The following is a 107,206-nucleotide window of genomic DNA, read 5'->3' as shown; positions in this document are numbered from 1 at the left end:
CACCACTGGATGGCATTCAAGGGCCATAAATACTCACGCTGGAAACTGCAGCAAAAGAAAATTAAAACGCAAAGCGTCCAAAGCCTTCGGATTCCTGGTAATGCTTCTGTAATATATTCATGCTTTCAAGATTCCTAGGAAATAAATATGGAAAAGATTAAAAAACAGTTGCAGAGGAGAAAGGAGCTTTCCTCTGAGACGAAACTGAATATGCATGTAGGATGTGGGACAGGAGATCTGAAAGCCGCATTCCAATTAGGAGAATCCAACAGTCATATCTCAGCATCTCAGTCTACATCAACATTAATACGGGTTGGCAGGAAACGATTCGACGTGTCTTGTGTTTTTCCAACCCAATATGGACCCACCAGGGAGAGAAAAAGTGAAACGTATTAATTTGACCTTGGGTCTACACAGACACAACGCCCTGATCGTGCAACACCTGCACACACAAAAGGCTCTTTAAAGCATCTCTGCCTTTGTGTCCCCTCTTTAAAGCTCAGCCCCGTCCTGCCGCCAGGCAGTGTCATTAAATCCACCCATCTCACAGCTGAGCGGCTGAGGGGGCTGGGCTGGAGCCCCCCTGGGGCCCCTTCCCACCTGAGCCGCCCGGCGCTTCCAGGCCCTCATTAGGAGTAAAGACAGATTGACATTTCTCACAGATAAGAAGAGCCCCCCGCAGCGGTAGCAGTGTTTGTGGGGGTGTCGCCGTAAGGGTGCGGGAGTGCGAGTAGGGTCGGGTTTGAGGCGAGACAGCGGCTTTTCCACACCAGCTGCTGTGCCCGGGAGAGAAGGGGGAGCGCTGGAGCACACGAGTCCCCGCGGGTCTGGAAGAACGCGGCACGCTCCGGGCAGGCAGCGTTGGCTGAGTTTCACCGCCTAACAGCCTTAAAGGAGTGGACGGTATGCACCTCTGTGGTACAAAGGAAAGTTTGGAAGAGGAGAGATGACAGAGCCACGGCTTCTGCTGTGGAAAGACTGAGTGCGCGCAACAAAAAAAACATCAGGAAAAGCTGTGATATTCTGGGCAGCCAGTGTCGCTGCCAAGTCTGTAGGTTTTGCTATGAAGTCTAGCTATGAATTTTAGTTCCCTCTTTCATTTTTTAAGTCTGTCTTGGGAAACCAGTGTGGCTGCCACTTGCAGAGAGCGTGCTGGTGGTGGTGCTCTGGCCTCGCTTGCCCAAAGGTGTTTGGGTTTCTCGAGCTGTGCTGCCTGGAGTTCTGGTCACGGTGTTTGTGGTGATGTGCTCAGGACTCTTTGCTGCACTTTAGTTCCATTTGGGGTATGGTGGCAACAGGATATGTTTCATTCTGGTGAGGATTTAACTCAGGGGACAGGTGCCTGCAGGTAAAAAGGGGGGAGGTCTGAGAATACCTAAGTTAAAATGTGAACTACTCCAGCTATTATACAGGGCACTTCACAGCAAAAAAAACCAGTCGATGTGGCTCAATCTTCCTATTGCAGTGAATGTGTCTCTAGTATTCAAGTATCTCACACATATATAAATGTATATGGTATTTAATCAACATATACAGTATTATGTATTTGTATATCATGTTATATATATAAATCTTAATGTCCCTAGAGGTGTGTCCTTTGTTCAGAGAAGATCCCCAGCAGCATGTGGGGTACAGTCCTCACAACAGCCTGGTGGACTCTTAGCACCCAGCTACAGACAGCTTTTAGGGGTGCTGAGTTGCCAGTTGTCTGGAGAGGCTCACGTGGGTCCCTGGATCTAATATGATAACATGTAATTATCTATCTAATGTAGTTTATGAGGCCTAAAAAGAAAACAGGGAAGTTACAACAGCCTTGCCTGTACAACTTTCTTCTCCCAGCCTGTGCACTGTTGCTCAAACGAGGGCTTGAGGGCAAGGAGAGGCTCCCAGGGAGCAATCTTCTGGTCTTCTTTCATAGCAGTCTGCTCAGAAGACTCTCATCAGATACAGACCTTGTCCAAACCCTCTTCCTGTAATGCCTATTTTATCTTACCTGAAGAGGTGGAAGCTAGTGGAGGCGTTATCAGTCTTAAACTACTGTTGACCATGCACAAGATTTTCCCCCCAACCCATTGAAATGAGGTTTTAAAATAACAGGAGGAGAACAACTTTTTTTCTCCCTGCGGAAGAAAACAGTAACAGTGTTTTTGACGCTTAGTAGTACAGGGTAATGTAAAACAGAAGAAATAGGAAACATCAAGGGCAGTTTTAACTAAGTATCAAAACACTGACTGTGGATTGGGTTTTAGAAACTACAAAGCACAGTGCAAATACATAATAATTTCTCAACAGAGATTATGTATACAACAAAGGCCCTGTGTTCTATCTAACACATTCCTCATGCAAGAATCACAGCATTATCTTTGCCCCATGCAAAGCAGCTAAAAAGGAACAAATCTTCCTCATTGCCTACACTACAGCTCACAGCCATATGGGCACCCAGAATCACATCAGCCACTGGGGTCCAGTGTTCTGTGGTCATCACCTTATGCCTGCAGAGCCCTTAGACCCAGAGCAACAGCCAGGAACTCAATTCCTTCTTGAGATGATCTCCAACACAACCGCTGGATGGATCCAGAGTATAACCACTGGATTCAATTGTATTGTCACCAGCTTTCTCTTCCCATGCACTTCACAGAAATCTATTGCATCCACGGCACCAGCAAAAAGCCCCTGATCTGATGCTGCCCAAGGATGGAAAAAATGAAGAGCACAGAAAGGCAAGGTTGTAGTAAATAGCGTCATGCTGTCTCCGTGTTTATTATTCTGAACACTCTGCTGGTTTGCAGTCTCCCCACTGCTAGACCACACATCTAGAGCAAAATTATGTTCTCTCTTCTGCTTGGGACAGAAAATATTCAGTAATGCTAAGAAACTAGAAGAGATCCTCATTAGGAATACAGTTGCATTATGAAACCCTGCATCATTGCCCCAGCAATGGTTAATGCCTCATGCCCAAGGAATGGAAAAAAAAATTAATAAAACTTATCACAAACAAGTATTTGATCTCACCAGAAAACAAAACCAAAAACAAACAAACAAACAAAAAACCCCAAAACCAAAAAAAAAAAACCAGAAAAACAAACAAACAAAAAAACCCCACACAAAACCCAAAAAAACAAGCAAACAAAAAAATTTCTTCTAATGCCTACAGGGCCAATATCTTGAGTAATGGATTTGTTTATGCTTCCCATTATCTTTGCATTTATGACTGTAAATGTCACTAATGGCTATGCAATTATCCATTTCTTTTAAACATTAACTTAGAGCTCTTTCAGACTTCCACCTCCAGCTCTGTGCTTGGAGGCCCCATCAGCTGGAGCTGTTTCCCCTGGGCTCTCAGGCAACAGTGCACCCTTACATCTTCCAACAACATGTGGATTGGTGTTTTGCCATTTTATTTGTTTTGTGACTTTTCAGAACTGCTTTGCTGTTGTATCCTCCTCTGGGAGTATATTTACATGAAAGGAACATTACGAACCACTTAGTATAAAGACTTAAAAGAAGTGAAATGATGAACACTTGTGAAAACATAGTTATTCCAAATCAAGCCAACTCAAAAACCTGCAGGGGAAAGAAAAGTCACTCTCCCTTCATGCCTTCATCTGGCCATACCTTACTTAAATTAATAAGCTTATACTCATCTTAAGGAGTTAGAACAAGGAATAACATTCTCTCCCTGTCTGCTGAGGATGACACCTGATGGGCCTTTGCACTCACTAGAGTATCGCTATGAAGAAGGTGGGCAGAAAATAATGATGTGGAATAAAATGGAAATAAATTTAAAAAAAAAAAAAAATCATGTTGCCTTTTCCTCTTTGAACACTGATGCCCTTAGCTGTGACTGTGTGGTAGAAGTCACCATGTTTGTACAGGATAGCAGTGACTTAGTATAGTAATTTCTGGAAGTAGGAGAAACAGGGATAGGAACTGTGGTTTGGATGGTGATTTTGTTTCTGGAGTGACTCTTCTCCTGGCTGTCTCCATGCGGAGGTGTAGGAAGTCCAAACCTTGCTGTCTCTGAGCCAAACTATAGCTAGGCTTGCTCCGTAAGAAAATACCCCAAAACAAAATTTTCAAGGAATGAAAAGTGACTCTGCTGTAAGGAGGCCTGACTCCAAACCTTGCAGCAGGGTAAAGGCAGTCCTAGCAATCACCAGGGGATTGTTCAATCTCTATCAAGCAGCAGCTTGAGAGAGCTTGAACTGGATACTAAGACTTGGAGTGTTTTACTATTATAATACTGCAGAAAATAGAGACATGACAAAATAATGTCTAAAGAGTGTCATTAGAGAAACTTAAGTTGCCACAAGGTTGGAGAAAGTTTCTTTTACAAAGTAAAAGCTAAAGGATAGGAAATAAAAGGTAAGGCTAACTTGGACCTTTTACTTTCAAGAATCAGTTTTACTCAACATATTAATCAGAAAACTAAAGAACGAAATCCTCTGTGATATTTCCAAATTCACAGATTGTACTAAACCCGTGTTCAGGCAGCCAACACTTATGTTGACGGTGAAGAAGCCCAGAAAGACCAGACAAACAAAAATGGTCAAACAGATGTCAGATAAACTTTGGAGCATATAAATATAAGTTAATGTATTTAGGGAAAAATAAGCCAAACCACAGATGATGCTGAATGCAGAACTGGAAGTGGCATGTCAGAAAAAAAGATCTTAATACTCATTATGTATAAGTCTCTGGTCTTACAAGTGTCTGGGCAGCAATGCAAGCTAAAACAGTATCATGAAAAAGGGTACCAGAACAAGACAGAGGGCATCATTTTGCTGCTACGTGTAACTTTGGTATTACGACACTGGAGTACAAGTCAAGGTCTGCTCTCTGCATCTCAGGAAGGGTGAAGCAGATTTAAAGCAGGTATGGAGAAAACCAACCAAAAACTTATCAAGCAGCTGCCTCGCAAGGAAAACCCAAAAAAATGTTCAAGTCTTTGTGATAGAGAGGACAAAGGACAATGCAAAGAACAGGAACAGCTAAGTATTATGAAATAATTAAGGGAGTATCTAGGAAATTAGTTTAAAATAGAATAAGTAGTTTTTATACTTCTCTAACTTATTATGACAGGAAGTTATGAAAGACCATAATATCAGCAGGTTCAAACCAGAGAGGATAAATTAATACAAAAGAAGTGCATGGGTAGATACAAAAAGAACAAGGCAGAGATGTAATCCCTAGCAGCCCCCAGTAAATCAGTGTTGATATTGGCACATGTGGGAATGATTCTGTGGTACTGTGGGAGTGGCACGAGGGAAACCAACTGCAAGAAGTAGCCAGCATCCAATACTGCCAGTCAGAAACCAAGTGCTTGGGCCAGAAGGATGATTGATTTGACCTAAAAGATGTTTCTTATGCTTTTAAACCATCAAAATTATGGAAAAAGACACATTATTTTAAAAACAAATTATAAAATCAATAAACCCCAAATTCTCAAGAAATTAACACTGAGCAGAAGTCCTCCCCCAAAGCAAATTCCCTGGCCTTTTATTTGCCTCAACTAAAAGAATAGTGGTTTCTCTCATACCCCCAGACCCAGAATGGTTTGGCAGAGCAGTAACTATTAGATTTACTGCTTACACGTGTGCAGATAATGAGATGGCATCTTCCTCCAACCTGACAGTGGGCCAGGTGCTGGGTTAGCATATGTCAGAGACATGGGAAACTGCAGAGCAACAGGGAAAGCCCTTAAATGGTGAAATCCCCCAGACACCTGTTATAAGAGACACCTGATTAACTGTTAGTTTTATTTAATCACCAATTGAGTTTACAAGTTTCCTGGCATCATCTTCAAATCAATTGTTTTTCATGGCAATCTCCATTGATGCTCTTCCCTTCCCTGCAAGAGACTCCTGTAATATATGATTATCTTTAAGTGAATTCCAAGTTAGTAAGGAGATTTTACCCAGCTGTAAAAGGGAGCTGCATAGCCTGTGCTTTTCCTGGGATAACCTCTTCCCCCTCATCACTATTAAAAAACACTGCTTAGGCAGGGTGAAAGGGAGGGGAAAAGGACTCCTTACCTGGAGTTTCTCAGTCTTGCTGGGAGTAAGAGGTCTGGTCTGAAATGTCAATTCATTAAAATCCTTACAGCTCAAGAACTTTATCTTTCTGCCAAGAAGACCCCCTTCCTGCTCTCACCAGCTGTGGACTGGAAATCACAATACCTAAGAATCATTGAAAGGTTTTTCAGCCTGGCACCTGGGAGCAGTGAGGTGCTCACACTGTCTGTCTGTATGTATGTCTGTCTGTCCACACAGGTGTCTGACAGCTACTCCTCAGCAACTGTTTAAGCCTCTGGTTAGTTTTGAGTATTTTTGGATAAAGGGTAATGACCTCAGCCTTTGGAAGGTCTTAGCAGCCCTGTGAAAATCAACGCCTACTAATGGCAAAATATAAAAATTGGGAGCTGACTAAAAAGAAGTTGGTGGAACCCCTAAGAAAACATGCTGGATGGACAAACAGCAGCCCTGGATCTGGCTAATGGCTCTGCAGCTGCTCGCAAGGGAACCTGACAGGACCACCAGGCAGGAGGGACAGGGGTTTGCTGAGGACATGGCAAAATGGATTTTCAATGAGACGTGGCACAGATAGTCAGGAAATCAAGCTTCACTAGTCCCTCTGCTCACAGAATGAATTTGTTATTAGGACTGTGGTGATGTAAGTTTATATAGGTCACTGTGACAGCAAAAATATATCATTTTTATCTTCGGTCTGCTTGATCTTCAGCATTTTTAATCCACAGCATCAGTCTGACCGATTCATTTTTATTTATAAACCACACTGACAAAGACTTCATTTTATCTCCATGCACAAATACCCTGTTCCTAAAACACAGAAGATGTACTTTGGCTATCTGTGTAAACAAGGGATTAGTTTTTCTTCTGATTTTATGACACTGTCTGTCCATGCCCTCTTGATTATATATGACCAATTGAACCTCTATTTCAACCATTTTGTAATGCAAGAAAACTGTATAGTGCTTTTTTTCCTGCTTTTCTTTTTACTGTAAATATGATGTTTAATCCCTACAAATATAAATCTCGATAGTCTTCCAATATCCCTATTCATATCCCATTTATTCTCTATTATGTTCAACTGTATTCACTTCCTAATAACATGTAGCATTGTTTCTCCTAGTCCCGACTGTAAGTGGAACCACTGATTTACCATCGCCACTCTTCCAGCCATGGCCTGGATTTTCGCTCTCACTTTCAAATGTAAAGAAACACATTCTGACCTCATTCCAACAGCTACAATGACCAACAACTGTATTTGGATAATATATGTTAAAGATGTAAAGGGATCTCTCTGGGCTGGCTGGTGCAGCCCAGCTGTGGGCACACAGGGACTCTCTATCCCAATCCGTTGGACACAGCTCCTGTCTTTGTGTGCAGGTTTGTCCAGCAGCAAACCTGAGCATCTGTCCCAGAGATGCAAACAGAGAGCACCAAGGCAACTGCACACAGAGATTACTCAACAGACCGCTGCCTTCAGCCACACTCACATAAACACCAACAACCCCCACCCTCCTCCTCTCCAACTAAGGGCTGAAATCCTCTATAAGTGTCCTCACTTTGGAGATTCACAAGCACAGTTAAATACACAGATCCTTGAATATCAGCCCAGCTTTAAAGCCCTCTAAAACACATGCCTAGGCTCCCTTATCCAGTAAGTGGGTCTCCTTCTACTCCCCAGACAGTCCATTTCAAAGTTTCCTAGCAAGAAAGTGGACCACACACTTGTCTCACAAGCCTCTCCACAGTCATGGATTCCTTGAATATTAGCGCAGTTTCTCCATCCACTCATGCCCAGACCTTGTGTCCACTTATTCAGCATGACCTCACACCTTGAGTCCTTCGAGATTCAGGCTTCCTCCTGCTCATCAATTAGTCCATCTTAAAATTTATCATACAATTACACATATACAGGATTAAATTAACTGGGAGAAAGATGAGCATATTGTTATTTGCATGTTTGTTATTTACATGTTTTTTATTTACACGTGCTAGCATTTAAACCTCTCCCACATAAATATACACCCTGGTCCCCCCAGTTGCTAACAACTTGACCTACCCACTGTCCCTCCAACCGGGACAACCCTGGTGTTTAGAAGACAATAAGCTGATCACAGATGATGAGCATTTGGTTCTAGAATTATAAAATTAGGGATGTAAAAGACCTTTAAGGTCATCTAGTCTAACCATTCACCCAGCCCTGCCAAGTCCTACTTAAACACATCCCTAAGCGCCACATTTACACGTCTTTTAAACGCCTCCAGGGCTGGTGTCTCCACCATTCCCTGGGCAGCTTGTTCCAGAGCTTAACAACCCTCTCTGTGAGGAAAAGTTTCGCTGTGAGGCGATGTTTCCTAGTGTTCAATCTAAACCTCCCCCGCTGCAGCTGGAGGCCTCTACCTCATGTCCTATCACCTGTCACTTGTGGAAAGAGACAGACCCTCACCTGGCTACAACCTCCGTTTAGGCAGTCGCAGAGCTTGATAAGGTCTGTCCCGTCCTTATCATGCTGCTCCCTGGCGTATTGGTCTTGTAGCTGCTGTCACCAAGATCTGTGGATTCCTTCTCCACTGGCTGGCACTTAGACCCTTACAGCACCCACACTCGGGATTCAAAGTTTTGCCCAGTCCCCAAGCCCCCGCTGCGCCGAGAGCAGGCTCATTCCTCCTTCCCACTGCTTAGGGAGCCCAGGACGGCCCTTCCTACCCCTTCGGGAGCCCGTGATGCCCATCCTCCCCTCGCCCCCCTCGGGCCATCCCTAATCGCCCATCAATCAGCGGCACAAGGGGGTTGATCTGTCTTCTTGTTTCCTTTACCACCTGCTGATCGGTTCGTCTATCTGCGCGCTCGTTCCATCCCTTTCCTTGCAATGTGTTGCTACTTCTAAACGGAAAAGTTAGAGACAGGTAACTTAAAGGGGCCGATGCTTCCCCACTCCACACAGCCTCACAATACACACTTTTCAAGCTCTTGGTGCCTGAGGTCGCCTGAGGGGGGAGAGGGATCCATGAGTTGAGGAGTTCAACTAAAAGACTTGGTACAAGCAAGAGGGGAAAAGCCGGGCGGCTGTGGTGGTTTTGTGGGTTTTTTTGTTTGTTTGTTTGTTTGGTTTTTTTGTATGTGTGTGTTTTGGTTTGTTGTTGTTGTTGGGTTTTTTTGGTGTTTTTTTGTTTGTTTGTTTTGGGTTTTTTTTTGGTTTTTTTTTTTTTTTTTTTTTTGGTTGGTTGGGGTTTTTTGTTGTTGTCTTTTGGTGGGGTTTGGGGTTTTTGTTGTTGTTGTTTTTGTTTTGTTTTGTAATTGGTATTTCTACGGTTTTACAAAGAGAAACACGGAAGCTGATTCCCAAACTCCAAACAAAAGTTTATTGTGCTGCTATTTGTGGGCAGCGCACGCATAAGTAGACAAGCAAGTGCTCGATACTGCCAGAGGAGGTGATTTGAGTAAGACGTCATCCAAGAAGGTTGGCAACACAAAAGGACACATCACACCTGCAAGTGAGCTTTAGGGAATGTGTTTCCCTGCTCTCCTTTTCAGTCCTGTCGAACTTATGAAAAAATGCGATACCATTCCCGAAGGTAATCATGCTCCAGCTTCAAATCACTCCCCTCTCGCTGCCCAGGACCCCCAGGTAGGACCTGGCTTTCCTGCAGAAGTAGCCACATCAATCACGTTTAATAAAATTGTACAGCAGCTTGGAATTGGGAGTCAGCTACAGCAGCTGCTTAACATGTATTCCCATAATGTTTGAGTGATGATCCGGAATGAGAAATTAGACTTCTCATCCTGAAAACCTGTGCTGCTGGTGTTACTAAAATAATCCTAAAGACCATCCTACTGAACTTTGTCTCCTCTGACCAAAATTAACATGGAAGCAAATGAGACTTAAATAAAACGCTAAGGGAAAATCTTTCCAGAATATTGAAATTTTCCAGAATAGTAAGAATAGAGATGCAACGAGATCAGTCTCCTCCACAAAATCGACTTTTTCAAGACCAAGTCAGGCAAAATATCTCCGAGGAATGGCACGGTGATGCTAGGACATAAGAGCGGATTAAGGGGTTAAGGTGTGGAGATCAGGTTAGTAAGGTTTATTGAACAGACATTGAAAAACGCTTCTCTAAGAACCTCATCTCCTCTACATATGAAAAGTCTTTTCTTCTCTACAAAGCCCCATGATTGTATTCTTAGCAAATAGCACTGAATTTGCACTCCAATAGACAGAAGAGTGGGTGATTGGTGGATGTAAACGATCATTAGAAGCCGATCTTGAGCTCCTCAAGTTCCCCATCACATCTTAGCCCTGGGGGTCCGTCTAAACTACTTCAGTCATTTGGCACCGGCACAGCTAGCTATCAGCCACGGCCATGGCCAGGGACAGACCAGCCAGCCTCTCAGCCTCCCTCCAGGAAATCTTCCCTATCTCCATTGGAATCTCTTGCTGCTATCCTCACAGCTTCAACTGCAGGGAAATCCCCCACAAATGTATCTGAGGCTTTTTGAGTCAGCACATTTAAATTCTTGCAGCCAGCGACCGAAGCAAGGACGATGTTCTCACCCCAGAAATTAGGATGAAGAGCAAGGAAATTCATTCACTTCGGTTTCCATGGGCAGGCTTCAGACCTGTGAGCAACTCCTCCAGAGCCTCCGATGCAACCTACTACTACCAAACAAGTTTTTGATACTAATGTCAGGTGTTATGAGTACATTTTTTTTGGTCCTCTTCTCACCTAACACATTCCCTACCTTTTGGTATACCTGGGTCTAGCATAAGACATTTGGGAATTACTAAAGCCCCGAGCCTTGATGAAGACAGGGAAAAGGTAAGCAGCTTAAACAGCTAACACTGTTTTATGACTACTCTATTCCACCATTGCTACATGAAAATGTACAAAAATTCTTTATAATGTTTGGTTTTGCATCATTTTCCTATCTATATGGGAGGAGATTAAATTCAGAGAAATATAAAAGATGGAACAGAAAGACAGAGTACTCTGCACAGATGATATACTGTTATACTTTCTGCCCATTAGGTAAAATAAAAATGGAAGAGAAGCAGGAGAAACAATACATTGCATCTTCAAAAAATCTAATCACTAAGTGAATAAGAGGAAAATAATTCATCTTCTGTTCAGTTTCCCATCCCTCTCTTCCTTTTTACGTCTCCCTCCCACTAAAAAAAAAAAAAAAAAAAAAAAAAAAAAAAAAAAAAAATTAATTGCATCAGAATTTGGTTTTGTCTGTTAAGCTAATAAATCACCATTTTTCCTCAATAAACACTGATGATTTAACCGTCAGTTTATTTTAGAAACAGATCAAGGGTTTGGTCATGCAAGTGCTGTATTTTATCCCTAATGGAAATAATTACACTTACTTAAATGCATGAAGAAGCAGGGAGGAAATAAAATAGCCATCTATTTTATCCAGAGGTCTACCCAGAGTCTTTAGCAGAAAACATAAGGTTTTACACTGTGGTGCTATAAAAGCTGAAAAACAAATGTTCCATTCACCGTTGTCCTTGACCATTAACAAAGGGACAGGCTTTAGGATTTATGATAGTAGCAGGTACTGCAGTGACAATCTGTATGGTTCTCTATCTTCACATTGTCCTTAAGGGTAATCTTAAAAAAAGAAAACACGCACATATAACAAATAATTAGGATTAGCTGCGCAGTAAAAACAGCATTGTCAAATAAAATATGTCTGAAAACTTTTTCTTAACTACAAAGTACACAGGCCATTTGGGGTACATGTACTAGAATGACCTCAGCACCAACCTATGAAGCTGCATCATCACTGTATTTGGAGCTGTAATGTGAAAGTTTTCAATAGCAATATGCATAGTGAGATAATTTGCTGCTCTTGAACTTGGACACTCCTTAAAGTGTCTAATTTTCCAAAAGTGTCAAGTAACCAATCTATGGGAAATCATAAAGTGTCCTTCAAATACATCAAATGGGAATTACAAAAACAAAAGCAACAAACACAAGAGTTGTCTTTATCTTTAATCTCAACCAAATTCTAGCTACTGCCTCGGGGCACCTATAGCATTGTCAATGTAGAATAAGATCTGTGCTCTCCTCAGGTGAAGAGCCAGGACTGGTTCAACATAGTTTAAAGTCAGGTATCTGGCTCTCATCACAGCCAGTGGAGACCCAGTGCTCTCTTCAGCTGCACCCACTGATCTGCCAATTGCCATTTGAGGAGTCAGAGGGGATCTCACAAAGCCTCCAGCTGCCACTCTAGAAACACTTTAATGGGTTCTGTGTCTGCCAGCCATACCCATATGACTTCAGTACCCTAAGTTACTTCAAATTCATCATATCCGTGAGTGGGTAACTCAGCTAAACCTCTAGCTGACACATTTAATGAGCCTGATTCAGGTCACCATAGGATAGACAACTTAGCTTGTTTCAACAAGATCACCATTTATTACATAAAATGTAAGGTTTCTTCACTTGGAGCAGAATGACCCCCAAAATAATCAGATTTAGAAGAATCTTTAAAAGAACCCTCCAGAAGAATATTAAATGCTCACAGTACTTGCATCCATTTACAGTTCCCTCTTGGTTTACACTACTAAAAAGTAAAACACCATCTCAATTAATCTAATGAACACAGATGGTTTTGGTCCCTCATTCCCATATCTGTAATTGATAGTATTGACCAGACACCTTCCCAAAGAACTCCTGTCTATGCTGGAAAGACACAAGGCAATCAACTTATTAAAATCAAATACACACTGCACAGCATTTAAGGGGAGGGTGCACATCCAGAAGAGTTGAAAATACTGCGACAAGTCCATCACCAGAGCTGCAGGTGTCATGAGACAAAGCAGTTTCATAGAATTCAGTGGCACTGCACCAGTGTCCTCATCCCACCTGATTATCAGACTTGCTACTGGTTGATTCTTTAATTTCTTCTTTAGAGAAAAGAAAGAACCAAGGCACAAAGGACATAAATGCCAAGGATTCTTCCCTCCACTGTCCTCCAGCAAAATCATATTCTTTACTATTCACTGCTTCAGCTCAATATTGCATTCTAAAAGAACATTAAGCAGACCTCATTGTCACCCTCACCTTGGTAAAAGCCTTTGCCACGCAGCACGTTGCTTCTGACGTAATGTTCTTTGGAACAAGCATGGTCTTCTTGGACCTCATTGGAGTGGGATAGGCGCGGGAGAAACAGCACCCAGTGCACTGGTAAATGGGTGCTCCTGGCTTGGAAAAGAATCTGTTCTCCCCTAGTTTGCACTCTGGGCAACCTGCCATAAAAATACAACGAAGAGAATTTTACTTGGTTTCCAGCTGTATTTTCATTCTCAAAAAGAAAGGGAAAGTGCAGGCCATAAGAGGAAACGCAAGCCACATTCTGCTGCTTGACGTCTGCAGAACAGAAAAGCACAGCCACCAGAGCTCTCCTCTTTAGGTTCTTTCAACTCTGCAACACGCACCAGCTGTAAAACTAGGCTGTGGCTTTCTAGGTAAACCACAACACTACTGCATTTTTTCTGGTTTTCTTTTCAATGTTGTTGATACTTGTGAAGGTATGTCTCTGTCTGCAGCACTTGCTATCCCTAGAAAACTTCCTACTAGCTGTAGATTGTTGAAAGCACCAGCAGGATTTGTAGTGCTTCTTAAATATTGCCTGTTTTCAGGTACGATTCTGTTATAGAGAGCTTTTTAAATATTCGTGGTACCAAGGGTTTTGTCCATCACATTTTTTATATTTTATTTGAGGCTAAACAAAAAACCCTGCAACCTCCAAAATACCCTTAAAATCTAATATGTCTTTCACCAGCATCCCATATTCTGGGATCTACATAGGAAAAATATTCTGCATATTATGAGATTGTGTGGTTCTACATTGTCATTTAGATTGCAGGAGTATAAGAAAGCAAACATTTCTATTCAATAGTGTTTCAAGGATAAGGTTACCCTCATCAACTTGAGGACTTGGTCATCTGGGACCTGTAGAAATAAAATTTAGGGAAGAAATAGGAAATTACCTTGATTTATTATAACCTCATTGTCAATAAACGTAACTGAATGATAGAATTTCTGACTGCATTTATAAAAAGTGAAAATTTAATTAATGCTCTTTATAATTGTTTTATTTCTGAATGCTGAAAGCAGCTTACCCTGCATGAGAAACTCTCCATCTGGGAAAGTGTGAAGAAGATGTAGAAATACAGACAAAATGGTCAATGTGACAGCTGCATACTTCCCATAGCAATCCATGATCTGTCTAGAAATACAAATACACACATTTTTGAAGGCTGAGACCAATGGCAGGATGGAAAAGAATATGGCCCCTGCCTGAAGGGGGTCACTAAAGTGGAAAGAAACAAAGTTTATCAGCAAAACTGACAACGCAGTGCTTTCCCGTGCAATGAATGAAGGCAGTGGAAACAAACATCTTCCTAATTAAGACAGAAAAAGAAATAGAGGAAAGAGAATGATCTGAAGCCCAGCTAAACAGAGAGGCTGATAACCTGGTAGTTACCAGGAGGCAAGGCTGGGTGCTGGGTAGAAGTAACTTCACCTCCTCCCTCCCACCTGCCCAGTGAGCCAGTTCATGCTGGCAGAAAACAGAGGATAAAGGAATTAAAAGCAGCCAACAACAATCGGGAAGAAAAATCATTGGCAACAATTTTGGAAGCACTAGAAATAAGCATTTGGAAGAGGTATACAAAAGCCAGTTCAGTGTATGCATGGATGCAGGTATGCACACGGGCTCTATGCAACCTGTGGTTTTCCATCTCTGCTTGAACTTTTCCTGAAAGCTTTGGAAGCACTGAGCATGGCTGTCAGGCTCCTGAGAAGCAACTGCCAGCCCTCTGTGACCTGTTCCTTCAACAAAAGTAAGCTGTGTCTGCAGGAGAAAGGTGGCCCTTCACACTGTTTTGATCCACAACCCTTTATGGTCCTGCCAAACATTTTGGGAACAGAACCGAGCTCAACAGCATCTGCGGAGCCACACAGAGTGGATTGGCTGGATCCCTCCCTCCAGAAAACAGAGCACTTTTTAAAAGGTTGTTTTCTGTATATCCTCTTTCCAATCCCTTAGAGGAGGTGTGACTGCTGGCAGACTTGCCTGCACGGGAACACAATTCCACAGTTTATCGTCAAGCCCTGCTCCATCCAAAGGAACATTCCCCAGAGTGCAAGAAGTCAGCTGGAGGGTCTCATGCACCAGCAGAAGACAGACAGACTTTTCCAAATGATCTCTTTCTACATCATCCTGAGGCTTTTGACAGCCTGAATGCTTCAGTGGCTCCAAAAAAAGAAGCCAGCCACAGGAATAACACCACAACCCTAGACAGATCATCCTGTGTTTCATGTTTCTTGCTGAAGGCACTGTGGCATCCTTCACCCTAATTTTTCCAAGAAGACACAATGCTGTAATTTGGTGCACTGTAATGGCTAGAGGGAATCCCAGAGGGAAGTTTTTTTACGTTATATTAACCAAAAGGGGAATTGAAATTGCAGCTTTGCACTTCCTCTATTGAGTCAGATTGTCAGGCTCATACCCAAACCACCAAAGAGACCTGTCAATAAACCGCAGGTGTGATCTTCTCCACTTTTTCAGAGCAGCAGCTGGCTTGTCTCATGGTTTTACTTGAATTTTCTGACTGTGCCCATGCTGTGAACCTAGTTAATGTTCTCACAACTTGTTTCATCTCATGATCAAATCCAAGGAAGCTTCTATTTTGATCTGTTAAATATTATCTTTCTTAAGCTACTGGAACAATATGTAATGTCTGAATTTCAGGAGTTTTTTTGAAAGATGGTAATTTTAAATCTTTCTCAGCAGGTAAATTCTCACCTCATTATTTACAATATCTTGTCTTTTTCTGTTAAAGACTCTAAAATATGTGCTAATGCCACAGGTTGTATAATGTTTGATATTTGACAGCAATTGCCACCCTTGAGCAGGAGAAAAACACAAAGTTTCTAATGAAGAAGTTTGGGACGCAACCTGAAATCAAAAATTATCAATGTTTAGCTGCAATCTAATTCTAGAGCCTCATTTTCTCTTACTTACAAAGTAAACTTAACTCTAAGCATTGATGTTTTAGTCCCAAAGCAACTTTTAAGTTAATGTTCAAAGCAAAAACTTTGACAGAATGGAATGAGAAGGAAACTATTGGAAAAGAAGGGAAAGAGAATGTCAAAACATATGCAACTGTTCCTCTGTAAGAGTAAGAGAAAAAAATATATATTACCTCCCTTCTTCGACAACAATAATCAGAGAAACTGCAGGACGGTGTTTGAAGAGGAGTTGTCCTTAACGCTTGGAGGTAAGTTCCCAAAAAGGATGTATGAGAAGGTTGCATCCTTCTTTTATATCAGTCAAAGCTAGATCATATTCCTCGCCCACATCTAAGCCATTGGATCAACTGTACATTTTCTCTAATGACTGAATATCACTTTATGTAATTACCAGCCCACCGTGCTGATCTTATCTTCAACCTGACTTTCATAAGGATTACTTTTTTTTTTTTCTTATATAACAAAAAAAGGTCAGATTGAGAGCACAAAGTCAGTGTTACATGAGCTTCCTGGGGAATTCAAACACTGAACATCCTTTTATTTTTGCCGCAGTTTTCAGTGAACAGAAGCTCATTTTCACAAAAGACTGAATTACTAATATTTTCTAATACTTCTTTTTAAACTGGGGTATATTATTAAAAAAAAATTAAAACATTTCCATAGAAATTGTATCACTTTAGCAGAGAATAAAAAATAGATCAACAGTGATTGACAAACATTTAGAAGAAACGTTAGTTTGTAAATTCTCCATTTGAATTTAATGCCCAGAAAGTGAATGCATGGATAAATATAGAAATATAGAAGAATCACCTTTATAAAGGTAAGATTTCTGGCAGGATCTTATCTTGTTTTTAGAATAAAGCTAGTGCAATGGACACACTTCTGAAAACTACATCAGAGCGCAGTTTAGAGACTTGTAAGTCCTCAGTTTCAAACGACAGAGTCTGTATTGATGCTGGCTAAAAGTCCTACCCGAGGCCAAGCAGTACAGCAGGGCTTGCATCCATTGGATGCTTCCCTTCCTCTCCTCAAAGGGGAGGCCAACATTCAAACACCTTTTGGAAACAGCCCCTGGCAATGCAGACAGCCTTGGGTCGCTGCTCAAGACCCTGCTGTGTTTCCAAGTCCTGGAGGGTTGAGGGAGGTCCACTTCAGATTCACGGCAGAAGCTAAGTGCCTAAACTCTAGTTAGTCTCTCTGGATTGTCCTTACAATGGAGAGAAATAGTCCTAAACATCTATTTCAGTACAAGATTATGCCACTTTTACCGTGTGCCTATTTTTCGTCATTGAGAGCCCAAGGTAGATACCTTGGTCTGCTTACTGTCCTACCCAGAGAGATTTACAAGTGTTTTATAGCTTCAAAAAGTTCTTAAACATCCAAGGGCTAAAAGTTACCTTTTAAAACACCTGCTTTGTGTCACACAGTGATGGAGGTGGGACATTGAAAGAGACCCCCTGCAGCTTCTTGTGTTCCTATGAAAATGAGGCTTTTATTCGCAAAACAATCAGTCTCTTACAAAATGTTTATTGTATAGTTGGATTTGGTGAATTGCACCTCTGTAGATTTCTCCTCTTCGGTTTTGTTGCCCTGACTCTCTTTTTAATAACAGCAACATCCCCTGACTCCATTTGCTATTTCAGACACATTTATCGAAGCCTCTATCACCTCTGCCTTCACTAACAACCTCATCTGCTTCAAGGTGTCAGACACCTTTTTCTCTTCCATTTGTTCAACTCATCACTCTAACGAAGTTAAACTCAAAACAATTGTCCCCAGCCTACACTTGGCTTGAAATTGGCTCCTGTTTCGCAACTGAAGACAGATTTCTGCACCTGTAGGCTTGTATGTTTTTTTTTTTTTCAAAAATATGTGCTGGTTTAATAAAAGATAAATTTTAGAAGAAGTCTCTCTCCCCACAATTTTTGCTTAATTTAATAACAAAAGCATACAGTTGAAATTTGAGAGCTATTGGTAAACATAGTTTATTGAGAGGTGCTTCCCTGGAAGACAGAAGCTTAGTATTACTTGTCATTCAAAGCAAATTGATGAAAATTACTGAAGTTTATAGAGTGCCTCTGTCCTGCCCATTTCATATTCACCTCAGCTTGCAGGCCTTTGGGAAAGCCGGGATGGCTTGTAATGCTTCACAAAATCTAGAAAACTGTCTTCATAAGAATGAAAATAAGTAAACTTTGTATTATATATTTGATACTTACCTATCTAGTGTAGCAAACCATCTACTAGTAAAAAGCAAAAGAGATGGAAAACATTTATTTCATTAGAAGCACATCACACACAGTGACAATGTAATCCCCACAGCAAAAAGAAAAATAAAAGTGCCCACAACCTGCTACTCTTCCCCTATCAGAATGTATTAGGAAAAAATCTTGTGAAGTCAGTGGAATTACACTGGTATAAAAGATAGTTTAAAAAAAGCTCCCATATTTATTAAGAGGATTTCTTGCTTTAGCCGCTCCAAATCTCCAACTAAAAATACTTGGTCAAATCTGTTTTAATGTGTGACTGAGTGAGAAATGAGAGGATGTGGCTCACTGTTCTGGAGGGGGAGAGGGCACCCTCTAGTTTATTAAATCACTTAGCGATACTCTCACATCACATTTTTGCCCCATGATTTTATGGTCCGTACAAGCATATGGATGAAAATATAGGCAAATAGTAAATACGTACCCCAACCCAGAGCATCGAATATGCTTTGCCAAGATCAGTATTTTGCCATTCTACATTGGAAAAATGCAACAAATTGCTAAAATTCTCAAGTTTCTTTGAGGCCGGTTCCTAAACTGAACTGGGAGTCTATTAAGGAACATAGTGACATTGTTAAAGCTGAAATCTGTGTGAGCTCAGAACCTAAACATTACGGAGTTCCAGAACTTTTGGCTGTTTTCTAGGAGCTGGGTCCTTACAGCTCCTTCTCTGGCATTCTCTGGAAAGGAGAGTTCATGTCTCTTCCCTTGCTCTGCCGGATGCTGTCTCAGGGTATCTGTCCTACTTCCCTACTTAGCCACATCTGCTTATCTGCAGGCTGCTTCCTGATGCTGCCTCTTCCTCACTACAGGAAAGTTTTCCACTTTGCCACTCAACACTGACACCCAGCACTAAGTGCAAAAGACTGAGGAAGGGCTCTCTTGCTTCAGAAAACAAATGCTTCTATTCAAAAACAAGCCCACTCTATCAATAAACAGAAACACATCCACCAAGTGTGGTTATGTATTAGCACTATTAAACAGAATCTGCCTATTTTAATAAGGGCTATACAAGGTTTACTATACCATAACCCAGCAGAAAAGACTGTAGAGACCACACCTAGCTTTTGGTTTTTAATTACTGCTGTGTTCATCCCTGCCTTCTTTATTGGTCTTCCAATCCCTGCAGACAAGCAAATGAGAAGGAAAAACGTTTAAAATTAAGTTTTGATAGCATTTTCGGTTTGGATGGACGAGCAGGTTGAGCTTTGGCGGATTTTTTGTAATAATTAAATTACATTTCAGAATTTCCTCCAAATGCAGCCAAAATCCACCCTTCATCATTTGTGCAAAATCAGAAAAGACCAGTCCTCCATCTGAGAGAATGGAATGCTCACCAAATGCCAGAAACTCCTCTTTCCTTCTCCCTTGCAGTCTTTAAATACTTCCTTGATATCTTTGTCCAGCCCTGCCCTACAGGCTGACACAGCAGCCACAAGTGGGAGTCTGAACCAGACCCTGCACCAGAAGGCATCCTGAAGCACTGGTACTATCTTTTACATTTTGGGTGTCACTTCTTTCATTTCTTATGTGATCTTCCAGATGTTCCCAGGAGGAGAGAGGATCCCACATATCCCAAGTCATTCTGCTCTGACCTAAGCAAATTATCAGGGTGGCTGAAGAGAAAGAACAACCAGAATGAGTGAAAGCATGTCCTGGAGAGAAAAAAATAAATTGCTGGGGATTCAAGGAACAAAAGGAGTTACTTGAGTGTTAGACAAAAAGATACGCAGGTATTTCAGTATTTCACTGAGTCTCCCCACTCCTTCTCAGTTTTATCCTAATTTTTTCAGCTGCCATCTGTTTATTCCCAGCGACAGTAACACCAGCTCAGTGCATATATATGTATGTGGACATATATATATACACACACATATATATATACACACATTTATATATGTTAAAAAGCCCCCCCAAGGCAACAGAAAATTGATACACACCATTAGGAGCTCTCTTCTGCTGAAATACTGTATTATGCAGAGAGTGAAAGTCAAATTTTCCGTTCTTTTACAGGTGCTTTCCACTGATTATCTAAAATTATCTCTCAAAGCAATACTTCTTGGCCTCAGCCTGCTTTGTTTAAAATTGACACGAGTTCTGCCATTATTTCAAATAATACTGGATCAAGACTTTCAAGATTAGCTATCAGTGTTCTCAAGCTTCAGCCAAACATTGATTATTCTGAGATAATAAGTCTTTCAGTACTTACTGCACATAAATAATTGACTGAAAGGCCTCTCCTATTCTAAAACCATAGTGTAAAGGGGGTTTGCTAATACTTTTTTTTTTTTTTTTTAATGGTATTAATATTACAGACTATGGCACTTCAGAAATATGTGCAATAAACATTACTTCATGCAAGCTAAGTAAAAACTGCTGCTGAAGAAATTCAGAAAAATTATAAGGAATAGATATATTTTGCCCCTTTCTTATTGTGATTTTCAAGGCCAAAATGTTTAATCATTGCTTGTTATTAGGCAACTTACAGTACTAATAAGATGCTGACTCCTGCTTTGCTCTGTTGTCATGCTTCTTTTATGAATAGGTTCATTTGAAATCCAATTCCTTGAGCAAATTTAGAACAGATAATATTACAATTCTCACATCATTGTGGGACCGCAAACAAAATGTCATTAACATGTAGGTTTAACTACAAGGGCTTTAGAGATTGCATTTCAATATTCTTATTCTCTACTTTTAATTAATAAAAGTAACTACACCTCATATGATGACTAAACGAGATTACAAGGTCAAGAAGGTCCATTCCTGTGATGTATAATGCTGCTGAGTTGAAGTAACCAGGTTTGTTAGACTCCTGAAACAGTAATTATAATTAATTTATTTATTATCAGAGATAAACCACTGAATTACATAGACTACTGATCAAACCAATTATGTCAATGAATATGTTCCTGCACCAGAAGGGTAGCACCACAAGTGTAGCCCATGAGAGAAGGATAATGCTGCCTTACTTTAAACATATTTCAACACTTATCCCTTTTCTTGAACCGCCCCCCCCACCAAACCCCAAAACATACACACACCCCAAACCATATGAGTGCATCATTGCATGTGAGGTTTAGACTTGATAAATAGTCATGTAAAAGTGAAATGTATACCTCTAGTGCAGCTAAAACAAAGAAGCCTGATCAATAATGCAGGATGTCTCATTTATACAACTAGCTATTTCAGCAACTCTCATTATCTCATGCAGTAATAATTGCTCCGACAATTAGCTATTATCCTTTTCTAGCCCCAAACCTGAATGTTTTCATATATTCACTGTATCACCTCTTCTATTAGGAGATGCTTATATTATTAATTGCTTTCACATTTCATAGAACGGTATTTCTTGATTTTTACAAATGAAAGCAAAAAAAAAAAAAAAGCCCAAATTCCACAAATTCCAATCAAATTGCAGCAAGCAAGAAGTAGAATATATTGCTGATAATTTAAAAAAAAAAAAAAAAAAAAAAAAAAAAAGCACTGACATAGAACCTTAGCTGGAAAAAGGATTCTGAAGGAAAAAGGTTATTTCTATCACATTACCAAGAGAATCATTACCAGGTTGCTGTTACCCTCTCTTACTGCCACTGCACAGAGAAAATTGGCTGCCAGGTAATCTGGCTGAATAAAAAAAATTCCCCATTCTTAAGTTCCATACTGCAGCAGCACCTAAGAAACCCACACAGAGAACTAGCAGACAATGGTCCCCTGCCCTGGAGAGCTCATCATCTCACACTGGCCTTGGGGGACTAAAGTCATCACCCTAAACTCCTTCTGTTCAACCCCCTTGGGCATTTTTCTTAAGACATCAGATGTCAAACGGATGTTTTGGGCTCCACCAAATTTTTCAGACGAGGCCTTAGGTCTACATAGTGCAGCAGGTCATTTCCTTCACTCACAGAGGTCTCTTCTGATCATGTCTAAGCAATCCCTTCCTACAGCCACCCCTTTGGAGGAACTGTGCACAGCGCTTTTTCCACATTTACCAGAGACTATCAGAGCAACTAATAAAGGAGATTAGACTTGGTATTTGGCTACTGGTGTGAGTCAGCACATGGAAAATGGGCTAGAGTGTTATAATTAATGCCATGCTGGAAGGCAAAGTGGGCCAGTGTTGCCCACCTCCGTACAGTTGTCTATCAGAAATAAAAAGGGCTTACATTTACATAATAACACTTCAAAATAGAACTTACACTGCTTTGAAAGCTGGATATTTAGAGTTTATTTCCCACGTTGTTGAAATTTAGCCATTCTCACACAGCAGAACAGTAACCATTTGCTGCCAACAATATTACATGGCTGTCCTCAGGGGCCAGCAACCCATTACATTTACATCTCAAATTTAGACTAAATGTCTATCTAAAAGTAGGCTATAAAGGTCTAAACTGTAAGTTTTGGAGGAGGGAGAAAGCAGGGGGGGGAAAAGTTTTTCTGGTTTCTGAAAACCAGAAAAAAATTTAAATCTGCTATTTTATATTATTATGTCATCCACGCTATTTCTTAAGTTCAGTTTAGAACATGAAATGAAAGAGCTGAGAAATGACTGAATAAAGTCTCCTGTTCAGGTGGTCTAGATGGTATGTGTGTCCTCTTTTCAGACATGAGAAATACAGTAGGAAATGCTTCAGGGGATCACTCCCTGCTTCAACACTAAGGAATTACTTTGTTCATGCAACACTCTTCGTGCACTTCAACAGTAAGTTGTCAAGAAGTATGCACAAGTGCACAGAAGGAAAAAAGCTACCACAGTGGGATTCAAACCCCCTCAGCTTGAGACATCTGCAGTACATATGGCCAATGTCCATGCTGGTTGCTCTGGCAGTCACCTGAAAGACACAGACATTTTCAGGGTGCCATTCAACTACTCTGCCTTAGCTCTCACCTTAGAATAAAATGGGTGGTGCCCTACAAATTGCTTTTTTCTCTCCACAGGTTATAGACAGGTCAAGAAAGCTGGCTTAGAGAGTCATATCCATTTTTTAAAGATATTCACAATGGACTAGATGAATCCAGCGTAAAGCATCTTTAATGTTTTGTCTGATATGCTGGAATGAATATAATAGTTTTTTTCTTTTGCAGTTAGACAATCTAAGAGACATGTTGTAAGCAGAAGTTCTCTGTAACTACCCACAACATATCCAGGAGGTTAGAAAGGGGAGGAAAGTGAGGATTGATCTTATTTGCTAATTGCCTCCTAGATTCTTTCTCTTTGCCTCTGCTCTTTGTAATCCTTTGTTTTAGTAGGTATTTAGCTTGAAAATTCTCTGAAGCAAAGGCTTTTTTTCAAATTATTTTGATCCATCGTGTATGGTCCTAGACAATATTACGACTATAGACCAACACTCTGCTTGAGTCATACTGAAAAGGGAATGCTCTGTATCCTTTGAAAGGATGGTGGTGCAAGGGCAGCAGACTTTCAGGAACACAATCACCTTCCAAGAGAGTTATTCACAGGTAAGAGTAACTTCACCAGGACTGATGTCTGATAGGCATAGAGAAATCCACAGACTAACACAAAATGCATTTAACAATACTAGGTTTGAATACATAGAAATACGTATTGAGGACTGTCAGCTTGTAGTCTTTGGTAGAAGCAGATACTCACAGACTGACAAAAAATCATTCTGGAAAGTGCCACACAAAATCTTTAAATTTAACCTTCAGCTCCAGCTTCATGATGTTGATATCTGAGAGTGCACTGCATACTACTCTAAGAAAGCAGTCAGAACTTTTGGCTAGCAAGCTAATAAAAATATTTCAATGTCACCATTTGTTAATTGACTATTTTTTTTTCCACCTGCTAACATACTTTACAGTTATTTTGGTAGTAATTTAAAGCATTTAAAAAGCCATATCTAGATGTTAGGTGGGAAATTCAGAGATAGTACAGCTTTGCTACTTCTACTGGCTAGAACTAAATACTACCAAGAAAAGAATGACTAGGAAACAAATGTTAACATTTGATATGCCTTGTCAAGCTGGAACATACATTTTTGATTTCAACAGAGCTTCACTGCAGCACTGAACCAGGCAGGGTGCACTGGCCAGTGAAACCAGATTTGCTGCTGTTAGATACGCTGCAGAACATGGCAATACAAGTGATTCATTACAGCAAATAAGGTCACAAGTTTGCCATTGATTTATTGGTTTAAAGGGTTGTGTGTGTGAAATCAGCTCACTCTGACAGGGAAAAGTAAAGCTCAGTGCCAATATCTTTGTGTTTTAACAGTTTCCTGGCAGTTTGCTTAAAGTCTTTTACCAATGCTGCTTTAATGTGCAGTGAAAACAGGAAGAGATATTCTTGGGAACTTTTTCAGACTGACATCCATAACAGTATGCTTTAAAAACCTATATTAAGCAAATCATGAATCAGTACTCACAAACCTATGATTGGTATTCCTCAGAACACAACTTGCCGAATTGCTCAGTGCAAACAGGCAGGACGGGGAATGTAGTGAATAATGGGTTCAGTTTCCTGGGGTGTACAAAAGGGTCCTCTGTGGTTACCATCAGTTTATGTTGGACTCGCTCATCTTGCTGTCTGTGAACCAGTACTGGGTCACAAGTTTCTGGGTGGTGGTCTAGCAAATGTTTCCAAGAAGAAATATGAATCCTATGCACATGCTTTCCCTCCCACTCAACTAGAACCTACATACAAAGTTGTGATCAGTGCCAGCTACAAATGAGGAATGAGAAAGCGCTAACCATGGAGTAAGTGATTCATCAGTCTAACAAATTAAAGTTTAACAAAATAAAACTGAATGCAGAGGAAAGAGTGGGGAAGAAAATTGGGGGAGGGGGAACGTGCATGGATATGAACTGCTGCTTTCATTATTTACCACATTTGGAAGTTATCTTTGAAGGTATGGTTACACATAATCTGCAAAGTTTACCTGAATGAGCCTGAGATATGTCTCATCAGACAAAGGTAACTGCAATGCTAGACAGACAGCTGAACTGACTTTCTAGATTCCCTCAGAACCAAAAGCAGGGGAAAGATGCTTTTAGACCTATTTTGGCAACTATCTCAAGACAAGACATATTAGCCACTCTCCTTGGTTATAAGGGGAACCTAGACACCTATCTCAGATGTAAGCATATACAGCTGCACTTCAGATTCTTACATTTGGCCAGATAAGGCTCACAACAAGCCCCAAAAATACCCAAACCTCACCTTTTAGCAGCCCACCTAAATTTACTCTATCTATTCCCTATTTCAACCACTACAGTTTTTGTTAGAGCATTACTACAAACACCAAGGTTCTGAAAGCAAGTTTAAAAAACGCTAAGGCAGGTATCAACAGAGGATCCAGGGGCATTCTGCAGGCATCAAATGGCCCCAGGATATCCACTGCTGCGATACAGCCCCATATCAACGCACCAGCTGAGTCACAAAAGAAGTCGGGACACGGAATCGCTGTGTTCAGCTGAGAAGCAGGGCTTGTCATCGGAGTCACGGCAGCACCCGGAGCCGCTGGGCTGCTGCTGTACTCAGATCAGCAGGTTTTAGACGCCTCTGCACGCGTTCGCCTGCTCGGGGCGGAGCTCACAGGATGGATGCGCCTGCCCGCGGCCAGAGCCAAGACTCGGTGCCCGAGGCAAGGCTGGCGCACGCCCGGGGTTCAACACCCGGCCGTGACTCCGCTCACCTCTGCGCTCCCGCCCTGCCGACACGCCCTTCCCAGGCATCCCCCTGCGCACAGAGATCCTTCCCACCCGCGCTCAGACACAGCTCAGGGCGCGGGAGCACGCCAGGTACCCCGCGAGCAGCCTGAAGCTGTCAGCAGAGCAGGCGCTGGTGGGAAGTCTCATTAACTTGGGCAATGTCGCAAGTCCCAGTGATTTCGGAGGCGTTTAATCATGTACGTACACGCTGGCTGAGCCGGGTGTATATAAGCACACATGCTCTGCTGATTGCAAGTTTTTTAACGCTAAGCACACATGTTGCAGAATGGCACTGGGATTGTCGAGTACAAGGTTAGAGAGTCCAGCCCCTTGACCCCAAGATACTTAGGGGGGGAAAATGTTAGAGGCGGGTAAGTTAGTGGGCTGTGACAAAATTAACCATGAATGTTCAGAGAACTAACTGAAGTGATGTTTGAATCATTAGTTTTCAAGAAATAACAGCAAGGAAGGAAGGTTCAAACCATAGAAAAGTATAAAGGCAATACTGATTTTTAAAAGATAATAGAGAACTCTGCAGAGTGTTTTATATTATATATCAACCTTTTCTCCCCTGAAATGGAACAAATTATTAAATAAAAAAATTGTAAATGCCTGGAAGATTATGATAATTATTAAAACCCAGTTGAAACGCGTTAGTCATGAGAAAAATTGTATCAATTGACGCTAATCTCATTCTCTGACAGGATAATTGCTTTAACAAATAAGTGCAAATAGCAGATATGATGCATCATGACAATGACAGGTTTTTGACATTGTTCCACACTGCATTTTACTAAGTAAGCCGTGTCAGTGCATTCCAGAGGAAAGTAGCAACCCTGTAGGTGCACAATATTTGTAAAATTGTTCTCAAAGTGCAGTAATTGATGGTTTGTTGTCATTCTGGGAAGCTTTCTCAGGAGGAGTCCCACAGTGCGTCATCCTGGGAACAGTTTTATACCCGACATCCATTAACAGCCTGGGTGATGGCATGTGAGTGCACTGACACAGCTTGGCAGTGACATCAGCTTGGGTAAAGTGGCAAAGTGCTTTGAAGGGTTGAAATAGCACTAAAAACGGGTCTCGAAGAATCAGCCTAAAATCAATCAGACAAAATACAAACCAGACAACACTTTGGAAAGAGAAATCTAATGAGGGCAGAAAGTTAAATATAGAATAGGAAACAACTGTGTAGGCAGAAAACAATGAGGGAGATCACAAACTAGAGCCAACAATGTAATAGATGACACAAAGAGTAATCATTCCACTTAACTCAGCTCTGGCAAAGTCCCAGCAAATGCAGAACTGTGTTGGACACTGGACATTGTGCTCAAAGAAATAAAAATTGCAGTCCATCGCTGAGGATGAGGGCACATATGACAGCAAGGAAAGTAGGAAATACCAGCTGTGAGGAAAGCTGAAGGAATGAGGTTTACGTGGCTTAGAAATAGGGCAGTAAATTGCGAAATAAAGAGCTCAAGGAGAGGTATTATAGTGGCACTAAAAATGTAGTAATCTGCCATAAAAGATTTGGTGGCTATTGTTCCATCGTGACAACTAGAGGAAGAAAAAAGATCAGATGAATTTCCAGCAGGGATTTAAGTCGAACACTATGAATTCAATCAAACAGTTCAGACTGTGAAGCATTTAAACAAGCTATTTTAGAAGCTGTGAAATCTCCTCTACAGAAGTCTGGAGGCTGCTTCTTTTGAAGTGCCACACAACAGCTTTGTTTCTATGATTAATGAAAATAACTAAAGGTGTATGTGGTCATCAGTGAGCTTGAAAGCCAGTTTGGTAAGCCAAAAGTTACCCAGTATTGCTACATGATTGCAAGTGCACATCACAATGACTTTCTGTTTCTGTAAGCATGGGCTTGAACGGCAACAGGATCAGACGCACATTTTTCCCTGCACAATGGTGCCTAAGTAATGGCATGCACGTCTCAGAACTTTTAATGTAACATAATTTAATGCAGGTTTTGTATTTGAATAGTATGCATAAATCACTGCAAAAGAATTGCTATCTCACTATAAGAAAGGAGCTACTAAACTGTGTGTACTAGACAAAGGAAATATTTTTCAAGAGGTTTGCCTGAGGGAGGATTTAACAGAGAAAGTTAATGCATTCCAGCAAGAATCTTCATCTCTATACCAGTGGATTAATTGTAAGTAAATCTAAGGCTCTGAGTGAGGAAAATTTGTAGCATAAGGAATGTAGATGAAAAGTGTGGGACGCCTGTTGAAGATAAACACACAGTTTGAAACAAATTTCAAACTGGTTATATTTTTTCAGCACTTTGTTATTCCCATGACTAACTCTCAGCTATAAGAATGAGGTTTTGATTTAATTCCAAGAAATTATTTTTAATCAAGGATTCATTAAACTTCCATAATTTCATTTTCACTGCATTGGTTTCCTTTCCTGTGCAATGATTTTATCATCTGATTGCAATCAATATGGCTGTAACAGGCAGTATATGTAGTTCATCATCAGCCAGAGTATGGGGAGGGATTACAGAATATTTATACTACCCCTTCTCGAAGTCCATCCCTCTACCTCCTCCCCCTGCCATTTGCAGGTTGTACCTTTTTTTTTCCTTTTATTGACACAGGGATCTATATTTTATCAAAGGTTTTCAGTATTAATTTGCTGAAAAAAATCAATATTTTTTAAAAAAGAAATGTGTTGCTGTAAAACATGTTCTTGAGAAGCAGTTTTATGCTTTATCATAGCAAAGAGTTGGGTGTCACTACTAAGTAATTAACTGGTTATAAAACAGCTAAATCATGAAGAATCAGGAATGCAAACCAACATGAAGAACAAAATGCTCTTTTAACTGACCTTACACCTACAAGTATCTTCCTTTACCTATTAGCAGGATAATCAATTTTTATTTTAAATATTCTCTCCCCTCTCCCTCCCCAACTTGTTCACAAGACCTGCCCTATCCTGGTGCCTCATCAGTTTCTTCCATACTCATAAAAATATTCAGTTTTTAGACACAAAACAACATCAACAACAAAAAGTTGTTTATGTGGAATCCTCCTAACTGAAAAGCCAAATCTTGCCAAATGGAAACACACCCATCTCCAAGACACCCTTTCTCTTAAGAATTTTTTAATGTATAGCTAGAACTCTGCTAGATTCTATTGAGAATTGAACTATTGAGAATTCAGGCAGTGTGCACTGGGAAGCGAACAAAGGAAAATGATAAACAGAAAACACAATTGGAAAGGTAGAAAGGCACCATAAATTACAGGTATTAGCACTGTGATTTGTATTAAATTATCTAAAATGAGAACAGATCCACTCCCTTGCTTTTAAGATAGCTCTGAAAATAATTTGTAAGATTTCCTTCTGAAAAACTGGCTCAAGCTATAACCCAGGCTGTGTTTCCAAATGTGCTGTCCTTCTTCATCATTAATTTGCTCCTTTCTGCGACTTGAAAATTGATATCACAAAAACTTTTTCCATTTCTTCCCCCAGCTTACGCAAAGACAACTTAAGACCAGGCTCTGCTCAGCTGTCAGACATACAGATCATGTTGATTACTGAGTAACATATAGAGCTATATCAGTGATTTTGAATATAGGTGAATGTGGATCCAGCCTTGAAAAAAGGCAGCAGTATCATTGAGGAAGATGTGACTACACAAGATTAATTTTCTTGCCTCTTCTGGAGTTTTTTATTTGCAATTAATTTTCATTATCAGCTCCCTCTGTGCAAATTCACCATTCTACTATGTTCATGAAGTTTCTTTTGTAACCTTGTGAAGGAACACTTACATGACTCAGGAACAGTACCATTTATTGTCTAACATGATAGCTATGTCTGTTTCAACATATTCAATAATCAGTTAACCCATTTTTCTTCACACACTACCATCCTTCAGCTTGAGCTAAAGGAACTAAATGAAGCTAAAATGAACCATTTTTATTCTCCTCTCATGAAGCAGACTCTCCATTTCACTGATCTTTCTTTGAGTCCTTCTCTGTACCTCCTGTGGTGCAATCTCATCTTTTCTGAATAATAGTGACCAGAATCGCATAAATCGTTTCAGATGAGATGACACCAATGTTTTTATCTGCAGCATCTAATGGAAATAGCTGACCCGGCATGTCATGTGATTTTAGTAACTTTTTTGCAGCTGGATTATACCTATGAGTCGGTCATCCTCAACTAACACAATGAGCACTTCTGTCGTGGGCTTTCCCCGCCATTCAGGTGGGTTTAGAGTCTTTTGCCCTCTGCAAAGCTCTGTGCCAACTGGAAGAAAGAGACGGAGTCTTCAGGTTCTGATTTTTCAAGGTTGCATGCTTCATTTATTGTTCTTATCTTACAATTTTCTCAGTGCCCCATGAAAGATGTTTGCAGCTGCTCAGGCATCTGCCGACTCCCCGACTCCGACTCTGACTCCTCCTGAGCTGGGCTGTCTCTATCTTTTATACTAATTGCTACGTATTCTTTATTTATCATAACTTGCCAATGTCCATCACTTATACTAAACAGGTCATCCCTACTCTGACCCAATCATTTTGAACTACTTTGTGCCACCGTCACAGCTGAAATGGAGTGAGGGAAGAAGAAAGAAGAAGCAGGAGACAACGCCCCAAAACCTCCATCTTGCCCCTATTCACTTCAATGCTATAAACCTAAATTTACTGTTTTTTCACCCTGTCATAAGCTAAACTACTATCTTTTACACTCTTGTGGCCTGCAACCCTTCCCGCAGTGCAGGAAGCCTTTCCCATGGACTGAGATCAAAGCCAGTGTCCCTCTGAGCTCTGGGCCAGGGTCCCAGACCCCCCTGTCCAGGTCCCCGACCCTCCAGGGCAGCCAAAGGAATGCCCTGGACTCCAACACACTTCCTACCCACGCTTACATCCAACTAATGATGTTGTTCCTCAGCAGAAAGTATTGCTATCAGTCTCCTTGCATGTTGTGTTATTAAAATGAATCCATTCTGTTATTAAGGTTCTGAAGGTCATCTAGTCTTGATCCTTCCCATATTGAGATTGTCTCACTATTTTGTACCATCAGCACATTTCATTATTATAGATTTTTTTTTTTCCCCCTACATCATTAATGGAAATTTCTGGATGAATAAGATCTTCTGATGTTTCAAATGGGTATGTGATAGGTTTTTTGCTTTCATCTCAAATGCAGAAACATTCGTTTTCATATCTTCTTTCTCATTACCCCCTGCTTTAATTTCCTTTGTAAAGGAAGCTGAGCTTCTCAAAATTCTCACTTTATTCTTACCCTTCTTAATATTTTTGTTCCATTCCTTTCAAGCTTTTGATTGTTCCCAATAACACTTTTGAAGTGGTTATTTATCAAGCTGGGACTGACAGTCATTTTGTTTGAGATTTGAACTACAGATATGTTTTTTCAGAGAAATTTAGCAGCTGCCAAACTTTTTCCACATGCAAGTCCTCAACCATCTAGATGCATTTGTCATCACCAGCTCATTCCCTTAATTTCTCCAAGTTTGACCTTTGAATCAAGAACCTTAGTTATCAACTTACTTTTGTTCCAAAGCGTATTTTTCCTAATTAATTTTCCAAAAACTATTTCTCTCCAGATGTGAATCCAAACATCTCCAGCTCATCTTCATGCTCTCTAACAGAAGCTCTCTGACACATTTTCCCAATAACAAGCTCTACCATATTTGTTCCGTCACTGTTTGTTTCTTTAATATTTGTCATACTACAAATTCTAATCCTCCATTAATGCCCTTAGCTTCCCAAACACCACGAGTGTTTTAATATTTGTGTGATCCCATCCTAATCTTTATTCTGTCATATCTTCTGTGGTCCCTAAAAAATCTAGTTTCATTGCCAGGACTCCAGTGGTATACAAATATCACAGCTGTTTCTTGCTAACACAACATTCTCCCTGGAAGAGTTGATCCTCCTCCCAACTACTGGCTACATACAGCCTAAGCTACACTGCCATCCCTATCCCAACCCCTTCTCTTTGCTGCCATCATCCTAACCTCTGATACTTCTTGCATTATTTGCTCAATTTCCCTCTTCCACTACCTAAAATCAAATAGTGGGAGACTAATATATTTTTTCTGTATTTAAAGCTGTTTCAAATAACAGACAGGTAAATAACCCACATACAGGGGAGTTTTGGTCATGAAGACTCCTTTATCTCTTATGCATTTCTAAGCAGGCCCTACATCCCAAAACATAAAGAGTGTCTGATGTACCTCCTCTAAATGACAGCTTTATTTGAGACATGAGAATCGAAGTATGGAGCTAGGAAAACACCACACTGTGGAAATAATGAATCCATCAAGGAAGCTGCAAGAATAAGAGAACAGGGAAGAGTGTAATTGAACCCCAAAGAAATTTCTGATGGTGAGGAATGCTTACCGCTTCAAGCCCTTATCATAAATCCTTATTTCTAGCACACCCAAGCAATAAGCCTTTCATGTCCTCTTAACAAAATTTTTGTCTTTGAACTGGTGTAAAAGTCAGGTCCTTTCCCTTCTGGTCTTCCAACCTTTTTTTGTTGTTGTTGTTCTTCCTCACCATCTTCACCATCTTTGTTCCTTGGACTGTTTTGGTTGAGTTCATTTTTTTCACCCTTCTTTTTAACTGTCCTTCCTAATACACACATCTTCCTCATCTGCTTCTCTCTTCTCCATATTTTTCATTTTAACAGCAACTGAATTACTCGACTATATTTACAATTAGAGTCAATGTTTCTTCTCCTGCAATGTTAGCTTCCTCTCTCTTATAGTCACATTCTCCCACTGTCACATAGTCTGCCCCACATGTCCATGAAGAAAACAGACATCTGAAAAGAACCTCTTCTCTGCACAATCTCTTTCTCCTGTCTCCATCAGGCACCAGGTTTTCTCTTCCATGAGCACTATCCACCACAGTGCAACTTCTGTCAGGAGTCAAATACAGGATGAATAACATGGCCTCATACTTGCTCTTTATTCTTTTCCTTTTTCTCAGGCCATTGTCATGCTTGACTCAGTTCCTGTCATCACATTCTCACTGCTGTCAAGAAAAAAATAACTCCTTTGTTATTCACCACTGTTTGTGGTCATTCCTTCTACTTAATAATTCTTTTCTGAGTCTCTTAGATATAAGCTTAGCAATTAACTGCCTATGAGTCATGACTAAAGACAGGAGTCCTCCCTCGCACAAGGCCCCAGGAGGCTTAAGTGCAAGTCCTCTTCAGGGTAGCACAACGGAAGGACAGGCTACTTTCTGCTTGATCTGGAGGAGAACAAAACAAACAACACTTACTCTACTCTCTCCAAGTCCTAACCTTTGGTATGAGCAAGAAACCCATACTCCCTTTCTCCTTCCTTCCTGGCCTGGGCTCAATTCAGAGCACCCCCTGGACAAGGCAGAAACAATACAGCAAGCTAAAGCAAGGACAGGCTATTGGGCTGTTGTGGTTCACACTTAAATGAAAATAATTGCAAACAGCACAATATAGGACACAGTTATCCAGAAGAGAAGGTATTTTAGATCCTGTAGATATATTAAGTGATTGAGAAAGAATAAATGCCACTGTTTCCAGCATTTGCATGACTGACTAGTACTGGTGTTATAGGTGGTTTGGTAGCAAGGGATACATGCAAACCAGATTTTCCTGATACTACATTAAGCCTTAAATGGAAAAGCTGAAAGTTTTCTCTTCTTCTGCTTGCAACAGAATAGATTTTCTGTGCAATAAAAGTCAAGAAACTTGAAATGTTTCAGGCTTGCAAGTCACAATTAAGGTATCTACTTGGATGCTTGTATGGAAAACTAGAAACATACCACTTTGGGTTTACTGCTATGACCCAAAATGTGGTCATTTTTGGACCAGATTCCCAGGTCTATCTCCAAAATGTTGCACATCACTGTGCTATCACTGTGAATGTCTATGCTTGCAGACTAACATTTCTGCAGTCCTGGAGGAATCTCTTTTCTTCCCAGCTCTGACTTAATGTTCATTTCACCATACACCTCAGCTTTCAACTGTATGCAAGAAGTAGGTAACGACATTTGTCTTCTGTGACCAAAAAAAGAGAAAGAGAACGTCAAATCAATCCCACGGTCATACAAGATAAGGTAATAGGTACGGGATATTGAGTTACACCTGGGTCCATGCAAGACTAAAAGGCATATATAGGGGTTTGCTGGTAGTCTCTTCCTGAGACATAAACTTTAGAGAGTTAAGGATTTTAGAAGGGTTAAGATTTTAGTTAGAGATAAGCTTTGCTGAAAATAACTAAAGTAGATAGGTAGGCTTTGCTGAAATTAAAAGTTAGTAATTAACTAAGAGAAACTGGGTTTGGGATCACTCTTCCGTACTAGAATTACTTGTCAACTTTATGTTTGGTTAGCTGTGTTTATAATGAAGAATATAGAAACTGATAAATAGCTTTTAGGAACATAAGACAATTGTAGGCCTCCTCTGCCCAGAAACCCATTGAACGGTCACAAGGACAGGAAATAGGAGTCCTACCAAGGACTTAATTTATCACATTTGCATTGAAAATGTAGAAAGGTGAGAACGAGGAAGACTTCTTTACTTCCTCATTTTGGGAACCCCTCCCCAGGAAAAGGACCACCGACCCATTTCAAAGAACAAACTACGCATGCTTAATAGCTTTTTAGCTAATTACCATATGAAATGGGATGTACCAGGGTTATGAATATGCATTTGTCTTTTGGGTATTCAATACTTTTGTAAATAAAAGGACTCTGTGATCACCTGTAAATTGCGGTGTGTATTTGGGAGCTATCCCCGCACATGCCCAGCATCATAATAAACACACACTTTCTAACTTTAAACTATTAGAAAGCTTTTGTCCGTCACAGTTGGGTATCAATACTAGGTCAATACCCATATTTTCTTTAATAAGTCATTCCAGTCAAAAGACTGTTCCACCCAATTTAAGTTCGTGTAAAGCACCAGTGTTCCTCATTTTTCAGATTATGTGAAATGCCCAGTTTAAGACAGCTTAAGACAGTGCTGGCTGGCTATGAGAAATTATTCGGTTCAGTTCAGGCAAGGCTCTCACTGCTGTAACACATCTCCTCCTCAATTCCTCAATGAGGGCTGGCAACGTGAAGAGTGTGAAGCCATCAACACATGTCAACCCCTGAAGACTAGAAGACCGCAAAACACGTATCCATGCCGATTCAGCGTCCATCAGATCCATGCTTTTCTTCTCACCAGAATCAATGCCTCAGACCCAGCTCCAGTACTTCCAACACCTGTGACAGATGAAGGAGTCTCCTCAGATAATTTAGTGGATGCAGGGAACGACAATGTCCATCACTGGAGCTTTGCACTGTTGTGAGTGAAAGGGTGTCTGGCCCAGCATGCAAGGGCAACAAAGCCCTCCAGAATCTCCAGATCTCAACTGCTTCATTTGAAGAGCCAAGCTGCACTTCCCATTTCCAATTATAAAAGCAGGACGATCCAGGTGTGAAGCCAACTCAAGTGGCATCCTTGAGGCAACCACACTTCCTGCAGAGGAAGAATAGTGAGGTTAGCAACAAGCCACAAAACCTCAGTGGTGTCATGGGCTGTCCAGCAGTGGTTTGTGCCACACGGTGCTCTCTGGCGGGAGGAAGGATTGGATGCCACCCTTAGTGCCACGGCCTAGTTGACGTCATGGTGTCCAGTTGGAGGTTGGATTTGATGATCTGAGAGGTCTTTTCCAACCTGATTGATTCCGCGATTCTGAACTCGAGAGACAACGGCAAAACCTGACCGGCTCAGCCGCTCCTCGCCGCCCCGGAGGCCGCCGCCATTTCCGATCGTTTTGCCGCCAAAACGCGTCGCCGTGCGGGCGGGGGAGGGCCCCGTCACGTGGCCGCGCGGGGGCGCGTCCCGGCGCGCGTGGCGTCTCGTCACGTGAGGCGCGGAGGCCCCGCCCCCTGCCCGGCCCCAGTCCTTTGCGCCGCGGGGGGACGGCGGGCGGTGCGCGCGCGCGCGCGCCGCGCGCTCCCGCGCGTCTCCATCTCCTCCGCACGTGACCCCCCGTCCCTGGAACGTGGCATTGTGTAATCACGTGACCCGCGAGCGGAGCGGGGGGAGGCAGGGAGGGAGGAAAGGGGGGCGGGGGGGCTGCGTACGCGACGGAGCGGGGTGCGAAGATGGCGGACGAGGAGGCCGAGCGGGAGAGCGGCGGCCCGGGCGGAGACCTCCTGGAGCTGCGGCGCCTGCGGGAGAGGCTGCTGGAGCTGGAGACGGGGCTGCGGGAGAGCCGCGAGCCGGCCGTGCAGGCGGCCACCGAGTACTGCAAGCTGCTCTGCCAGGTCAGGCCGCCTCTTCCCTTTTCCCTTCCCTTCCTCCGTGCCCTGCCTCCGCCCGCTCCCTCCCCTCCCCCGCGGGGTGTGTGTGTGTGTGTGTTTGTGTGTCTGAGAGCTTGGCCGGGCCGGAGCCCGGGGGCCGGGCGGGACCAGCGCCGCCCCCGCCGCGGGGAACCCGCAGCCGGCGGCCCGGTGCAGCGGCCGGCCCGGGAGGGGGGAGCGGGGACGCCGTGCTCGGGACCGGGCTGGGCCATCGACGCCGCCGCTCGCCGTGGGCTGAGGCGGAGTGGCCCCCGCCGCCGCTCCGGCCCGGCCCGTAATCCCCATCCCCCGCTTCGCCTCCCCCCGCCCCGGTTCTCGCGGTCTCCAGGCCCCTTTGTTGTGCTCTGCGGCTCGGCTTATCGAAGGGCCCTTTGTTCCTGGCGGTGGCGGACCGGGGGCCCCCCCGTCCCTCCGACACCCCTCCTCCCCTGGGGGCGAAGGGAGGGAGGCAGCGGTCCGGGAGGTGGGGGCTCCGCCGCTCCTCCGAGGGGCCGGGCAAGAGCTGGAAGTCCGTCCCGGATCCCTAGGCGCGGGGCTCCTTCTCTGTGTCCCTTTCCTCCCCCCGCTCCCTTTCCTACCCTACTCTGGAGGGATAGTGGAGTTTCTGCCATCCTAGGAAGGTGAAGGTGGTGGTGGACTACGCAAAGTCGCCGGTGGTGGTGGTGGCAGGTCTGTAGTGCTGCTCCCCGTTTTCTCGCTCTGTCAAGGGAGTGCAATCCCACCTCCGGAGAGGGCTCCCGAGCCGGCACTGTTTGAAGCACCATTGTGTGTAATTATTCTGCCGTCGGGAAAAGGCCCGCTTCCCGGAGCTTGGGCTGGTCCTAAGGCAGGGTTTGTTTGCAGGTGTTTCTTCTGAGCTGGTGACCCTGCTGAGTATTCGTTCCTCAACAAACTTTGTGGTACTAGCTCCCACAGACTGCTAAAAAACCAGACCATTTTATTCATGTCTGTGTCTATATATGGCCTTGATTTCTCCTATGTATCCTTTCTTTGACAGCATTAGGTGCATCCCAATGCATAAAACAAGTTCTCAAATATTTTAGACCGCAGAAACCACTACTACTGTAGCTTTACTTTGTTTAATAGTCTGGCCGATGCAAGTGTTAAGTGTTTGTTTACACATTACTGTCACCCATTCATGGACGGTCAGGCAAATTGTTAAAGGTGGAATGGATAAGGGTGAATTCACATGGTTACTTCGAAATGTGTTTTATTTATGGTTTTGTATCTGGTTTCTTAAAGAGCTGATTCTTGGGGGCCACTGTAGCATGCTACTTTTGTATCTGTCGCTTCTGGATTAAACTGGGCTCTACTTCTAACCAGGAAGATTTGCTACTAAATATTTTAAGCATAGTTCTATTTTGCTCTATATATACAGGATTCATGTGTCAGGTTCGTTTTTCTCTGGTCAAAATTTATTGTATTGTGCCTGGTTAGGATGTCCACGTTGATGCACAGAAACATTGGTTTAAGCACAGAGAGATTGGTTTATGTTGGTTCAGACTGGTGCATTCTTGGTTTGTTTTATCTTTGTGCCTACTTTCTTAACTTTATACATTGAGAGGTGGAAATCTGCCTTTCCTGGCTCTGGCTCAACTCGTGAATGAGCTGTTCATTGAACCGAAAGCATGTTGGATAGGTGGGAATGAAGACACCATCCTTGACATGTACAGAGTAGATTACTGATGTCTAAAGCAGATTTGTCACTGAAATTGTGGTTACATGTTCTTAGCGAGTGGCTTCAAGAGTTGATTGATTGATTTAAAGTTTAACAAGTATGAATATTCTTATTACTGTAATGACTGTTAAAAAACACTGTTGTAAAGCCCAAGTTTACTAGGTTTCTTAAGCATTAACCTTTTGAAAACAAGTCTCACTGAACAAATCAGTTGTGTAAAAACTGACTTAGAAATCATGCTGTTTTGAAATTAGTTACTGTTCTTTCCATACCAAGATTTATAGTACGGCCATACCAGTTTTTGCAGGCTGAAGGCTGGTGTAACACTGAGGGTTGAGACAGGCCATTCCATGTTGAAAGATCCTGCCTTTCAAATTTTCTACAGAGGTCTAAACAGATGCTTAACGTATTAAAAGATATTGTAAGGCAAATATTTTTTTACTGATTCAGCAGGCATTTTTTAAAAAAATCTGTTCACCTGTGCTTGTGGTGCCAGAATACTTATCCAGCCTCTTCTGCAGTTTTTAATCCTTTATTTGGGCTAACACAAAATAGTATTCATGATTCAGAAAGTAGGTTTAGCTACTTAGGTTGCACTGCATGACACAGGTTGTAGAAAAGCCATCTCAGAAATCTCATTCAAATAACAGCTTAAAGGTATCTGCCATGCTTTCTAGAATAATAGTCTTTGAAAACATATGCATTAAAGAAGGATTTGGTCAAATATGTGAAACTAAGAGTTCTTATTTATTATATATGTAAATGATATATTAGGTCTTGAAGCTCAGTAATGAAGAAGTATTTTAGTATTTCTCTCAGTGTAATTTCACCTGCTTCCTGCTGCTTTTTTTTTTTCTTTATGCTTAGTTTCTAGGCATGTAATAACCTAGATCTTGAATGGTCTGGTGTCCTTGTTTTGTTTTGCCATGTAGTCACTCCGGAGCCCAGCAACCACCTAGTTTGTTGTCATAAATTAACTTTATTTTTTTTTTTTTGAATGAAGTGGGTAACAGTGTTCAAGAAATAAGCTTATTTTCAAATGGATGGAAGCTAAAGAATGTGCCGTAAAGCATGGAAAGGTTCAAAGGCAAATGAAGGATTTAAGTATTCTGTGCTTATTAAATGAAGTAGGAGTTCTACAGCCAAATCCTTTATCTGGCTTTGAAATACCTCGGTTTGAAATATTTTATTGTTTATAACCCAACAATGCAGAACAACTGTTAAAAACACAGAAAAACAAGACCCTTGTACCTTGAGAGAGAATGTTATAGAACTGCTTTCTTCTCTTGTAAAAATAAGGTTTACTTTGATGTATTTTATATGCAGTATATATATTATAATATATATGTTATATATATTTATCATTATATATAATTAGCTATGAATATGTTGGTGTGTTGCTGCTAATTGCTCTGTGAAATGGTGCAATTATTCTTAAATTTTAAGGGGATTATAGACTGGACCTTAATCCTGTACCAGATCTGTGTGATTGTGGTTCTGTTCTCTACTGTCAGCATGCAATAGAGAGCATTATTTTTATTGTTATCAAGTGGAATTCACATCCATATGGACATATGTGAAATGATTTTTTAATTGTGATTTGTGCTCTTATGTTGCAGTTTGATAATGTGCAAATCCTTGACAAACAATTATGTTTTCACAAACTATATGAGTGCAGACTGTGGCAGACAAAACAAGTGTCTTCAGCTGTAGCAACTAAAAATTGCAAATGTAAATTTTGCAAGAATTCTGAGTGGTCCAAAGCAGATTGCTTTTCTTGTTACCCTGTGGTGCCTGATTAGATTATTTTCAGACTTGGCTCTTAAAGGTGACCAGTTGTTTATATTCAGATGGAGAAAACCAAAATACATGTTTGGGTGTTTGTGCTAGAGAGCTAGGTGAATGTGCTGCTGGTGGGTGTACCAGAGCTCCTCACTATGGGCTGTGTTCCCTTCCAATTGTCATTATGCAGTGTACTTTTTTTTTTTTTTTTTTTTTTTTAAATAGATTTTAAAAAAATGCAGGCTGGTAATACAGATTTCAGGCTGGTAACAAATTTTCTGTTGTCACTAGGTTGTGGAATCTTTGTGTTGCTTCTACCTCCTTTGACTTTTTCTATAGCTGATGTGTTTTGAGTCTTCCCTCCTTTGTTATTTTAACAGTTCATCTGTTTCCTGAATCTCCTTCTAAGGGTTGTTTTTTTCACTTCTACTGTACTTTGTGGTACAAATTCTCCAAAACTGTAAGGTGGTTAGGTTTGTTGTACTAATATACAAGTTGTCAGCATAAAATGGCCTATATTATAAGCATAAGATACTATTTGGATAGTTGTGCAGCCTTTCCTCAATAACTTTGTAATCACTTTTGGTTCATTTCTTGGTTGTCTTTTCATGTCTGCCTATTATGAGAAAGATCATGTGTTAAAATGTGTTATAAATGTGCTTAGTTGTTAGTAGACACATTAATATCCTTCTAGTGTTGGCAGTTTACTCGGTAGTAACCTAGAATCTTAACACTAGTAGCAGAAAAGGTGTAATGATGATAGAAAAGGGGGGGGGGGAGGGTAATGAAAATTTTTGGGCATTTCGAAAGACACCTCAAAACTCCTTTTAAAGAAAAATTGTTTTTAACCATGCTGTGGCTGCATAGTTTGTTCCTACTGTTTTAAGCTGTTTTTTTACTGTGTGTTGAGGTTCTAGTGAGGTATTAGGGCCTTAAGGTCCTACTCTATTTTTGGGGGGTGTGTGTGCTGTCATGCTAGAGCAGATATTGGTAATATTCAGGGATATATAATCCAAGATGTCCCTCCTAAACCTGCTTTTTAGGTCTCTAAATAAAAACCTTTTTTCTATCATTATTACATATTTGGAATCACTGTACAGTACAAATTTTCACTAATTATTTGTTTCTGTTGCAGGTTAGTCCTACATTTTCTCTTATAAGTTGTCCTATTAATCTTACTATAGTTGGCATTCAGTTTTTATACCTCACAGACCTGACAACCTTTTGGTGCTGTCACCTTCTCCAGCTGTTGTCTTCCTCACTTTTAGTCTCTGTATTCTCAACTTCCTCTTCAGATCTGAGTTGACAGGAATAATCCAGTCCTATCCATAACATTCGAAATAAAGCCTTTCTTAAACCTTTTACTTATATATTTTGGATTCATCCAAACCCAGAGTCTGTCTTAATCTAATGACAAGGAAGTGTTTCAGTAGGCTGCTTTATTTTTTCCTGCTGGAGCTAGAGTATGATCCCTTGCCAACAGTAATTCTGAGTATAAAGAACTCAACAGCCTTTGAAGGATGTTTTTTGTTATTTCATTGAACACTTGCAGTTGTGATGTGACCATAAGATTAGCATTCACTGATGGTAAGAAACATCACCAGCAAAAGGTCAGTTGCCTTTTTAATATAAATATGAAGACATTTCCTCTTTTTCTTAATATGACACCTGATTTCTTTCTCCAGACAACTTTCATCAAACTCTTCACTGAGTAGATAGGTAGACGTCCACCTTAGACTTTGTTTGGCTCAATAGCAAACGGTGATGTTTACATAATACAGGCACAAACTGGCGAAATGTAATTGTTAGTAAGTGGATATTTTCTGAGCTTTCAGTTCAATTACACCCTGTCTAATCAAGTCTGTGTCTCTTCTTTTGGGTATGCATAAATTTCATAGCTTCCACTTCTCTAAGTAGTGTTTTCTGTTGAGTCCAGAGAGCAATTTTTACACTGAGGTAACACTTAAAATTTTCTGTTACAATGTTTCTGTCATTACTCGTTTGCCTCTGCCATTCTGTGTTGCTTCTGGTGTAACACTTCCTATCTTTTTCTAAATACATTACTTTGAGTGCAAGATTCCCATCATAACTTCTAATACTTTTAATTTTACTTTCATACCTGTGACCTGCAGATGTTCTGCTATTCAGAGAGATGTACAGCTGCCAAAAATCGCAAGGAATCTGCTAAAATACAGTACACCACACAGATTCCCAAGTGCACGAAGAGAAACACCTGTCACCACTGTTTCAAGTCATGCAGACTTTCAGCTGCCTCAGGCATTTTTGTGCTACTTCATCACTGTGAGACCTGCCATGTCAAGCAGTCGCATTGTCTCTGACTGGGGAGGTGGAGAGACGCAAAACCCCCTGATACAGATAGATAGATAAAGCTAAACTACATGAAGTTAAGGAAATTGTCTTGCTTTCAAATAGAACAGTCTGTGTACCTATCCAGTTAAAATGTGCATAAAAAATATTTAGAAGAAAGCATCCTTGCTGTTTAGGGTAAATCTAATCAATAAGCATAAATGTTCTAATCCTTGTCCTCAATAATGGCATCAAGAACCAGCATCATACTGGATTGGAGGTGGTCTTTGTTAGAACTTCTGAGATCTGTACTATAAGGTTTATTAACAAATTTTCCTATATTGAAGTAAGCCAGGTAGACCATTATTCCAAAGCAGCATTGATTATTGGTAAGCCATAGCTGCAAATGCTTGTTTAATCTGTTCTCAAAACTGTCCATTAAAAAAGATTCAAAAAAACTTCCTGCATAATACATTTCAGTTCAGTATTCTTTGTCTTCAATAATTTCTTCTGCCCACCCTTGCAGTATAACTTAATGACTTATTGCAGCTTAAGACTATTGTGATTTATTGTATCTCATGTAGATAATGAAAAGTAGCATATTCTCTTTCTCTTGGAAGCATCTCTTCTATTTTCAGTGCTATTTTCAGTTCTTTTCTACTTTTTACTTTTGAGAACAGTTTTTGTAGTTCCTGATATTAAATTTTTCCTATTTCTCCCTTTCCTTTTTGCTTTGTTGCTATATCCTTGGAGAGTATGGGATTTTTGAAGTTCTTAGTTGCAGGGCAACTTAGTAGCAATCTAATAAGAATTTGGTAAGAAGGTGATAGTCTATGTAAAACTTAGGATTTAAGTTCAAGTATTTCTCCTTCCAAGTACAAATATTCAAGGGAAGAGTGATAGTTCCCTGAAGAGTAACAAATTAAGATAGTTAAGACGGCAAAACACAGATGGAGGGATAAAAAATAGTAAAACTTCAGCATGTTGACAAAAGCTCATCTTTCCATGTAAGTTCAGCACATAGATACTTAGTTTCATAGTTACCCTGATTCACATGATTTGCTGAGTTAAGTTACTTGATGCTTTTACTGAAGTCACTGAGAAAACCCCTTCTATCAGCAAACCGTCATTTCTCTAAGAAATGCTCCTAGTGAAAGGTTAATACTCACAGGCTATGATGTGTGGATACAGTTCTGCATAACGTCTTTGATTCTTGTTGCCCATTCAAAGACTGAGAGATGTTCTGCTTTACGTAGTCCTTCATCCCTTTGAAGAAACCTCTGAAGACCTCCCTGCAGATTCGTTTACTTGTAGTGATTGGCTGTAAGCAGCAGCTGCACATCCACGCTGGCATAACTTTCTGTACTGGCACATACACTCCTGCCTTTACCTTTTCCCAGAAATACAAACTTTATTCCCAACTTTTGAACAATGTATATCAGTAAAGTCCAGGTTATGTATATCAGTAAAGTCCAGGTTGCTTTCTAAAACTGCAATTATTGAAGATTCACTGTTTAAAAAATGTGGAATATTGACTATAGAAAGCATTGCGCAGGGCTGTACAAGGAGTGTATGTATGTTAATATTAAGATCCATTAGGGCATCTCCTTCTATCACAAAAATCTATGTTGTATATCTCCCTTTCATAGTAATGATATTAGATATCTACTTAAATGTTCAGTCCATTTTCTATATATTTTAGATTTTTTAAAATTATTATTTTGATAGAGAATGAATGCTTCATAAACCATAGTTCTTGAGGGAAGGAAGTAAAACAAATAAATGCTCTTCTGGCAGACTTTGCTTCCATCATGAGTAAGAATTAGGGAATTTCATATTGCCTTTCCTGTTTACTCTGCCATTTAGATGTCATCATTTTCTTGTACTCTAGGCTTATTGGAATGTTATACATTGTTTCTGCTTAAGACTTCTTTAAGTTATGGATCAAACTACAACAGTTATGAGACCTCAGCATACTGTTTCTTCTGTGTGGTACACTACCAAAACTGACATACAAGGCAAAGAAGCTATTTTAAATTTGCATATTTAGGGAGCATATCTTCAAGAAATAGTGCTCCAGGCATTGATTTATACTTTATTGTAAATATATTTATTGTAAATTTTTTAAATTGGTGTTTTTTAAAGGCCTTCATGCATATCCTTGTGCAATTATAATACGATGTGTTTATTTGTAAAGTTTCCATGAGGGAAACTAGCATGAGATTCTTAGTCCACCAGCCTCTTAACAATGATGGTGTACAACAAATTGCAAATTTTAGTTTAAATAACAGGTAAACAGTATGGCTTTGAAACTATCTTTTGAGATAACTTTGCTCATTTCATTAGGTCTGCACTTTTGCATTGGTTAACAGCTTAATGTGTCATGGTTTAGAAAGTATGCAAGTCTGTCTTGTCTTTTTTTGTATGAAATGGTTTTTTCTGTTTTATCTTTCCAAATGTGCATTAAAGACAACTCCATGGTATTATTTCTCAGATCCTTCATCTCTAAGGATGAAGTACACTGCTTTCATTTGTGAAGAGTTAATCTAACAACACCTAGTACTTGGCAGAACAAAGACTTTCAGAAAGAACTTATATGTAACGTCAAAAAGGAAGTGTAGCTTTATAAAATTATTCTCTGAAAGTAGACCTGATCCAGAAGGAAATTGAACTAAACTTACAAAAATGTTTGCCTGTTTTTGGTGAAAATAGTTTGATCAAATGTCTTTTCCATCTTCTCCTCTGTATCTGTTGTACATTCTTCTGGTATACAATATTTCTAGCTTTATGACTTCTTTATGAAGGTAAAATAATTAAACATTCATCAGAGAAACAGGAAAATCCTGTGCTAACCAATTGAGCTCTCCCTTGACTGTTACTCATTCTGAACTAGTTACACAGTTCTTTGTTCTTACAGGAACTCATGTAATATGGACAACTACCAAAGCTCCATCTATCTTCAAACACTGACTCCTGGTGTTCATTCTCTCCTGACTGGTGGGCAGGTGCATTTGTTGCTTTGAGAGCCTTAACTCCCTGAAATAAAATTCTTTAGGATAAAGACCAGTCTCTCTTTGTAACTCTCTACTGTCTTTTGGGATGAATAGAGCAGTTTTCATTTGAGCTGGTGTAGCATTCTCTGTGTCCTATGTATCAAACCCCCCCCACTAGAATTTGGAAGCAGTCTTCTTCTGTTTTTCAGAATGATGGAAAGAATGGGTCCTGTTTGGTATTTGTGTATCTAACAGACCAAATACTGTTTTGGTGAATTGGTAAAGTACGTTCAGTGATCAGGTATCAAATCATGAATAAGGAGTTCCTCAGTCTTGTGATTCATAGAATGTGAAGGAGTTGGAATGAAACTTAAAGATCATCTAGTCCTAATCCCCCTTGCCGTGGGCAGGGACACCTGCTACTAGACCAGGTTGCTCAAGGCATTGCTCAACCTGGCTTTGAGCACTGCCATGGTTGGAGCGTCCACAGCCTTCCTGGGCAGCCTGTTCCAGTGTCTCATTATCCTCATGGCAAAGAATTTCTGCCTAATGTTTAACCTAAACTTCCCCTCTTTCAGATTGTACCCATCACTCCTTGTGCTATCACTGTGGTTCCTGGTGATGAGTCTCTCTGGATTCCCTGTAGGCCCCTTCAGATACTGGAAGGTTACTAAGAGATTTCCACGCTGAACAGCCCCAACTTTCTCAGCCTGTGTTCATAGGGAAGGTGCTCCAGTCCTCTTGTCAACTTCATGGTCCTCCTCTGAACATGCTCTAACAATTCCTTGTCCTTCTTATGTTGGGAACCCAGAATTGGGTGTAGTACTGCAGATGGGATCCTACATGAGCAGAATAAAGGGGAAGAATCACCTTCTTTGACCTGTTGGCCATGCTCCTTTTGATGCAGCCTAGGATTCCATCTGACTTTCTGGGCTGTGAGCTCACACTGCTGGCTCATGTTGTCTTTCTTCAACTATCACCTCCAAGTCTTTCTCTGCAGGGCTGCTCCCAGTCACTTCTCTGCCCAGCCTGGGATTGTTGGTATGTCTGGGATTGCCCTGACCCAGGTGTAGAACCTTTATTGAACTCCATAAGGTTTGCACAGCCCACATGTATGTCCTGTCAGCATTCCTCTGAGTGGCATCCTGTCCTTCCCGTGTGTTGACTGCGTCACACAGCTTGGTGTCGTCAGCATATTTGTTGAGGATGCACTTGGTCCCACTCTCCATGTTGCCAGTAAAGATGTTGAATCAGGACCCCTGAGGGGCACCACTGGTCTCCTTGTGGGCAATGAGTCACTGACCACAACTCTTTGCATGTGGCCATCCATCCAGTTCTTTATCCACAGTGTGATCCATCCATCAGACCCATGCCTCTCTAATTTGGAGACAAGCATGTCAATGCAGCAGAGCATCAAACACTATTTAAGTCCAGGTTGCTCTGCCCCTATCCACCAATTCTGGTCCAGTCGTAGAAACATGCTTGTTTCAGGAGCCTGTGATAATACAGTATTTTATAACACAGTGAATGCAAGGATGGGTACAAGAAGAAATTAAATGTTCAGAGTCACAAAAGACACAATCTCAATTTCTTCTTTTTTATTTTTTTTTAAATCATTGGAGGGTTGCTCTTATGAAGAAAATTGCAGGGGTAAAAATTAACTTCTGTTTATGAATCTGTGATAGTGAACACAATAAAACTTCATTATCCCCATTCTACAGACTGGGAACTTGCATAATGTTTTCATTGCAGAGCCATCTTGTGTAAAAACGGAACCCTGCTTTTGGATGCCCAGCCAGACTTGGTCACCATGTCAGTGTGATGGCTGGAACTCAAGAATTCTGCTCAGGTTTGCCAATGTATTCAGGAGAAAGTATGGCCTTGGCTCCTTTCTTTTCCCACATGTGGACACAATGGCAGTACTTTGACACTGGTAATAGGACACTGGTAGTTATTAGACACAGTGTGGTAGATGTTGCCCTGTTCTTTCACCAGAAATATCAATCAGATGGAAGACATCCTTTGGGATGCCAGTTTGACGGTGTTGAATAGGCAAGTTTAAAATGGCAATTGAGTAATCTTTGTACTGAGGATGAAGATTATCAATTAAGTTATCAGAATTAAAAGGGTATGAAGTAGCAGTGGGAGAAGTTGCATTCATCTGATAAAGATGACTAATACAAAAATATAATGCAGCTGAAGTATAGAAATATTGTAATGTCTCATTTCACTTGATGAGAGAGCAGGTTTAAGTCACCTTTGCTGCAGGAAGTGTACATATTTCCAGTTTAGATGCAGTTATTTCTGGCTGTCTTCCTATTTTTAATCTGCCCATATGCCAGTCTGATAATTAAAAGAATAGGTAAATTAGATTTCCTGGCAGTGGATGAAAGTTTACTGTAATGAAATCCCGCCACATTCATGAAATGCTTGTTTAATAGCCAACTGCTGCATGCTCTTTTTAACTAAACAGACTAAAATATGAATGTTGGGATGTCAACACTGAATTGAGACATGATTGAATATCTGAATAGAGAGAAATGTAGCCTAGAACTATAGTAAGTTCACTTATGTTAGGATGCAAGAGAGAAATTAGATACCAATGACCAGATCAGAAAGGGCCTGTTAAATGGAAAACATTGTAAGATTAAAGGCAAGCCTAAAGAATGGTAATTTCTATCATTGTATGTGACAAAGCATGAGGCTTAATGAAATTATTTACTGGTGTTTTAAATAACCTATTTGTTCTAAAATAGTTTATGGATGTTGCCAGAGGCTCTCCATTCATTTTCTAGGTTTTTCTAGGTCTTTTTCTAAAACTAGTTAGGGTTTGAATTCTGAGCAAAATAGTGCCTAAAAAATAATGGGACAAATAGCACAAAGGTAATATCGCTTTTGTTTTGCCTCTTTCAGTTTAATAATTAGCAAGCTGAGCTCATTCAGTATGTGTTCAGCCTGCCCAGATGAAAACCATGAAAATTGCTTGTACCTTTTAACTTATATTTGGGGAGAGAAACATCTCTCTGTCAACTAAGAGAAGGTTCTGTGCTTAGTAATTAACTTTCAGTTGTTTCCCCTTCCTGTGTTGTTTTTTGTTTTTTTTTTTAATTTTCTGGCCGATGGTAGATGACGTAATTACTATGAGAGTTGTAGTAGAGCCCAACAAGCTATTTTTCTATATCTGCTTCTGTATCTACTGAGGTGGTTTTTTTCGAACCTTCCTCCAACATAGAGTTTGCCTTAAAAATATAAATATATTTTCCAAAAGCATAGTTATGGCTTTTGGTTTTGTATCTGTAAATTGAGGGTAGTGGTATATCCCTGCTACTCAGTTATGTGCATGAGAGAAGAAACCTGAGGTGGTGGGTTTTTTGGGGTTTTTTTTGGTGGTTTTTTTTTTGGTTGTGATTGTGGTTGTTCCATTATCTGCCTAGTGAAGTATAAATAGGATTAATGGCATAGTTAACTTTGTATGCTTGTGTTCCAAAGAGTTGGGGTGCTAAGTTCCTAAAAATTGAATTATAACAGTAGCTTAAAAAATCCTCAAAAAGTTGATAAAGAAACATACCCCTAAGATTGTGACATGGATTCTTCCCACAATTAATCTTAACTCAACTAGAGATGTACAACCCTGAGAGTTCCAGCAAGTAATTGTAGGAAGTCATCAAAGTCATTAATGCCTTAGGTAGTGTAAATATGTGTAGAGAGAGGAGAATTCAAATACTCAGTGCACTCTTGCAGTTTCAGAATCATTGAGATCTGTTTAGTAATTGCATATTAAGGTAACTAGAGCTGCAATGAGTTTTATTAAAAAAAAAAAAAAAAATAATCCATAAAAGAGACCTAAGTAGATGTGGTTATTTAAAGAGAATCTCTTTAGTCAAGAGTTTTAAAGTACCTAATGGTAGCTCTTACTAACTTTCTATCTTTGTTCAACTTTCATATTTTCTAATTTTTGTGGATTGGTACTCAACTTATTTTGCATAATAAACCACATAATAGGTACATAAGTTATAAGCTACTGAATATATGTACGAATGTGTAGTGGTTGCACAGACTGAGAAAATGAATCATTCATTGCAGGGTAGTTGGTTATGTTTACTGGATTTCAAAAGTGTTTGAATTCTTTCTAACAAAAATACTTGAAGGTATTTGATCTCATGTTTTCTTTGTTTAGATAACACCAAAAAAGTCAGATCTTATTAAGTGATGGGTATCTATATCACAGAGTGCATACCTATGTTATCTGGGTTCTGAAGGTACCAGTAACAAAAACCAGTGCTACCCTTGTAGGTGGTACTTCAAATACATGGGCGAGCAGAACTTGGATGGGCTCTTTTTGGCCCATGGAAGGAGAAACAGTGTTATACAAACAAGAGTATGAAAACATACCTGCTCATACTGTCTAACAAAATTTGCTTTTAGTGTTCTGAAATTCTCTCGTCAGTAGATGAATGAGACAGTGCTTGAAAGAACAGTTTTAGAAGATACATGTGCACCAAGAGTGAGATCCAATTAATACTCTGAATCAGACACAGGGTTTGCTTTGAAAGTGATCAGATCATCCCTGTGACCACACTTCTTTTTACATTGTGGAAGAGCTTTATAGTGTGGAAATTTTAATGTCTTTTGGATGAAACTAAACCAGGAGCTCTGCTCCAGAAGCAGTTGCAGACAGTCTGCTTCAGCTGCTAATGGGTATCCAGTTAATGGAACCAGCTGAATGCCTGTCTGAAGTGCGACCACTTGAGATGGATTCACTGGAGACTTGGATTCTCAGAACCCTCTTTTCTGCTGTATTATCCACTTCTTGTGCATTGCACTGGAATGGTGTAGTCATTGTGAACTTTTTGTGGACCAGAACCTAATTAGCAAACTCAGATTCTGGTTTTGAACTTCATCTCTAAATGAGTCTGTCTTGACTTGCTGATTTCAGTACTTGCTAATATTGACGTGACTTTCCCTTGCTTTCAGCTGCAGGGTAGAGAAGCCATTGATGTTAGGATGGCTGTGCAAGCAGCTGGAGTTTACTATTTGAAAGGATAGGAAAAAAACAGCAAAGATTGGAACTGCAGCCTGTAAGTGGAGGAGTTGTAATGGGAAAAAAATTGGATAGCTCTGCACCATGCCTGCAGAAACTGAGAGTGAAAACGATTGCTTAAATACAATCTTGTAGTAAGTGATGGAATTAAGAGTCTGGCTTTGGTCCTCTCTTCTGGGCACAAATCAATATTTCCATTAGAATTAAAGCGTCATCATCTGATTCTTCAGCCAAAGGAGTCTTCGCTTTCTAGAGCTATACTTTGCTTTACAACTTTAATGTGAAACAATTCAGAAAACATATTCAAATTAAAATAGCATATCAACAACTTAAAATCTTGGTAGGTTTTAAAAATGAAAATTGAGTACAAATTAAGATTGTTCTTTGATCATAACCATAATTTAAATAGTACTTGTCCTGTAGAAAATGCAGTTGCATTAGGTTGTCATGCACAGTTTTGCATATGCAGTCTGATGCTGTGTACTTGCTGGAGTTTTGCTGTTTGGTGCTGGATTGTTTTGTATTATAATAGCAAACACGTAAGAATTAGTGTTCTTGCAGCACTTGTGTAGCTATAAAATCGAGGTAACAGTGCTAAGCCTTGTTAAACAAATACTGCATTAGTTAAGTAGTGCCAGTTTTAATTTGTATCATTAAACTGTTTTGGGAATTATTTAGAAGTAGAATGCAGTGTGGTTTTAATGTAAAATGACCTCTCTGTGTACAGTTCTAAATAAATAAAAACTGTTTTTGTTGATTTTATAATGACAAATCTGTGATAGCAGCAGTATTTCAGCTGTTTGGTCTGATACTTGTGGACAGGTTTGAAATATCTGTGTTTTTTTATGTAAGCTTTGTTCTAACTTAAAAATCTGTAAAATTGCCTGTAGGGCATCGTAACTGGAAAACAAAATGGAAACAGGTAATTTATGTTTCGGCTTTTCTATTGGAGACAAAGGTGAAAGGAAAATAAAGAGTGATTGTGATCATGGTGGTGTGGAGAATGTCTTGATCAGAAGATTGTCATACCACAGCGAAAGCAATGGATATTCATATTTTTTTTTCTTCCCTCCTTTTCCCCTGTACTTTTTTAAATGGGCAAGAGATGATGTTTATACTGTGTAACCATTTAGTTTACTCTTAAATGCTTTAAAAGTCTTCTGTTAAAGTATTTCTTTTTAATGACTAATGGTAAAGTCTCATGGGCATCAGATTGCCCATGAGACTTTACCATTAGTCATTAGAAACAAATACTGTTTCTGAGGTAGAATTAGATTAAATTAGACATAGAAGTAAGGTTTATTTTGACATGCATAATTAGTTCAAGAAGTGTTCAAGTTTTTGCTTGAATACTCTGTTCATTTGTCATCTTAGTTGAGTAGTTTATCCTTGTACGAAGTGAATGTAAATGCTGGTTGGATCCTTAGCTGCCTCCACTTTCCTCAAGTAAGGTGGGGACCTTTCATGGGAACCTTAACCTCGCAGTTTAAAAAAAAAAAAGTTGCAGCAGTTGGCTTTTTGTGTGATGAAGGGCTTGTTCTCCATCTTCTGGTAAAACACTGAACAACAAGGAGGAGAGAAAGGCAAGGAGAGAAATCACGAAAGTAAAAGTTTTCATCTCTAGAAGCTTTAGATCATCAAGGCTGAGAATAATTGTAGTTTAACACTGTAAAGAATTTTTTTAGTGTCGGTTTAGGATGTAACTTTGCTGTGGGACTTCACAAAGACATAATCTGGCACTAATGTATTAGTATGAAATCTTCTTGACTCCAGATATGTCTAAATTTGGATTTCTAATTTAGTTTTAACTAAATAAAGCTATTCTGAACCAGTCTGTTCATTTTCCTTGCAGGAGAGAGGCATCACAGGAAATATTGCTATGTTCACTTAAGTATTGATGGTCTGGAAATGCTTCTTGAAGCAACTCCTTTTTAGAAGCTGTGAGGACGATTGCCCAGTGCACGGATTTGTGCTCATGGGTCATGCCTGCTATCATCCTAGTCATCTTCTAACTGAGCTCTTTTACATTGAATTCTTGGCATGGGGATGATTTTACTGTTGCAAACCAGGACTGGTGCTCTTCATGGAAGGGGGAGATCTGTTCACTTACTTACAGGTTTATTTCTATTTTACTGGTTCAGTTCTGTGACTTTTCATGTGATTCAGTAATGATACTAGCAGAGGGCTGTAATTGCACAAAAGACTCAAGGCCAGAAGCCCGGTTTAGTTTGTAAACTATCATAAATTGACCTTAAAAGTAGGCTGTTATCAGCTTTCTAGGAATTTGAACTATGCTGTCTTCATCACATGCTTAGTTCTTTAATGGATGTAGTTGCCAATGAGATTATGCTTCCGGCTCACAGTTTTACTCTGAAAAATACAGCTTTCAAAAATGCAGTTGTCTTGAATGAGATGGATGTTTAGCCTCAGCCCAAAAATCAGGTTTGTTTCCCAGAAAACAACCCAAACAACCCGAAACTTTTTATTTTGCTGTTGTTAAGTCTGAAGATCATATCAACATCATGACTACACCTAGCTACATGATCAAGAATTCACATCAAGCCAGGATGTTCCTTGTGCTTCATCTCTTAGGATTCTGGGCCTTTGTCAGGAAGTAAGCTGTCTTGCAATTTTTTTCCAGTACCCATGCTCTGTTGCCATTCAAAAGGACTTGTCACCTCTGCATGCAATTTGAGAATTTTTTTCCTGGCTATCCTAAAAAGACTAGAGAGCGTTTCATTCTGTTGTCTTTATTCCTAGAAAGCAGTGTTTTAGTGGCCATTCAGCATTTTTTTTGACTCCTTGTTTAAGGGTGTTTTATCTCTCACTATATTGTTCTGTTCTTGGTCTGAGGAATTTATGTATGTACAATAAATTTATTTATAACAGCTTTATGTTTACATTGCAGTTAGACAGAATATAATTCACAGATTTTGAAAATCTTTTTCTTCATCTATATTTCATGTTCAGCAGTGAATTTATTGGTATTAAAAAGCACCAGTATACTCTTTTTTTTAAAGAAATGTGTTCAACTTGGATATCTCAAAGTAACTGCATAAACCTATATATTCATGAACTGCTTTTAGAAATTTCTGTATCTGATGGTCTAGCTGCTCAAAGTGTAGTGAGACCTCAACATACTTGGTTACCCTAGCATCAGGATGTGTGCACACCCTTAATGTGACACCATCTGGGAGCTATTGCATGCTTCTGTGATGGAGTGCTGCATGTCTGAGATTCCTCAGTATTTCCTATATGATGTTGTTACTGGATGCAAGAGTTGTCAGTGAGCTTATCTCCTGGCAAGATGGGACTGGTGGAGACTTCTCAAGTTCGAGCAGAGAGTTGTTGTCTGTGTACGCGTTCCGGTACTGATGAAAAGTCCTTGTGGAACCATGGATACTGCAAGAACTTTATTGAATATTTCATGGTGCTCTTAGCTCCCCTGGGAAAGTTTAACCAGCAGTTTCAAATCTCATTCTGTTTTCTTTTGAGTAATAGTTAAACATAAGCCGTTACTTGTAGCTCAGGGCTACCATACCTGAAAGGTCAACAGTGTAAAGCACATGCATGGGAAATACTTTTATAGGGAGAAGCAGATAGGTTGCAGTTTTGGAAGTGAAAAATGACTTAAGTTTTTAGACCTTTGGAGTTAGTATTTAGGGGGGTGTCTTGAATCTTATTAATTGGGTTATTTTGGTAATTGAATAGTAGACAGCTCCTTTGTTGGAGAAGGAATACAGCAGAGAGAATTCTGGGCCTACTAGTGAGACTTTTAAATCCATTTCTTCAATTAGTGATTATTTGCACAGTGTGGAGATCAGTGGAAAAGGTGACAAAAATGAAGTAGAGAATCATGAAGGAGAAAACATTTTTTACTAGAGATGTAATAAATCTCACTTTTCTGAGCTTCAGTAAAATTACTTTTAAAGTGTCAAAAGCAGGAAAATGGCAGTTCAGGAATGAGTAATTGTGTAGGGTACAGAATATTGGGATACATTTCTGTTTTAATTTCAGTTTAGGTTTAAATGAGTCTTACAGCGTACTTTCAGGGAGGCTGCACTTCAGTTTTGTAATACAAGGAGAGGATTGTGCTGGTAGTACAAATCGAGGAGACATCATCTGTTCTGTTTTCTTCACTGGTCAGCTTGGCTGCGCTGTCAATGTTCTTCACAATCAGCAGCAGTCAGCATAGGAAGACTTTCAATAGACATTCTCAGTATTTTCATAGCCTTACTGCTTCAGAGTCTTGCTTTGCCTACTTCTCATGGCTCAGCATTGCATGTTTTAGTAACTTGCACATTGACAAGCAGGAGTGAGACTATTACTGTGCATTACATTCTTAAAATACAGCTGTCTATATTTGAAAGGTAGTTCTTCCTCATCTGTCGTATTCCACAAGAAATTTGAGGAAGCAGGAGTTGACATAATTGCAAGCAGATAGTAGTGTGCAGCTTTTAAAGGTCAGTATTAGAATTACCATTCTCTTTTTGTGCTGTTCTTTGGCTGACCACAAGCAATATATTTCATGACCTGAGGGAAGTACATACAGCCTTGCTTTTCCTCAGTTTGCGTGGAAAAAGAAAGCATCTTTGAGATGATTGGTATGTACTTGAGCAGTACGTATGTGGTAGAAACAGTATGTGGTACTATAAAATACTTCCTTTCACTTTTGTTGTATGCATTTAAAAGACAATGTCTGGCACTAGATCTGATTTTGTAACACGATCTAATGTAGAAGACAACTGTTCACGAAGAATATCAATTTAAATCATATATCACTCCCATGTCTTATTGTCAGTTAGTAGTATTGCCATGGTAAGGTGATTTAGTCCTTCAAAAAAAGTAAGTCCTTGTATTTCAGGTTATGGACTGACCCTTGGCTTAATTCATTGTGATGTGTGTATCTCTGTCATTACAAGCTAAATTAAGGGAATTGTCTGCTTTGCAGAGTGTCTGAAAAAGGATGTACTTTTTGGAAAAGTAAAACTAAAGATATTGGCAGTTGATATTTTTGAGCTACCTTTGACAAGAATAATTGTGTGAGATTTTTTTCCTTATTAGTCTAGTAAACTTGCAGGCTTAAACGGCAAACTTCAGATATTCAAATACTAAAATAAATCATGGTTATATCTCATCCCCTGCTTTTTAATTTCTCTAGGTTATAATCTTGTAGGGAGGAAGAAGATACCACAAGTCATTTTCATGTATTGTCTTGCTGTAAGTCAGGGACTGGGAGATTAAAAATCACTCTTAGTGGAGGTCAGGTTCATGACAACCTGAGGAACCTGTTTGTACAAAATTCATCGAATCATAGAATGGTTTGGGTTGGAAGGGATCTTAAAGATCATGTAGTTCCAGGCCATGGACAGGAATTCCATTCACTAGATCAGGTTGCACAGGACCCATTGAGCCTGGGCTTGAGCAGTGCCTGGGATGAGACATCCAGTGTCACCACCTTCTGAGTAAAGAATTTCTTTCTAAGATGTAATCTAAGCTTGTCTGCTTTCAGTTAAAATAATTGCCTCTTGTCCTGTTACTGTCTGCTCATATAAAATTTCTCTCCCTGTCCTTTTTATGAGTCCCCTTAAGATACTGGAAGGCCACAGTGAGGTCTCTCCAAAGTCTTCTGTATGATGATCGACCTCAGCTCTCTCAGCCTTTATTCATAGGAGTGCTGCTCGATTCCTCTGATTGTCTGTCATCTATGTGGCCTCCTCTGGACCTGCTCAACCAGGTCCATGTCTGTCTTGTGCTGAGGACCACAGAGCTGGATGCAGCACTCCAGGTTGGGTCTCAAGAAGACAGAGTAGAGTGGGAAAATCCCCTCCCTTGACCAGCTGGCTGCCCCTCTTTTGATGCAGCCCAGGATGCAGATGGCTCTCTGGGCTGTGAGCACACCTTATTGGGTTATGTTCAGCTTTTTATCCATGAGAACAACCAAGTCCTTTTCCTAAGGGTGGCTCTCAATGAGTTTTCCCTGTTCATCCTCACATCTGCGGTTACCTTGACCCAGATGCAGCACTTGCACTTGTTGAATGTGAGAGAATGGATTGTAAAAGAATAGAGATTGTCTGCAGCACTATCTTGCCCCTGATAAGTTGCAGCTGTATAAGACAGGTGAACAGCAGTGAAAGAAAAAGAAGCATAGAATGTTGATGTGTCAATCACAAAAGAATAAAACGGCACACAGGTGTTGTGCATGTGAGATGAGCTTAAAAGGTTGTCCTGGGGAATAAAAAAGTGCTGATGCTTGAAACCATTCATGGTGTTAGTTGTGTGCCCTCCATCAGTTGAACTTCATGGTGTTCTTGTAGACCCAGTTCTCAAGCTTGTCTAAGTCCTTCTGGCTAGTGTCCCTTTCTAGTGTTGTGTCAACTAGACCTTTCAGCTTTGTATGATCTGCAAACTTGCTGAGGATGCACTTGATCTCTGTCCGGTTCATGGATGAAGATATTGAAAAGCACTGATCCCAAGATAAAGTCCTGAGGGACCCTTACTCTTTATCAAATCATGCTATATATCTTCTTCTTTTCAGTCCCTTTAATCCTAAGCATCCAATTCTAAACCAGTCCAGAGCAGTCAGTGGAACTTGACTTGACTCAAGTGGTTATCAGGCTCATTACAATGTACAGCATCTCTCTGCATCTTCCTCTGTATGATGGTACCAAACTCAGGATCTCCAACTCATTTTCATTTCTTCATGAAATGAAAATATTGATGGATTTCTTCATCTAGTGATGTGAGTGTCTCTAGTCATTAGAACATATCTGTTGCCTTTACAGAGATGAATCTTAAGCCAAGAAAAATATTCTTAAATCATGTGCATAGTTCATATGGGAGACTTGCTTCACTGGTTTTCTTCAGTTAACCCTTCCTTGACTGTAACCCTCACTTTCCTTTGAAATTTCTGTTGGTGGTAGTAGAACTGGAGTCATTCTTCACCACCTTTGAATAAAGTTTGACCTATTTTCTTAAATCAGGTCATTGGTGGTTCCTCTGAAAGCAGCTGCTCTATTGTATCAGTTGGTTGTTGGCAGGTACTGGAGGATTGAGAGGTGTTGTGTCAAGGGGAGCTCTGCCTCTGTGGGAATGCTCCATGTGAACAGCGATGGCAGAGTGATCTCACTGAGAAGTGCTGTAGCTCCTGCACCTGCCTGTGTTCGTGGAGCTGGGTGATTGCTTTGCTACCTTTGTCACTGTGGAGTTTATTTCATGGAGGGGGTTCCTTTAGCCACTCTGTGTGCAGCACCCTAAGACTCATCTCCGTGTAATACAGTTGTGTCAATCTTGTTGTTTGGACTTTTCTCCTGTGTGGATGTGCTTGAAGAAAGTCACTGAAATAAAGGTTTTGGAGTTGTTTGAGAGGTGCAGCTTACCCGTGTGACCACTGTCTGTCACTTTCCCAGCCTCTTAGTCCTTTGGATGTAGCAGGAATGAAAATTACAGTCCTAGACATGTCCTTACATAAATTTAAGTAAGCGTACCCTTATTCAGGTGTGCTCAGAGTAAGAATATGTTCTTCAGAGCTGGAGAAACATGTAGGTGTGGACCATACACGTGTAACTCCTGTGAACAGTAAATAGTGCTGCCTTTTAATATGAAACATATTTTAGCACTGCCTTTGTTGTAGGGCTAGCTTTAGCAAAGAAGATTGTTCAATAAAGCATCCTTTGGTGGGTGGGTTGCTACAGCAACATTCTTGTAAGGGTTCTGATAAAGATTGAAAATTGTCTGAATGTTACTTGTGGCTGCACATTTTCCACAGTTTAAATCACAGGTATAGTACATATTTGTTTTTATTGTACAGGTCAAGATTATGGAGGATTCTTGACTGTGTAAGCTACTGCTAAAATAAAATGCCTATTTCAGTCTCAGAGGAACAAAACTTTTGCTGCTGTGTTCGGAGTACAGTACTTGGCTTGATTAACAAGCATGTCTGACTAGGGAGATAAATAACTTAATGAGGCCCAGGGCTGGGGATAAAATTCTTTCTTTTTATGGTTGTAAGCAGAGCACAACGCTGATTCATTAAGCAAAGCAGAATGAATTTGATTTTCCTTGTATAGTGGCAGTGCTGTATAATCTAGAGACATCCAGACAAGGAAATCTGTCATACTAACGAATATTTTTGAAGGGTGTGGTGGGTGTAAATACTTAATATAGTTCATGTAATGTCTTGGAAGTGGCTGTTCTATATATATGAGATAAAAATAGCACTATTCAATGCTGAAATTAGAGCCAGTATGTTATAGTGCAAACTTCTCTTGCTTTTTACAGTGTGTTTGCCGCTTTTAAAAGATGATAGTAACAGGTCACCAACACTCAAAATACTTTTTTTAGATAGCGTATTCTGAGAATTTTCCAATCTGTTGATTATATCTATTCTGACTAACTGCTACTGAATTTCATATCTTACAAATGAGATTTTATTTGCTTCAGTTTATTCTTAATAATCTGAATGTGGATTGTAGTGGTTTTCATTGGATTGTCATCATTTCTGCAAGTGCTTTTATCATTCTTCTCTGATCCAATTTTCTGGTATTAATGACTACCTGGTATCTGCAAAGTTCCTGTTTCTCTGGGAGAATTCCAGCTGGGTTCTGTCATAATGGGTCAGCAGTTTTCAGTATCCCCCCATGTGCAAATTGGAGGATGATACTGTCTATCTGGAGGTTCTTTAGCATGCTGACCACCTAACATGAAGCTTGAGATCTCCTGATCTTCTTGTTACACATCTCAGTGGTCACTTGTCATGTTATGAATCAATGTCTCTCTACCGAGACTCTTGGTTTCTGCCTTAGGTTCTCATCTTTGCAATGGCAGGTGAGAATAATCTGCATACTCTTCAGAGTCACATTTAGATGACCACTTGTTTATTTACATCTTCCTGCCTCATTCTTTTTTCTTACCCCTTTTTCCTTTCTTGTCCTCAACACTTTGAGACACTTCCAGGATATGTTTTCCTGGCTTGGTAGCTAAGTTGGAGATGTCCTTCATTTGCCAAATGTCCTCGCATTAATCTTGTTTGCTTTTGAAGAGGAGATGAGTAAAAGTACGTGGGCCACATTCAAATTGAAATCCACCTCAACTAACACCACGGTGTTTCAAGTACTAAACAGGATTTGTGACATCATAGATCAACTTCTTAAATATCAGCTTATCTTACTGACAGAAGTTACTTGGCCAGATTTGGCTATTTGGCTTCCAAGCCAATTGTAGCAAGTTTGGACAGTCTGGATAAAAGCTGGGTAAAACTGAGTGGTAGTTTATGCTGTTACTGCCTTGGTCTTATATGTTAGTTACCACTTGGGAGGTTGGTTATTGCTGTGGTTTGGTTTGGGGTTTTTTAATATATATTTAGTCTAAAAGGAGAAGTACGTTTTTTCAAGTTAATCAGAAAGAAAAGTAATTTTGGGTGACAGTGTTGGTTTTAACTGTTTATCTCCAATTACAAAGCTAATTGTCTGAGCTAAGTAGCATTCCATACTAATGCTAAGAATTTTCCCAGCGTATCTATGAATCAATGTGAACAGTAAGCTATGCTGAATTTCAAATTACCGTGTTTGTCCCTCTTTTATTCAGTCTCATCATCAGCTTGTTTTCACGTTTTCCCTTTACAGGGAGAATTGTCTTTTAAGCAAGTGTGAAATTGGTTAAGCTGTACTCTTTTAACAAACAGCAGTTGTGTGGTGTTTCCTCTAGTACAAAAATTCCAAGTACAAGTCATTCCAAAGCACTTAAAAGAAGAAAAAGTTTACTCCATAAGGAAGACAGATTATATCACTGTGCTTTTTATTTTAAATTTTCTGCAAGTACTGTACCATGAAAGGTGCAGTATTAGTTGTTGCTCCAGTGAATTTTAACAAGAGGCAACATCAATTTGAGGAGGTAGGGTTACTTTTGCAGGTCTGTAGCATTCGTGTAAACTGAAGGTTACGCTATTCACTCTCTCTTTTAATGTGACTACTTAGGTCAGCTGGACAAAGGGAAGAAGTTACTGCCTTTTCTGTCCAAAACATTGCTCCAAGACCCAAAAAGTGAAGAATATAAAGTATACTTTTCTGGGCTGTTTTTTGTTCATCTTTGCTGTTTTGCCATTAGCATCCTTGTCATATGTGACAAGTCAGTAATGGAAATTGTAATACTTCTGGTTATGAGGGTATTAGGACAAAGGGAAGCTTTTCGCTGGAGTTTCAAGATTCTTTGAAGGCAACTGCTTTGTTCTGATCTGATTATTCTAGTGCATTGAGCAAAATTGCCAAGTGGTACTGAAATAGTGTTTGCTAATATTGTTAGCTTGTTTATCCAGTCCTCCTCTGTTTTTTCTTTCATGCTTCAGCTCTGTTTTGCTCTTGCTTGATTTCTCTGCCATGCTCTGTGGTGCTTTTTTGCTGCTCCTAGGAGAGCATCAAATTGAGTGTTACAGTAAAACAGACAATATTCCAATCAGGTTCAAGGTTCCAGTAGGAAGCAGTAGATACTCAGAAGCATCTTCTGCTGCACGAAGGGAATAAGAGTACATAACTTATTTGCATACTGATTTTGTAGTAAGGTCTCCTTTAACACCAAACCAGGCTTTAATGCAGCACTTCGCCAAAACTTGCGTATTTCTTACCTGTTATGTACTTGAATGAGGTACCTTTGGGTCTTTGTTTTGTGAACTATATGTAACCTGGTAATGGTATTGTAATTGCAAATGACCACATGAAACAGATTTCTGATTCAGTTCAGTATAGCTGACATTTTTTGTTGAGAGGATTTATTTGGATATTGTCAAATATAATAATTTTAAGTATGTTCTTAATATTACCACTGGCTAACTCAGTACAGACAGCTAACAGAGACAGACTATGCTGAATTTAACTTAAGCTTAGCTTAGCAGATTTGGAGACAGAAATAAACCTAGTTTAGTTTTGTCTTGTTTTTTAATATGATGGCTTGCCTTTCCCAGAATACTTAACATTTGATTTTCTTACTTTCTGATATCTAAACTTGCACCAAGTTCCATTTTATCATTTGAGTTGCATTGTATCCCAAACATAGCAAGTTCTTTTAGATAGTTGTACTAACATGTTAAAAATTAAATAAAATTTCAACATGTGATGTCAAATTATTTGAGAACCACTTTGCTCTGTTTCTTATTCAGGTATGTGAGGGACTCTGTAGCAAAAGAGCTTTGTTGCTCAGAGGGCTCTGATTTTCCTTACCAGAATAAACCTTGTCAGAATTGAAACAATGTTGTCAAAATTAGTTTAATTACAGCTGACCTTAATAAAAAGGAGAACTGTGACTTTTGCTGAATGTCCTTGACAGTATAAGCTCTGTAACATGCTTTCACGTCGACAGACATGATTTACTTCTGTGAAGTAAGTGGTTCTGCAGACAAGGGGATAGCAGCAGATGTTTTTCTGCCAGACATCAGCAGGTCCTAATTATTTCATCTCCCATAGTATTCTTAAAGACAAATCTGTGAAATAGTCTGCTGGCTGAAGGTGGGTCCCAATGACTTAGTAGAACAAAGTCCAGATGGCAGCCAGCTACTTGTGGCTTCCTATCAAAGCTCAATACTGGAGCAAATATTCTCTTAACTTCTTTATTAGTAACTGAATGAGGAGACAGAGCACATCTTCAGCACTTTTGTGGATGATGGTGATTTGGTGGGAGCAAGCAAGGTAAGGGAGGTCAGAGAGACTGTTGGGAGAGAGCTCAGCATCCAGAGGGCATGCACTGACACATAGTTTAGCTAAGGTGAGCACAAAGCTGGGGAGTGGGCAGGAGTAGCCCCACGCACCAGTAGAGGCTTGGGGCCAGCTCTGGGGTGCCAGTCCAGCTGTTCTGAGCAGCTCCAGTGTGCCCTGGCTGAGCACCTGATACACCCTCAGCTCCGCTAGCACCAGTTTGAGGGGGATTAATCCCTCTGTTGAGAACATGTGAGACTGCTTCTCTAAGTACCGGTGGAGGAAGATCCTAATAAATGGGATTCTAAACACTCAGAAACAGATTGCCCAAAAAGGCTGTAGAGTCTCTGTTCTTCAGGATGCACACAGCTCCATCAACATATTCCTCCAAACAATATAATGGTCCTGCTTTCAGAAGGGCATCAGACAACCAAAACTGCTCTCTCTTACTCTCAGCTTTCTGCATGTTATGCCCCTCAAGAAGCAAACAGCAAAATTGGTCACTGTAATATGACAGATTCATGCAATTCATTCCCATGGTGTGGGAATTAGTTTGCAATCCATCAAGTTACCCTAAGCACGATGGAGAGATCTGTGGGGATCTGGTTGGAATGTTGACTGGAGAACACTTACTATCTCCTCTGCCTCAATGTGTGACTGAGTCCCCTGGCCTTGACTGAAATGAATAGAAGCCTTCTGCACTTTGGTTGATGGCGTTTATTTCATTACTTTCATGAATTTTAGTTTGAAATCACTGTAGGTATTCATGTGGCAAGTAGGAAAACAGGTTTTTTACTAACGAGTTTTTGATGTACAAATGGTGTCTTTAAAATGCGTAGAACATACTTCTTTCTGAGCCTTGTAAAAAGCAATGTCCTGATGATGCCTGTATCTTCAAGGCGGCAAGGCAGGGGAAAAGTAAAACTGTCCCTGTAAGTAGAGAAATTAAAATAAAGAGTATTACTTTCAAGTTTACTTGCTTTGGAAGCTGAACTGTAGAGATGAATGTCTGAAAATGAGTTCTCACTCCCTTTACTATGATATGTTCTTCAGGCTTCTGTATTTGGAAAATAGGAATGTAAAATGAATCCTATGATGTTACCACAGGGAAGAAGTGTCAGTCATAACATTTTTATATGATCAGGGAATGTGGAGTATTAAGTGTCAGTTGTTAATGAAACAGTAAATTTTAAGGAAAAAAGTATGCTTTGAGAATATGTAATTCGTATTAAGAAGATCTACTAGTGAGAAATATAAAATTTTAAACTTACATTTGTTCCTGGTTTTTGAATTCTTTTTTTCCTTTTCCTTTTTGTAAATAGACTTTATTGGAATATGCAGAAAAGTGGAAGACATCAGAAGATCCTTTGCCTCTGTTGGAGGTATACACGGTGGCTATCCGAAGTTATGTTAAAGCACGACCTTACCTTACCTCTGAGTGTGAAAATGTAGCCTTTGTGCTTGAACGTTTAGCACTGTGAGTACATTTTTTTGGTTACTAAATCCAGTCTGTATGGTATTAACTTTTCATTGCCTAAATGTTTTCCCAATCCAGTTCTCAGCACCTAACTTCCTCATGGTGGATGCTGTATGTAAGGGGGAATATCTGGTTATTGGAATTGAGGCAAGAAGGATTCCTGACCTAGGTCAAGCCAATATTCCTTTGAAACACTTTGCTATTATTGATCTGCACACTATCTGAAAGTGCATCAATTTGCACAGACATTTACAGGGTTGAATTCAATGATTTTTTTTTTTATGGTGTCTTTTAGAGAACTTGCTTTTACAGTTTCTACAAGAATGTTCATGACCTCTTTTTCTTTGTGTTCAAGGAAGCAAATTGTTTCATGGCTGGTGTTTCAAGCAACTATTTTGATATTAGAATAAAGAATTGTTGATTATACAATTTCAACATCAAAAAATGCCTCAAATAATACACCTTTTTGACTTCCAGAAGCTGTATTGAACTTCTACTGTGTCTGCCTCTGGACTTACCTGAAAATAAATGGGAAGAATTTCAGGCTTTTGTACAGGTGAGTTTAGTTAATGAAACAAAGACTTAATAGCTTTTCAGAATGGTTTGGAAACCTATGGATATTGAGCATGTAACATATCTGTAAGGAGCAAAGCCTTCAGCTGGAAATCCTATGTACTCTGCAGTAACTGCTGAAGGTAATGTCATATGTCTGCATGCAGCAGCTGTAGAGAAAAAGATACTTACAGATTATTACTATTATGCATCTTGACATATAACATTTTGACTATTAACACTCTTAGAAATGAAATGTCATATAAGTCATCCTTTATATGGTTGTATGTTTGAAACTTAAGAATGAAAGGCCAGTTGATTCTGAAGGTTTGTTAGATCTCTCACAGAGCACTGTCTGGTTAAGGTAAGAGCACTGCATTAAAGGAAGGTGTCAGAACAAGTTCTGCTTATCAGTATTTTTCAGAAATATGCAGTGGAAGGTCCAGTCTACAGTTTTTTAAAAAAGAAAGGAGGGGAGAGGAGAAAAGAATAATAAGGAAAATACCAGATACAGTTACCTCACAGTTCTCAGCCTGAATAATATAGGAATATGAAAGGCTGATTATTTTAGAGTGAATTTTGACTAGCAATTGCCTTACATATATGAATCCTGAAGAGATATGTTTGATGCTGAGGGGTTCAACAGCCTTCAGGTTGAAAAAGAGAGCAGGTGGAAAAGGAAAAGAAAAATTTCCAGAAGAAAATTCCAGGGAAAAAAGAGCCATTTCTTGGTGGTTGGATATTTAGTTTACTCCCAAGTGTACATCTGCTCACAGAATTTATTCTAGTATATATAAGTGCAGTGAAGATAGTTTAATTGATTATAAGACTCCAGCCTGTTTCATCATATTTGCGTAGAACCATGCAGTGAGATCTTAACAGCTAGAATTTTTCAACATTATAAAAACATTTTTTCTATGTCTCCAGTACATAGAAATTAAGCTGCTGAAGAGTTTGAGAAGATAAAGTTGAGGCACCTGGTACCAGAACAATATGTGGACTAAAGGAATTGCTCATCCATTTTTAAAAGAGAGGCCTATTTCAAAATCTAGTTTCAGAAATTTCAGAAGTAGTCCTGTTAAAAAATCTCAAGATGAGTCTGAAGCACTCAGTTGTTTTGGTTTCTCAACATATATCTTAGGCAATAGAGGCAGAAGTAAAACCTGTATAGGCCTAATGTTAAGATTGTTTTGCTATACATTTAACTTTCTATCTGGTAAGGTGTTAATTTGATAACAGAAGGTATAAAGGAGTATGAAAGACACATTTATGCCTTTTTTTAAACAATACCTTGTTTTGTAAAATAAATTATTCAGGTGGCTCATCAAAACTTGATGGAAAATGGCAGCCGGGAACTGCACATTTTAACAACACTTACACAGGAGAAGGGAGTGTGGAAGAACCCAGTATTGTGTGGCATTCTGTCCCAGGAACAGTTGGACCCAGATAAAGGTAAAATTTAAAGTTATGGTTAGGATAAAATATACTTCATTTTTATGATACATTGAAATATTATTATGATCTATGAAAGTTTTTTGTTCAATGTAGTTTGTGTTAATTTATAAGCTGTATAGCATTTTCTGAACTATTAAGACAGTATGTTCATGGTAACATACAAATAATTTAGTGTTGATATTTTGTATAAAACATAATCATGCCTCAATTTCTCTTGCCATTTTCTTTATAAGCCATGTGAAGGGAATTTACGTACAGGCTAATTTACGATGGTCAGTTCAATACTAATATGCAAAATTTATTTGACATAAACCCAAATAATAAAAACTCCATGTTTTTTTTTAAAATGAGAATGTAATTTACTTAGTTATAAAATGCCAAGAGGACCTTGACTGAAGATTCATTTAGACCTAAGTTCTGAGAATGGCTAACTGTAGTTGCATAAGGAAGCATATATATATGATGAGCAGAGGCTTACAAGGATAGTGCCCTGACATCTTATTTTTGTTTTGGTGATTGCAGTTCATAAGTGGTGTCCTTGTGTGAATAAAACCTTAGTTGTTTTTTTGATTCTTTGCCTAAATGGATTTAGAATCTATAAAGCATCGCACATAAGCATCTGTGGCAGAATTGCACAGTTCTTATATCAAGTGAGGTAGTTCCTCTTACTGTCCGCCTCCTTTTGGCCTGGTGCCTGCTTATTTCATATGATGTTTTCTATCTGTTAACAAGTTAACTATTTTTATACCTTTTAATGAATGCATCATACAACCTGATTCGATAGACTGCTCTCATATCTCATCTTCTCTCTTCTGTAGTGTCTTACATATGTCTTCAAGCTTTGCTGTCCCATTCCCTGTATGGGGAATCAAAGGCTTTATTCAGCAGTCAATGATTTTCTGCTTCCTTCAGCATTCCTTTCATAATATTTAATATATAATAACAATAATATTCCTTTCATAACATTAGCCTTGCTTCTTGACTGAGCATTGAACGAATGAACTAGAACTAAACAAGACATTTTCTTGAGGACTAGTACCTATTTCTGTGTTAGGATTTTCCCCTATCATGCCTGTATGTACAGTTAAGCTTGTATTTTTTCACCCATGAAAATAATTTTGGTGGTTTTTTTTTTTTTTTTACATTTTAATTTCATTTGTTATGCTGTGTTATGGACTGTTGGCATGTTTTTACTGCCCTGCTTTTGTCAGCATATTTTGTCATGGTTCTCTGTCTTTTTCCAAATGTTTATGAAAGTGCTGGACATCGTATGGAAACCTACTAAGAGTTTGGGGTTTTTTTTTTTTCTTCTTCTATGAACTGATGAATTATCTGTACAAGGATCTACTGCCAAGAGAGCTTGTTATCTTTCGGGATCTGATCGACCTCTTTGAATGTCTTTAGAGAATAAATTGGATCTCTTTTTATTCAAATTTCCACAGCTCCCTTGAATAAGTCCAGTAAACATATAACATGACTTTCATTTTTTTCTTTTACAGAAGTTGGGCTTACTCTTCCACAAGATTGCATTTTGTTCCTTCTTTTAATTACTTATTATACACCTAATACAGACTTTGGATTTGTATGTAGTCTCAAAATCCCAAAGAGTACTCCTTTACTACCTTCCTCTCAACCACCCTGCTGCATTGTAACAGTAAGGTACTTGTAAGAGAGGTTTAATTAATATTTAATTGCCTTATATTTGAGTCTTTTTTTCCTCAAGAACTTGCTCATGAGTTCAGTATTGGATGAGAAGGACACATGGCAATAAGTAAGATTGTGACCATGGACTACAGGAAAACTAACTTTAACATCTGTAAGGAATTTATTGTAAAAATCCCATGGGAACAGGTCCTGCACTGCTATCAGACGTTGCATTGCATTACATTTGCATGGTGACTGAACCTGCTATTACTTCAGGTTTCATCTTCACGACTTCTTTTGTTTTCTCAATATTCCATATGATAGACAAGAAGCACTTTGTATTTGGAGAGAGTAGTTTTCCACATTTCCCCACTTCATTAATTGGTTACGGAAGGAAACCTTAGTAATGTCTTAATTTTCTCACATCATAGTGGGTCTTTTGTTTTACTGGCCTCCTCCTGAACTACCAGGTAGCTTAATGTGAGATCAGGACTGATGTTAATCTAGAATTGAAGCTGACCTGAATTAATGACAACTGAAAATTAAATTTCCTGATTTTGTGTGGCTGGCTGTGCAGCCTTTTTGCTCAGTGTGCCAGAGACTGAATTTGAAGTACATCAAAGCATTTGGGGTTATGCCATAGCCTATGCAGTGTTAAAACACTGCACTTCCATCCTCAATTTCTGTCAGTATGGCTTGTGCTCTTCAGCGTGAACCTGCTGTTCCATCCTTGAGGTTATAATTTTCTTGTAGTGATGGTGTAATCCTTCAAAGCTGTCATTGGTATCTCCTCAGCTGATACTGAGGGTGAGTGGAGGAACTGTCTAGAGGAAAAGGATCTTTGATAACCCTTGGAAAAGGCAGTCTGCTTTTTTGGTATCTAATTCTAATTATCCATAGAGATTTAAATCTGGATGCCAAGAGTTAGATTCTTGAATTTTTCTTAAATTTAAATGTAGTAGGGAAGCATCTAAAGAATATCTCACTGAAAAGAGGATCTGGATACAACCATCACTATCCAGAGATTGTCAAGGTGGAAAATAGGCAGAATGTAACAGCATATGTGGAAACATTTCACTTGTCACCAGAAGCTGAATGATACCAGCAGCCTCAGCTTTGAGAGAAGAAAAAAAAATAGTGTTTTCATCCTGGGTATATTCAAAGAAGTCATCTGGAACTTCTTTTACCCTTTCTCCAGACACTATACCACCACAGAAGCATCCAAATTGATGCTGCATTCAGCAGAATTGTGCTAAGATGTTGTTTGCATGAAGGATTCTGAGTCCCAGCTCCTGGTAGATATGGAAAGCCTCAAGTGAGTTCAGTCACCCATAGTGTGAATGCACATGTGGCCTAACACATAAAGATGATGAAAGAGGTGTCATGGCTCAACCCCAGCCAGCAGCCAAGCCCCATTCAGCTCCTCTCTCATTCCTCCACCAGCTGTATCAGGGAGAGAATAGGAAGGGTAAAGGTAGAAAACCCACAAGCTGAGATAAAGACAGTTCCACAGGGAAAGCAGAAACCATGCACACAAGCAAAACAAGGAATGAATTCCCTGCTTCCCATGGGCAGGCGGGTGTTCCGCCATCCCCAGGAGGGCAGGGCCCCATCACACCCAATGGTGATTTGGGGAGACAAACGCCATCACTGCAAATGTCCTGCCTTCCTCTTTCCCCAACTTCATATACAGAGCATGATATTCCATGGTCTGGAATGTCCCTTTGGTCATTGGGCCACCTATCCCGGCTGTGTCTCCTCCCAACTTCCCAAGCACCCCCAGCCCCCTTCCCAGCACGACAGTACAAAAATCAGGAAAGGTCTTGACTCGGTGTAAGCTCCGCTCAGCAATAACAAAAACATCTCCACATCATCAGCACGGTGTTCAGCACAAATCCTAAACGCAGCCCTGTACCAACCACTGTGAAGAAAATTAACCTTACCCCTGCCACACCCAGTACATTAGTTTCCTGACTAACATCTGAAGTTCTTGGAGATGGATTGTCCATCTGTATATTCACCTCCTGGCTTCATCCTCCTTGGCCAAAGCAAGGTTGGTAAGATGTAAAGGTGGTAGATTAATCTGTACCTACCCTACATCTGATGAGGGGTCTTGTTGTAGGATTATGTGTGCTTTGTAAGGCAACTATCCTTTGTGCTCTTTAAGTCTTCTAGTCAGCTAAAATGTGGCAATAATCTGGACTCTCTTCCATAGAGAACCTGTTAGTGTCTGGAGCTTTCTCCTGTTCTGTGCTGCTAGTCTGTGGATTATGTTTTCTCTGGTTTAATCCATGTATGGTTTGAGCAGTTCCTGTAAAAAAAGTTCATAGTCCTTCTTGTGAACTTGGCATGGAATCACTTGGTAGTAGGACCTGGCATGCCAGCTATGGGATTCAAGGGAATAACAGGGAAACTGTCTAAAAGGTTAGATCCCAGTCCATCCAATTTGCTGGACTTAGTAGATCGTAGTACCACCTGTCAGATGTTATCTGTACTTCTTCATTTTCCCTCATATTCTGTAATTTTACATGAATTTTGCACATACCTTGCACAAACATGTTTGTGAATTTTAATGGATGAGGGAGCATTGCATAAAAATGACATTTAATAATTTTTCAATAATTGTTCCCATTAAATATGTCAGAGTTTACACTCATAGAGGTTAAGTGATTTGTTCTACAAAAGCACTTGTGTCTCAAAGCATTTTTATGAATTAGAATTGTTATGGTAGACTAGCAGCAATTTGTCCACAATGGCTTTTGAAATTGACATTGCACGATAAAATATATTTATCAGATATTTTAAAAAAACACAAAATCTTCCTCAGCAACCTCAAAATCTTTTCCTTAGGACTGTTCCTCACCATAAACTTAGTCCTGTAACCCCAGCACTGGTTTTTGTCTTAAAATGTCAGCTTTAGTTCAGTTACAAAACAAATGTAATTAAAATTCATCTTTTAAATAGGCTTTCAGATGTTAAATGTAATGGTTATAATCACTGGGATTAGAATAATGGCTTAAGAGCTAATATGTAACTCTAACCCTGATGTCTTCCTGTGTCTTGTTGAGAAGATAACAGAAAATTTGCTGATGCTTATGCAAGGTAGGCTGGCTAAACACTAAAGGAAGGGGATTACTAAGAACTAGCATATAGAACATAATGTTTACAATATTAAATGCAGCAATTATAGTAATAAATCAGAGTGAAACATCTTGGGTTACCCATATATCTTAAAATGTAAGGTCTTTCTGTATCTTGTTACAGAAATAAGGTAAAATGTTCCAATGTTATTCCAGGCAGACTATGCAGGGCTAAATGTTGTGGGTGAAGGGATTATTGGTACCTGGTAGAGGAAGTGCAAGGCTAGACTACTGAATGTGGTTAGTCACAGGGTCATTTGTGGGCTGGCAGGAATATGAACTTCTTTTGTAATGCAGTGGTAATGACATTATAAGGAACATTTATCTGCTGCTTAGAATGTCCTCTAATAAATGGAAAAAACGTTTACTGTCTATCCACTGTCTGTTAGTGTGCTTTGGTTTTCCTTTGTTCCTGCATAAATACAAATCTGGTCGTAGCTTCATCGCCATGGGGAAAGGAAGAAGGAGCTCATTTGATTTGAATATTCTTACACATCAGTTACCTGTTGCTGATCATTTGTTACAGGCTACAAGGATATGCACAAATAATTGAGAAGTTGGTTGAAATGATAATTCAGCCATAAATCTGAAAATGCATTAAAGATAATGATGGGGTCTAACAAGCCCGATTTCTGCAAAAGGCAGTATTTTCTGCTCCAAAGTGGTAAAGAAAACGGTTGACCTGATTTTGATTTCAGGATGGACTTTTAGTAATGTTCTGTATAACCATCTAGACAAAAGAGAAATCATGAAGTAAAAACAGTAGTGAATCAAACCAAATAGTATGGGGAAAAGCAAAGAATAAAATGATATGAGTTTGGGGGTTTTTTGGGGTGTGGGGTTTTTTTGGTTTTTTGTTTGTTTGTTTGTTTTTGTTTTGTTTTGTTTTTTGGTTGTTTGTTTTTTGTGGATTTTTTTGTCTTTTTTTGGAAACCATGTTTCGCATTCTAATGATTCAGGTATTACAGTGAGAATTTTTTACATGTTGAAAATGCTTATTTCATCAAGTCAAAACAGAACTTGAAAAGTCAAGAAGATATAAATTAAATGAATGGGCAACATGATTCAGGTGAAATTCAGGATGAGGAAATTAAAAGGAATATGATGAAAGTTCCTGTCAAGATGCATCAGTATCACACTGATTCTGTGAGCACTGCAGATGACCAGAAGGTTTTGGGAATACTCAAAGGCTGGAAAAAATCTTGTTTAGAAAAGACCAAGATTTTACTCCTAATACTGAAAGCATAAAATGAATGTGCTGATTTTCACAAAATAAGCAAAAACAGTAGAAAAAGCCTGCTGTTTTTTAAAAGATGTGAGAATGTGTGATGAAATTAAAGTGAGTGCAATTGAAAACCAAGTTGGGGTTTTTTTGTATTATATATCTACCTTGTGGAAATGGGGGCGGGGGGGAGTTGATGTTAAAAGGATTAAAGAAAATGGATTGTCTATGTGTCTAGTTTTAATAATTTACTTTAAATGTTCTAGAGGTAGTTCTAAACCTCATTCCTCAAAGCTGAGACAGTTTTGATCTTGAAGATCTGGATGAGACCGGAGATGTGTATTTAAGAATCGGAAGATTAACCAGTGTTCCCCCTCTTTGCAGGATTCTTATGCCTTCCATTGAGGCACCTAGAAGTTGGGTTGTTAGTATAGTCTACAGAGTTTAGCTCTGATGGGAGCATATCTGAAAAATTCAGTAAATATCCATCTCTTTTGAGTTTTAGACTATGCACAGTCGAGTGTATGCAAGATAAGCCTCTTTTTTCAAATAAGGAAACTTTTTTGGTTGAAGGAATTATAAAGTGTTTGACTGTATTCTACGGGTGTATAATATGAAACATTTCACACCAATAAAAACTGGTTCAGAAACTTCTCTACTTGTCACATATCCTTCAACAGCAAGATCTTTCAAAGGCAACTGTTAGCAAAGGTGTAGCACAAACGTACAAAGCATGTGAGAGTAGTGGCTTTGTGTTGTCTTTTCTGTAGAACTATAATTAAATGGCATCTAAATATTTTAATATTTTTATGGTCTGTCAGTCTATTTTGTGTGCAGCTGTTTAGCCAGGAAATTAGAATGAATTAAAATCTGCAGGTGTATAAAAGGTCTATGACTGGGAATCTGTGATAAAGAAGTGCAGTTTACCAAGAAATTTTTTCCTCATCTTTGCTTCATATCTTTTGTATCTGTTTTGATTTGTGTCAGTTTTAGGGGTCAACCATGATTCAGTAAATGCAGTCTGTTAACTCTGTAGCATGCATATAATGTTTTAGCTATTTTTTTTTTTTTTCTTTTAAGTGAATGAATTTTTACTGTCAGAAGGCCCTGTCCTGCTGGATATGCGTATTAAGCACCTAATGAAAACAAAGCAATTAACACAAGCTACTGCCCTGGCAAAACTCTGCTCTGACCACCCAGAAATCAGTGCAAAAGGCAATTTCAAACAAACCTACTTGGTCTGTCTTTGTTCAGGATCACCAAATGAAAGGCTAATGGAAGAAGTAAGTAAATTTTTTCTTAGACTTATTTCTTTAATGATAGTAAAGTCACTATTCATGAGCTGGTGTTCTGTAGAAGAGGCTTTTCATTTGAACTATGATCTAAAATATTTTTGGTCTTTTTTTTGTTTTTTCTTTTCATTCACTTTTAAGCTGAGTAGTAATGACTCAAAACACTCATGGAAATGTATTATTAGGTCATTAATAGGCATTTTCTGGTTGTGCCACAACTTTTGTGTTTGTGTTTGATTTTGCTGGAAGTATTTTAAAACTCTGTCTCAGATCTCTTTAGTAAAGTGAAGTTAATAGTTTTTCCACTCTTATTATTTTAACTATATTGCTTTTTGTGAATGCCTAGTACATAGAATGGGCCCCTTGAGATGTTGCTTGCAGTTCACAGAATAAATGTAACTTCACCCAAATGCTTGGGTGCAGTTGAAGGTGAAATCAGATCTTTGATAGGGTTTGTAATATAAAATCCTTGTAATTTACATACAGAAGTCAGAGGAGAGATGACAGCTTTGCTCTTTTGCCTTCTTTCAGGTGGCATCTTCATTTCTAATCTCACTCCAAAGTTTTAGCTGAGCCTTTTTCCTTCTTAAAGGAAAGCTAACTGCAGATGATACTTTTCTTGTCTGCCAGTGTCTCTGCTGTCTTTTTGTTGCTGTCATCTTTTTATGCTAAATATTAAGCATATTGCAATTGAACCTAAAGGGGTAAGAGTTGTGCATTGATTAGAGCTGGAAAATGTTCCTATCGTAGATACAGGTGAAATTCTAAGATGAAAGATTCTCACTGAGCATATTCTTCAGATGCTCAGTAGAATTGGATCAGTCTTGCTCTCCTCCCAGCTCTGGCTGCAGCAGACCCTGTCATAGCAGGCTCAGGAGGGACTTTGACAGGGCTTTGCAATCTTAGCTTTGTTTGCTGGGACACGCAATGGAACTTGGAATTTATGACTCTGCAAACAGGCTTCCTTCATTCCTCAGCCCCAACACAGAATGGGCTGGTTCAGTGAAATGAACCGTGCATCCCCTGGACAGAAGGGATGGGTTAACCTTGTTTGTTTGGATGCCATAACGTACAGATAAGTTCAGACTGGGTTATCAGAGAGAACCTAATTCAGGTATTTCTTAGCTTTGGATTGCTTAGATTAGCAGCTTCAGCTGCAGCACTGTTTGCAGTATTGCTAACCATTTTGGAAAGATCATGTATTACCAAGAGAAGGCAGATAATCTTTAACATGTCAAGGTGGACTTAGGAGCTGAGGACCGTAATTTTGTAGTGTGAGAACAGTAAGAAAATAGTAAAAAAAAAAAAAGTGTATTATGAGTGTGGAAATTTTTATATCCATTCAGACTAGGCAGGAAAGTAACATTTAAGCAAATTTTCAGCTTGGATTAGTCTAATAGTTTCCTTCAATAATGTGAAGAATTCAGACATGGAGTATGTGAAATGCTAGACTGACAAGCTTGTTGGCTGTGATGCCTTGAGAAGGCTGAAACAGAGACTAGAGAGCTAAGAGAATAAAGTAGGTATTTATTAAAAGGCCTTTAAGGATAAACTTTGGGCAGTACAAGAGCCTGGCCAGGGCTACACCCAAGATGGACCCAGAAAGGTCATGAAGTGGACAACCAGTCGTGAGGTTTCACACTTTCATATATTTCGGTCCATTTGCATATTGGGGTTAATTGTCCAGTTATGGCTTCAGGTTATGAAGTTCCATCCTCCATCCTGAGGAGAAAGAACAAGAACATCCTTGTTTTCTCCCCTCAGCCCTCCGTTGTTCATGCTTTTTTGGGCCTAACACTTGTAATGGTTGTCCTTGGTCTCTAGCTGGAAAAGGCTTGTTTTGTCTACCTACCCTGTGAAGAAAGCTAACACTTAATATGAGGCTCAGAACTGCACACCTAGGCAGCACAGAATCTCAAAAAATATGAAAGCTAAAACTTAAAACATCAGCTGGACCTATAAAACCTTTGTTAGAAACAGGGTCCCTTAGAAAGTTTGAGAGGCTGGAAGAGCTTTTAATGAATAAAAAGTTCCCTTATTATAACTTCAGTTCACCAGATTCTTCTCTCAGCTTTTAATGGATAGTCCCTGTCTGAGATGGGGCACAGAGCAAAGCAGACCTTCAGTCTAAATTGCTATTACATCGATACTGTTCCGTGTTAAGAAATTGTTTTCTTTATAAGATGACTTTGACGTTATTAAATCGCAGATGACATTCAGTGGAGGGCTGTTAGTGTATTTACAAAGTGTCAATTTAGGGCTGTGAAAATAAGCAGTTGTGCTATTCAAAATTGTAGTTTGATTGCTGGATATTGTGGTGCCCAGCCCAGCTGTGGTGCTGCCTTACCCAGAGTGCTGGACCAGCTGGGTGTTTGGGTGGGCAGTTCTGTTTCTTGCTTTGGGGTGGTCTTGTGATTTCTCAAGAGAGACTTCCAACAGTGCTGTTGTCATAGTCCAGCTATTCTTCTACTGCTGGTGTCAAAGAATAAATACCAGCATGTCCCACCAGATGCACTAATTGATGTAATCAAACCAGTCTGTTGAGAATCAAAGTAGACAGTAGTTGTTACAGCAAGTGCACTGATTCAGTTCTTGTACAGCTGTGTAGTTCTGGGCAACTGTGATTTTTTTCCTTTGATTTGCCACAAAACTTAAGTACTTCCATTGGTACTTGACAAGTAATTTATATTGTACAGATTGTAGTGTTCTTCTGGAACAGCATTCAGATAACCTACGTCTTTCTGTACAGCTTTCCTTTCCTTCTAATCTTTGATTTTTTAAAAAAAGTACTAGAACATTCATGTTAAACCTGAGATTCATTAACCACCCAGCTCATCTTATTAAAGCAATAGTAACATCAGTGACAAGTAAACTGGATTAGAATTCCAGGTAATTTTCTTTTTTGTGTTAAGCTTCAATTTAAAGTTATAAGTCTTCATATCACTATTATCGTATGTATGTGATATATATGAATAATTAATGTACTTTAAAATTCTTAGGTGACTAGGACACTAGATACAAATAAGTCATGTATCTAAGAAACAAGTTTATGTTCACGTTAATAAAACAGATTTTCTGGTGGTGTAATAAGTTTTGACACTGTCTAGAAATGTACTGATTTGCTTTCAAGCTCATCTCTATCTGACTGTTAAAGTTCTGAATTACTGTCTTGCAAAGGCTAGTGTGACTGTGTGCCTGAAAATACAACCACTTCCTTAGTCTTGTTTTTCTTCTCTTTCTTCCCTTCCAGATTGCAGAAGTAGATTGCAAAGATGCTCTAGAAATGATCTGTAACCTTGAATCTGATGGAGATGAAAAAAGTGCTCTAATCCTATGTGCAGCATTTCTATCTCGCCAGCTGCAGCAAGGGGAGATGTACTGTGCCTGGTGAGTTTTCTATCTAAGAACAAAAACTTAGTCTGAGGAAGATACATAAACCATAAGTTAACTTTCTTTAGCTGATAAAATCTGTGAGCTAAATGGGAAGGAGATAAGACTCTTGGAAAGCTAGAAAAGAAAATAAATGGATTTTGCAAGATAAGCACCCATTACAGGAATTTGAAGGCTGTCTGTATGATGAGGCAAATACCAATAGGTGGTTAATAATTTTTCTGTAGAAATAAGAAATTTAATATCTGCAGGCAACTGGTCAGCATTTTGTCAGCATTCAGTGAGTAAGTACTGTTCTTTCTGTCCTGTAATAACACAGTGTTTCTTTTGCTAACAAACTTAGGAAGAAGCTCTTTACTACTATAACCACAATAATAAGCTAGATGAAGATACTTATTGTTCAGGGCTTGCTTTCATTAATGTGGGAACAAATAACTGGTCTTTGGTAGATATTTGAGCTGTTAGGGTTTGAATTTTCTTCTGCTAACTAGCAAGCCTGTATAATTGCTGAAGAATTTGCTTGCTTTGTGCATCTATGTTTTATGTGCAGCAGCAGGAGAAAACTGCTAATGCAGGCTTTTACTTTAAGAGATTCTGCTAAAGTTTTGGTGGTTACTGCATTCCACAAGGTACTAGGTGCTCTTGGCTGTTTGTACCTGAGGAGGAATGAAGTGAGATAATGTAGATACCATGATACTGTTTGGCTTTGGGGGCTAATTTCTTGCTAAATCGCAGTCACATTCAGCTCTTAAAGCAGATGAGCTTTAGAAAAAAATGTATCTACCACAGAGAAAAGCCAGTCTTCTGTAGGTGTTAGTAATTACTAGAAGTTCAGAAGTATACAGTTCCAGTCTGTGAATAGTAAACTACTGTGCAAGACTTTGTTTTTTCAAGACCACATAATGAATAAATTATGTAGCATAAATTGTGGTAATCGTGGTTTTATTCTGAACAGTCCTTCTGGAACTGCATCATTGTCATAATTTTGAAATTTAGGTACTTAATAGTGGGTGTATTTTAATAAAAGATAAGGTGTGAATAAACTTAAGACTTTTTCGTTTCCCAAAGACAAAATGGAAACTGTTCTTAGCCTTGTATTTCTTGTTATCAGAATAGTGGTTGCGTTGATGGCCCTGAAATATTGTTCTCTTGTTCTAGGGAACTGACTCTTTTCTGGAGTAAACTGCAGCAAAGGGTAGAGCCTTCTATTCAAGTGTATCTAGAGAGATGTCGTCAACTTTCTGTGTTAACTAAGACTGTTTATCACATTTTCTTCCTGATTAAAGTAATTAATTCAGAGGTAAGGATACTCCTGAAAGACTATTTTTGGCACTTTCAATGGAACTGTAATCAGGAAAATTTATGAAAACTTCTTTGACATCCTGTCTTTCTGCATAGGATCAGTTTCAGGGCAATCCTAATTGGTTTTAGGAAAGGCCATAGCAACTTCCTTCTGCAGGTAAATTATAGATTGATTCATTTTGAATCATTAAAACTTTGGTTCCTTTGGAATAAAAGAATGGAGTTAAACAGAAAAGCTGGATGCCACGACTGAGATGCAGAAAACACTAGAGGTGAGGTTACAGCCTCTAGGTTTGCCTGTGTCCTCTAAATGTGGCATTTTCTGTAAGCAGGCCCTAACATTCTTTGACATTATTTTCCATATTTCAAAAATTACAGAAAACAGAGGACCAGCTTATGAGGAAAGGAAATGAAGAGTGTGTATTAATATATAAGAAAAGGAAAATTACAGGAAATTTAGAAAAAAAAAGAAGAAACTACACAAAAAAAAACACCCAAAACTACAACTCAAAACCTTTTGAATTGCCACTTATGAATGCAGTTTCTTTTGATGTATTAAATACTGGTCATTTCTGGGCTTAGACCCGATATTGTATTAAAACCCTGCTCATCTTTCTCAGCTAACCTTGTCATCTAATTTTCTTAGTTCCTTTAGTAGTTGCAGCATTTAATACTGATAGCTAAATTGAGCTCTTACGAAGATTTCTGTAAGTTGGTATATTAATTCCTACCATAAAAATTCTTGGTTTTGTTTTTCAGTGTTCTGGTATGGCTAATCATGGGCTTTTAAACGTAAAGAGGTTTTTTTCCCCCTCCTGAAAGTTGTGAAATAAATTGGAATTAGAAAGGGGGAGGAAAATAACTTTAACAGAGTCTTGTGATATTAAGATCTCTGCCTGCTCCGTGCCGTATTAACTTTTCTCCAGTGAGCATTTGATCATGTACTTGTTGGCAGAAATTGGAGACCATGTAGGTAGTAGACTTGTACGTTCATAATTTTGCTGAACTTTATTCTCTTTTGCCTCCCTGGCAACATAAAGAGCTTGTGAAGTCAACGTAAATGTAAATGGTGTTGCCTTAGGGTATGAATGAGTAAAGACCACATGACCTTTAGAACATTCAAATGATGGAACACTTAACAAAACTACTGCATTCAGTTGGACTGAAGCTGCGTGTTCAGTTGAGGTCAGTTGACTTTGAAGTGACATAATTTTTAAAAATAAAAGTAAACCTTTTACCTTAAGTGATCTCCAAATTATAGATCTTTCTGAAGGTCACATGTTTTTCTTTAACTGCAGCAATTTTTACCATTTGAATTCTACCCAATGTTAAGTCGATGTTTCATAGAAGCTCATCTCAAATACCTGTGGCATAACTGGCTGGCTTCTTCCAAGGAGAAGGCTCGATATTGCTCTAATATAAACTGAACACCTCTAACATACAGTCCTAAAGTCCTCAAACTAGACAGAACATACAATTAATTGGTCTTTTAGTTGTATGTAAACTTGAGTATTTTTTTCAAGTTGCAAATTATGCAACTTAAGGAATAGCATCTGAAGACAATCCATTCTGTTTCTTGATGTAAAAAGTATTACTGTGAACACCAGGTGCAGTTTTTTCTGACACTTATGATTGAATAATGATTTTTTTACTTAAAAGTATAGAAAGAGTTAAAGTGACTTACTAAAATTAGTCTTGCTTTACAGATTGATGGTGCTGGACTTGCAACCTGCATTGAACTGTGTGTGAAAGCATTGCGCTTGGAATCCAGTGAAAATGCAGATGTCAAGATATCTATTTGCAAGACTATCTCCTGCTTACTTCCAGATGATTTGGAGGTGAAACGTGCTTGTCAGCTGAGTGAATTTCTTCTGGAACCCACTGTGGATGCATATTATGCTGTCGAAATGCTATATAATCAGCCTGACCAGAAGTATGATGAAGAGAATCTTCCAATACCAAATTCTTTGCGCTGTGAGCTCTTACTTGTACTGAAAACTCAGTGGCCTTTTGATCCAGAGTTCTGGGACTGGAAAACTCTAAAGCGTCAGTGTCTGGCACTTATGGGAGAGGAGGCATCCATTGTGTCATCCATAGACGAACTAAACGATAGTGAAGTTTATGAGAAGGTCGAGGATGACCAAGAAGATAGTAAAGAAACTTCTCTGAATGGGCTTGCTGGCATCGATGAGGCTACCAGCCTTCTTAGGGGTATCAGAGATGAAAAGCAGAAAAAGAGAGAAATCAAAAAACTCAGAGAGAGGGGGTTCATATCAGCTAGATTTAGGAACTGGCAAGCTTACATGCAGTATTGTGTGTTATGTGACAAGGAATTCCTAGGTCATAGAATAGTTAGACACGCACAGAAACATTATAAAGACGGAATTTACAGTTGCCCTATTTGTGCCCAAAATTTTAATTCTAAAGAAAACTTTGTTCCCCATGTAACTTTGCATGTGAAAAAATCTAGCAAAGAGAGATTGGCTGCTATGAAACCACTGAGGCGACTGGGAAGACCTCCTAAAATAACACCTGCCAATGAGAATCAGAAAACTAATTCTGTATCCAAACAGGAGCAGCGACCCATTAAGAAGAACAGTCTCTATTCAACAGACTTCATTGTGTTTAATGATAACGACGGCTCAGATGATGAAAATGATGACAAAGATAAACCTTACATACCAGAGATAGTGCCAGTTCAAAAGTCACCTCCTGTTAATGAATTCACCTGCCCTGTAACACTTTGTAAAAAAGGCTTTAAATATTTTAAAAATCTAATAGCACACGCAAAGGGCCATAAAGATAATGAAGAAGCTAAACGTTTTCTTGAAATGCAAAGCAAAAAAGTGATTTGCCAGTACTGTAGACGACATTTTGTAAGTGTTACTCACCTGAATGATCATTTACAAATGCACTGTGGCAGCAAGCCTTATATCTGCATACAGATGAAATGTAAGGCTGGCTTTAACAGTTACGCAGAGCTGCTGACCCATAGGAGAGAGCATCAAGTCTTCAGAGCTAAGTGTATGTTTCCCAAATGTGGCAGAGTATTTTCTGAAGCCTATTTACTCTATGATCATGAAGCACAACACTATAACACCTATACCTGCAGAGTCACAGGCTGTGGGAAGGTGTACCGCTCGCAGAATGAACTGGAAAAGCATGTTGAGGATCACAACAAGCAGCCTGAAAAAGAAGAGCAGCCTGAAAACCAAATTGATCAGCCTGATCTTAGTCAGCCTTCTAAAGCTAATGAAAGTACTGATGGAGTTGCAGTTAAAGAGGAATTGACAATTCCTCCAGCTGAAAACCAAAGCGGTTTCATTGAAGGAGGAAACGTCTGGAACCAAATCAAAGCAGAGCCAGTAGGGAATGAAAGTGTAAATGCGTCGGTGAGTGTACTGCAGCAAAGCAATTCCTTGCCTAATGCTGGTTCAGAGCAGTCTCCTATGGGTTCAATAAAGACAGAACAAACAGTTCCAGCAGGCAGCATTAAGCTGTCTGTTGTTAACCAGAAGATCCGAGATAACTTTGTAAAAAGAGGTAAATTGGCTGCTACTGCCAGTGAAGTAGATACCGCTAAACCTGGAGTCCAGCAGTTGTGCCCATCAGTTGACTCTTGTCTTCCAGTTTTCCAAGACAGAAAGGAGGAAGGCTGTGTCAGTCAGACTCAGAATATTCAGACTGTTTCTGTGACCTCAGACACATTAAAACCAGAAGCCCTTGAATCAAAAAGCTTAGAAAGACAAGTGAGCATTGTAAATCCATTCAGCATGCAGAATCAGACAGGGTATCGGAACAGTGTACCCATTTCCAAACTTGAAATTGAAGACAGTATTAAAGCTGCAGCTAATCTATATAACCTGCCTTTAAAAACTTTAGAAAGTATTACACTGATTCCATCACAGCCTAACATAAATAGCTCTTTAGTTCCAGCTGTATCACCAGCAGCCCCAGTTCAGAAATTTAATTGTCAGGTTGAGGGGTGTACTCGAACATACAATTCATCACAGAGCATTGGCAAACACATGAAGGCAGCACACCCTGATGAATACGCTGCTTTTAAAATGCAGCGCAAAAATAAGAAACCACGAAAATCTAGCAATCTGCAAAATGTGCAGAATGATGGGAAGATTGTATATCTTACACCATCACAAGTGGGCGATCCCAGTGGTGCTGCTTTTACTGCACAGAACAAATCAAATTTGAATCCAGCCTGTTCCAGTCAAGTGCAGCATGTCTCAAGTACTCTTTTCCCAACCCACCTGGAAAATCTGGCAAATCCTATGTTGCCTATGGTGGAAAGTGTCATAAATCCAAATTTGTCTACTCGTATTAAAAGTGAGCCTGAGAGTGTTTTGTGTTCACAAATGGAAAATTTGTCTGCTGCAACCTTACCTTCCCAGTTGGATGATCTGGCAAAAAGAGTTATGCCTCTGAATATTGATGGTGGTTCTGATCCTTTTCTTCCTTTGCCTGCAGAAAATGGTCCAATGTCTCTCTTTCCTTCGTCAGCAGAGAATCCTCCAAATTCAGTCTTCTCACAACTGGAAAATAACACAAATAACTTTTCTTTGCAACTAGAAGGAAACACTAGTTCTACCTTCCCAAAAGAGGAAAGTGTTGATCAAGTATTTCCCTCACAATTGAGTAATGAAAATAACTTCAGTGAAACTAGTTCTCAGCATCCAGCTTCAGAAAAGGTGAAAAAAGATCGTGGCAGGGGCTCAAATGGGAAAGAAAGGAAGCCAAAACACAACAAGCGGGCAAAGTGGCCAGCTATAATTAGAGATGGCAAATTTATCTGTAGCAGGTGTTTCAGAGTTTTTACTAATCCTAGATCACTTGGTGGTCACTTATCTAAGAGGTCTTATTGCAAGCCTCTTGAAGGATCAGAAATTTCTCCAGAAGCTCTGCAGGCTAATGGACAATCTTTGCTTGCCAGTATGATTCTTTCTTCAAATTCATTAAGCTTGCAGCAACCCCAGGAGTCTACCTTCAATCCAGAGACGTGCTTTAAAGATCCATCATTCCTCCAGTTACTTGCAGCTGAAAATCGTTCCACACTGCAGTCTATGTTTCCACGGGCCAGTGTGACTAACTTTAATACCAATGGGAATGAGGAAGGTAATCAAATCATAAAACAAGCCTTGGAAACTGCAGGCATCCCGAGTAGCTTTGATAACACAGAAGTACTTCCACGTGTGGTTACAACAAGTTGTGTCTCTGGTACCACTCAGATAAATGCAGCTGTTCTCCCCAACTCAGCCGCACCCTCTCTGCTGCAGACAGTCTGTAACCCCAGTACCCTGCTGACAGACCAAAACAGGACCCTCAATGCCAAAATTCCTCCACTAAATGAATGCAAGAGTTTGCCGGTTTTTGCAGCAGAGGACTTAATGCTAAAGACCATTGAAAATGACTTGTGTCCTAGCTCGTATTCTAACACTGTTGCAGCAGCGCAAAACTTTGCAGGGAACAGTTCACGAGTTTCAGTTATAAGTAGTCCTAAGAATTCAGGATCAAGCAGCTTGAATAAGAAGGGAGCCAGCTCTTCAAAGAGGAAGAGAAAAACACCTACACCCCTGCTTGTGCCCAATACATCACAGAAATTAGCAGTAAACAATGCAACAGTAATGGGACTTCTAACCAAAAGCACTGAAGGAAACATGCAAGTACAGGGAGAAAGTTTTAAGTCCAACTTGCTGACAAATTGTGGCTCTCAAGCTGTGGTGGAAAACCTTGCACAGAAACTCAATAATGTTGACAATCGGCTATTCATGGCCAGTATCAAAGAGAATTTCAAAACAAATCTTGAGGCTCATACAGTTCTGCCTCCTTTAACAGTAAAAACTGAAAATGGGGATTCCCAAATGATGGCTGCAAATTCTTGTGTGCAGGCAAATTCGGAAGAACAGATTTCACAGGACAGTGTTATGCAGAACTTTGAAAAAACCCTGGAAATAATTAAAACTGCTATGAATTCACAGATGCTTGAAGTAAAAACTGAAATTCAGGATACTGTTGCTATTTCAGGACAGAACTCGCTAGTAAATAACACCCAGGCTGCTTCAGAAAGTTCTGCGCACAGTGTAAAACTACCTACTTCTACACAGTTTGCTGTGCAAACAGGGAATGTTACTGCTGCAAAGAGTAGCTCTGCTCAGTCTGAGATATCTCAAAAGGATGATACTCAAATATCATACATTTTGGAAGGCTTGCAAAAACTGAAGCTAGAAGATGATTCTCCCATTCCCATCTCTGAGACTGTTTCTCAGTGTCCTCCAGCTGATAAGCTAGCACCAGCAGTTCCTGTTTTGTCAATTGAAAATAAACCCCTCATCCAGCTATCTCCAGAGGCAAGTAACATTCAGTTTAGCGATAGAGTTAATAAACCATTTGTATGTCAGAGTCCCGGCTGCAATTACAGTGCTATGACAAAAGATGCGTTATTTAAACACTATGGCAAGATCCATCAGTACACTGCAGAAATGATACTCGAAATAAAGAAACATCAACTGAAGTATGCCCCATTCAAATGTGTTGTAGCTACCTGTCCAAAAACATTCACAAGAAACTCTAATCTCCGAGCACACTGTCAGCTTGTACATCATTTTACAACAGAGGAGATGGTTAAATTAAAAATTAAGAGGCCTTATGGCAGAAGGTCTCAAAATGAAACTGTAAACACAGTCCCACAACCTGTTGAAATTAAAACTGTGCAGACACTAGTAATAGAAAACAAAGCTGTAGCTCCATTGGTCAAAGAAACTCAGATAAAGGAAGTTGTAGAGCCTGTAAAAGCATTGGAAAAACTTCTGCCAGAAAATAATATTCCTGAAAGACTAGAAAAACCTCCCCACGTGGTTTCTGTTCCACTGGAACACAACAATCCAGCATCTTTTGACAGCACGCAGGAACAAGCCAAAGTACGCAAGGTTAGGAAGCACAGGAAAGAGAAAGAGGAGCGGAATGGTAGGAAGCCTGTAACAAAATCTCTGGAGTTTCCCACTAGATATAGCCCTTACAGGCCATACCGGTGCGTCCATCAGGGCTGCTTTGCAGCTTTCACAATACAACAAAACCTAATTCTTCATTACCAAGCTGTGCACAAATCAGACCTCCCTGCTTTCTCTGCTGAGGTGGAGGAGGAGAATGAGCAAGGCAAAGAGGAACACGAGGAGGTGGAAACAAAACCTGCTGTCAGAGAGTTCAGGTGTGAGGTGAATGACTGCTCTCGCATCTTTCAGGAAGTTACCAGCTTGATACAGCATTATATGAAGCTTCATGACATGACCCCAGAGCAGATCGGAAACATGAAATCAGCCCCAGAGGTGGGAAGGTTTTTTTGTGACCAGTCTCAGTGCAAGTCTTCGTTTACAGCATATCTTAACTATGTTGTGCATCTTGAGACAGATCACAGTGTTGAGATAAAGCCAAACAAAGTAGAAGATGATGGCATGTTCAAATGTGATTGTGAAGGCTGTGATCGTATTTATGCTACTAGGTCTAATCTCTTGAGGCATATTTTTAACAAACATAATGACCGGCATAAAGATCATCTAATAAGACCCAGGAGACTGACACCAGGCCAGGAAAACATTTCAAGCAAAGCAAATCAGGAGAAACCATTGAAATCTAAACAGAGAGGACTCAAAAACAGATCGGGAAAAGAAGGTAACAGGCTGTCAGTGAAAACAAAACGGAAGAAGAATGTCAACTTGGAAAACAAAAACTCAAAAGGAATACAGGTTCAGGAAAATAAGGCTTATTCACTGAAACGTGGCAAGTATGTGTATTTAATAAAGGCCAGAAACGAAGCCTTATCGGAATGTACAAGCAGGTTCATAACTCAGTATCCATGTATGATAAAGGGATGTTCGTCTGTAGTCACAAGTGAAAGTAACATAATAAGGCATTATAAATGTCACAAACTGTCCAAAGCTTTTACTTCTCAACACAGGAATCTTCTTATTGTATCTAAAAAACACTCTGTGCCCCAAGTAAGGGAAGCCTCTTGTGAGCAGGAGGAAATTGATAAAAAGGCTGATGCGAAAGAGCCTGAACCGAGTTTGATAGCAAGCAATAATGATACAAGCACAACTACCTTACCACAAAAGGAAACTGAAAAAGGTGAGAAGGATGAAGTGGATGAACTGACAGAACTATTCATTACTAAACTAATTAATGAGGATTGTTCAACTGCTGAAAATCAAGCAAAAATCTCTTCCAGTGTAAATAGTGACTTGCAGGAGACTAGCTCCTGCCCCTCAGAGAAGCAAAAATCAAACAACCTGAAAAGAGCAAATAAAGAAAAAAATGTATCTCAGAGTAAGAGAAAGAGAGCTGAAAAAACAGAGGAAGCACTGCCCAGTGGTACGAGTAGCCTGCACAAGGAGGAAGAGACTGCTGTCGCCATTCAAACGGCTGAAGAGCAACCGGCAGCTTTTGATTGGAGTTCATTCAAGCCAATGGGTTTTGAAGTGTCATTCCTTAAGTTCCTTGAAGAATCTGCTGTGAAGCAAAAGAAAAACTCTGAAAGAGAATACCATAGCAGTGGAACCAAAAAAGGATCCCATTCAAACTCACGGAAAGCCAGTGAGAAGGCCCCCGTAGCAAGTGATAATGTCACTTGGTCGTGTTCTGAAACTGAAACCCTTGTACCGTTTGCCAACCCATCACGGCTTCCATGTGGTGATAATGTAAAGATAGTGTTAGACAAGACTCTTAAAGACTTCACTGAGCGTGTGTTGAAGCAGCTTCAGGAAATGAAACCTATTGTCAGTTTGAGAAAGCTCGAAGGACGTTGGGAGGATAATCCAGAGGTTATAGCTGCAAAAGTAATTGTTTTGGGTACCGAGGAAGGGGAATCAAAATACTGAAAACCTAATGTGTTTAACCATGACCTGTAATAGAATTTATTTTGAATAGGAAGCCATCAAGCATGCTAGTAACTGTGGAGCTCTTTTATTTTGAAGTGATTTAATCTAGAAAAAACATGACATGAGTCATGTAAATGTCTTATTTGTTTTTATCCCTATGGGACTTGAAGAAAGTAATTGCTTCAGTTTTGTAAATACTTGATCAAGACCTCAACTTTCTATCAGATTGTCCTTTCCATAAACTAAATCTTTGTGAGTTGTCCGTGATTGGTATCTTTCACCAGGTTACTTCTCATGTATAACAGTTTTCTTTATTTGTAGATACATTTTTTGTATATATTTATTATTGTAAATCATTTGCTGCCACCAGCAGTCTGTAAGTCTAAACTATTAAATGACACATTTATATTCGGAATTTTAATTTGTAACTAAGTGAGCAAGTTTTTAAAACTGTCCTTTAATCATTTTAAATTAAGAAGTTTTGGACTAAAGCTAGCTAAGTCTGCCATATCCAGTTTATTTTGCATAAATCATTTATTTACAGAAGAAAAGCTGGATAAGATCACATTTCATAGGTTAAACGTTACTGACACGCTCTCATTTTTGTAAATTTTAACATCCAGTATCTATGGATGATATTCATATGTAGTTAACACATAAATATAATAGTTTTCTTATAGCTACATTTTTCATTGCTTTTAATTGGTTACAAAGCATTTATGATTCCATAATAAAAATGGAAATGTGAATAAAAATAGTTTGCTACATTGAAGATTTAAAACAATATTTGGTATTAAAGAATCCGTTGTGAATGTGATAGAAAATTAGTAGTGTGGAGCAGTGTATATATTTGAGGTGGTGATTTGTGAAGTAGCCCAGTATTGCCTTAAATAAAAACACATTTCATTTCTTGTTTTATACATGTGATCTTATAAAGGTTATTTTTGTTTCTGTAACTTAGATTGGTGTATAGTTTAATTTTTGTTAAAAAAACAAAACAAAACAAAAAAACTTCAGAAACCGTTTTTGTAAATAGTGGGTTTATAAAACAGATGGGTTTATTTTGATAATACCAGTTTGGTATCTATCTATAAAATACACAAATCCTTATGCCATACCATTAAAACCTAAATAAACAAGGCACTTTCTGAAAGGGAAGTGAGATGGTGATCTTACAGATAAACTCGGTGGTCGTGCTCTGTTGGTGGCATAGGCTCCCTTTGCGCTCCTCTGCCTCTCGCTGACTGTATGTGGCACCACTCACAACCTCTCTTTTCCACACTGGAACGAGCCTCAGAAGCGGTGCTGCTTGTAGTGCCCGGGATTGGAGCAATTCCTCTGTATGCTGCTAACTGAAATGACAGGTATCCCGTTTGTTGAGTAACCAAAAGTGTGAATGCATTGGTGGGAGCTGTCAGTACCCAAGAATCTTCAGCATTGGTTTTCATGCGTGGTTATGTTTGACTTGGCCAGCTGGATTGTGTGGTACCAAAAGCTTTTCTTGGATTATTCTCATTGCCGGATGTCACCTACCTTCAGTAATATAAAACAGTCTTTATCTTGGGTGAGATTGGCTTGATTTTTTTTTTTTTTTTTTCCCCCTATAAACTTGTCTTGCTGTGTAAAGCTTTTGTATTAAATGCTAGATTTGATTGCTTGTAAGCTATTCACCTGGAATCTCTGACAGTTTTCCTGAATATCAGTGCAGAGGGCACCCTCCTACAACCAAATGAAGTGACTTGTTGCGAGAGTGAGGATTATGTGTGAACAGCAACAGCATTTTGCCTTGGGCACAGCCCTTGGTTTGCTACATGGTGCTAAATTGCTTACCTTCACGGAAAGCCTGTGCTTCCATTTGAACAGAGCCTGTCGGCTCCTCTCACTTTCCATCCCTCCCAAGTGACCAAACTCTTATTATGCCACATTAGTAAATCAAAGGTGCAGTCTGAGAACGATAAAACCAAAACAAACCCTTGCTTTTTGACTCTTAAGAGTGATCATTATAATCATTACAAGTACACGGTGCCATTTCCTACCTGCCAGAGGCTGCTGGTTCCCCTGGATGGAGCTGCTGTTGGATACCAGCCACGGTGATTGTAGAGGGAACCTTCTGCAGGGGAGAAGAGGGCAGAGATCCTCTGGAGAGGATCCTCAAAGCTCACCTGGATTGCCGTGTTTTCAGCCACACCTTACCACCTCAGTCACTGTCAACAGACCTTGCAACTGTTAGTCTTTAGAAGAATGTTTGTGTTGTGTAAGTTGAATAGTTTCAACATTCCCGATGATTGATACTGTATCTTTTGCAGTTCTTGGACTGAGAATAGCATACAACTATTTAGCTGCACAGTGCTGTATTAGAATGCTACTTAAAAAAAAAGAGAAAAAGGTTAAAAAATTCCAATGTCATAAATATCCAGGAAGTAATTTCTGATTTGGGTCTGGATTTCTGAGAAGAAAATATTTAATGCTGTCTCATCCCAACCAATCCAATTAAAGTAGATGCTGTACCCATATGGTTAATACATTCCATGGCACACTCCCTTTTAGGCAGTTCCTGACAGCCTGTCCAACAGGTAAGCTATTATGGGGTCTGTTATTTCCTTTTTAAAAATCAAACAGGAGTATTTTGAACTTAAAATGGGGTACCGAAGGCAGGGCCTAATTTAAAATGTCACAGGCTGCAGAGGGCACTCTGGTTTGTAAAGCCACCTACAGGAACTCCCAAGGAAATAAATGTGGTGTTTGCATTTAGATGTTTTACCTTGGGTGATACAGAAAACCTCCCACCCCAGCAGCCGTAGCACGCCTGGATGGGCAGCTTCTCTGGGGCCTGAAGCCACACCCCTGCCCTTGGGGCTGCTGGGTGGGATGGGGCTCTGAGGTGGCCAAGCCAGCAGTACCAGCAGCACTTCAGCCTGTGGGGTGCCCCAAAGGTGCTGTCTGCCCCACTGCCCAGTCCTTCTCTGTCTTCTGCCTTTTCTCTCTCCTCCCTCGATGTCTCTGCTTTCCAGAATTGCCACCCATTAACTGTGGAGCATTCGAGCAAAGGTGCTTTCTTTGAACCCCCTTGTTGCCGTCAGGAATGTGCTGACTAAAGCAGCAGGTGTTGCTGATGGAGAAGCAGCCAGACTGAGGAGTCTGTCAGAATGGAGAGCATGGACTGTTTTGTGATCGAAAGACACCTTTAAAATGACAGTCAGCCTCTCTGGTGCTCAACTATGTTTATAAAGAAATCTGCTATTGCCTGAGCCCTAATTCAGTGTAAATAAGAGTAGTCAGTTTGTCCCCATACGTTTCAGGGTGGTCCTTCTCAGCAGAATGGGGGACTGTGGGTGCTACAGCATTATGCTGGGACATTTGGTCTATGGATATTGGATAGTGGGTGAGCAGTGCTTGTACAAGTAACACTGGAATCAGTTGTTTGGTCAGGTGAGGGCAAGTAGTTGGCTAATTGTTGCAGTTAGTTTCTGTGCCAAAGAATTAGTTGGTTGGGGCTCCCACCTGTGTGCAAAGGTGAGAGGGGCAGGGACAGGCTACACTGGGCCCCCAAGTTGGAGAAGCTCCTTCTCATGCCCCGCTCAGCTCTGCCTGGAGCCTTACTATGGAGATGATACAATTAAAGGGGTGGGAAATGGGGCCACTGGTACTGGAGAAGGGAGTAGAGGGAAGAAACTATCATCAAATAGGGAAATATTTTGTCTGTGTCTTTTTTTCAAACCTCTACTGTCCCAAGACAAGAAGCTTACTTGGATTTTAAAGAAAATGGGAGACTAAGTGTAAGACACAGATCTTTTGATGTTTGCAGGGATGTTTTGAAATAGGAATGAGGTAAATATTTTTGTATGAATGTGCATGCAGTGATTACATTATTTCTCCATTACAGTATGGACTCAGATCAGCTTTGATCAATTGCTTATATCCTTGTGGAACATAGCACTTGAGTTCAGTTTTTTTAAATGTCTGAGTGACTCAGAAGTTTAGGGACCAAACCAGTAAACTCATTTGAACCAAAAATGTAACAGCAAATGCCTTCAGGGGTGCATGGTTGAGTGAAAGTTAAACTGGGGAACAAAGGCATTTAAAAGCAGGGAAAGGGAAGGAAGCAGTCAAAGACCAAGTGGTTGCCAAGAGCAAGGGTTCAGAGAACAGATGACTTTGTTTCTGTTCTCTCAGGTTAACTGATGCTCATTTCCTTTTCATTAGTACCCTGTCAAACACTCCTAATTTTGCAGCACATGATGTGAAGGCTACTTGGTGATTTGCTGAGAGTGAGTCAGATTATGTGGAGTTGGTCCATAATAATTTTGCAGAATATTTCTCTTACAGAATATGTAAGGTACTGGCTTTGTCAAAACTGAAATATTCTCCAAGATTCTAAATGTTGATTTTGGAATTTATTTATAATTTCTTGGCTGTTGGAAGTTAGAATTAAAAATAAAACTTTGAATATGCATTCCAAAGAGTTAGAGTTCTTGTTTGATGGGAAAATTTTTGGTCTAAGTGGTAATCTGACCAGCCACAGAGCTTTAGGGGGTGCTCTAAAACCCTTCAAGCCCTGACTTAATACACTTTTTTTTTTTTATTAGAGAGCAGCTAATGCACTAATTTTATCAGAAACCTGTGCTGGCTAAACTGTGTTTGCTTCTCTTCATTTTCTCTCAAATAAACCTTACTTTAAAAACAATGAATAGATATTTTTTCATTAATGTGCTCTTAAAAATCTGTCCTCAATTATTAAAACCCAGATATTTCAGAAACATTCGTTTTCTTTGATAGCATTGTCCTTGTCTTAATTAAATGATGCATGAGGGTTCAGATGGGCCAAGATAATTTTGGGGTTCGTTTCTCACTTACTTAAACTCTGGCGGTCACAGCTTCACAGGGTTCCTGGGCGGTGGTTTTGCTTCAGCCAGTCTTTGGTGGGTTTTGTCCAGGGGCTGCAAAAGACCTTCTAACTGCATTTCTGTCATGAACCGCATTCTGCGTATGTAGAGATTTAACAGAAAATGTTCTGAATTGTATAAAGCATCCTGTCTTTATAAGCACTGACTGAGCATCAGTCACGATATAAAACTAACTGGCCACAGGCTGGCAAGCTGGTATCTGAGGGACTGCTGTTGCTCCTAAATTCAGCAGCAGCAAATGTCTTTCCATGTTTTATAAAAGTAGGTTTATTTTAGGGGAAAAAACCCCAAAGAAACAACAAACCCTACCTTGAAAATCACCATCAAAACTTCATAGCTTGTTCATTAGTTGCTAAGGTTCCCTCTGTAACTGCTACTCATTAATTTGTAACCAAAGCCGAAGGGAGGGCCGGAGGGGGCCTCAGTGGGGAAAAAAAAAAAAAAAAAAAAAAAAAAAAAAAAAAAAAAAAAAAAAAAAAAAAAAAAAAAATTATATATATATATACACACACACACACACACACACCTGCTTTTGCTACTGTTTCTTTGTCCTTATCCTGGTATGAACAATAAAAATTAGTTCAGCATTCAGGCAGCTCCACTTCAGTTGGTGTTTTTCTCTAAACAGTGCATTTTGATCAGATTCAGTACCAGATGTATGTCCAAAGGTCTTTCATTCCAGCAAGAGAATGAGAACACTATACTGAAGGAAGTTTTTTAAGGCATTACTTTCCATTGTCTTAAAAGCCTAGGTTCAACAGAAGACTTAATATCTTAGCTAATTTCTGTCCCTTTTCTGTTAGCCCAAACAACACACATAACAAAGAGCAGAGGTGTGAGGTGTTTAAGAGATGCTTGGAAATTTGGGGGAGGGAACAGGTGATTGTTTTTTACTTTGTTTCTACTGGAGGCTTTTCATATTTTTAGATTTCACATGCTCTTCTGCAGCAGAGAAATCTACTGAAGGAATAGCATATTTTCAGCCTTACTAAAGGGACCAGATTCTAGGCTACTTAATATAGGGACTACTGTCTACTGTTCTGCCATATTATGTGGTCTGCATTTGTCTATCCAGAGCCTAGGGAAGTGGTAACAATCTGTTCACTTAAATGCCACTACCACAGAGCAGAAGACAAGTCTAATGACATGGGAGCTGCTGGGTGCAGGTGACCAGTAGTTAACTCTATACCCTAGTACATGCTGTTTGCACAAGTTTGAGCAAGTGCCTTTCTTAAAGGATACTTTTTAATGATTAACACCCTAACAGCTGTAAGGGCTCAAATAATTCCAGAAGGAGGTGCTGCACAAACACCTAAATAACCAAACCTGTCTTTATCATATGGGCTAAACTAGATGTGTCTACCTCTTCTTGGGCTTTCTTTTTTTGAGCTGTTTTGTAGTAGTCCAATGGAATGGACGTGTGACTATCCAGCTCACTTCAAGGCACAGCAGTCACTCTATGCCAGCACTTTCCCATTGTCATTTCAGCAGTTACCAGGTCTGATCCACCCAGCTGACAAATCCTGTACACCCCCTTGCTGTTCGTCTTAATCGATCCCAGGTTCTTCCTACCTCTGCATATAAAAAGCCTATTTTTAGTTGTACCAAAGCAATTCTTTGTAATATTCAGTACACAACTGTTTGAGCAATTGTTTCTGCATGATTTATCGGACGCATCTGTTTATATTAGAGCGCATTTATATTAAAGCTTCATGGAACTCTCAGAACTTCTACATTTCTTGTTTCAACATGAAAAGGTCTCAATGATTCTATGTATGACATACATAGTGTAACCAAATTTATCAGCTCAGGTAATGGGGAGCTAACAGAAACAGCATTTCCTATGTAACTGTCCTTTCAAAGGATAGTTCTGCAAAGCACTGATTGGAAAAGCAATTTGTCAGAAGTAGCTTGTGTAATGGGAGGGTGGTCTCCAACCTTCTTTCAACGCAGCAGGGAATGTTTTTCATGTTCATCTTGCATATTCAGAGGCAAAGATGAGCTGTTGTGGAGTTGTCCTGCAGCTGCTGCTCTGTTGTACCTGATGAGTTCTGATTTGCAGCAATTGCTTTTTGAGCCTTGCTGTTCCTTCATGTGTCTCTTCAGATAATATTTTATGGAGTATTTGAAAATCAGATAACTCAGTTCACCTAGATTTAATACGACGCACAGGCATGAAGTTGCCACCAGAAAATAGAGGAAAATCATCTTCTCTGTGGGTTTGGAAATATAACAGTCTACAGTATTGGGACATGGTTTTATGTCACATTTCACCAGACGTGGTATTTTGAATCCATTGTACAATTTATAAAACAGAACAAGAAAAACTATTTCAAGTCCTGTTTTTAAAATGAGGCTGATTAGATAAGTGCACAGCAACCCACCATCTATCTTTCCTGGATTTTTGTAAAGTTTCTGGTTGTGGTGTTTCTCTCTGTTCTCTCTGTAAGCAACATGAAAGACAACCAAGAGTGAAGGGGTGGAGACCATGATTAATTGCAAAGCCCAAAGTCTGATGTGAGAGACAGGGAAAAAATGGTCAAAGCAGACATTTTCACAACCAGGCTGCTTGATATTGCACTGAAATTCATCATGTTCATGTTTCCAGATGTTTTCTGCGGCAGCAACATAAACCAGTAAGCGGAACATGAACACAACAGCCACCCAAATCCTTCCAATTCCTGTTGAGTATTTATTCACTCCACTCAGCAGATCACGTAGGAACGCCCAGCTCATTTTTCTCTTCAAGGAAAGAAGGGAATGCTAAATCAAAGAAACACAAGATCAGAGATGTGTCCTCTCAGGTGAAGACAAATGAGACATTCATTCAACATGAAATATAACCAGTAGCTGAAACAATTTAAAATTATTAAGCATTTAGAAGTAATTTAATATTAAGCATTTAAATAAGAACAACAAGCTGTTCTTATTTTTGATAATTTAATAACTCTGATACATTCTGAGGCTATTGAACAAAATTTATTTGCTGTTTAAATACATTCTGTCAGTTAGGCTGAAGTCTAATAATTCTGTTAAGCTGTCCTCTGTGAGAAATGTGCCTGTTCTCCTTGAGGATCTTCTGACAGTCAGGTTGGGCTTTCTCTGGCAAGTTCAGGCCGACATGACCACTGAATTACACTCAACTTAGCCCTGTCAGCTATACAGATAGTACTCACAAACAAGTCAGATTTCACTTTCAAATTTATGCATAGGAGCCAAGCATCACATGCTAAGTTGACTACAAAAATGCAAATTGGTTTCTTTTTGTCTATGGTCTAACTTTTGGGTAAACTTGTGCAATATTTTAAATCTTTTCCTGCTTCATGGGATTTTATTTGTTGTATTTCTTATCATTACTCCAAAATGTGTGTGTGTGTGTGTGTTACAGTTTCTTATCTACACAAATCCTCCCCTGTCCTAACTCTAGAACACTTATTTTGGAAGAGCTGCCTAAGGAGCCATGGACAGTGAGACTCATCAGAGTTAAAAGAAGACCTGAGGTATCCACCAAAAATATACAGTCGCCTTTGCACCTGGCCCCATCTCCAGGTCTGACTGGATCTTTGGGGGGTATCAAGCTCCTTTGTCCTGTAAGAGCAACATGGATGTATTCCCAGAACGCAGAGTGGCGGGGAGACATGAGGTAAGGAGGGAAATCAGAAGTTTCCAGATCTGTATGTTGCATCACTTCATGTCCTTAGCTCATCTTCTGCTTCTGCAAGCTCTGCCTAGCAGGAGAGAAAATGTACCCCTCTGTGGCTGCAGTGGCCCACGCAAATCCCATGGACACTGCCATAGCTGCAGGTACTGCTGATGTAATGAACAAGTTCATCTACTGGCAAGTTTGAGTAGTAATCAGGCCACAGCATCACAAAGCTACATGGAAAAGGTTTTCAGGCATTGGAATGGATTGCCCAGGAAGGTGGTGGAGTCACCATCCCTCAAGGCATTCTAGAAATGACTGGATGGGGCACTTAGTGCCATGGACTACTTGACAAGGTGGACACTGGTCAAAGGCTGGACTTGATCTTGGAGGTCTTTTTTGACCTAAAGGATTTTGTGATTCTATAAGGCTCAACACAAATGGAAAGCTCAGTGCTTCTTTTGCTGTCCCTCAGTTCTGCAGCCTTCCATGACCTCTGCCTATGGTCAGGCTTCCGCTGGGAAGCAAGGTTATTTGGATATTCCTACCATTAGAGCTGAGCACTAGCTTGAGGAGCTGAGGGACAGCTGCAGAAATTAATATATTCCTGATTTATACTGACAAGAATGGTTACCAAGCTACTCCTTTATGCTGCAGATAAAAAAGATAACAGGGAAATACCAGCTTATATCTTTCAGATATATGCTCCTATGCTTTTAAGTATGTTTGTCAGTGTGGTTACTTTTTCATTTAAGAGCTATTCCTGTCTTCCATGTCTACAAACAGAGTTCAAGCAGAAGTTTAAATCAAACTTTTGAAGACATGAGCTTCAGGGCTTTAATGCTTTCTAAATAAGTAACACACAGTCACAACAGTCTCAAAGGAGCTGAACAGCAAATATGAACATACCACTATGTAATAAATCACAGGCAAGGAAACAAAGCATTCACTGAGCAAGAGTGAAGGTTAGCACGTCCGCATGCATCTTGTGGATGAGCTGTCCTCTGGAGATTTGAAGGCAAACCTCAAGAGGCCTCTCCTAAAGTTTTAAGATGCACACAAGGACTGTTGGAAGGAATTCTGAATTTTGTTATTCCATGAAAACAAGCACAGCTGCAAGGGGGCTTTTGCTGATAGCCACTATAAGTGCACCATCCCCTTCTAATGTAAAAATCCTGAAGTCACCTATCAATCCATGGTTGGAGTTACACCAGTTCTGAGCCTCCAGGTGAACAGAAATGAAGATATGCTGGGTCATCAGCAAGGCACAAAAATCAGTGGGAACCAACACCGGGGGAAATCAGGCCATGGTTAAAAATATAGATAGAGATATTTACCTCAAGGTCTCTTTTTCCCAAAGCTGAGTTCCTACTTCCTTAACAGAGCACCGAGAGGGTTTAGAAAAGAACAAGTTTACACTTTCTTTGCCAATCCCACATTGAGAAGAACAATATAAAGGACAGTAAGAAGTCCTGATCAAAGAAAATGGGGATCAATAATTTGACTAAAATCAACAGATTCTGAGCAAGGGGCAAATTCTAACCAGACAGAAGATTGGATGGGTGAAATTACTGCAAAGCTAATTTGAAAGAGAGCAACACATTCTGCTACCTAGATGTTTCATAATGAGGCATCAGGGATTCCACAGTCCACAGAACTGAAGGTGGTTCCTGTTCTGTGTGCTCTGTTGAAGAGAAACTGAAATTTATTGAAGGGCTGCAGGGCAGGTCTTGTGGCCCAGCAGCGAGAGGTCTGCAGAACTTAGATTATATTTAGATTTATATTTTATTTATTTAGATTATATTTTTTCAATTTGCAGCCTTTACTTGATTATGAGAAATGGCTGTAGAGAACAATCTTCAGCTTCAAACCTAGAGGGCCACAGAGCCTGTTTTGTAGTATTGTTTGGGTTGTAACTAGCACAGCTCCCCTGCAAATGTGCTTTGGAAAGGTTATGTTTGCTTTATGACCACTGTTGCTATAGATGTGGATGTTAACTGATGCTTTTGCATCCGTTGAAAATACAATTAATTCACTGAAGCATTGCAAAGAACATATGGAATGGAAAAAGAAAAATGGACTTCAAAGACAAGGAGTTACTCAACAGGTAAACAAGAGAAAATCGAATTTACTGGACAACACAGGCACAAGACTGATGAGGAGTCAAGTTAACTCAGGCTAGAGAAGATAAATACATTAAGTGGATGATATGAAATTCAGAGCAAGGTGAGGATTCAGGCAACAAAAAGAGAAATCATCTAGTAAGCACATAGCTGGGCAGTAGTAAAATTATGGCAGTGGTATGAGGTTTTGTAACAGTTCAGGAAGTGGCAATACACGACAGCAGATGCTGAGTAGTGTCAGGGCACGATGTTTAGCAGAATAATATTCTGGCTAACCTAAGGGCAAGAGAGGAAAAGTGTGATCCAAATCCTTGTAGCCAAGGAGAGATTTCAGCCTTAGAATCTGGAGAAGGTTCATTTTGTGCAGAAAGAAACAAAGGGAGTCAAGGAAAGGTAGCTTAAGAAATTGAGTAGATTGTGAGAAATGTAGAAGACAACAGTTTGTGTCAGGGTAATGTCCAATGCTGAAGCTAAAAATAAAATGATTCAAAGTTTTTAAAAAGTTACAAAAGCATTAAAGGGGGATCTCTTTGGCACTGTGAACATAAAGACCACAAAAGAGATTTGGCCTCTACTGGAAATTACCAAGGAGGCATTGGAGAGTCTTAAACAGTAGAATATCGATTATTTGCACCAAGTACTCAAGGAAACATTAAATGGAGCAAAAAGTGAAAAGCAGGGATTTGTGATTAGATTTACTTCAACCCTCTGCTCAATACATACATGCACACCCCAGTTTGAACAAAGGCTGAAGATCAGAAACATGTTGATTTATTCTCATTTCTAGTTGAAGTACGAGTGATAAGCATGAAAACAATATCTGCCAGTCCAGAAATAGAGCAAGTAATCTCTCTTCCTCATCACATACATCCTTTATTCCCTATATGGGATTTCAACAACCCCACCAACATACACATATGCTTTGTCCTGCTCATGAGAGGCACAAATGACCAGAAGAGGCTTCCCACCCCGTTTCCCTCACATGTATCAGTGACTTGATTTTCCCTCTTGGGGTTGGGCACGTGTTCTGCTGAGCAAACAGAGTAACCTGAATGCACCATTAACTTCTGAGTGTGCTGAATGTACTTTATTGAGTAAAATGTTTGAATAATGCTATTGTTGTTGAATATATTCATCAAATATTCATTTCTGTCATTCACTGAGGCCTACAGGAGGCTGGCTAATGTGCATTGAGTAATGCATCCACTGAAAAGCACAGTGCTCAGATAATTACTTCACTTAGATTTCAATCAGCTCTGCTAATTTAATTACTTTAAAAGCAGAAAAGGTATTTTTTTGTGGAGGAAAATAGCAGGTGGAAGGCAGTGATGAGGAAGTAAGAAAATGCAAGAACAAAGTGAATAACTGAAGAGGTAGTGGGGAAGCATCCTAAGAGTTAGAGGCACAAAGGGCAGGCAACTTGGAGCTCAAAGAGCTGGCAAATTACAGGAAAGAGGCACAGTATTTTGGGAAATGGAGATGGAACAGTGAGAAACAAGAGAAAGAACAGAAGCCTCTGAACAGTGGATCTATCAATTCTGTACAAGTCAGCTAAATTATCGTCACAGTCTGAGAGATGGAAGAGCTCCTTTTTCTGATGTAAACATTGCTAGGGAATATTTGCTGCACCTACAACTTTCCTTTTTTTTTTTTTTTTTTTTTTTTTAATAACAGGAAGAAAGAGAACCATAAATAGTGGGAAAAATTATAAAGAAGAGAGCAGAATTAGAAATCACAGAGGATACTGAATCATAAAAAAGCAGAGCTGGTAAAATCTTTAGAGTCCATTCTCTCTTTTTTTTACATTTTAATCAAAACATCATTATAGCACTTGTTTGGATTTTTTTTTTTTTTTTTCCCAAACAGCAAGGATCCTTCCAGTGTTACAAGAAAAGGGGAAAAAAAAAAAAACCAAGTACTGGCACAATGGTTTCCATAAACAATCAAATAAATAATGAAGCTTAACTTCAGGTGTTCATTTAGTAACTGCATTTTGCCCTTTTCTTTTCTGTTTGTTGATATAAGGAGGTGTGCATCCATTTTATGGTTGCTGAGTCTGTTTCATGGACTGCCTACTGCTTCCTTCCTGACTACCAGAGGCGTGAGGTCCACAGGCTGAGAAACACTGATTTGCTTTGTTCTCTGGCTCTAAAAAGGCTTAGTTGTGCAGAAACGGTTCCTGGCAGTCCAGTCTATTCTTAAGTTGATGGATGCTCCCCTAGTCCCCTCAGCATCCCACATCTATTCCTATGCTCTGCTAGAGAAAAGGAGGGATCAGGAAACCTCCTGGGAACACCAAGGAACAGTATCATTTGATTCAAAGTCACATTACAAAGCTGCACATGCACCAGCTGTTCAAACTGTTGCACATCTGTAATAGGAGCTGAAAAACACTTGCTACAAGTCACTAACCTTGCAATGATTTTGCTTCTTCTTCAATTGTGAGAGTGCCACAGTGATCTCCAGGTCCTTATGAGAGAGTCAGAAAGAGAAAACAGAGGACATTAAAATTAACTTTGTCTTCTCCAGACAACTCACCTCTTTTTATAAAATGAGTAAAGCTATAACATTAAGATAGTATTGACACTCATTTTTTAAGGCTCTTCAAAACCAAGCCAGGTAGAGCCTGACAACCCATGAGCAAACACAGCCCTCCTGGGTCTGTGTCCTGGCCAAGTTGTTCACTTCTGTCATGACCACTGCCAGTCGTTGGTAGTGTAGCAAAGTCCATTGTTCCAAGGCTGATGTGAGACAAAATTTTCCCACCTATTTCAGCCTTCAGACGCTTTCAGGGGAGGGGGCGGCTCCCAAATGGCAGAGGTAAACATACTGGCTTGCTCTTCTCTCATGAGCAGACAAAAAGTAGATATTGTAGATGCTTTACAATGAAATTCTTTGATATGAACCCTTCATTAACATGTAATGGGAAAAGGCATCCTCTCCTACAAATATTGTCATGCTAGACAGAGAAAACATGTGCTGTTGAGGGGCAGATGTGGTTCATCAAGCGTCACTCAGCACATCAGAGGCAGAGCTAAGAAAAGAACCATGGTCCCTCATAGCCCAGTCCCTTGCTTTCACCTGCCTTAGCTTGCCGATTCTAACCTCTCACTGTTCTATACCTATTATTAACTTTTAACTCTGTGGAGCAAGAAATAAGCCCTTTGGTCCACCCGGGAGATAAACCACTAACTACTGTGATATTGAAAGCAGAAATAAATAGGGCTTAAAATAGACATGTGGTATGTAAAACATTAGCACAGATATTTATTTGTCAACCAACTACAGTGAGGAAAAGGAAACTCTAGATGGAAGAGGGCTCAGCTGGTCATTTAGCACAATACTGGAGCTGGTTGATTTGGCTTTACATCTGACTTTCACATGGGTTTCTGCAGTGGCTTGGGACAAATCTCCTTTCTTTCTATGCTTCAGGATCTTAGTTGCCAAACATTGACTTCCCTGAAGAGACAACTTCTAAACTATGGCAAAATCCCATCTTGTTTTGTTTTTAGTGAAACCACAAACACCACTTAAAAAACCAGCAGCTGCTGAGTGTGATGCTTTGCCAGCTGCTAATTGCTGTGGTCTCTTCTCAGCAGCAATGAATGGGGTTTGAGATGGCAGAAGCAGTTCACTGTTTTCTTTGTTACTTGGTAAATGATGTATTTTTAAAAGATTAAACTCAGAAGTAGCCAAAATTACCTAATTCTATCCATATCTCACCCACATGACTACAACAGCATTTCTCATCACCTTCGCGTCAAACAGGTAACACATCTCTACCATGCTCTCCTGATGTAAAGAAAAATCTCCCTATGCAGCAAATTATCTTCAACATTAATAAATATTATTGCTCCATTCAGGCTACTGTTACTATTGTCACACTTTAGTCAATTTGTAAAATAAAAAAAGAATTGACAAAGTCAAAAGACTTCCATTTGAACAAGAAATTGTCACTGGCCACGTCACAGAGATTTTAACTCTGTAATATTATGAAGAACTCGTTGCAGTAGTGCAACAAAAAGAGAATTATGTCCATGGTTTATGTTGGCTGATGGGACACTTGCATGAGGCTATTATCAAGCATATTTAATATTAGAAAATCAACTTCTCATTCAGTGAAACTGCATTTTATAACAAGAAAATCTAACTTACCTGTGTCTCAGTGAATGACACTGGTCAGCTAGAGAGCTGGATCCCAGCTCTCTAGTGGAATTAACAATCAACAGTCCGTTTCTGAGAAAGGGACTAACTGCTTTATGCCTGGAAAATGGGAACTACTTATCTCCTAGGTAATACAAACTAAATGAGTGCAACCTGATCATCTCTGCTGGCACAGAGTTCAAACCACAGCCATAAAGCATCTTGTCTCATCAGAAAGATATGAGGAAACTGTGGCATTTTTTTGAAGCTGTAGGATTTATCTTCATCTTCTGAGCACTCATTGGCACCAACTCAGATGCTGCACTCTGTGTTCTCACAGTAGCACAGTAGCACAGCCTGAAGACACATGTACTGTGAGCCTTAAATCACATCCTGTTTGCTCTTTGATATTTTACATCAGATTTGCATTTTGTGTTCTCCTGGGCAAGTCAGCTGTCCATAAAACACACATGTTTGTTTAGGCACACGTGACTCCTAACAATACATTACACAAATGCTCAGAAAAGCTTTTCTCTTAGAATTTTAAAATACAGTGGTTTTCCCAAGAAAGTGAAGCCTGGGTTTCATTACTGAAATGTATTTTGTTTACTGTACATGCTAATCAGTTCCCACATTGGCCTAGGCAGCTGAACCGCTCCCCACCAGGAAGACTATAACTTTACTTTCAATAACTAAACAACAGAATAAGTGTTTATGCCCGGCCCTATGCATCTCATATCTGGGCTTTGGTGACCATTTTTACCTGGGATGTGGCCATTCCACTGATAATGTTACAAAAGAAGCAGAAAGACTGAACTCCTTGCCTCTTAAATGAACTCTTCACACTATAGTTTATTCATAGTATAATTTAATTAGCTCAAACTTACTGTGACTTTTATCTGGGAATTACATGTGAATGCTCAGTAGTTTTACAGAGGGGAAACTACCACCTAACCTTACACATGTGCCTGAATCTGCACCTTGCTACTGTCCCCAGAGAAGCTGATGCCTTCAGAGGGTAACTAAAGGTGCCAGAGCTTGGAGCTGGACTGCAGGTAATGCAAAGCTTCCCAGATATCTGCCAGCAGCTCATCACGGCGGAGAGCAGGCAGTCTAGGAAGTTCCTGGAGTGTGTGGAAGGTAACTCCCTGACACAGCTGGTAAGGGAGCCTGCCAGGGGCAGTGCTCCGCTAGACCTGCTCTCTGCAGGCAGAGAAGGGCTGGTGGGAGGTGTCGTGGTCGGTGGCCATCTTGGCACAGCAACCACAAAATAATAATTTCTGATTAATAATTCTTCACTTCCTTAGTGAAGTAAGGAAGGGGGATCAGCAGAGCCTCTGCCTTGGACTTCCAGAGCATGGACTTAGGTCTGTTCGGGACACTGGTTCACTGAGTCCCTTGGGAAACAGCCCTTAAAAGCAAAGGGATCTACGAAGGCTGGATATACTTTAAGAAGGAAATCTTAAAGGTACAGGAGCAGGCCATTGCCATGTGCTAGGAGATGAGCTGGTGTGCAGAAGAAAACCAGCCTGATTGAATAGGGAGCATTTACTAAATCTCAGGGGGAAAAAAAAGAGTTTATGACCTCTGGAAGAAGGAACAGGCAACTCAGGAAGTGCACAAGGATGTCATTAGGTCACGAAGAGAGAAAATAAGAAAGGCAAAAGCTCAGCTAGAACTTGATATGGCCACTGCTGTGAAAGATAATAAGTGATTTTATAAATACATTAAAAACATAAAAAGGGCCAAGGAAAATATCCATCTCTTATTGATTGCAGAGGGGAACAAAGATGAGGAGGAGGCTGTAGTACTTGATGCCTTCTTTGGTTTAGTCTTCAACAGAAAGACCAGTGATCCTCAGGGCAACCAGCCCCCTGAGCTAGTCTCTCCAGGGACAGGGAGCAGAGTCGACCCCCTGCACTCCAAGAGGAAGGAGTTGGTGGAGTGCTGAGTCATTTGGACCCTCTGTGGGACCAGATGGAATTCATTCAAGGGTAGTGAGGGAGTGAAGAGCTTGCCAAGCCCCTCTCCATCCTTTATTGTGAGCCCCTAACTAGGGAGGTCCCAGTGGGATGGAGGTTGGCCAGCATGACACTTATCTACAAGGGTTGGAAGGGGGATCCAGGAAACTATAGGTCAGTCAGCTTGATCAGTGCTGGAGAAGGTTATGGAACAGAACATCTTGAGTGCCATCATGGAGAACATGCAGGACAACCAGGGGATCAGACCCAGCCAGCCTGGGGGTAGGGAAGACAGGTCCTACCTGACCAACCTCATCTCCTTTCATGACCAGGTGACCTATCCAGTGGATGAGGGAAAGGCTCTGGATGTTATCTACCTTCAGCAAAGCCTTTGACACTGTTTCCCAGGGCATTCTCCCGCTGGCAGCACATGGCTTGGACGGGCACACTCCTCTCCAGGTTTAAAACTGGCTGAGTGGCCAGGTCCAGAGAATGGGGATGAATGGTGCTGCATCCATTTGACATCCAGTCACTAATAGTGTCCCACAGGGATCAGTATCAGGGCCAGCCCTGTTTAGCATCTTCATTAATGATTTGAACAAGGGATAGAATGCACCCTCAGTAAGGTTGTGGATGGCTCTAAGTTGAGTAGAAGTGTTGAGGTCCTCTGCTTGAGGGCAGGAAGGATCTGCAGAGGGATCTGGACAAGCTGGATGAATGTGCTGAGGCCAATTTCATAAGGTTCAACAATCAACACTTCCATCCCTGTAAGTGTTAAAGAAATGACTGGACATGGCACTTAGTGTTATGGTCTAATTGGCATGGCAGTGTTCAGTCAAACATTGGATCCACAGACCACAGAAACCAGAAGGGACCACAAGGATCACCAAGTCCAAGTCTTAAGTGAATGTCCCATAAAGGGATTGAAGCCACAATTTCAATGTTATCAGCACCATGCTCTAACCAGTTGAGCTCATCTCAGGGTCAATGATCTGGAGGTCTTTTCTAACCTTAATGATTCTATTATTCTATGTGATAGTATATATATATAGATATAGATAGATAGATAGATAGATAGATAGATAGATAGATAGATAGATAGATAAAGACAATTCTAAGGTGTAGAAATTGCAAAGAGTTCCAGAGTACTGCATGTCTCTTACAACAGAGTTTGTTCTGTTGAAACTGTGAAGACTCTGTAGTGTTCTTAGGAGCTGTGTTCCCCGCCTGAGATTAGAAAGGGTGCCTATATTAGAAAGGATTTGAAGTTCTCACACCTTAAACTGATTGGGAGTCCTGGTGTCAAGAGGCAGAGGCTAGTCCTGGTCTGTCCCTCCACTTTCAACTGCCTTCCCGACTGCATTGCCCTGCTTATATTGGACTGTCTTGTCCACCCCACTGAAAAATAACCTTTATTCTTTTTTTTTTTTTTCTGGCAATGGACCAGGGAACAAAATTGGCATACTCCAAGGCTGAGCAATTATGACATTGCATGTAAAGAAGTCCAGAGCAATTACAAGCGAAAAGAGGTGTCTCCCCTTGCCCTTCCTTTTTTGAAATGCAGTCTTAGCTCAAATTTGTCTTTCAACCCCACTATAAGGTATCTGTATATTGTCTGTATATTGTTGTAGCAAGAAAATTCAGGGCTGCACATGTTTCTCTGCTTTTCCTTTGTAGTAGAAACCACCTTTTTATTTCTAGAGGGGATGCTTTGAGTTTTGGTATTCTGTTCCCAGTCAGAACCAATTTACCCACTCAAAAATGAAAGTAGAACCAAACTAAGTGCCTTTTTCCTTCCATACTCAATTCAGTTGAAAAAGATTTACAAGCTTGATCAGTGTTTGAAGAATAACAATTGCTTTAATCTTTGCTGGAAAGCACGGCTGGGTGATTTGTTTTGTCTCACAGAGACTCAGCTGGATAACAAGTATTATAGAAGACATACGCATAATGTTATGAAACACAGAAGAGTCCCACTAGGAGATTTTTGTTTTTAAAATGCATATTGCCTTAAAATTGTTTTGGATTGACAGCGGTAGGATCCCAAACAGTGCATTGCTGCTGTCTGAAAACAGCTTTCTTTCAATGGGAACAACACAAAGGAGCAAAAGCTGCTGAAAATCAGCATAAGGACTCTTGAGACTGACATGAGCAGAACAACAACCACACAGAAAATCCTCAATATCCTCAATGCCACCCCTGTCTAGCTGGTCTGTTTGTTTCTTATGCATTCATATCCTTAACATGGCCATACTGTTTTACATGCCTCAGTGCAACAATGGTTACTCTCATCATTAGGTTTGATCAAGGAGGAAAAAAAGTACTTCTAATTACAAATTTTTGCTTTCCCTTCTCCCCTAGATTTGTTCAGCATGAATTAAAAAAAAAAAAAAAAAAAAAAAAAAAAAGGCAAGAGTTGTCAACTCTAATTAAAAAATTGTGACACTCATGGTTGCCCCTCTCACTACAAGTCATACCAGTGCTGAAATCCCAGTGTAGATGCAAAAAGAAATTTTTTTGCCCATATCCCTGTAACTGTGTCTCTAAAGCAAGGATAAGCTTATCAGTAGCTTGAGGCACCTTATCTTTATTCTGAAGACAATGTGAAGCTCTGTTTTTGTGCAGTACTTGAAATAAGCAGGAGCTGAGAGGTCAATCAGCAAAGGCAGGAGGCACGGTGCTGCTCCCCAGACCGCTCCAGCCTGGCTGTCGCATGCTAACCATGTCTGTGGGGCACAGCACCGGCTTTGCTCTGTTCTCTACAGAGGCTCTTCTGCGGCTCAGATGATAAGGGCATGTGAGTCTCGAGAAAAGCAGAAATTGCTGCTAGGTTGTGAATGGCTGTGGCACAAAGCACAATACTGAATGCAGAATCCCAAAGGAATTTAGTTGAAAGGAAAATAAATCTCAGTAACAGCCTCAGGTTTAGAAAAGGAAGGGGGTTCTTATGTGATTTCTTTTCAGGAGAGATACTTGGATATTAAGAGGATGGTGACTCGGAAATACCACAGATGTTTACTATTCTACACTTTATAGAGTCTCTCCTATAAAATATGCCAAGCAACTTCATAAGCCTTAATGGATTGAATGTTTCAACATCCTGTTGGCTCAGATGACAGCAACATAATATTCACATTAAAGATAAAATACAACACTTTCCCACAGTCATAAAGCAAAACTAGAAACAGTAAGCAGTCCAAGCTTTTCATCACTGCACAGTTAATCTGGTTAGCTGGCACATGCTTGACACATGCCAAGTGCCAGCATTCACATCAAAGCCTAAGCCCATTTCTACATCCCTCTCTGCTTTTCTTTTTACACACAAGCCTTATCCCACAGCTCTTCCTATGGAGAATATTTTCTCTTCAGCCAGTGGTGTTCTTTGTACAGTGTAGGATCTTCCCCTGTCAGTGATTCCTGGGACTTACCTGTCTTTTATAAGAAAGATGGGAAATGCTAGAGAACTAGCAGCAACCGAACAATCCTTGCCACCAATACATTGCAAATGTGTTCTGGCATAAACCCATCCTACCACAATCCAGAAAAACTATTATGACCCTGACTGACTTTGGATCAGAAGTTTTATCTGCATGGGCAGTGTAACTGCTGGGAAGAGGTGCATGGGCCAAGAAGTGAGTGCCCTTTCTCTCTGCTGATGTCATTCTTTTGGCTTCCAAAATGTGGGGGCGAAAATTGCTTGGGAGCTCTATGCAGAAAATCTCCTACATTACAGTAAAAACTCCCCTTTCCCCTCAAGAAAACCAAGCTACCTTCCCAAAAACCAAGCTCTTGCAAAAAAGCTGCCATTGGCTTCTTTCAATTTGACAAACATGAAAACAGACAAAAGCAACTTCACTAGATTTTCTACTCAGTAGTTTCCAAACAAAATCAGCTGCACGGCATATGCCACCAAAACAATAGCTACCAGATTAGCAGATGGTATGTTGAGAATTAATTGTTGACACAAACCCCAGACATACCACTCAATCCTCTCTTGACACCTAAACTTATTTCCCTGTTCTTTTTCTCACCTCATTATATTTGCTCACAACAAGAAAAAATAAATTTTAGGTACTCCATCTGGATTTAGACATGAAAAGTTAACCTGCAATTTACTATTACTCTTAAATCTTAAAAAAAAAAATCTTAAAAAAAAAAAAAAAGGCGGTTTAATTACTGAAGAAGAAAAACATGGAACAGGAAGCTCCATGAGCCTGGATACCTCTATATTTCAGAGAATCATAGAA

General features: G+C 39.8%; 3 protein-coding genes across 3 annotated transcripts; 1 reads left to right on the top strand and 2 right to left on the bottom strand.

Annotated features, from left to right (window-relative positions):
• Window positions 1-11,306: 11,306 nt before the first annotated feature.
• Window positions 11,307-16,343, bottom strand: CGA (glycoprotein hormones, alpha polypeptide). Its single transcript, XM_040057483.2, has 4 exons — window positions 16,255-16,343; window positions 14,167-14,273; window positions 13,106-13,290; window positions 11,307-11,647 (listed from the first exon to the last, which is right to left on the bottom strand). The coding sequence occupies exons 2-4, from the start codon at window positions 14,264-14,266 to the stop codon at window positions 11,570-11,572; spliced, it is 363 nt and encodes a 120-aa protein (XP_039913417.1). The 5' UTR covers window positions 14,267-14,273; window positions 16,255-16,343; the 3' UTR covers window positions 11,307-11,569.
• Window positions 16,344-36,149: 19,806 nt separating this feature from the next.
• ZNF292 (zinc finger protein 292) lies at window positions 36,150-90,645 on the top strand. Its single transcript, XM_040057479.1, has 8 exons — window positions 36,150-36,311; window positions 63,152-63,306; window positions 63,784-63,862; window positions 65,175-65,310; window positions 72,400-72,602; window positions 75,862-75,998; window positions 77,160-77,301; window positions 79,010-90,645. The coding sequence occupies exons 1-8, from the start codon at window positions 36,150-36,152 to the stop codon at window positions 86,183-86,185; spliced, it is 8,190 nt and encodes a 2,729-aa protein (XP_039913413.1). The 3' UTR covers window positions 86,186-90,645.
• Window positions 87,293-93,825, bottom strand: GJB7 (gap junction protein beta 7). Its single transcript, XM_040057482.1, has 2 exons — window positions 93,131-93,825; window positions 87,293-87,425 (listed from the first exon to the last, which is right to left on the bottom strand). Exons 1-2 carry the CDS (start codon window positions 93,823-93,825, stop codon window positions 87,293-87,295), a joined length of 828 nt encoding a protein of 275 aa, XP_039913416.1.
• Between the last annotated feature and the right edge of the window lie 13,381 nt (window positions 93,826-107,206).

This window comes from Hirundo rustica, chromosome 3, assembly GCF_015227805.2.
Source record: "Hirundo rustica isolate bHirRus1 chromosome 3, bHirRus1.pri.v3, whole genome shotgun sequence".
NCBI lineage: Eukaryota > Metazoa > Chordata > Aves > Passeriformes > Hirundinidae > Hirundo > Hirundo rustica.
Note: the sequence above shows the minus strand (reverse complement) of the source record. Positions and strands in the feature narration are given on the sequence as shown.

Bases quoted from the DNA above. Each gene is read 5' to 3' on its own strand.
- CGA (XM_040057483.2), bottom strand. From the start codon at position 14,266: ATGGATTGCTATGGGAAGTATGCAGCTGTCACATTGACCATTTTGTCT. The intron at 13,291-14,166 runs GTAAGCTGCTTT...TTTTTATGGCAG, and splicing joins TGGAGAGTTTCTCATGCAGG to GTTGCCCAGAGTGCAAACTA. The intron at 11,648-13,105 runs GTGAGGGTGACA...TCTTTTTTTAAG, and splicing joins TGGCAAAGGCTTTTACCAAG to ATTACCCTTAAGGACAATGT.
- ZNF292 (XM_040057479.1), top strand. From the start codon at position 36,150: ATGGCGGACGAGGAGGCCGAGCGGGAGAGCGGCGGCCCGGGCGGAGAC. The intron at 65,311-72,399 runs GTAAAATTTAAA...TTTTCTTTTAAG, and splicing joins ACAGTTGGACCCAGATAAAG to TGAATGAATTTTTACTGTCA. The intron at 72,603-75,861 runs GTAAGTAAATTT...CTTCCCTTCCAG, and splicing joins ATGAAAGGCTAATGGAAGAA to ATTGCAGAAGTAGATTGCAA.
- GJB7 (XM_040057482.1), bottom strand. From the start codon at position 93,825: ATGAGCTGGGCGTTCCTACGTGATCTGCTGAGTGGAGTGAATAAATAC. The intron at 87,426-93,130 runs GTACAACAGAGC...ACATACAGTCAG, and splicing joins TGCAAATCAGAACTCATCAG to CGAGAGGCAGAGGAGCGCAA.